The following is a 144,179-nucleotide window of genomic DNA, read 5'->3' as shown; positions in this document are numbered from 1 at the left end:
ATTTTTTACTACGAACTGAGAGGTTTTCCTACTATTATAAGATTTTAAAATCGCGTGCGAGAATTTTCTAGTACTTTCTCTAAATCAAAAAGAGATATTTATTAAATGTTTAATGCACGCACTCTTGTATTTTCAATTTTCCGGCTTAGCTTTCTTCTAATTTTCGTCACGCGCTGCACTGCGCGGGAAATAAAACCATTTAATTTATAATTGAATTAACATTAGCTTTTTAAATACCAAATTCGTAACAATGTCTAAGCTTACTACACTGTGCCATGTGTGTAACCTACGGAATGCTCCTAAATTACTCTCAATCTCTAATTCACTAATGATCTTGACGGGTATCGTGTACTTCAATTTAGTTTAGTTTATAATATCCGTATAAACATATTGAGCTGCTCTATAATGTTGACCTATGAGTAGACTCTCAAACTGTGAGTCACTGGTGACCAACAACCTTAAAAGGCATTGCTGTGCTTCGACAGAATTTTGATTTTAAAATATGCTTCAGTTTACTTTACCAGCTCTCACCGATGGCCCTCCAAATGTAGGTTGCCAATGACCTTAATGAGCATTGTCTGCTGCTGGAGACCAATGGTCTTGACGGGCATTGGTACCTTTAGGTTTAATTTGAATTTGGATATTTGAGTTAACTGCGCTGTTCCACAGTGATGATCTATAGGCCTTCCAAAGTAACGCTGACTTGTAGATTACTAATGACTACTCATTGTACATTAATTCATCTAATTCGTGTTATAAAATGAGTGACTTAAAACAATAAACTTTTTTTAAGTGAAATTTTTATTTTTCAATAACGTGTCCGATTGACATAGTTTAAAATGCATTCAATTCATAATTACGTAATTTATGATATATATGAACATTTGTGGCATTATTATAATTAATGAAAAATATCCCTAACGTTATATATTGCATATCTAGAGGCAAAATCGTTTGAGTCTTTTTTAATTATTTTTTAATTTTTATAATAAATATTTTAAAGATAAATCTTTATTTTATTCACATATTTCTTATTCCAGAAGTAATAAAGCAAGAACTTTTTTTCCAAACAGTATAATTTTAAATGAATAATATTAGACATTAAATTAATCTTATATAGTTGAGATTATGTTTTTCATTCACCTGGTTCGCGTTGGTAAATGAACCTTCTTTTAGATCTTCCTTTTAATAGCTGGCAATTATTTTTAATTGTTTCCTCCTTTTGTTTTCTTTTAAAATCGGTAAGTATATTATTCATTAATATAACTAAGCAATTCTTTAAGTACTTTCCTTTTATAATAAATTTCTGTTAACGGAAGTTTATTCCTAACAGTGCTGAAGGTTAATCTTAATTACAGGTACGTGTGTATAATAATACACTCAGTAACCATTAATACATATTGTTTGTTAGGAAATGTACAGGCGCGGTAAGATGGCTTCCCCGCAAAGCAGTTTTAGGGTTGTCATAAAATATCAAAGAAAAGCAAGGTTGCCACATTTGGCGAGAAATTGCCCATTTCGGGACATTTGGCGACCGAATTGGCGATATACCATGGATTAATGGTGAACCTTCTGGAACGAATTCTTACCAGTTTAGCCCAGAATGTTCTCGAACACAAGCCGAAAGCTATATAAACCTTGCTGGTGCGCAGTCAGTTAGAGTGAGTGCCTCGCCTAGCGAGCTGATAGAGAGTATGTCTCGTCAGAGTGCGAATTAGTCAGTATCGAGTTGATGTCTCGTCTAGAGAGTCACTCCTGCGGAGTCGGTGGAGTTGACAGCCGGGCAGCGAGTGCCGAGTGGGTCGTCGAGTTCACCGAAGGAGTCTCTTAGTGTATCGCGGTTAGTGCATCGTCGAGAGAGCGTGTTGAGCTCCGGAAACGACTGAACCGAAGAATCGGGAGCCGTGCTCTGTGTGTCGTCGAGTGCATCGTGAGTTGTAGCTTGGAGAGTCTCGAGAGTATGTGGATTTCCGAGAACGACCGAGCATATTCGGGAGCTGTACTCTTGTGCTTTGCAGTGAAGCTGTCTCCACCGTGATAGCCTGATAACCTGAAGGCTGTGTCGCTGATCGTGTCAGTGTGTTTATAGTAGTTCCTCGACGACTGTAAAACGTGTTTTGGAGCTGTCCTGACAATACTGGCAAATAAAGAGTGTTTCGATACTTCGTCTTCAATCCAAATCCACAAGAACCCCGTATAAACGTGAAGAAAGAAAATAACGTAACAACTGGTGTCAGAAGAAAAGAAAAACGTAACAATATGCTTACATGAATTCATTAATGTCCATTTTATTATATATAATTAAACTTTTTTTAATTTTAAGTGATTAAAGATATAATTGTAGATAATTATTTTAAGGTTGTTTGTTCTATTTTTGTTAAGATAATAAGATTATATTCAATGTTACCCGAAATTTTGATGCTTAACTCTTGTTTTAAATATACCATTTGAATTCTGGAATAAATTAGGATTTTAGAATATAAATACCTATTTTCGAGAGGATAGTCTTAGAACTGCTTAAAACTTATTTATCTTTAAGTGAGCTTCAAAATTACTTGGTACAGATTTTTGGTATCCTGAAGAATCTGTCTTGCCATCTCTGTTCATTTAAATAGCTTAAGCATCATATATAGTAAAACCAAATTGTTATAATCTCAAAGAAGTAAATATCGTCCATTGTTAAATACCTTACCTCATTACAGTAGCTATCATAATATAAAAATTAACTAGGATAATCCGTATGGGAAATCCTTCAGGCTATCTTAGTGTAGCTTGCCTAATTTATACATCTGATGTTATTCCATTCCTTTCTCAGTCTTTTCCATCATTCTTGGAGAAAGATTCGCCTTATTTCTTTGGTGTATGAAGATAAAAGGAGGTTCTGATACAGATATAACCAGTATATATTGTTACCAGTTATATGGTTATAAACGATAAATATGTCCTGTCTCAGCGAATTCGTTAATAAAAACAGAACGAAACTGAGCTGCTGAAATATAAACAAATATCGGTATTAGTATGCATGGGAAAATAAAATAAAATACCTAAAATAATGCAAACCAAATTATCGAAAAGAAAAAAAAACTAAGCTGTTTCTTATTAATTTTTGTCCTTGTTTACTGAGCAATAAGATAATTTTATGCACTAAAGATAAGTATTTAAAATAACCGAGTAATTTTCCCTGCAAGGAGAAAAGTTGGTTCAGAGACCAAACTTGAATCCTTTTAATCTATATCTTCGCATTTTACTTTTATGCTACAGAGAGCTCTGCTGTTTCGACTGGATTGCATTGTTTGGATTTTTGCTGTGAACACAAGGGCTATCTTCGGAGGAGAGAAAGGATGCTTTTGTGAAGAACGTTTTAAGGGAAAGTGGTTCTACGCTGCACATTGGGAGAACTATGAAAATTCTTATGCATCCAATATGTTCCCTGAAATTTGAACCCAGATAGAACTATTAATATTTAACAATTTCACTATATCTTCACTTGTTTGACCTGCTTTGCCGTTTGAAGCTTGCATTAGGACGAAACGATTTAGAAACGAATTCTTTTCTGCTGTACCGTCATATTTATATTATTTAAAAGAAAATACCTTTTTTTTACTCACCAAAATAACTTCGCAACAAATTTTCTCTTAGACCTAAATCTCAATTACATTTTAAACCTTTTTTTCTACTAATTTTAACTATTAAATCGATCATGCTTGTATGCACAAAAGAAACATACATCATTATAATGAAGTTATTAATATTTTAACATAAATTGCAGTCGAAAGTTTTAATTTCAAAACTGATAGTAGTCTGAAGTTCCAAATAAAAATATAATCAAAAGTAAAAATAATTAAACTAATGCGAAGGAGTTATAAAAGTTTAAAAACTGCAATGACTAATTTTCTTCGCCACCATTAGCCCTAAAACCAAACATAATTTGTAGTCTCAAAAAGAATGTTTTTTTTTTCAGTATCAGAGAAATGTCTCTAACAGAGAAAGTATTTTTTTGCATAATAACCTGACTTTCATTCCATGTAAAATAACGAGAAAAACGTTATTGTCAAAAATTAAGCTTTCTTTTTCAGTTATTGTAGAGCTACTGGTTCAGTGTTAATACGAGTAAATGCTAGAAAGAAAAAAAATGGGAGTGAAATAATATTATAAAAATGACAATATGGCACTAGACAAAGAGTAAAGGGGTAATCATACATACAATTAAGCAACTTTTTCCTTTTGAATTGTGTTCTTCCCTTCTTTTTCATCCAATTTTACTCATTAATATCTTATTTTTGAGAAGATAAACAAAGGAAACTTCTCCAAGTGATAATCTTTACTCTTTTCGATGTTTCTTATCTTTCAGACTGCTAAAACAATATTCTTCTATTCGAAATAATTCTCAGAAAACTTGATGCAGCATCTTAAAGGTTAAATTTTTATAATAGCTACATGATATTACAATTAACATTTATATAAGTAGTACAACTGATCTTTAAATAATAATATATAAATTTCTCTGCCAATATTGGCTAAAAAATTTTTCTCACGAAATAAATGTAAAACGTTTCTTCAAATTAGATTGTGTGTGGTCTACTTCCCAGATTACGCGGATTTTTGGAAATCTTCTGAAATCATTATTATTACTTATTACCTCTTTCTTGATTGGGTTAAACTTTTCATATTTTTCAATATTTACACTAAGCTGAAAACTTAAAGTTTAAATGTTTAATACACAAAAAGTGAAAAATGAAATAGATATATAACCTTTACTAAACTTACGATAAAACTTCTGTTTGAAATTTTAGGCTAAGAAGAATCCAGAATTTGATATTAGCTGCTAATAATTATTAGCATCTTTAATAATTATTAACATTATTAGTTATTAGCATCTTTTGTCTTTATTATTGCGTTTTCAACCGCATATATATAACGGTTCATCATAGGCACCAAGCTTGCTTGAGGCATTGGCAAGAAACTTGTTTCTAAAACAAATAGGCCATGCTAGATTATTCCGTGTTAGTAAGAGAACATTAACTGGAATGAATGAAGTTTCATTGAAAGATTATTTTATTATCCACAAGGAAACTACCTTCAGCTAATCGGTTATTATATTAATAATAATCGATCCACAGTAGAAATGTTTTTTAAATGTGTGTGCTGTGTTTACGGCAATAACTGGGACAGCCTAATTAAACCACAGGAACATTCGTGGTAGGCAGGCTGCTCCCCAAAAGCAAACAAACGAACCTTTACTTCGGCTAGCTAAATGCTATCATGCATCGCTATCAAAAGTGAAACTGTTTTAATGATATCCAGATGTACAAGTTGAAATGTTGATCGTCTAAATTAGCTGCTATTTTTGAAGAATTACGTCTTTTGAATTATGCAGTATTACGGTGACTTTCGAATATCTTCGTGACATTGCATAGCACAAAAGACGTGACATTAAACTCTTGTTCATGTAATAAGTGCAATAAATTATCATTATTGCAGCTTCAGAACGTTAATCTATTATTATTCCTTCATTTTACCTTGAATCGTTAAAGAGTGTTAAGTCTCTTCATTATTTCCAACATCGTCTTAAGCTTTGTATTTTTCTAATGTTGTCACTTCATACACTGGAGTGGGGGATAATTTTCTGTTTAGGTTATTAGCAATTGCATTTTCAGCTGAATTTATAGGACGGTTGATAAGATATATGTTATTCTTGGTTGTTTTATCTATGGTCTCAGCTGTTATAAAATTACCTAATGTTGTGAGAATTATTTTCCTCCCTTTTGTATTACTATTAGAAAAGTCCTTCCCAATAGTGATAGCTAACATATCGCCCTCATTTTCTTTTCTTTTTTTAAGAGTATATTTAGGCTAAACGCTTGATTTTAAACATTCTTTAAATGACATTCTAAATAAAAATTTGTTTCGCTTTATCTTCTTGTCTAACATATAATGTACGAAATGTTATAGAGACCATTAGTGAATTAGCATTATGCCTTGTAAGTACCATAGACTCAGGGAAAGAGTGCAAAAGGCCCTTTTATTTGGCTCAAACGTTAATACACGGCCAAACTCGTGTTTACGAAAGCCAACAATTTTGGCTTAAATCAAAGGTAATGAATTAACTGAAACTAAGAGAAGTAACTTTACCTAAAGGCGGCCCAATTAGAATAACGCTCATGCTAGCTCTTACCTAAGGTCGGTGTAACTAGCCTAATGGCGAGAATAACGCAACGCTACAGGATACTGCTCGCAAGGACATCCATTCAGCAACGTGGCCCTCAGCAGGCAGTACACGTCCTAATTCTAGCTTTTAAAACCTTCCTTTAAATACTCTCTTCTTTCTGCCTCATTTGAATGTCACGTGAGCTAGAAATTTACATTCTGACAGGATAATGGAAATGTGGAAAATCGGGAAACGGTTTAACATAAAATAACTGCTTAAAAACTAAAATGATACCCTACAATTTTCATTTATTTTCTTATGCCATGTTTTTTGGTTTCCGCTCATTATCGGTTCATATGTATTACCACGTAGATATCCGTAGAAGAACTGCCAAAAGTTTTTCAAATGACGCTAAATCTACCAAACTTTTGGTACTTTTGTAGGAATATATTCACAAAAATCTAATCTTCCCTTCTACAGATAGCGTTTATACATTTTTACAATGTCTCTCATGAAATGAGTAATAAATTTGGAACGTACTTAAAAAAGTATTTGGCAACAACTTTTCATTTTGGAACTAAATTATCACATGGTTATGTAGCGCTTACTTTGAAATATGAGCATATAAATAAATTTTGAGTCGAAGATATGTTTCTCCTTTCATTAAATAGAAATATTTTTGTTCTGCAATTAAAAAAAAAATACGCTAGTGAAAATCAGAGGACCCCTATCAGAGGATGGGATTCACTGAAGTATTCTTCCTTTTTCTCGTACAAGACAATTCTTAACGTTCATGTTGGTTAATGCTTCGAAACGTTGCGCCACTAGAGATAGTTGTACTGAGTTCATATTCCGGATACATAACTCTTATAACCTTGAGGATGACAGTGAATTCTGCTTGAAACACAAAGCTAATTATAAGTCAGCTTAACCAGCCTCTGGGTGGACAGCCAAAATCCTTAAGAACGCTAAAATATAAATTTGTGAAGATCAAATTGCAGAATCATGGCTGAAGGTCCGGGATGTCCTTTCTGATAGGCAATACCATAAATAGCTTAAAACAAAGTAAGAGCTTTACAGGTCATAGCATAGTATCTGATTTCGAAGATATATCAGCGTCATTCACAAGAAGTACAGCTTGTTATGTCATCAATACATGACAGGTAATGTAATATTAACATTCAAAAGAACACATTTACAAATTCCAACAGAGTTTGCAGATGACTAGCAAATCTGAAGAAAATTACAAAAGATTATTCCAAGATTTAATTGATTTCGCTGAAGAAAATAATATTGAACTGAGGCCATCTAGAATCATTAGTGATCTAGAAAAGGCAGCTATAAATGCTCCGCGCGCTCAAAATGCTGTCGAGGATTGGCACAGAAGATGGGAGACCTTAATTGGACGGACCATGTTGGCGTTTATAACATCATAGAAGGATTTCAAAAAGAACAGGAGCATGTGGAATACCAAGTTGAATGCATTCTTCGCGGAGAACAACAACCAAAACGTAGGAAGGTAGACGATGACAGAGAAAGGAGAATTATGACTGTTGTGGACGATCGTGATAATCGACCTGTGATGGAATATCTTCATGCTATCGCTCACAATGTGTCACTGTAAATATGTCGTTTGCATGTGTAAGTGATGTTTCCTTTTTCTTAATAAAAAGAATTTTATAAATCTTCATTTCAAATTTTAATGGTCATTTCAATTTGTTAAAAATTATTTTAAGTAATGACATAATTTTTATGATTTTTTGATTTAAACTTTTAATTAGTAATATGTAATATTTAGTTAAAAATTGTATTTTATGAAGCTAAATTGAGTGTTTGTATTTAGATATTAACTTGTCGGGATTTTGGACAGTCGGGATTTCGACCCTGTCGGGATTCTGGACACTCGGGTTTCTGACCCTGTCGGGATTCTGGCTTGTCGGGATTTTGACCCTGTCGGGATTTCGACCGTGTCGGGATTTCGGCCCTGTCGGGGTTATGCCGACTGTCGGGATTCTGGCTTGTCGGGATTTTGGCTGTCGGGATTATGACCCAGACCCTTAATTATCATTTATTCTTCACAGTTTATAGCTGTTCCCCGCACTTCCAGATACAAATACCAGTACTTATGGCCTGAAACTTAAAAGTAAGAACTACAAACTAACTAAGTTAAGTAAGAACTAAACTCAAATGCTTTACAAAGACTAGTAACGCGAAGATTGGCCTTTTAATCTTTACGTATGTATTACGCAGAATGCGGGAAAACTAGAATACGTCTTCAGTATCAAGAGGACTAAATTCTGGCCTTAAAGGCGAACAGCCCCTGACTGAAAAGTTCGCGTGAGGTAAGGTAGCGAGAAGTCTCTCTCTCTAACTCTTTCTTGGCTAAAAGCCACAACTTAAATACTTAACAGTTGCAAGCTCAATTTGCATAACTAAACCTAACCGCGTTTATTCTGGCCGGAAGTGTAAAATAAGAGAGAACAGTAAAGTTTTAAAATAAAATACACGTTAGTAAAACTTAAAAGCCTTACAATATAAAAATAATTAAATAAAATTCAGCAATTATAAATGTAGCTATTTACATTCATGTGATTTTGCTAGTGCTTTGATGTGTGCAGAATTCATTCTGTTCTAATGATTAATATTGGAGTAGGTCATGCAATTTTACAAATATTTTCGAGTATATTTCATATATATTGAAAAGCCCTCTTATTAGCTAAAGTTTTCTTCCTTCATACAACCCTATGCACTCTTGCAGGCTTGGAAAGGTACCATTACATTATAAGGTTTTTATTAATTAACCATTTATTATGATTTAGACCTTTACTATAACTTCTCTTTTTCCGATTCCTCACCAGAAATATAAATCAGTTAGAGAGTACTTAAGCTGATGTTTTCGCGTTGTAAGATAGAGCATGTTTCTGCCTCTAGAAACCATATTGCTAGGTTTCACCATCTCTAATATGATTGTACTTCTTCGACTTTGAGTTAATGCTCCCGACACTTAATTGTTACGCCGGTGAGAAGCTCTCAGCCATCTTAGATCAGAACTTTTCCCAGGGGTAACAGTTTCAAACTTCTCTACAGTTTAAAACCAAATGCGAATTTTGTAGTCTTTGACTAATAGGCTTTGTTTAACTTTTGAACTGGACTGTTACTTTAAGTTATATCGTCGGAAATGGTGGCTGTTTCTGTGAGTTTATGTCCATTTTCTGATTTAATAAAAAAGGTATTTTAACCTTCTCAATCCTCTGTCGTTAACCTCAGACGCAGCGATAGTTCGCTTCCAGTGTGTTAGATGCTAGTTTATGCAAAAAAGATCAAATTCTATAACCTTGTTAATGTATAATTAAAACTGATGTGATTGGTGTTTCCAATATTGTAACATTCACGAAAATAAGTCAATAACAATGCACATTTAGTTTTGTGTTGATTTATGGGAACCAAGTGTGAATTATTAATTCGTGGCAATTATTCCTGAAATTTTGCGAGTAGTAGTAGCTACATGGCTTATTTGAGATATGAAAATGGTAATTAAATATGTCCATGCATATACTATTCACTTTTAGATTAAAATCTGGAGGAAACTAACCTTTAGTACTACTTTTTAGTACCACTTCATTGCTGAGGTGCAGCTTACTCTGAAAATACGTAGAAAGATTTTCCTTACAAAACAGTAACGAAAGCATAGAAATCTTAAAGAAGTAAATTTAAAGAACAAGTTAAAGTTATGTTTATAGCAATATATAATAACTCATTTGTGGTAGGATGAAATAACTTGTTAAGATGAATTATCGTTTGATCTAATCGAACTTCCCAGCAGGGAACACTCATATTATCACGGCTTTTCCATTACCATGGAGTATCCTTCTATATGGGAGTGCAAATGTCTTTTACTTCGAGATTCCGGAAATTCATGAACTGTCCGCAACAGAAAGTATCTGCTCAAATAGAATGTCTGTTGACGGAAGTTCAATTGCATACGGAAACTGATCTCGAATTCAAAGAAGCAGAATTATTTCATGGTTGCAGCATATAGACGCAATTACCAACATCTATATGATTTATAAAGCATATAGACGCAATTACCAACAGAATATATATATATATATATATAAAAAGAAGACTTGCATTTATCTTGCAAGAGACATTGCTCCTTCATTGCTACCTTTTCTTTAGGAAAAACAGCAGTGCTGAAAATTGCAGGAGTCTTTGGCTGTTAAGAAACTTAAAAATCAAATTGTTTAAACAAATTTAAAAATTAGTAATTGTTTAAGTTAAAATGCTTCATATTTATAAATTAATTAAGATATATTTTTCTGGTACAATCAATAATTATTTAGCTTGTAGTACTTGGAAATAGCGATTACATGGTTTGTTCCTATAATTATATTTATAATGAATTCAAAAATCAAGTAAGTGGCACCTGAACTAAATTTATTTATCTTTATTATCAAAAGAATACTGAGAAATTTTTGTTGAAAATTGCAAGTCTTAAAAATATCTTTAAAAAATTTTTAAGTTTACTATTTATACAGTCAGATCAGCAAAGGTGCATTTTCTGGAAATATGTATTACGAATTTATTTGATTATTTTATGTGACCCTTCAGTTATTTCAAATTAGAACTGGTTACTTAATATAAATAATTTTAACTGAAATTTTACCAGACACAAAAGGAAAAAGATAATTCAACAATGCCTGTTTTGTCTTTTATTCGATCATTCGGATCAACTAGTTGATTTCATCTGCTTTTCTTGATTTTCTCCAAAACAAATAGCCCACGCATAACTTTCCAAGAAAAATTATATAATTATTTTAATTTTGTCAAAATAAACTGCCTTCGTAAAGAGCTTAGACAAGAATCTACTTTGCACTTTAATCAAATTTCATAATACTCTGCTACTGATAATTTCAGCAATGCATTTTCATTTTTAGTGAGCTTAAGAATAATTTCTAATTAATTTATCGTCTGTCTTTTCTTATGTTTTTAATCACAGCATACCGATTCTCTTCTCTGATGCAACGCTTGAAATTGTGTTAAATTTTAATTAATATGTGTGAATTATATTGTTAACAATTTATTTCAGCTAATTTTACTGCACTTATTATAGCTAAACCCATATAAACGTGATTCTTGAGCAAACTTTTATCGTATAAAATCATAGTATCATTAACTTTATTACGCAATTTATTTTTAAGCATTTAATGTATTAATTATTAATAAAATTTTATTTTTCATAATTAATTTATTAATTATTAATTGTTAATTTATTATTTAATTTAATTTAATTAATTAATTAATTAATTTAATTTATTAATAGCATATATAAGCGTACATAAATATATTATAGCGTAATATATTTAAATACGACAATGCTTAAATTTTCATACATAAAATGCCTGTTAGAACATTAAAACGTTAAGAGTAACCGAATATCAGCATTTATATTAACTTTATTACAAATAAAGGGAAGCTATACAGTCCCGTTGAAAACAATCACAACTACATACTCATCTTCATCTGTTAATTAAAAAACTACTTGGATTGATTTTAGCATAATCTTACGGATTAATAACCTGGTGTATTTCTCTTCGGGGAAATAAAATCGTTATACAATCTTCAAAAGTTACTAGTAAAAATCAAGTTTTGATTCTTTGTAACAGTCCCTATTAGCATGCTTTAAAGTACATTGTTCTTTTAAAAAGACCTCAAATTTCGCATCAAAAAGCCCTAACCCGAAGAACAGAAATTAATTAGTCGCTCATCTTATATGAAGTTTTCTTTTAACTTCAGTTCTTCAAGAGTTATTCAGAAAGCTTATAAGGTATTTCTCCCACTCCCTAGCGTACCTTCGTGGTGTAACGGTAGCACGCTGGGCCGGTATTCCAGAGGTCCGTGGTTCCATTCCCAGCGAAGGCGGTTGCATATTTTTCATCTTTTCTGCCTTTAAAAAAATCCTAATGGCTCTACAACTGGCGCCCGAACTAAAAGGGTTGAGGATGATGATTCTCCGCACCCAGGATTTGGAAACTAGGTCCCCTAAAACCCTAGTCGCCCTTTAAAAATGGGAGTATATAAGTATTTCTCCCACTTCCCTAGCGTGCCTTCGTGGTGTAACGGTAGCACGCTGGGTCGGTATTCCAGAGGTCCGTGGTTCGATTCCTGGGGAAGGTGGTTGCATATTTTTCATCTTTTCTGCTTCCAATTAACCTAATTATTCTACAAGCTTTTGTAGTTATTTTTTAGACTTAGTCTTCACAGTCATCTAACTCAATGAGTTTTTATTAAGGATTTAAGTTTCAGTTTGACTTTTTCCAAAGTAGTGTTAAACTGTTGCTCTAACTTGGAGATAAGTGATAAGTGACGCAGGGCGTGGGCACCATCCCTCTACCATGATGGTCAATTGGTATAGCGCCACGTCCTCCCTTATCTAGAGTCCGGCTTGAGGGGCCACACGCGAGTCTCGCACAGGACGCCCTGTCCCAACGCCCGGACCGTACCGTCAGCAGTCATGCAGACCAAATGCCAACGGGGTGGACTCCCGTCCAAAGTGTCCGGGCCCAGCGTATATTGAACTCCAATAAAAGTTTACATGGCCGAACAGAGGCAGTAATACATTCGTTTGATATCATTGTGCATAAGTGCCACTCAAATGCATAATAATAATAAAAATTAAAATTAAAAAATTAAAATATATTAAAAAAAAAAGAAAGAAAAATAGAAAAACCCTAAATGCATGAATACCTGAGAACTTATTGCGTGTGCATTTGAGTACTGAGTACAACGTTACCTGGATACTGAATACATTAATTTTAGCATACTTTTGTAACATGTTCATTCGTACACACCGAGCTAATTAACCACATAAATACGCACATAAATACACACATAAATACACTTAAAGACATAATAAATAAATACCTAAATACATAAAAACCTGAGAACTGGTTACGTGTGCACATGAGTGCTAAATACAACGTAACCTGGAGACTGAATGCATAAATATTTGCATACATTTGCGATATGTTCTTTCGTACAAATCGACCTAATTAAAACACATATATATATACACATATATACATAAATTCCCAAAAGCCGCTTAAATACATAATAAATAAACACCTATATGCCTGAGACCAATTACTTGCGCACATACGTACTAAATGCGATGTTACCTTGAATGTGAACACATAAGTAATAGCAATCTAATAACTTTACATATTATACATACCCCTGTTGTATATATATCAGCATGTTGCCAATATTTACTTTAGGCATTTTTACTTATTGGTACTTATATCTTACGAACAAGAATTAATAATATTAATAATTATCATTACATAATTTATATATATTGTAACCTGACTAGTTTTAATCGTGCCAAAGCGTGTGTCTCTTCAGGCTGCTTTATGCTACTATCACTAGGCACTTTGACATAAATCAACACCTAATGCCGAGAGTTTTGACATTATGTTGCAGACTTTTCGTACCAAATGTTTTTGTTTTATTAATTACTTGCAATATGCCTGAGTGTTTGTCGAGGGAATAGTCAGGTGTTGCCCAGCAGTAAGTTGGCAAGTAGTCACATAATGTTCCAGCGTTCCTTGTGAGCCGCAAACGCATAAGTCAGTGTTACTGATTCCAAAGCGTTCGAAGTAAACTGGGAATGGACCATGGCCGCTGATATACCGTATCAGTTGTGGGTTCACGATGTTCCTTTCCGGGTCGACATATGCAATGTGGTATGCGGTACGTCGCCCGGTGGTGCTTGAGTCCCACTCCTGTTGCCACTTAGAGAGAACTTGCAACCTGATTTGAGATGTGAGAGTGGCCATGGAAGGTGGATGAACTGGCCTTTGGAGTTGGTGGCAGCCTCTTTGGCCTGTTTGTCTGCTATTTCATTCCCTGTGTGGACAACGTGAGCCTTAATCCATTTAAGGTAGATCTCTTTATGTGGGTTATCCCTGAGACTACGTTGTAAATCGGCGACCATTTCAGAGCTGTGATCTGGATTAGCGATTGCATGGGAGCGAGGAAAGGCTGTCGGAGTGGATGATGCCTGATGGTATATCCGTATTTATTAGATAGCGTACCGCGTTTTTGATAGCTGCAACCTCACTTTGAAATACGCTGTTATTGGCGTGGAGGTGTGCTTGCCATGTGTGCTGGATGTTGTCATCTGCAGTGACTATGAAAGAGCACCCCACTTGGTCCTCGATCTTCGAGCCATCGGTAAAGACTTTGACTCTAGTGGTTGGTTCTTCTTCTGCCGTGTGTGTGAGTAGTCTTACACCAAGACCTTTTAGTGCTGGGTGCAAAGCAGTAGAGAGGACTCTTTTTTTCGTAGTTATCCGGTAGGTATGCCTGTTCTTCATAAAATATTTGCTTACGCAGTATCTTTACTGTCTGGAGAACCGCTTCCTCTTCCGTTCGTAAGTGGAGCGGAAGAAGTCCTGCCATGATGTTTATGGCGTCTGTTGAGGTGGTTCTTTATGCCTTCGTAATCATTAGCGCGAAGGGTCGTTGTAAAGCGGCTAGGCGGCGCACTTTCCTACCCTGCATGGGAAAGGCCTACACCGCAGCACCATAGGTAACGATTTTCTCTATTACCGTCAAGTAAAGCATCTTCTGAAGATATGGTCGTAGTCCCCAGTTATAGCCTTGGAAGGTTTTTAGGTAATTTGCTATTTGCGCGGTGCCCTTCTTCAGTTCCAAGATGTAAGCTATCCAATTGAGCATATTATTCAGCATGAGGCACAAATATTTTATGGTGTTGACGATTTTAATTCTTTGGTTGTTTATACAGATGCGAGGTTGCCTGGTGAGGGATCCACCTTTTTTAGGGAAAAGAATGATTTGGGATTTGTTATGGGCTACTGTAAGCTTTATGGAATGGCAGCGATTATAGAAAAGGTTGCAGATCTCATTGGAGTTGTGTTGCAGCTCGTCGCGAGTGCGTCCACGCACCACAAAGGCTGAATCGTCCGCATACGCGAATAGCTTTGTGTGTTCTGGCCATCTGGCTGCAAGCACGGTGTTAAAGGTAATATTCCACAACAAGGGACCTGCGCAGGAACCCTGCGGGCATCCTCTTGTTTGCGTTCTTTCTAGTATTCCACTATTGTGCAGCATAATCAAGGTGCGGTCCGAAAGATAGTGACAGATGGTATCGTAGATGTTGCGTGGGCAATTAATGCCTCTTAGAGCCTTCTTGATCGCGGGCCACCACAGCATATCAAAGGCACTTTTTAGGTCGATGCTGACCAGTGCCGTGTGATAGCCGTGGTGTCTGTTGTTGACTATGGCCTCGTGGAGGTCGTGCAGTGCATGCAGAGTTGAAGATCCCGCTCGAAAGCCATATTGTCTTGGGTGCAACAAATCCTGTTGGGTGAGATGGAAGCGTAACCTATTGATCAAGAGTTTTTCATAAATCTTGACTAGTGACGAGAGAAGGCAGATCGTCCTATACGCTGAAGGGTCCTGCGAGTTTCTGTTCTTCTTCATAAAGAGGACGATTTGTTCAATTTTGAAAGGGCGAGGAAACGTTCCTGTGCGAAGTAGCTGGTTGAAGTATTTCTCGAAGAACTGTAGGGAGGAGTAAATCGCTGTAATAATGATAGTATAATTCAGACCATCCGGGCCTGGGGCTTTCTTTCGCGGTAGTTGCTTGAGAGTGTTCTTGATTTCTTTTATGGTGAAATTGAGGTCGTTGGGGTATCTAAATATTGATTGCTATCACGGATGCTTGCCTGTTGTGGCGTGTCCTCTGGGCGGTCATGGAACATAACTGCGTCTAGTCTAGCTTGGAGAGTGTTAGCTGTTGTTGGATCAGTAAGATTGACAGATTGAATAACTTGAAACTGTGCGTTTAAAGAGTTTCCCCGTGGCTATTTTATGCGGAATGCCATATGCATCTTTCGTGGCCGTGCAATAATTTTTCAAACACTGTATTTTGCTTTGGACTATGAGCCTCTTGTATTTTGTCCTTTCTCGCTGGAAAATTTGCAGAGTATTTGTTTGGAGGTCACGTATACGCTCGGTCTTTAGGCGTCTTCTCAAGGCTCGACACTTTTTCTTTTGTATCTGGAGGTCTGAGCTCCACCAGTTGATTGTTGTCAGTCTCTTTGCTGAACGTAGTGGTAGTAGTTCCTCACATGTCTGTGTAAGTTCTGACATTAAGTCTGTCGTCAGGTGTTCCAAGTCGTCTTTGGTATTTGCTCGTGCAAGGCAGGGCTCCAAGGTTCTTAACTTGGTAGTAATCCTTCTTGTGAAGATGCTTACTTTATTACGCGGTAGGTAGAACCTTTTGATGATGGTCGTAGATGAAGACTGGGCAATTTTGAACGTGATGTATTTATGGTCTGAAAGGCTTTCGTGCTCCTCTACCTGCCATTGCTGAATGGAATTGGCGAGTGGAATGGTAGTAATTGTCACATCAGGTCATCCATGGGCATAGTGCCGGTTGAAAGTTGGTGGTGCGCCTGCATGATTATGGACTATGAGCTGGTTGGCCGCGATGAAGTCCTCCAGGACTCTTCCTCTTGCGTCTATGCTGGAGTAGCCCCAACTAGTGTTATGCGCGTTGAGGTCGGCGCCAAGGAGCAGGTTGGTATTCGGGAATTTTTGTAGCAGGCTCTGTGCGAGTTGTAGAGTGATGTCCAGGCTTTCTGCTGGCGAGGAGTATTGTGATGTGAGGACTATTGAGAGATTCTGCAAGTCCAGTAAGATTGCGACACTATCTCGATGAAGGCCTAACTGTCAATGGGGACCAGTCATGATTGCAGGAGATTACTATTGCGCGAGGCGGCGAGTCTTTATCCTCCAGCTGAAACACAGTCCATTGAAGGGAGAAGCCTACTGCTTTGCCTTTATACGTGTAGGGTTCCTGTATTAGAATGATATCTACGTTTATTTCCGTGGCATAAGCTATTAGCTGCGTGGTGGCCGCTCGCGAACGCTGGAAGTTGATCTGCAGGCATGAGATTGGGGTGTCCCTTGCTTTGTTCGCTGCATTAATGTGTGAGCCGTTGTCCGCTGATGAAACATTGATCGTCTCTGTGGAGGATGGCACCCGCTGCATGAAATTACTTGCTCCGTTACTCATAATAGGCGGTGATACGCCTAAGTTTGGCAACTTGCTGTTGGTAGCTACGAGCCCTCCTTTTCGAATTGGTCTAATTTCTGTTACGTGAAGTCCAATGGATGGCAACGGGAATTCTTTTGCTAGGGTTTCCTTCAGTTGCTTACTCGTGGACTGCTCCTTAGAATACACTAGTAAGGTAGGTTTCTTATGTTTTCTAGCAATCTCCGCAAAAGTAGGTATTGGAAGAGCAGGCAAAGATGTAGACGCCAGTAAATCACTTAGCAAAGGAACGGAAGGTAGCGATGGCGAGGAATGAGCTAATTCGCAACAAAGTACCGTAGAGGGGTTAACACCAATGTCAACCTTGGCGGGCTTTAATACAAATTCAGGACCCGCTGAAACAAGAGTTTGTAAAGCAGTAAGAGAATTTAAGAGTCTAGTGCGTAAATCCGTGGGCAGCGAAAATTTTGAACTTCGTTTAGTAGTTGCAATTCTTCGAATGTCGTCGCACAGTGCAGTAATTTTATCAGTATGATGTATATCAGATGCCAATACTAACGTAGGATCAAGTCCATTTTCTGGATGGGCTGAATCACCGTCAATCGGGAGAACTGATTGACAGAACATATTTCAAAGAAGAATTCTGTTAATACTTAAAGTACTCAATGACTGAACAATTGTAAAGGTGGTAGAATGTTGGGCGCACTCCAAAACTTGTAACAAACTTGGTCGTTAAACTTCTCTGTTTTTTATCTGTTTTAAAACTTGCTGTAATCCAAAAGCTGTTATATTCATGTGGTACACACTGAGCACACACTATTTCAAACCGCAAGTGAGTCACAAAACACAATTTTTTTTACTAAGTCCAAAAATTAGTACAAAAATTTGTATCTCTGCTTCTAATTAACGGATCTGTTTCAAATTTGGAAACTTGAACCTTCCGTGATCTTATTGGAAGTATGGCACAAGTTTCAAGTTGATACAATAATTAGCGGCCTAATTAGCAGTGGCCTGATTAAAAGCCTACTATGAAGAAATTCGCCGTGGGATTTGGCCTTGTCAGCTTCCTCTCCTCACGGGGGGGTGGAATGCGACCGTTACGAAGCTTCAACGGTCAAATCGTCTTCCGAATCGAAATGCTGCTATGTAATTACAGTAATTTGGTCATAATTAGTTTTGTAATTATCCAATTGTCTTCACACATATCTTGAATTGAAGAGGGAATTTATCTCTACTAGATGATGCAACTTTTAGGTCGCGAAGAGTAACAACAGCTCCCTCAGAGGATTTCAAAGGTGGTATATCCGCTGGGAATAACACAGCTCAATGCTTATTTGTCGTAAATATTATAATTAGAGAACTAATTGACCCACATATAAAAATGGGGTATCAAATTATTCCTGTTGGTTTTAGGAACAGATGGCAACTACTAATAAGTCGATGCGAGTAAAACTTCCGTAGTTATTGAACAAAAAGACGGAGCTCAAAAAGTGCGACTTACCCTCACGGCGTCTCAACTAAGTATTAACTTGGAGATAGAAGAAAGTACTGTGATTCACAGGACTGAGACTGGAGCACTAAGATTAGCACCGGCCGGTCCACAGACGGCAACATTATGTGGGGTACGGTGAGAGATATCGATGAATGAGTACCAAAACCATCAAAGAATTTTTATGAATTCTTGCGATGGTATTACGCTAGAGATATCTGAGATTTTGTATGGTGTATAGTGTGGAGCTCAGTTTCTATCTAGATTCTGCTTCAGCAATGGTTATTGGGTGAGTTTTGGAAAACAAAGTGGCAGTTAAGCTGCTCCAACTTTACTCAAATTACCAACTTGGAGTCAAGGTTGAGAATTCCAGCAGCATTAATAACAGGTTGCTCTTTGTATGTATAAAGAGACAATTACAATCCGGTGTACTGATAAATTGCTGCAGCACATTGTATTATTACATCACCTAGATTTAACAATTATTATTTTAGCATAATAATGACAGGCCATTTACATCATTGGCAAAATTCCTACATTATTGCTCGGCTACCATAGTCCTACTGCAACAGAGTATCTGTCGCATATGACTGACAGCCAAATCCTTTCATTCGATTGGGTGTCTGTTATCGAATCGACACAATGCGGGACGAAAATCGCGCTGAGCGCGACGTAATTGGCTTCATGAAAGTAGTGTCACATGGGCACGTAACATGAGCAGTTTCTGACTAATGGTATCCCAAGCGGTAACGCGAATAAAATGATCGATACCTCAACATCAATGGTTAGCATCCAGAGAAACCCACTCCAGTCTTGCAAGTATAGGGAGGTATATCGCAGATATGTGGAGTCATGTGTTCAGTCTGAAAGTCGTTATGAGAATTCATCACACAAGTTCAGCAGAAACATTCCGTTCTACACTTGCAATCATATCCACGATTCTAAGTGTAGACAAATTTTCCTAATTAAATATCTTAAATTTTTCGGTTAAATGTATGATTTTGTTGCAGAAATTGTTAATTCTTTTAGACAGACTTAATTTGGTATTCGTTTCTTTCCTTTTTTTTTTTTTTTTTTTTTTTTTTTTTTTTTTTTTTTTTTGAATATTAATCTGTTTTTATTGGCATGAGCACGTATGTGCACCCAGTGTTTCGTCCAAAGTTGGGATTCTTCGTTTCTGGACACCGTTGTCGTCATATATCTTTTGTCTCTCTAGAGTCCTTTATTCTTCGTTTTTGATTCCCTCTCTTTGTTCTTCGCGTTTTCGAATAAATCTGCACTTGAGCCACGTGATCCAACTTTCAGTTACACATGTTGGTTTCTCGTGAGTTCATATATAGGTTACATGACCCTGACTACACTGGAGGCAGATTGTTATAGAAAATCAAGCCATGGCCATTCATCTGACAAAGGCAAATCATGGTATTTTTGGGTATGTGCTCTGTAACGTCTGATTCCTTATATACAGATCCAAAGCCCTTCTTTGAGAGCCTTCTGCAATACTCCATTCTTTTCATAAAGGCGAAAAATAGAGGAAGCTTCGTCGGGGTACTTGAGGTTTTTTCCTAAACTGAATAACTTTTACGACGGAAAATCCTTTGGTTGCAAGTTCCGGTTTGATTTCTTCTGGGTTGGAATCAGCTAGTAATCCACGGATCAACCTTGATAGGTATTTCCGCTTTCTATCTGAAGGTTCTGAAGGAGAAGCCATTCTTTTAAAATATGCTAAACGCTGTGCTGCGATTCCAATTAGAATCGAAGAAAAAAGTGCTTGTATCTCTGCATAGTATTATGGTTTGTACTTGTTTGAGAGAGAAGGCTTCGATTTGTTTCCGATCTTGGAAAAACTAACGGAGGCAGTTTCTTTTTCTTGATTTGATATGGTATCAGTAGTGATGAACATGTGTTGATTTTTAGAATTTTCATTCTCATCTTGGCATTCTATTTTATTATTATCAGGAATGTCAACAACTAAGTTATCGAACTGGCTCTTTGTTAGAACTTGTTTAGTTTTCTTTTTTTTTAGTTACTGCCTTTTTTTCCACATCTGGAGATACTTTTATCATCTCAATCAGAAATAACGTTGAGGTTTTCCTCTTCAATTGAAGAAGCAATTGAATTTCCTCTTCAATTTGTCTCATTATTGAGATCCTAATGAACCCGCAACATGTAGCAAGATATACATAGTCTTTTGATAGTCTTTTGATGTAAAATCTTAAAGTTTCTTAATAGCTGCTTGATGTCGAAATGATATAGCAAGATTTATGTTATAAAAACTCATTTATAAGCTTAAAAATTGTACTTTATAATATTGTCTGTGCAAGGAAATGATATTGTGTTTAATAAATCCTTAGTTAAAAATATATTCAATCTCAAAATATTTTTACTTTTGATGTATAAACATTAAAAGAACATTTCTTCTTCCTCTTGGCATGTGCTGAATTATGTAACACGTTCACAGACAATAACCAAGACTACCTTTAGAGATGGGTTAAAAACCTCATCACATTATTTTCTTTTGTTACCTCATTGGGTAAAACCTTAATAGTTATTTACTGGGGTGATTTATGAATCCAAAGTGCTGGTTTCTTTAGCCAGCCATTTTCCTGTCGGATATAGGGATTGAATGCCGAACCTTCATGCATTTTGAATGCGTGGAGTGGAGGAACAACGGATTAGTTAAATAGCGTAAATTCTCCTCCGAGTTTTCATCTTGCTTAATTTATAAGTATAGACATTTTCTTAACGCAGTCTTCATCTATTCACTCCTTTAAATCAAACATTGTAAAAAATGTAAGAAAATTTGTGTTTTAAATTTATTCATTGAATCTTACATTTTATTATCTTAAAGGTAATCTCAAAACGGCATTGTGCGTCGTTTCACTTTCTGCGTTGGTTCACGTTTCAAACTGTTGCCACAAAATATTATCGCCATATATTATATTTAAAGAAACTAAATAATGAAGAATCTACATAAATGCATGAATGTTTCTCACTTTGTGAAAACACAACCGTACCTAGCTATCAAATTTTGAATAACATTGTCCTCCAACCAAACATGGGCCCGAATTTTGAATTTCGAATTTATTTTATTATCTATTTCAAATTTTGTAAAACTGTAACGAAATTTTGATAATTTAGAATCGAAACTAAGAGCGTTAGAAGTTCTGGGTGTTGCTAGAGATAAATATGCGGCGATGTTATATCCTCTATTCGAATCGTCCTTGCCGGATGATACATTAAGAGCATGGCAAAGATTCCGAGTTATTAATCTCAGTCAGAGAGAATCTGAAAGTAGTGAACAAAAAGAGAAAAATGCGTCAACACATCGCATGGATTTAGATGGTTTGCTTTCATTTTTGCTCGATGAAATTGAAGGTGAAGAGAGAGTATCTATAGCTACTCAGTGCTTTACTAAACATCAGACACCTAAGCCTGGGAATGCTAAACACTTTGGTTTCAAAAACCGTGGAGAATTTTCCAAAACACCTTCTGCTTCTACTCTAATAGCAACATCTGAACAAAATTCAACTGGATGTATTTTTTGTGCCGGAAATCATGCATCTGGTGATTGAGTTAAAGCAAGAAAGGTGACGTCTGAGGAAAGGCAAAAAGCAGCCCTAAATAGTCGCAGTTGCTTTTTATGTTTAGACAGAAAACATGTAATAGCTAAATGTAAAAAACAAACATCGTGTGTGATTTGTGGGAAGAAACACCACATACTTTTATGTAGAAATATCCAAGCTGAATCAAAATCTCCAGTTCCTGTTAGCACGAATAAGGATGAAAATACGGATGCAGTACCTGAACGAGATGAAACCCTCACCAATTTGGCGAGAACAACAAATGTGTTTTTGCAAACTTTAACGGTTACATTGAAAGGGCGAGATAGAAAGCTCCAGGCCCGCGCTATTATCGATTCAGCTTCACAGAGATCTTATATTTTAAAAAGCACTGCAGATGAAATGAAATTTGAGAGTACAGCTAAAGAAAGATTGAGCCATTCATTATTTGGCGGGTCATGTACTGATGTCATAAACCAAGATGTTTTTACAGTGTTCTTGTCTAAAACGGATGGAACTTATCATTGTAACTTCAAAGCTCTTAGCCAAGATATTATTTGTGGAAGTATACCACCAGTTGCTAATGGCGAGTGGATTCAAGAGCTTAAAGAGAACAATATATCCGTATGCGACGATAGTAATGGACCAATAGAAAAACTTATTGGCGCTGACATTGCAGGCAAGTTGATGACCGGAGGATTTAAATTGCTTACTTCAGGCCTTGCTGCTATAGAAACAAAACTTGGTTGGACTCTTTTCGGGAAAAATGGTATGCGTGAGATCTCGGACGATTCCGCACTGCTTGTCACATCCATGTTGAATAAGGAAATATTGATATCCGATCTATGGTCTCTAGATTCACTTGGAATTCTAGATCCATCAGAGAAGAAAAGTAAACTGGAACTTCAAGAAGAAGCAAGAGATCATTTCTTGTCTACTGTAAAGGTGAACGAAGAGGGGCGTTTTCAAGTCAGCTTGCCATGGCTTGATAACCATCTACCGTTAAAAGATAACTATGACTTAGCTGTAAACAGATTAGCTTCTACAGTAAAACGACTAAAAGCTGAGAAACTTTATGATGCTTATGGAGAAGGTTTTAGTGAATGGGAACAAGAAGGCATCATAGAAGAAGTACCAAAAAGCGAAATTGATGTAACATGCCATTATCTACCACATCGACACGTAGTAAAAGAAAACAGTACTACACGAATCAGGCCAGTGTTTGATGCCTCGGCCAAACAAAAAGGATCCCCTTGTCTCAATAATTGTCTAGAAAAAGGTCAGAACTTTATCGAACTGATTCCTTCAATTCTTCATAGATTCCGAATGAACAGAATAGGAGTTTCTGCAGATATACGAAAAGCATTCTTACAAATAAGTCTCAACCCTAAGGATAAAGACTATCTAAGATTCTTATGGTATAGAACTGATGGAAAACTGAAGTATTACAGGCATTGTAGAGTAGTATTTGGAGTTACAAGTAGCCCTTTCTTGCTAGTTTCTGTAATTCACCATCTTCTAGAATCCACTTTGAAACAACTAAATGGAAACCCAAAGTATAAAGTGGATATTATTGAGCAATTGAAGAAGAGTTTTTATGTAGATTATTGTTTAGCGAGTGTGAAAAATGATTTAGAATTGCAACAATTCATACAAGTTGTTTCAGATACTTTAGCTACAAGAAATCTAGAATTACGTGGTTGGGAATATAGTGACCCAACAGATAATTCCTCTAGTACCACAAATGTATTAGGAATGATTTGGGAACGATGTGGAGATTATCTTTGCCTTAATATTACTAACATCACCTACAGTCTACCAGAAATTTTGTCTAAAAGAGAGATTTTAGCTACTACACACAAAATATTCGACCCTTTAGGAATAGCTTGCTCCGTAACTCTTGTCCCGAAACTTTTACTTCAGCACCTATGGGAAGTTAAGTTTTCTTGGGACCAAGAAGTTGATTCAAATTCAAAATCACAATTTTGTAAATGGTAGAATGATTTGCAGTGTCTGGAAAGAATGAGAATACCAAGATGGTTAAACTGTGATCGTGAGATTGAAAATATCTCACTTCATTTCTTCAGTGATGCGAGCAAACTTGCATATTCAGCTGTGGCTTTTGTTCGAGTACAAACAAGAGATTCGGTTCAAGTTCATTTGGTGCAAGCTAAAGCGAGAGTTGCACCCAGCGGAAGGAAAAAGACAACAATAGCTCGATTGGAACATCTTGGAGCTACAATATGTGCACGTTTAGCATCCAGCATAATACCTGAATTTCAAGCTGATGATATTTATTTTTGGACAGATTCGTCTACTGTGCTAGCTTGGATACAGAGAAATGAAGTATGGGACGTATTTGTTCACAACAGAATTAAGGAAATAAAGCAACTAACTTCTATTGAATCCTGGAGGCACGTACCAGGATCACTGAATCCTGCTGATTTGCCCAGTAGAGGATGCTCTGCTTCTTATTTAATTAAATCCAGATGGTGGGAAGGACCTAAATGGCTATATTTATCACCTGAAAAATGGCCAAAAGAAGATTTTATTGCTGATGAAGAAGAAATAGCTCTTGAGAAAATGAAAAGGATTATTTCGTCCTTAATAAATCTTAATGCTAGTTAAATAGTTGCTACTAGATTCTCAAGTTATCGTAAGACAATCAGACTGGTAGCGTGGATGTGTCGTTTTGTTTACAACTGTAAACATCAAAACAAGAAAAAGGATGAACTTACTGTATCTGAGTTAAATGAAGCAGAGAATATCTTCATTCGTTTAATACAAAATGAGTCCTATAATGGAATAGAAGATAAACGGATTTTAAGTCTTAATCCATTCATTGATTGTGGGATCATCAGAACTAAAACAGCAATATTTCAAAGAGAAGATACATCTGAGTTCAGAACTCCTGCTATTTTGCCAAGCGATCATCCTCTTATAAAAAGCTTAATAATGGAAGAACATAGGTTGAAAGGACATGTTGGAGTTTCTCACGTCCTAAATTCCTTAAGAGAAAGATTTTGGATATTAGCTGGAAGAAGAGTTATGTCATCCGTTTTGAAAACTTGTATAACCTGTAAGCGTTATTCAAACAAAAATGTTAACCCACCAGCGCCACCACTTCCTAGAGATCGGGTACAGGATGCCTCAGTATTTCAAAGAACTGGCATAGATTATGCTGGACCTATATTTCTAAGAGACTACAAGAAGGCATGGATTTGCCTATTCACTTGCGCAGTGTACCGTTGTGTTCATTTGGAACTGGTTACATCCTTAACGACAGATACATTTCTACAAGCGTTTCATCGTTTTTCTGCTAGACGTGGGAAGCCATCCATAATTTATACTGATAATGGAACAAATTTTGTTGGAGCATGCAATGCACTTGCTTCAATCGATTTCAATGAAATTGCAAAAAAGGAGCTAATGAATGTATTATTTGGAAGTTCATTCCTCCAGGTGCTCCATGGTGGGGTGGCTGGAGGGAACGCCTCATAGGAATGATGAAAAGAATATTAAGAAAAGTTCTTGGAAGAGCCTGCCTTAGTTATGAGGAAATGTGCACTGTTTTGTGTAACTGTGAAGCTATCTTAAATGATAGACCTTTAACAGTTGTATCGGCTGATTCAAATCTCACTTCCATAACACCCGCAAATTCTTTACGAGAAATACAAAACTATTCAGTGCCAATTGTGAAACATGACTGTTGTACCTCTCATCATACAGCGAGGATAAGTCTGGCAACAGCTGCAGGAAGAAAAACTTGGCAGTGCTGGAATGGCAACAGCGGATGATATTCTATAGATTTTAATATTTTGATATTGAGTCGATGTTTTTTGCGTCTTTTGCGATACTATTGCGTTATAACATTTGAGTTTTGAGTGAATGAAATGGAATCCGCTGTCCCGCTGCGGATATTAGTAAAATATATTTAGAAAATTAGCTGCGTTGGAAAGGATGAAACCTTGTGTTTGAATTAGCGGTATTTTTCCTGCTAAAGTTGCGTCGAGTTCAGAATATTATGCCAGGCTTATTCACGCTGATGCAGATAAGTTCAAATTTTGTTTATTGTGTTTATAGCGTATAACTTGCAATTATATGAATAGAATTCTATTAAATAAACATTTAAAATTCTGGAATGGTGTTTAAAATTTTAGATGTAGAGTATTCAAATTGCTATGTCGGAGCCAGTGGCAGTAAGATGCAAAATAAAATTGTTTTTGCTCCACGATATAACAAAATGGCGAGCCAGCCAGGATTGCGATCCTGATTCGAATGTGTTGGGATTATCATATTAATATAGTTGAGAAAGTATTGTGTTTGCTATATTATATTGTAGAAGTAAATATTAATTTAAGTGTTATTTAAAAACGTAATGCGTTTTATCGTCTGCAATGTTGAATTTCGTATTTGTATTCGAATTAGTTTTAATTTTCAATCGAAATGGTATGCGTTAAATCGTCTGCAGTGTAAACGTAGAAAAGGTTATACGTTAAATCTTCTACTGTGATATTCAAAATAATTTTGTTTTGCTGTATTATGAATGTTATGACATATTGTTATTCATTTTTATTATATTGAGTTATATTTTTGGAATTGCTGAGCAAAGACGATTTTGAGGATTTGTCGGATTGATGATAACATTACAGATTTTGAGTTTTAAGTGGGTCTGCATTTAAAGATAAAAATGGATGTTGATATGTTGAAGAAAAAGCGTGCAACGGCACGCAGTGCCTTTACTAGGACGGCTAAGATTCTAAAAACCGAACTTTGTAAAGATGTTCAAGCGCATAGAGATGTATTGAAAGGCAAAATTTTGAAGTTGCAGATGATAATTGCTGAGTTGAGATCTTGCGATTCAGAAATACTAGATTCAATGATTAAGGGATAAGCCGCTGAAGATGATCTGGAAACAGAAGTCATAGGCTGCGAAGAATATTCAGGTGAGTTTATCACACTTAATCGTTGGGTGAAAAAGAATATAGATAATGCGGTTGACCGTAGTGTCAATACGAGTTCTAACACGGATAGTAGCATAAGTTCTTCTAATGGAAAACGGTACAAGTTGCCGAAAATTCAAATTAAAAAAATTCGATGGACAATTATTAAGTTACCTTACATTTTGGGGTCAATTTAAGAAGATTTATGAGGATAAGGAGCTTAATGACATTGACAAATTCAATTATTTAGCTCAATCAATGTTAACCGGAACTCGGGCTAGTGAGTTGATAGATAGTTATCCTTTAACGGCTGAAAATTACCCGAAAGCCATTTCTGCGTTTGAGGAGCGTTTTGGAAACAAGGAAATTTTAACTGAGATATATGTGAGGGAATTTTTAAAATTAATTATGCAAAATGTACGCTCACAAGGGAAAGATCGGTTGCCGCTAGTGTCACTGTTTGACAAAATCGAATCCCATCTCAGATCTCTAGAGTCTTTAGGCTTAGCCCTGGATACTAATGTTTCCTGGTTATATCCCATGGTCGAGTGTTGTCTGTCTGCTGAGATGCTTCGAGTATGGCAGAGAAGCGTTTTGTTCAGTAAAGAAGGATCACGTCTCACAAATCTCCTGGAATTTTTGCGTAAAGTGGTCGAAGGAGAGCAGAGAGTTAAACTAGCTAGGTCTGGATTTGAAATTTCTTCTACTTCGCGCAATGAATATTCTAAAGATGTAAAAGTTAAGACCAAAAAACCAATCGCTAGCGCAGCAAGTCTAGTGGCTGTCAAAGAACAAAAATGTATTTTTTTGCAGAAAATCTCACGAAAGCAAAGAATGTTTTACAGCTCGATCGATGAGCTTAAAGGAAAGATTAGACAAATTAAGAGAATTACATAAAATGCTGCCTCCGCTGTCTTAAACCTGGGCATTTTGCGAAGACGTGCCCACAGTTTATTCAATGCTATTTGTGTAGGCGATCTCACCCTATAATTTTATGCCCGGAGGTATCAGAAAACAATGCTGACAATAGGGGCAAACGAAACGAGTCAGTAATGGTACAAAGTACAATGTCTTCTCCCTTATGTATGAATGAAGTCACTCTTATGACGTTAATGGTTGAAATAGTTGTAGGCACTGTAAAAAAGGTGGTCAGGTGCCTCTTGGATTGTGGATCCCAACGATCTTACGTTTTACAATCCACAGCTGAAGCTTTAAATCTGAAAAGCACTTCCTCTGAAACTTTAACTCACGCGTTATTTGGCGGAACAAGGACTGAGTCAAAAATTCACAAGAGATATTTTATAGGTCTAAGCCCGGTAGGGAAAAACAAAGTGTGCCAATTTAGTTTTCTGGATCAAAATACCATTTGTGGAGGCATACCACGCATACCTAAAGGACCGTTATTGAAGGAATTAAAAAGACACAGAATTTGGATTTCAGATGTCGGTAAGGGTCACCCGGAAATAGAAATCGTCATAGGGAGTGATATTTATGGGCAAATACTTACTGGTGAAGTAATTCAGCTTGAGGGTGGTTTGACAGCCATATAAATACTAAACTGGGATGGACGCTGTGCGGGGAATCGAAAGGAACGATTATCCAAAGTTTTAAGGGTACCCCATCTATGTTAGTAACTAATCTTCTTGTTCAAGACATGGAACCTTTCTTTATGTGGAAGTTAGAAACTATCGGCATTGCAGATGATGCGCAAAGCATTTCCTGGGTCGCAGAAGATCAAGCAGCGAAAGAGCAGTTTCTTAGGGGCCTTCGCAAAACCGGAGATGGTAGATATTGCTTGAGTTTACCTTGGGCTCTAAAATTCAATCCTGATATTCCCTCTAACTGGCATATTGCAGAAAAGAGGCTCTTTGCTACTACGAGAAAATTGAGAAAATTAAATAAATTTGATGAGTATAGTACAGTATGTAACGAATGGCTAGCGGAAGATGTCATAGAAATTGTCCCAAAATCAGTAAAGAATGACGGAGGGCATTATTTACCACACCATCCGGTAATAAAATTAGGTAGCCTCACTACCAAGATTAGGCCTGTATTCGATGCGTCGAGCAAAGTCGTTGGTTCGCTTTCGCTAAATGATTGCTTGATAAAAGGTCCAAACCTTGTAGAAGAAATCTCAGCCATTCTAATGCGATTTAGGGAAAAGGCAATTGGTGTAACATCCGATATTAGTCGGGCCATTTTACAGATTGAGGTAGAGCGTGAGGATCAAAATTACTTAAAGTTTTTGTGTTGGGTAAATAAGAGAATTGAAGTGTTTCGTCACAAGAGGGTTGTTTTTGGGTTAACTAGTAGCCCCTATTTATTGGCAGCTGTGATTTCATTTCATTTGTCCCACGTTTCACCTGAATTCAAAGCTGTTGCGAATAAACTTGCCAAATCATTTTATGTTGACAATTGTGTCACGTCAGTCGATGATAACGAAGAGCTAAAGGTTTTTATGAGCCAGTCGATTACTATTATGGCAGAAGCCAAAATGGATCTTCGAATGTGGACTTTTAATCAATATGGTGATCAAGAGCTAGCAGCTGAAGATAGTGATCCAGTCTCCGCAGTTCTAGGCTTGCAGTGGGACCGACGAGATGACAGCCTTACAATATCCGTCCAAAGAGAAATCGTTAAAAGAGACTTATCAAAAAGGAGACTATTGTCTCTAATCCATGCTGTTTTTGACCCGCAAGGTTTCTTTGTCCCCGTCATATTACCTGCGAAATTAATTCTTCAAGAGGCTTGGGCAACAAAATCGACCTGGGATAAGCCATTACCGGATGAACTTCAAACAAGATTTGAGAGATGGTACGAAAGGTTGCCTAGTCTTTCCAGCCTTAAATTACCTCGTCGCATGGGTCATGGAATTAAGGATTCATGGACTCTACACGTCTTTTGCGATGCCAGTCAAGCTGCTTATGCAACTGCCATTTACTTACGAAGTAAGGAAGAAGACAAAGTTTTCGTGAAATTCCTCATAACAAAATCACGGGTATCGCCCTTAAAGAAAATAACTATTCCGCGTTTGGAGTTGCTAGCCTGTGTTCTAGGTGCACGCTTAACAAGGTATACTGTTGAAACCCTGTGCTTAGTCGATGTTCCGATATATTACTGGACAGACTCTACTGTGGCTCTTAGCTGGATACAACGAGAGGAAAACTGGGGAATATTTGTGAATAATAGAGTAAAGGAGATTCGGAAACTCTCGAAGCAGGAATGTTGGAGACATATCCCTAGGAAATTGAATCTGGCAGATGTGGCATCTCGTGGCTGTACGCCTGAACATTTGCGGCAATGCAATTGGTGGGAGGGCCCCGAATTTCTGAAAAGCTCTCCGAAAGAATGGCCAGACTTTGAGTTTACTCCAAACGAAAATTCTGTTGCAGCAGAAATTAAGAAGGGAGTGATTGTCAATTTGAGTATAAAATTAGAAGATTCTGAGTGGTACAAACGTTTTTCGAGTTTTTCTAAAATAGTTCGAGTATTCTGCTGGGTTCTACGCTTTACTAATAAACTCCTAAAGAAGCCCTCGTATTCTTCGGAAACCTTAACAGTAGAAGAAAAAACTAACGCCGAAACATTTTTGTGGAGTTTAGAGCAAAGGAAGCACTTTCAAGAGAAAGGAGATTCCGTCCATGCATTATTGGTAGTGAGAGACAACGACGGAGTCCTCAGAGTTAAAACTAAAATCATTGAACGTGATGATGAATTCTGCTTCCTTTATCCCCTGTTGCTTCCGTCCAAGCATTACTTAACTGAATGCCTCATAAGAGAGTATCATGAAAAGAACTGGCATACGGGAGTGCAGATATTAGCTGCTAAGTTAAGAGAGCGATACTGGATCATTTCGTCGAAACGTAATATAAGATCTTGCGTAAGTCGATGTGTAGTGTGTAGGAGATTTACCGCTAAGGCTTTATCTACCCCTCCGATCCAGTGAACCCTTGACAGATTAAGAGATTCGGCAGTCTTTGAAACAACTGGAGTCGATCTTTGTGGACCTTTACTTCTGAAACCAAAGAGTAAAGCTTGGATCGTCTTGTTCACCTGCGCCGTATACCGGGCAATTCACCTGGGGCCTGTCACCTCTCTGAGTACCGAAACGTTTCTACAGGCTCTGAGACGATTCATTGCCAGACGAGGCCATCTTGCGACAATGTATTCAGATAACGGAACCAATTTTGCCGGAGCAGACAATGATCTGAGATGCCTGGATTGGAGAAAAATCACAGAAAACGAGTGTTTTCCAATAAAATGGAAATTCACCCCCCTACGGCTGCGTGGTGGGGGGATGGTGGGAGCGCTTCGTTCGTTCCACCAAGACACTTCTCGTGCGAATTCTAGGGAGTTCGTCGGTGAAATTTCGAGGAGTTACTGACCGTCCTGTGTGATGTTGAATCCACATTAAACAACTGTCCTTCAACGTACATCTATGATGAATCGGAAGAGCTTGTACCTCTGACACCTTCCCTGTTTTTGCAAGACATAAAACAAGTCGAGGTACCAGATCTGGATTACATCGATTCCCACAAAATGAATGTGCGTGTAAATTACTACAATGCGTTGAGACAAGAACTGAGAAGTCGCTTCCGCAAGGAATATCTGGCTCAACTGGTGCAGAAGGCAAGCGCTTCATGTCAAAACCTAAAGGTGGGGGATGTAGTCCTCATAGAACTAGACAATAAAAAAACGTGTAATGTGGCCAATGGGCAAAATTCTAAAAATATTCAGTAGCAGAGATGGGGCTACCAGAGGGGTACAGGTAAAAACAAGCAGTGGATATTTGGTAAGACCAATCAAAAAACTGTATCCACTAGAAGTTTCAACTACCAGTGATCCTGTGCTAACTCTGGCAACTGAAAACAGATCTAGATACGGTAGGCTCTTAAAACTAAGGACATGGCCTTAGAAATAATGTACAATATAGACGTTTTGGACTTATATCCTCTTTTCTTTAGCAATGACTTTAATTAGAAGTTTATTCTTTATTGATCTCATTTTAGTATGATCTGTCATATATATTGTATGTTAACCGAGTTTCTTTTATGTGTTTTCTAAACTAATACGTAGTACTGTTTTGTTTTATTCGTAATGTTAGAAAACTTTGTGCAATGTCTGATTTTGAGAAAATCAGGGTGGGAGGATGTTGTACCTCTCATCATACAGCGAGGATAAGTCTGGCAACAGCTGCAGGAAGAAAAACTTGCCAGTGCTAGAATGGCAACAGCGGATGATATTCTATAAATTTTAATATTTTGATTTTGAGTCGATGTTTTTGCGTCTTTTGCGATACTATTGCGTTATAACATTTGAGTTTTGGGTGAATGAAATGGAATCCGCTGTCCCGCTGCGGATATTAGTAAAATATATTTAGAAAATTAGCTGCGTTGGAAAGGATGAAACCTTGTGTTTCAATTAGCGGTATTCCTGCTAAAGTTGCGCCGTGTTCAGAATATTATGCCAGGCTTATTCACGCTGGTGCAGATAAGTTCAAATTTTGTTTATTGTGTTTATAGTGTATAACTTGCAAATATATGAATAGAATTCTATTAAATAAACATTTAAAATTCTGGAATGGTGTTTAAAATTTTAGATGTAGAGTATTCAAATTGCTATGTCGGAGCCAGTGGCAGTCAGGTGCAAAATAAAATTGTTTTTGCTCCACGACATAACAATGACTTCAATTCTAGCTTTTATAAACGTAGATTGCGTTACATCCAAAATGTTAACCAGGTTTTCAAGAAAAAGGATTTTCGCCAGGAATATCTGGGAACTTTGAAAACAACAAGCAAAAATGATATCCAGAAGTATATCATTTTATATACATTGAGGTGAAAATAAAAGCGTGTACAGATGAGTCTATAGGGTAAACATTAAAAAGTACTTTTTCACGAGATTGGTTGCGTCCAGTAGTGCTTCTTTTAAATGACAACCATGCAGCTGTTTGCATCTTAAAATGCATCAGCATATGCCCTGGGAAAGTGGTCAGCTTGTCGCAGGACACCCGGTGTTTGGTCCCCAAGCGAACTTGGTGCTCATTTTATTTATTGACCCATTCAAGGGAAGAAAGGCTGAGTCAACCTTGCCCATCCTGGGGTTCGAGCCCCGAACCTGGGCTGCAGTTGTGCGACTCGATAGCCACTTCGCCACACCTTTATTGGTATATGCAAGGTAATTAACGAAATAAAAAAAATATTTTCAGTTTTTTTTGTATTACATATCCTGAAAACCCTTACTATGAAATTAAGATAGCTCCTAACCCATTGACAAAATTTTTGTATTGTTCAATATTATGAAAAAAATTTTCAGTGGGGCTACTTTGAGTAGTCTTATATAAATTTTGTGTTGACATATATTTTTAATATTTAGCTGGTACTTTGTTAATGCTTTAGGTATTTTTTATGTATTTCATTATTGTGTATGATTTTATATCTGTCTTTGCAAAAAAATTTTTCAAATTTTAAGTAACAGATTTTATTTTAAAACAATTATGATACCCCTTTAAATTCTTCATACTGCTCTTGGTTTTGAATGTGTTCACAGCTTCACTCACCACTACGACAGCTTTCCCTTCATTTTTTCAGTTGGGAGTATTTTTCGTGAGTGACACTTACTTCAACTTTTAAGACGTTTTCTTCAACTTAATGACTTTTATGTAGTTTAGTATATCTATTTTTATTGCGTTGAGTTATATTCGTAAGGTATTATTTCTCGATGGATGTAGGTCAAAGGACTAGGGACTCCGGTGTTTGACACCACTCGTAGACAGGTAGACAGCTTTGATATTGTGCAGAACTTTATTCTGAATCAAATTACTAATACACAGTAGTATGCTCGAAATAACATCCATGCAAAACTGATTATGGTGCAGCTTTGCACCTTCTATTAACATCTTGCCAGAAATTTTGTTGTAAAACAATCTAGTATTGATAATGATGAATTTTAAAATTTGTACATATGACATTTATGATCAGTGTCATAAGACATGTTAAAAGTCCTTAGGCATAAGTCTATATCCTAACATCCAAATGCAATTTTTTCATTGTACTAAATTTTTTTGTGAAATTAATTATATTTGTATTATCATTACATCGTACTCGCTATTTATTACTTTGCTACGATCACAGCTTTTTCACTCTTGATGCAAGCGACTCGAGAACTTTCTTGGATATTTTGTGATTAAGAACTATGTGTAATAATACTTATTTTTATAGGAAATGATTCGCATTCAAAAATTGTTTTAGACGGAGATAATTCGTCCTGCGCGCTGATACCGTTGGTGATATACCGTTTGATCTTGATGAACTAATCAGATCCAATTTATTTTGTTGTCGGCTATTAAAAGTAAAGCATAGCACTACAGTCATGATTTTCAGATAGCTGTACATAGTATCCAAATTTTTGTTGCATCATTTTTTTTAAATTTTAAATTGAATATTAAAGTGTCTAACTAAAGTGTTTTGTTATAACTTTTGGTTCAACATTTGAAATTTTTCAGCCTTAAAAAGTGCTTTCCGTTATTCAAGAACGCAAAGGAAAAACTATTTTTGTATCACAGCCTCATCTCATTAAGCAACACAATGCCAAAATGGGAGGAGTCGATTTATGCAACAATTTAGTAACCAATAACAGAATAATACTTCAAACTCCACCTCGGTAATTTGAGCTACGGATTTCTCACCAGCAGTACATAGTTTTTCTCTCGACGACTTTTCTTCAACTTTTATGTCATATTTCGACAATAATTCACATCCAACTCTCACTACAATAATCGGCTACTACTTTCACTAATCTCCATCACTGCGAACTTTTCCAACGGCAAAATTATTTTTTTCACATCGGCACTTTTACTAAGCTATTACGAAAAGATATGTTTACCGTCTACACTTCCCACCCAGGATTAGGCTTATAGGTACTCTTTCCTTGTAATCAATACACCAGCCAAGGAATAACAGAATAAAAGTTTGTGGCAAAAAATGGTGGCTGTCAATATTTACTAATTACGTTGATATAGCATTGACAAACAAATTCATGGAAAATATCATGACTTTCTATTACTGGAAATAAAACGTTTCTTTTAGATTTCAGACGCGAGACTGTAAAATTCTTCTTCCAAACTTCAATTGAGAGTGTAAGATAAACCAGAAATAGATATCAACAACAGGAAGACTCAGTAAATTCAGCATTCAAAAGCCATTGCATGGAGATAGTAGGCATTTTAGCGTAAAATCAGAGGATAACAAAGATTTCGTGTAAAGAATGCCATAGCAAGACTTTTTATAGATAAAAAGTATGTAATGTAGTTTTACACCTTGATTGGGGTAAAGCTTATCATACTTGAATATTTCAATAGAAAATAATCTGCATTGTAAGAGAAATACAATGAAAATTTTAGTATTAAATTAATTACAAATAAAGTGTGTTGTATATTTATAAAACGTTATACAACTAAGAGAAATACAGTACTCAAACTGTACTTTTCCATTTTGCCGGCGCAGGCGATAAAGTCGCCAATAATGGTACAACTGATGCCAAACGGAATATCCTCGCTGGTAAACTTTTACGCTTAATTTTTAAAACAAGTCGCAGCCAATTCTTATCAGATTGATTGGTTTTTTCAATACTATCATACAATTACATAGAATTTTTACCAGATAGTACAATTTTATGCCCTAAGTCCATTCGCAGTAATTAAGTAAATTAGAATGCAATCACACCGCTCACCCGAAGGCAAAAATACAGAAAAGGCAAAGTCAAGGGTTAAATTCATCAATTCTAATGAGAATACGCTAGCGAAATAAAGCACTGAGGATTTTCATAATTTCTGCGTAAGCTATTCGTTCAAATTGAAATAATTCTTGCATTTAAACTTGTTATCCAAATTAAGATTTAACTTGACATTCAATGTAGATAATTACTGAGAGAATTATATTTTTGTAGCGTAGTTTACGTGCGATGAGATCACTTGGGGTCACGTGATATAAACCAGCGAATCAGCTTGTTGAACCATGAAAAATTCTTAAATTAATATCTTATTACAAATTTATTGTCTTTATTTATTGGCTTTTTACAAAACGATTGCCTTAGAGGCTTACCTTTCGTTATAAAATTTGCATGATTTTAAATCCAATATTTCCAAGAATATAATCAAATAAATCATAACACTCCATTTATCCACATATAAGAGCATTCGTTTTTATTTTCAGTGTAAATATATGTTATGAATACTTAATTTAATACTTATTGTTATTTGTATAAGGAGAAAAAAATCATTCCGTTTAGTTTTATTTATAATGGGTTAACTTCGGTTAAAAATTTTCGAATGAGGATTTGAATAGTTACTTGAACACGTTTGGCAACTGCTGTATGCAGCTTTCGAATTTGGTTTCGCGTTGTTTTGAAGCATTTAGTTTAATTTTAGGAGCATAAGAATAGTGGTTGAGTTATGACGTGAGTTGCATAGCATTGTTATTCATCTTGAAATAATTAATTTTAGTATGACTTGTATTTTAGAGCATTAAACCTATCAATAGTGTCGTAACCACTTTTCTAAAGCCCTCATAGAAAGCCAGTTCTTAATGGATCTAATAATAATTAAAAAATACAGTATTTAGCTATTTTTGGATAATTTTAGTCTTATATAAAATCATTTGCATGCATTGATAAATTATTATTATTATAATTTCACTTTTGTAAGTTTGATATATTATCGTAATTAATGAGTTAACAATATTACGCTCATTAGACAATATAAAATGATTGACTTGACTGTACAGATCTTGTCTTATATTTAATCTAGATAATTGTTAAATTGTTTTACTGGCCAAAATTTCTCTTCCAAAAATTAAAAGATATCAGAAAAGTGAGATGTATTCATAGAATAAACTTCATATTCAGGTGGTTCTACAGGCTGATATATTCTTGAGAGTAATAAAGATCTTAATGTTTTGTATTCAGAGGCTGCGGGACTTTGAATGTCGCATGTGAATTTGTATGAAGTTAATCTTTCCTTTAAAAAATTTATGGTATTTCATAATATAAGTAAAGGTATATAGAAATAAAATTATGATTTGTTTTAGCTATTCACAGAAAGGTGGAACTTTAAACACTGGTGGCCCTGGATTTGTGGGTATAAAATTTTGTCAGGAATGGTGAGTAAGAAAATTTATTATTATTCATGTGCTCAAGTACTTTTCTGAATGCTCTTTTTTATTATTATTGTTAAATATCACGCTAATTGCCAAAATGGCAATAAATAAATGACTCTGCACACACACACACACACAAAAAAAAAAAAAAAAATGAGGGGAACAGTTCTGTATTTCATTTTTAATTAAACTTACTTGATTCCTTCTTCCAGAATTTGAAATTTAGGCTTAATCCAAATATAATTCACACATTTTGTATGATTTATTTTTAAAATTTGTAGTTTGAAATTTGGCTTATATGTTATAAGCGATAATAACGCCAAATGTGGTTTATGCACTTTGTTAAAATTATTTGAAAGTATGAACAACGATTTTTTTTCCCACTCGTTTATAATGAAAAAAAGGGAAAGGCAGATAGGTTGCTATAAATTAAGAAGTGTGGCAAGTGAATTATTCTTGGCGCATTCACTCGCAGCAAACAAAAAAAAGTGCCAAGAAAAAGTTTTGAATTTTTTCATAAATTTCGCACAAATTTTTACAAAATTTAATATTAAGGCATAGTTTCAATCATAGAATTGAAATAGGGAAAAGAATTGGCATGCCATTTCAGAAAAAGTCTGATTTTGTGTCAAAATACCTATGAAAATTTATTTTGATTTCAATGAATTTCAGTTCATTAATTCTATATTAGAATAACACTATATATATAGACATGTAAAACGCAATTTGAATTTCATTAATCGTCCCAGTAGAACGGGAGATATAGAACTGTCCCTCCTTTTATTTTGCGAAGTGTACATTTCCGTAAGTGTATTGGCTAATTTTTTTCAGTTTAGATCAATTTCATGTTTTACTCGTTGTTAAAAATTTTGGTAACATTTATAGTATGTGATCTACCACTTTTATTTGTTTTTTAGATGACAGCACTAAAATTGGTTGTTTAAATCATTTATCTTTAATCCACATTCAGGTTTCAAAGTAGCATTTTAGTGGCATCATGTAAGGAATAGCTAACTAAAAGTAGGAGATTTCAAACTACATGATTATCAGAATTTCTCGCAGTAATCGTGCAATGTACGAGCGACACAGAAAAATTCTTTAACTGAAATCCTTAAACTGTTTTTAAGATACATATGCAAATATGAAAAATGCAGTTTCATATATATTATATATATATATAAAATAGTATCGCAAAAAATTATATTATAAACATAAATTTTCCAAGTATTTCCGTGCAACATGCTGCTGAAAATTGATCAGTATAGACAAAAAGTTAGAAATTTACAACCAATTTTACATAAAGACCTCAAAAAAGGGAATTCAGTGCCAATAAATTCCAAAATATCATGTCAGTATGCAAAATAAGAAATTTGAAACTAAACCCTAAAAATTATAATTTGTAGTTTCTCTTCTTTGGGTCATTGTGTGAAATGGGTTCTAAATTTTACTTTTTATCTATATTTTATATATGTGCATGACTATTCTTTTTTGTAATACAGTTTGTTTTCAGTTTTTCTTAAAATATATGCAACATTCATATAATAATTAAAATTTAAATGCGATAGCGTGGAAAAGAAGACGGATGATACTAATGATTTGCTTTTTCAGTTAGATGTAATAATGGGATTTGATACATATCTTTATTTTAGGCATAATTTGTAGAATAAAATACAATGAAACAACATTAGTACTTCGATGGGTACTCTTAGTGAATCCTGAATCAAACATATGGATTTTGTATACTGCCATACTGCATTTGGAAAGAATTTGAGGTGAGCAAAGTGCACAGAAACAAGTGTCACAAAAGGGCAGATTTTAGTGTGAAAATCTGCAGGTCAACACAGGATTCTAAATTTTCTCATCAGAGTCTTATTATCCAAATATATCATTGGCTGTTTGTGATGTTACTTTACATCGTGTTAGGTGAGGGAATCGCTGTGTGAGATAAAAGTTCAGCACTTCTTGAACTATTACCAAAAACTGTGGTATATTTCTCATGATTTAAGGGCAAGTGATAAGAGTAATTTATGAAACTATGCCTAAATATTAAATTTTGTAAACTAGGGTAAAGATCTAGAGCATTATCAAACAAAAATTATTGGTCATATTTTATGAAGTCTGTAACAATATAATTTTTTTCATATTGTCAAAGTTTATACTTAATATGGGGAGAGGAGGCCTCACTGAAAATTCAAACTTAATGCACTGTTTTTCTGTAGTTCATTACATTCAAAAAGAAGATATGTGGGAAATGGTGAGAGGTAAAACCTAAGTATGGAAAATTGGTTATTTTTTAATTCCAATTCGCTGTGTTATAACAGAGTTTAATTTTTTATAGTTATATAGTAATTATATTTAAGTATTTTTAATAATTATTTCATTATTAAATTTATAGTGGATGTCTCTAAAAATTATAATGAATGTATATTCAATATATTTCAGCAATAATATGTTGTATCCAAGAGAGGACAAAGAAAACAAAGTTCTCCTCTATGCAGTAAGTTTCTCATTTTTTCTTTTCTTCTCCTTGTTTAATTAGATTTTTCATATTATTAAAGAAACTAGTAATAAGCATTGGGAATTAATATTAGGTGAACAAATTTGTAGACATATAATTTTAAAAATAAAATAAAACCTACAGGTACTGTTGTAGGAGGGAAAATGATGAAAATGCAAAAAACTGGGGAAAATCAAGAGTTATACCTGAATGATAAAATATGAAGCAGTCCATATCATCTAGTCCCTGAAAAATGAACTGAGAAACAATTTCTTAAAAAGCTAACAATAAAGGAGACCTATCTTTTCCAGAATCTATTTCTTAATTGCAGGAGCGTAGCTAGAGGGGGGCATCTGTCCCCGGGCGCAGAATCCAAGGGGCGCCAAACTGATGTTACGACATTTTAGAATTAAATGTTTTCCATCCTTGGCAAGCAGTAGGGGGTGCAAAACCTTCAGTTGCCCCTGGGCGCTGAAAACCTTAGCTACGACTCTGCTTAATTGCTTTTAGCGGATCAGTAAATGGTACCAATGTCATTGTTAACTTGGCTAGAAATTTCTGTAATTTTTCTTAGTTCTCACAAAGGCATGTTTCTTTTCATTATTTTTACTGTCAAAGCTGAAGAGAAAACTCTGTTCAACTTTCAGAAAACAATCCTACAAATTTACTCTATTTCTTATTACAAATTGCTGATGATTTTTGTTGCTTATTATTTGTCTCTTAACATCCATCAGCATGCTTGGAGAAATGTTTTGTATGTTTCGCATCATCCTAATTATTTATAAAAATATTTTAGAAGCTGAAAAACATCTTAACATTTGGTAAGGTCTATCAATTTGTTGTGTATCAAGTTGTGTACTTGATCATTTAAACAAAATGAACAGTCTGTGTATTGAGAAAGATCTCCAAAATGTTATGAAGAAAAGATCTAATTATCCAGAGAATATCATTATGAATTTTGTAGCTATGTGAATAAATCTGTGGAAATTATACATAAAATTCTAGTATGTCATGTATAATGAATGTAATTTGAAGGGCCTTAAGAGATTGAAACTTTGCTGGGGAGGGTAGTTACAGGGCAAGTCCTTTTAACATTGAGGTTAATAGCTGTGTTACCAAATTAGCAAGATAGTGCCCAGCTGTCAGTGGTTTTGGTGACATTTTGGTCTGATCTCTGTATATATAACTACTCCTATCCACTGTAACTGTATCTTGACCTATGTAACTGTACCTGTGCATGCCTTCCAGCAATTTCAAGAAATTGAAGGAACTAGAAATTTCTCATGAGGTTGGAGAAATCTGTATGAGACCAGAGAGAGCATCATTTTAGTTTAGCTCACAGTAAAGAAAGATCAATGTATGAGCTTATGCATTGAGGCTTTTTATAGTGTCTTGTGTTTCATGTTCTTAGTAGTTTATAGTGATTACTGATTGTGATCTATCATATTGAGAAGAACTATACAAATACTTTTTTGAAAAATTCCTGAGCTGCAAAGTGTTTCTTTTGGGAAGTAAATTTTATCAAGCTATTATCAGTTTTGTGTGCATTCAGTCTGTAGCAAACCTGTATACACGTAACAATACTGACATTCAAAGAAAAATCGTAATCTAATGCCCTTCATACTAATAAGCCAAAAATCATATTTTTTACTTCTGTGTACAAAGTATTGTAATCGTGAAACATTTTCAGGTATCTCATTTTAATGAAAATAGCCACTTTTACTGCTCTCAAATCCATTTGAATGACTTGTTTTGCATTACATCTGTACTTATGCACAGAATAAAGGACTCTTTTTTCCAAAATGTATTGTAAAATGGATTCAGAAGAGATTTTTTCATGGTGTATGTATATATGTGTCTCATGTAACTCAGAAAAGAGTAGCTGTAGAATGTTTAAATTTTGACTGCTATAACATCTAGTTGTGCACCTCCCTTTTTCATTGCAGTCAGCTTCACAAAATTTGTGTGTATATATATATATATATATATAAAAGACTAAAAAGTAAATAAAAGTTTATGACCTTTTTGTTTTACAAAATATCTACAATACTGTACAATATATATTTAATACACTGGTTATCATAAATTAAGGAAAAATCACAAAAATAACTCCCTAAAAAATTAAGCCAAACCGTGTAAAATTTGAATATGTTGGTAAGTAAGAGTAGATGAATAAAACTGCAATATGCAAATTAGGGGTGCTGCAGTCGGAGAAGGAGCATAAAAATCCATGTTTGAGAGCAAGCCCACATATTTCACTGTGATAGTGACATCAGAAGTCTGAGATCGCCAATTCATAATAATGACCTCCAAGCATCATTTACCTGCAAAACTACAATGGAGAGCCATTGGGACACTAAAGGCAGAACAAAGTCCAACAGAAGTGGCCAGATGGTTAATGTGAGTCCTTCTGTTATTCATAGACTTTGGAGGCGATTTCAAACCACAGATTCGGCATCTAGGAGGTTCAGCCAAGGATGGCCAACTGCTACGCCGAGCGCCGATGCCCCATATTTGACATTATGTGCACACAGGAATGGAACCGCTACTCCGACTCTTCTTAGATCCTCCCTTGCTGTAGCAACTGAAACAACTGAAAAGTTAGTGTTAACATCAACTGTGCGTAGAAGGCTTCACGAAGGTAGTCTGTATTCGAGACGACCAGCCATTTGCATGCCGCTCACATCATGCCATAGGAGGGACCATTTGCAGTAGGCACAACATGTCCACTGAACACCTGATCAATGGAGGGCTGTTCTCTTTATGGATTGGATGAGTCCAGGTTTAGTCTAGAAAGCGATAGTAGGCGTTATTTGATATGGAGAGAATCTGGAACCCATTATCATCCGTCAAACATCCGTGAAAGAGATACAAACGGAAGAGGCAGTGTCTGTGTTTAAGTGGACGCACAGACCTGCATGTCTTTCCAAGGGAAACCATGAATGTTCCGGTTTATAGAGATGACATCCTTCATGTTTATGTGCGCCCATATGCTGGGCTAGGTGATGTTATATGTAGGTGATGCTTTCCTGTTACAAGATGACAACGCAAGACCACACAGGACTCGCATCATAGATGATTATCTTCAGCAGGAAACAATTATGCGCATGGAGTGCCCAACTCGATCCTCGGACTTGAATCCTATCGATCACGTTTGGGATGCTTTAGGGAGATGTCTAGCTGCTCTCAATCCACCCCCTCAAACCCTTGCCGTGCTTGCAACTGCTTTGCAAGAGCAATGGCTCTCGCTTCCTATGGAACTGATAGAGTGTATAAATGAAAGCATTTCACATCTCTGTATGAGCTGTATTGCTTTTAGAGGTGACCATATTCCATATTTAAGGTACTTTGCCTATAGCAAACTGACACCTTCGATTTGTTCATTTTATACATGTGCTAATTTCTATACTACCATAATTGCCTGGTAATTAATTTTTATGTTATTTGATACCTTACTATGTGTTGTATATTGTGGGTACGTTTCATAAAATTCTACATGTAACTTTTTCAGTAATCGTGATTTTTGTGATTTTTCCTTAATTTATGATAACCAGTGTAATAGCAAGGAAAAGCGGGAACACTGCTGATGCGTACGTAGATCCATATTGAAGACGAAGCATTCTGATTGCGCAGTATGCGAATATGTTGAATTTGTAGTGTCTAAAAAACTTGGCAGTCAAGGCGGTTTTAATTTTATTTTTATTTACAATTAATATTTGTAGCCACAGTTTGCTTGGCACTCTAACTGTGCCTATTCAAGAACATTCACATATTTGATATTATTGCAATAGGAAGCAGCACAGCAAAATTACATTCAAGCAAAGCAGAGAGAGGGGCTGAAGTGCATAGTTAGATGGAAGGATTCGAAGAGGAAGGAAGGTTTTGGTTCGAGTTTAAAGTTTTATTTCCCAGTTATTACGTTATCAGCACTGCGCAGGCCAAGCAAAATCGAATGATCTAGAAATGACGCAATCCAGAGAAGTTATTATGATTTTTAAAAACGAGAGGGAGAATTAAAGAGTTTACTGTTAGTTAAAATTATAATTTTGATTCACATATTTTTTATCTTACATATACAGTCAAAAGTCGTTAATCCGGATTTGTCGGGACTTCAGCGATTTCGGATTATCGATTTTTCCGGATTATAAATCATCAGTTTAAATCCGGTAAGATGGCATGCAGAAATTATAAAATTAAAAATATGAAACCGTAATTTATGAAATAAAGAACAATTATGATCTAAAACAAAGATGTCAAACTCGCGGCCCGCAACAAATACTTTTGCGGCCCGGCCAATATATCGGCAAATAATAATATATAATAATAAAATAACATATCGACGAAGAAAAAAATGAAATGTTTACTGCTAAGTAATTAACGATAATTTATTCAGTGTTGTTAGATTACTCACAGCGAGCTGAGACACACACACACTACTTAAATTACAAATGCGTATGAGTAGCTTGTGTTCAGCTACCTTCGGCTTTTGGGGGACACGTGCACTCAGAACTTGTACGCATCCCCTGATAGCCAAATGTGGCCGAACTCATGGTCTCAGTTTTCCAATCATAGTTTTGTACGATATATTGGTGCATGCATTTTGCTTTATTATTTTTGCGGCCCGCCTAAAGTTAAACCTTGTTTGTTTGCCCAAGTGTACCTATGAGTTTGACATCCCTGATCTAAAGGGTATCAAAAAAAAAAAAAAAAAAAAAAAAAAAAGCTTAATATTTATTTGTTTACTTTATTAAACATTTCTTTCAATGTAAGTTGTTTAAGTTGCTTCGTTTTATGTGATAATACTTTCTCTTTAATTCTATAAACAGACATAATTTCTTGTTCAGTTACAAAGTTCCACTGTTCAAGTCCTATAATTGCTGTGTTGAGAATATCGACTAATTTGTCAATCGAAATTTTTTCGTTTTCAATAACCTCTGTGTCACTTTCTTCACTATCGTAAGCAAATTATAATGACGAGGAATTTGATTTAAATCATATCAAAGACAGAGTACATCATCATGAAATACTACATTTAGCAAGGAATTATAAGCCAAATAAAATAAAAACATCTGCTTTGAAGATAAGGATAGTGCTGACAGACCAACTTCCAATTCAATGTGCACCAAGACGCCCTCCCCCCCACCCCGCAGAGCAGCGTGAAATTGATAAACAGATTTCAAAATGGTTAGAGAAACAAAGGCCTTTATCCGTTTTTTGCAGCAATTCCACTTTTTGTTTGATGGACATCGAAACATACTTTCGCTTTGTAGATCCTTTGGGAGCTCCAGCATCGGAAATTCTATTTGACATAATCGAGAGTTCAAGCTTACTTTTATAAAATTGCTCTAACAGTCTGCAAAAAATAATAAGCCGGATCCAATTTGAAGATTAAGGAACAACGCAATGTGCAACATTAACTAAAATAGATAATTTTAGCTTATGCGGTCCGTTATACATTAAACGCGCATGCTTAAACATATGCGCATGCACAGAAAGTTTGTAGCTTTGAGGTCCGGATTATGGGTGTACGAATTAACAACTTTAGACTGTATATGTTTTCACCATCTTACCTGACTCTGTGAGTTCAATATTTTTATTCTTATAAGTTGGTAAATTGTGCATTTTTTGCTTAAAATGGTTGGATTACATTATTACATGTTATTTGTGTTCTGGTTAAAGGTTTTTATACCTGTAATTAATCTACATGCAGTAACTGTATCAATAGTTTAAAAGTTCAAGTGTTGATAGATCTAATGAGGCACCCATTTGTGTTTACATTTGAAACTTTTTGCAGAATAGTAAAATAAGTTGGGGCACCAACTTCAGGCAACTTTTCACATAGCAGAGCCAAGAGGTAACTTTCAAATTTGTGCACCAAAAATGTGGTTTTCTTTCCCGTTGGCTGAATTGCTTTTTTTGACATAGAAACTTTAATTTTAATTGTGAAAATTATTTTTAAACTGTATTTGCTGTTTTACATTTCTCTGTATTTTACAATTTTTAATAAATAAATTTTGAGTTTCTATGTATTTTTACCTTGCTGTAAAATGAGAACTGAATTGATTGAATGAGAAATATACCTCTAATGAAATTCAAGGATGTATGTTTAAATGAGTGCAGTTAAAAATGTGTATAATTTAATAGTCCGTACAAGGAAGTTGTGGTGTCCGCATCCAATATTTTTCTTTCATATTTGGCACTTGGGTATTAGCGCAACGACTTTGGCAAAATTTGGCAAATTTTATGGAAGAAAAAGGACAATAACTTTTCATTGTAAATTATTCTCAAAAACTGATCAGTAAGCCTACTTAGAAAAGGATTTTTCTTCTGCTCTGGTAGAAGTTTTGAGGTGATTGCTCTGAGAAGAGACTTGATTCCTTTAGTGATTTTATGACAAAATATGTTCTTGTAGACATTTTATTGCCGTTTCTTCTACTGCAAGCAAATTTCACAAGGACATATTTTAAAATTAAGACAAAAGTAGATACTTCATGTCTATCTGGTAATTTTCTAAATAATAATAATTCAAAAGTATCATAACTAAAGATTTATGTTACTTGCTTAATAAAATTACAAAATTTGTACTAAAACAATTTTAACTTGTCTGAAGACAGTTTTGTTCTGTGAGGATCTTTAGAAATCAGATAAAATATCTCTGTCCCTGATAATTTTTATGGCATGTCTTAAATTACATTGAATTGAATTATTGCTTTTGAAATTAGCGCAGTTAATATAATCTGAGACTGCATTTATAGATCACACAATTTTAAGGACTGCATTAGAAAGCAAATTTTTCTTTCATTCTGAAGTAGATCAACAGTAATTTGGATTCCAAATAACCAGATTTTTCTTCCTTCAGAGCCAAGTAAAAGGATGTTTGTTAGTTTATTTATTTATGTATTTAAAAGATAATACAATATAAATTAATATCCATCAGAATCTCCAATATAGCATCAAAATACATTTTCTCTTTCCTCGTGACTTCTCAAATAAAATCTGCTTGCTTGTTACACAGGTGGTAAATAACTTTTCACGTATTTTTAAGTACTTTCTTCTATTTGTGCGATATCCTGTTTGAGGATCAGTGAAATTCACATTATTATTTACTTGTATTATATTCATATCCTGTCTGCTGCAAATAATTATACTTCTTCCAGGAATCTGAACAAATTATTATTTCTTTCTTGATCCCGGTTTCAGTAACATTAATCCTTTTAAAGTGGCATTTTGAAAGTTAACAGGAAAATCTTCTTCAGATTAACTTAATACAACTAAACCAAGCAAAATCGGTACTTAATCAACATTTGGTTGCGCATATGTTCCCATCTTGTGTATTTTTACAAAACAAGCAAAGGAAAGTTCAATTTCCTATCCATAACTCATTTCAATTTTGAATTAAACCAGTTTAGTCTATCCTGACAAAAATAATATATATATATATATATATTTTTTTAACTCATTTCCTACTCCATGATCTGAGACAGGCCTTCCATAAAAATTTCTGTTAAAAAAAATAGTGCTTTAACCCTTTCATGCCTAACGTCCCAAGCAAATTTAAAAAAAATACTTTTGGGATAGAAACGCTTCTCTGTCTAATGGTAGACTTTCCCACCAGTTCTGCCAATATTTTTGAAGGTATTTTCATTCACAGAACATAGATGGCACTACCGTACATGATGCAATTCCCATGTTTTTGAAGTGTTGTAGCAGCTCATTCCATACTCTATGAATGTAAATAGTTTAGTTTTGGAAAATACTGCCTATTTTCGATTAAATTTTGATTTATCCATAAATCTAAGGCCAGATAAGTTACTCAAGAAGCGAATTACCTCTAATAAACTGGTAAGTGGCAGAGTTTTACTTCCGTTTTTATTATCGGGACATATGTGTCCCTCTCATCTTGGATAGTGGGAACACATTGTCCCAACAGTCCTATGTGATCATTTCTCTAGATATATTTTTCAGTTACTTTTGAAATAGTTGCTTATTATTTTTAATTTAGGCACATATTAATTCAATCTGAAATGACTCGATGCCAGGGACTTACTAATGAAGAAATCAAAAAAAATTTAGAAGAGCCAGATGACGAAGATATTGATTTGGATGATGAAATAGACGATCCCGATTTTCAAGATCCAACACACAATTTGCAATACTCATCCGATTCAGACGAGTGTAAAATGGATATCGATAATGATACCATTCCCCAAAATACAAAGACCAGCGATGCTTTGAGTGATACTGATACAGCATCACTTTCATCAGTTGATGAGATACCATCAGCTAATGCTTCAGGTTGCAAACCATCTTATGGTTTCATGCAGATTCAACTTTCCAACCTTGAATGACAATTCCAGCAGAGTCATCGCCTAGTTTGTTATTCAACTTAAATTGTTCAGCTACCGAATTGGATGTGTTTCTCAAGATATTTCCAAAACGTCCTATGATTTAGATCACTCAATGCACAAACCAACAACTCGAAAAGTTAGGACAAACAATTCACCCTACAGACCTCTTTGAAATTATGCTTGTCCTTGGATGCATGCTTGTCATATCTTACAATAGGGTGTCGAAATTCTCTCATTATTGGTCATCTAATCCTTCTTTGAGAAATGTAGCAATAAAAAATGCTATTTCAAGAGACAGATGTAAAACGTTGCTGTCAAAACTATATCTTGCTGCACCAGAAAAGCCTGAAAATGCAAGTAAAACATATTATATTGACGAGGTTGTTTCGTGCCTGAAACAAACCTTCAAACAGTGCCGAAGCGAAAGCTCATTTCAAGCTACTGATGAATCAATGGTGAAATTCAAGGGACATTCATCCCTCAAACAATATATGCCAAAGAAACCTGTGAAAAGAGGGATAAAAATTTGGCAGCAATGTGATTCAAAAACAGGATATGTATATGACATGAACATTTATTCCGGAAAAGAAACTGGTGAAGTTCAAGGCACACTTGGGGAACGGGTAGTATCAAAGCTAATGGAGACAATCCGAGGTAAAGGCGTGATGCTTGCGTTTAACCGATTTTTTTTTTTACAAGCGTGCACCTGATGGAAACCCTGAAATTTCCTACTGTTGGTACGTGCATCAAGACACGCAAAGATGTTCCTAATTTTGTAACAAAACTAAGCAAAAGAGGTGAGGCTGAGTTTCTCGTAACTAAAAATGGAACATTGTGTGCGAGGTGGCTTGATTCAAAGGAAGTGATGATGCTAAGTAATTGCCACGAAGCTAAATACACAAAAGTAAATCGCACCATGAAAGACACAGGCATCTCAAGACCAAAAGAGGAAAATGCGTAACCTAATGCTGATTGGTTATTAAAGGTCACGTGGTTTTCTTTACTTTGGATGTCAGCATTAACACTAGAACTTAGCTGTGTAAGTTTACCACTTTTGGCGAAAATTTAATATTTAGAATCGCCAAAATAAAAACGCCATATCACAGTTGCTAGTTGCATCGTTTGTGATGAATTACCAAAATAATTCATTAGTAAGATGGGGTATATTAAAAGGAGCAACAGTTTGATTAAAAATTTACATTAAGGTTCAGAAGTGGTGTAAGTTTTTTTCAAAGTGAGCCAGAGTCAGGCCGAAATGTTAACACAACATTTTGTTTATTTAACACTCTTTATATTATATTGTAGTTCATATGTTTGCGATGTGCTGTTTACCACTTTTTGAGATGAATATATTTCAGAGACTAAAATCATATTTTGATGTTCAAAGTAAAGATATGATCACATTAAAATGGAATATATAACGCATTTTATAACATATGGAATTATTTGCATGCATTTCTCCGGTCATAACTAAAGAATTATAAAACAAAATTAAGAATTCAAGTGTGAACAGGCATACCAAACAGTATATTTGAAGTACTATATTACACAGAAATTATATAGAAATTGATTTGAAATAACTGTTTTGGGTTTGTATTATAATAAGTTGCAATGACAGGAATATTATGGTAATGCCATTGTGAATTAAAGTATATTTCTGCTAACTTTTATTTTGCAACTGATGTCAAAATTAAAATTGCTATATTTTATAACTGCAAACTGGTTTAATAGTTATAAGTGTATCTACTTATAATTTCCATTAGAATATCATTTATGTTATTGATAATTTGTCAGTATGTTTTCTCATGTTAAGGAATTACATATTATTTATTTTGAAGATACAACTTTTGTACCTTTTTTTTTTTTTTTTTTTTTTTTTTTTTTTTTTTTTTCAAATCCATTTCACTTAATAAATAATGTGAGGCATTTCAATATATATTCTTTCACAAGATATTTTGGCCCTGTTCTGTTATCGGAACCAGATTCAGAAATGTATATATCAGGGTTGGCCAAACTTCATTTCAGTAAGCACGTAAAAGCCACAAGTTCATATTTACATCATTACAGAAGTAGTGGAGGAGGTTTTAAATAGAAAGAAATCCCTGATAACTTTGTAAAAAGAGTCTTAACTAATTAATTACTTCCTTTTGGACACTGAATAGTTTTAGTTTACCATATTTTATATGCATGAGCCGCACAAATTGCCTGCAAGAGCCGTATAAGGCTCACGAGCCGCACATTGGCCACAATTGATATATATATTTTGCATGTGCAAAATATATATGTATGCATACACACACAAATAGACATGCACATGTATATACATACATACAATAAATCCTCATAACAGAAGAGTATCAATATTTCTAGCAGCTACTTTCTTAATTTTGCATGAAGTTATCCTGGTTATGAAATCTCATTTTCATATTTGTTCAACTACCTTTCTTCTATAATTCAAGGTAATTTCATATGTTGTATAAAAATTAAAAGCAGTTTTATAGAGTGTTCGTAAGATTATTCTTTATCTTCACCTGTGATTTTTTAATATTGTGAATTCATTGTATTCCTGATTACTTGTATTTACATTCCACAATAAAATATGAGCATATAAAAAGTGTGGTTTCATTTTGGCATGAATGCAACTTCAGTACTTGGTTTAAATTTCATAAAACTTTCCTGAGTCAATAGGTGTTTTTCTAAAATTAATACCATAAATACTTAAATATACACTTATGCATTATTTCATTTAGCCTGTTTATATTATAGACTTTTAAAAATTTAGTAGCTTATTCATATTCAGTTCTTGTTCTTCATTTTTAATCTAACTGATATGCAGTTTGAAGTTTGCTCACATGGTATCAAGCTTGTAACAAATTGGTTAAATGTGGTACTTTATGGTGTATTTTCAGGAAAAGCAGCTACAGGTTTTATAATCTTAAATACTTTTCACAGTTATATATACAGGAGTGTTTGTGCTCCGGGGAAACCCCGGAATTCCGGGGATTTTGAACTTCGATACCCGGAAATTCCGGGGATCGTCGTTCAAAAGGAAGTAGGAATAATAATGAATTATTTATTTTGATCTGGGTAATTTTGTTTGCTTTGAAAGCAGAAAATGCAAGGTCAGTGTGTGTGGTGAAAACTTTTCCTTTCTTTCTCCAAAGGCAGTGATAATGCGTGAAAAGGGGGAAAAAACTTCTTTTTTGTTCTTTCCTTATTGCGAGTTATGACTCATTACCCCGGTTCTCGGACATTCTCTTCTGGATTCTTTTCGGCAAGTAGGACTTCGTTCGACCAGATGTGCGATCACGTGACTCTGAGTTCAAAGGTCTTATCTCTCCTGGCGTAGCGCCAATAAGTAGAGAAGGGGGATTTTTCGCCGTATTAGCTATTTGTCATTGATCGCTTCTCAACTTTTTTTTCTCCGCTGTGTAAAATTTTCGTTTCATTTATTGATGCACGTGTAAATTTTCCGTTTCGTTTATTCAAAAATCATCCAATAGCAAAAGAATTCCAAATTTCTCTGATGAAAGTGTATACTAATACAGCACAGCATATGAAACAGAAATTACCCCTTAAAAATTCATATCTAATTAGTTTTACAGCATTAGATCCAGAGCTAAGAGGTAAAACCAGTACAATATTAGCTTTTGAAAAATTATCTTTTATGTCCCATATTTTTAGTGATAATGAAAAGTCAAAAGTAGAAGCTGAAATAAGGTTATGAAGAGCTGAAATAAGGTAAAGAGTGATATTGATATCACCAAAGAAATGCTCTACACATCTGATGAAAGTGGAAATCAAGTCAAGTATACAATTGATAAATATTGGTCTAAAGTTTTTAATTTAAAAGATGATTTCACAAATGATTATAAGTATTCTACATTGGCTAAATTGGTCAAAGCCTGGCTTAGCTGCTTCCATGGCCCATTAGTGGAAAGTGCATTCAACTTAATGGATACACTTGTCACTGACTATAGAACCTCTCTTAAGATTGATTCCCTAGATGCAGTGCAGACTATTAAATATGATTTAATGGCTTCTAAAGAAACCTCATGTGAAAAATATGGCTCAAAAAATCCAATGACTGATCCAATTCACAAAGATCTCTTACTGAATATGAACAGAAGTTGGAAAACATATCAAGAGGACTTAAAAACATGTATTTCAGATGAGTCACCTATAAAAGTCTCTGAAAAACCTTCTACATTAGCAGAAAAGCAAACTGCTTCTACCTTTGCATGTGCAGTTCTCGAGGAAATTTCTTCAACTGTAAATGAGGAAAATAAAAGTCAACCTTCCTGCAATTATGAAGTTCACCACAAAAGAAAGACAAGCCCACAAACATCAGAAAATAAAAAAAAGCAGCAGAAATTAGATAATTTTTTTTAAAAGAATTAATTCAGGTAGTTTAAAATATTTGCATAAAATGTAGTAGTTTATATGTTTGAAAATTTATTGTTATTAATTTTGCAAAAAAAAGTAATTCATTGAACTTTTATAATTAGGTCATTCAATACTTCATAATTGTAATTTTTCATTTCTCTCCCCCCCCCCCTTCTCGAAACTCCAAAATGTCAGTTAGTAAGTCCGTAAAAGTTTCAGGGGATTTTTTAGGGTCTCACAAACACCCCTGTATATCTTTAAATTATAATGTTTTTAAAATGTAGGGTTATGAAAACTATGTCAGTGCTTGCATTGTTATAGTATTCTATATTAAAAATTAGTCAACTTTTTATATAAACCAACAGATTTTTAACATCTGAGATAAGTATGAGTAGTGTGCTCTCTAAATTTTTTATCGCTTAATATTCAAATTTAGCATCTTCGCTTATTTGTTATCTGATGAAGGTTTTTACTTGTTTCATCCTTGTTATTCTCCATAATACAAATGAAATAGTTAAAAATTATCTTTAAAAAAATTAGCAAAAATATACAAATTTTATTCAGCTTTATTTTCCTAAAATAAACACTTGCATTTATGCTGGAAATAAAGCAAAGATAGCAAATTTTCGTTATTTCATATAGCCCACCAGAGGCCGAGCGGTTAAGACACTGAACACTGGTAGTTCGGTCTGAGGTTCGAATCCCGCGAACGTGCTGGCTGCATGGGCGTTTTCATGGTTTTTCCCATGTGTAACATGTATACGAGCCAGTTTCCCTTAGAAAGTCATCCACGAAGGCATCCCTTCCCTTAGGCAGATAGCCATAATTAAATAAACCAAACCAAAACCATTATTGATCTTCATCAGTAACTAATAATAATATATGTAAAACAATAATAATAATTCATAATAAATTCTCCTGGTCAAAAGACAAAAAAAAAGTTAAAGTGAGACATTGAAATCAAATTATGAGCCATACTGTGCACTTTTATAACAACTTTTCCATATTAAGGAACAAGTAGTACAACAAATTATACATGGCAGTAGATAAAAAAAAATAAGTTGCATTTTTTGTTAAATTTTTATAAGACATTAGAATAAAAATATACAAATTGCACCCACACAGAAAAATAATCTTGGTTGTTAAAACTATAGTGTTCTGAAATTATAAGTTTTATAGTAATTAATGTATGCTAATTTTTTCAAATAAATGTATATTTGTGTGCTGAAACAGCTTAAATTAATAATACCATATATATGGTGTTTTTTCAAATAAATATGTGTGCTGAAATAGCATTAATGAATAACACCGTATTCATTAAGCTATTTAATTTGAATATAAAAAGTTTAAGGGCTATATACAGAAGTCACGTAATATATTTTGCTTATTTATAATTGAACTAAAGAACAAAATAAGGAAAAGATCATTACAAACCTTGCTTTTTATGGAACTCCAAGTTTCACACATTTTATCATGTTATTATAATTATGGCGAGTCTTTAATCTTAAATCTTAAAGTGACTTAAAACTCACTTAAAAGTGAGATCTTAAATCTCCTGTGGTGAGAAACAGTTCTAGACATCCTACTTCACTGAATTTAATATTTTTTCACTTTACATTATGAATGCATATTCTGTGTTTGCTTAAAATTGATGACGAATATGGCGTAACTTTAGCGACGGTATCTTTGTGCATATGTTTATGTGCTTTTAAATATCTCATCACATAGAAAGACACACTGCAAGATTTGCATTATGTTTAAATATCTATATAATATGGATATGTTTAAATATCCATCTCAGTAATAAAAGCAAAAAGAAAGAAAGCGAAGTGCAAGCTCTTTGATTTAAACAAACTGCTAACAATTGACGAGATACGCAGTTGGAGGAGAACTAGAAATAGAGCCAAAAACGTTTCAGGACTGTCATGTGACATAGTTAATGACAGTAAAGATAAGCATTTTACATTATCTATCTTGAGATGCCTGTTGCAGCATGGCTCTAGAAACTTCTGGATGAATTGGTCACAGGGCTTCGAAAATAGGTTTTTGTGTCATAACGAACTTTGCATTTATCTTGCATAACGCATCCTGCAGAGTATAAATATGGGTCTGAGAACAAGAGAGTTTGCTTGTGAATCAGGTGCCAGACTTTGCAGTTAGCTGAATTACAAGTTAGTGTTTATCCTGAGAAAGTGATTTAGGAATCTGAGAAGTGATCCTTGATTTGTTTTCAGCCATTTTTGTTCTGTGTGTAATAGTATTGTGCCTATTCTCCTAATAAATTGTTCATACCATCCTGCTTATCTGGACTCATTATTTAAAGAAACATCAACAATCCTATCACCTAACTGGGCAATGATTACGTATATGATAAATGTGTAATTCACATTTACAGTAGAATAGTTATTATAAAACATGACTTTATAAATAGATTTAATATATGTGTAGATTAAGTACAGGATAAATGCATAGCTTAGATATAGTAGAATCTAAGCTATGCATTTATAGAACAGTAGAACAGTTATAACAATTTTGTTAAATTTATAATAAGATACATTATTAAATTAAAATAAGACATCCAGATTAGTTACATAAAAATCAAATAATTTGTTATAAATACACAAATTTTAAAAATACTTAAATAGCATAATTTTCTTAAACATTATTTAGTGACTTTTCTTTTAAACTTTTGGCATTCAATTCACTGCAATACAAATGATCATAGCTGGGATCTGAATTAACAATTAATTGATTTAATAAAATAGGTTTGGTATTATTTTTTTCTGCTGTTGAAGGATTTCCAAACTGTACTTTTTTACACACTTTTCGTTTTTTAACTGAATAAAATCTCTTTTGGGGAACAATTTTTTTTATTTGTTGGTTCTTTTGAAATTGAAGCATGTGCTTTATCTAACAAAGGAACTTCTAATAATTAATCAATTGCATTTAAATGCTTTTTTATTTGTGTAGCAAGATTAATGTCCATATTTTCAATACGGTTTAATTTTTCAGAAATTGAAAATGAAGATTGAATAAGTTCACTAATGCATGTTTTACTTACTGTTAAAGATTCATAATTATTCCTAGTAGGTATTCTGTTTAGTGGGCCTATATAAGATTCTGTCTTTTTTTCAGACATGATTACAAAATGTATATGTTTACACATATTATTTAAAATAGAATAATCATGGCATGTACATTTATAAGCTTTTAAACAGCATGAACAAAGTCTACAAGTTATGAGGCATAAATCATTACAAACATGATCTCTGATAATTTTATAAAAATTTTCTTCCAGTTCTGATGAAACTTCCCATACATCATCTTTTTTTACACAGTTAGCATTTAAAAGCTCAGCAGCTTTATGACGTTGAAATGTTTTTGTTGTCTTCTTCGTTATTTTTCCTTTCTGATATTTTATGTAAGTGTCAAACTTTTGATCACTGACAAGATTAATTAACTCGATGATACATTTATCAACCCGTTTGGTTTTCTTCCCATCTAAATAAATATATTTTAATTTCCGATGAAATGTTTCAACATACATATTGGTGTTGATTTTAGCCCCTTTTCTGAAACAGTATGCCCACATTTTGGCTCTTTCAAAATAGTATGTCATAAAATATTTATGGAATTCTCTCGTGTCTTCATCTTCACATAGTTGCTCAGAAAATGTTTCTAACATTTTGTTGAACATTTCTTCATCTAATTCATACATTAAAGTTTTTAAAGTTTTGTACACTGCTTGTCTTTTATGTTTTGGCACAGAATTCAAATGACCTTACCATGCTCTGTCCACATGCCAAGCACATAATAATTTTTGGCAAGAACCAAATGTATGCTCCCATGCATTATAGAACATGGGAGCATCATCGCTCATGAAAACTTTTGGCTTGATATCACTGATCTTTTTGATGCAGTTAAAAAAGTTTACCAAAATTTTTTCTGATACTGTTGATATTAAGAAAGCAACTGGTATACCCTCTTCATACATATCAACGACAAGCAATGTTACAAGTTCAAATCCATAAGCAGAAATTCCATGTGTAGAATCAATACAGATTCCATCATTACCAAATTCTATCAACATTTTTTTTTTTTTTTTTTTTTTTTGAAATTCTGTCATTATTGCTAACATGAAATCATTTTCGTTTACATTTGCATATTTTTCTCCTTGACGTTTATACATCAAAATGGGGTTGAATTCCATTTGCGACATCGTATTAACCCAGGACCAAACACTTGTCTCATCATCTGTTAAAATTAATCCTTTAGAATTAATGCTCAGACCAAAATCCCTCTTAATGTTATGCAGGTCTTCTCTCGTTATTAACTGTTTTGTTTCAATATCATCTCTCGAAGAGAATCTTGCATCTTGCAAAATTCGTTTCTCTTCCACCCCCTGCAATAATTTACCTGAAATAATTTAAAAAGATAATTAGGAGATAAAAATTATATATACTATAAGCAAAATAAAGTTTTTCATTTATATGAACTTGAAAAGAAAATTTTATATTATTTTATACCTACTAAATATTAATTCCATGCAAACAATGGTATGATATTAGAATATCAGCTTGCAACTGAATTTTTTTTTTTTTTTAATGAACACGAATACAATCATTGCCCTAATCAATTATTTCAACAATATATAAAATAGTAAGTGTTTTGAAATTTGAACATCAACTTAAGGAGTACAGCAACTGAGACCAATATTTATCCAGCGCTTTTTGCATTTCTGCCTTATAAGACACAAGCAACGTACGTTGCAATGTTTCAGGAAGTGAAACGTTGGCACCCTAAGTAGAAGCCGGACATTATAAAATTTGATTTTGAAGCCGCAGCCATCAATAGCTGTATGTTAGAATTTCCCAGTTCGACTATATCCGGTTGTAACTTTCATTTTAATCAATGTTTGTGACATAAGATGAATGGGTGTAATAAAGGAATATAAAGAGAACGAAGATATAAGACATGTCTGTAGAATGATTTCTGCCTTAGCTTACTTGCCAATAGAACATGTAGATGATACTTGGAGCATTGTATGGGAAAAAGCTTTCAGCATTGACAAACTTACCACATTCATTGATTCTTTTGTCGAGCAGTGGATGGAAAATCCAAATATGCCCATTAAAATACGGAATGTACATGGACAGCACCATAGGCAAATAATTCTGTTGAAAGGTGGAATTCTAAATTAAACACAGTCACTGGCAGAAACCAGCCTATTGTGCACTTATTAGTTAAAATACTAAAAGAAGAAACACAAAAAAGTGTCTTTTAATTTGAAAGCCAGAGAATTAGGCGACCCTGAAATAACAAGGAAAAAAGCATATGTAAAATTGGATGAAAGAATTAAAAACATCCTAAAAGAATTCGAAACATCAAACAATTTAGAAAAATGTCTAAAATCTTTAAGTTTTGTAACTAGGTTGGACTAAATTGTAAATTATATTTATGCCTTTATAATAAAGGATAGCTAGTATTTATTTACTAGTATCTGTTTTGTATATTTTACTTCTAATATTTATTTTTACTTACATTAATGCAGCTAATTAATTTTATGGTAACTGCACCTGTTCTAATATTTGACTCTAAAATACAGTTTTCCACAAAATCCCTGAAATTTTTATTTTTATTACATTTTATATTTACACAAAAGTTTTTATTTTTATTACATTTCGCTGTGTTTAAAATGCATTCGCACTATAATATCATAACAATTTAAATACATATAAATAATTAAATATTATTGGCAAAAATGTATTTATCATTGTAATTCGATAATCGAGTGCAAAAACAGAAAATGTCGGTAAAAGAGATTTGCCACTTAAAATACTGTTTTAAATTATATTTGCGATTTTTAAAAGTATTTATTTACTTATTTATCTGCACCCTTTATCTGTTCTAAGATGGGGAAAAGATGTGCAGCTCTAATCACGATGAGTTTCGAAGTGTCCGCTCTGATCGCGAAATTGTATGTGTTCGCTCTGGCAACGTCCGCTGTAGCCACACCACCTGTTCACAAATGTGACAATAGATTACTGGCGAAAATTCTAAACTGACTATTAGCTCACTAGTATAATATAGTTACTGAAAAATGTAAATATCATAGCAGATGTATCTTATATACTAAAAACTAATGGAATAAAAAAAAGTATCTTTAAATTTACAAATATGCCTATACAGTAGATTAGTAAGAAATATGATACTTTATTTAACAATAAGAAAAACAATTGTTACAAATATCAGGTTACTTAAATATAGATAATTAATCACTTTTATATAAATATTTAATATGCTGTTCATAAATACAAGAGAAAACAATTTACCATAATTTTAAATCAGGCAAAATATTAATCTTAGTTTCATCTAGATTTTGAATCACACTTCAGCATTTTCAAGGTCCCTCTTCTTCAAGAGAATTATCCAAATTTATACTAAAAGCAGTTGACAGAGAAACACAAACATTGCACCATTCAGATAAAACAGTAATGAAACAAATTAAGATATTAGAATTATAAATGTGTTAATTCCTTCATAACACATTTAGAATTATAATATCTTGGTTTTACATGCTTCATTATTATTTTCCACAGCAGACAGTGTTAAGTTCAACTTTACTTTGCTCTACCCACTCCTTCCATTTTGCAAAAGTTTTGTACTGTTGAAGAGATACCTGTGTCTGTCCTCAAAGCTGATAATTTTATTTAAAATCTATGCAAATTAAGTCTGCTGTTAAGCCTAATTTTAAATTTCACACTCGCGTGTTTCTCTCCCAATCTGAATTTTCCATGAATGATTTTCATTATCAACTTCATTAATATTAAAATTCATTCACTTTTGGAATTTTGAACCACCTGTATATTAATGACAGCTGGAAAGGCTCCAACTGCATAAGTAATTATAGTTTTATTTAAGAGAAATGAATACAATCAAAATACGGTCTAACACATAACTTGCCTGCTATGCTTTGCTTTTCTTGTTTAGGAATAGGGAGATGACAAAGGGATTTTTCATGCTTGTAATGTTCTTTAAAATATACAGCTTCAAAACGATTGCCAAAATCTTTTAATATGGCAGTAGCTGTGCAAGAGAAACCTGTTTTGGAAGTCCCTTGTGCTTTTAGCTGTCTTTCACTTTTGCCTTTTGCTTTGTATGTCCCACTTCTATTACAGCAAAACAGCATCCTGGTGTAATTTTTATGTTTCTACCCAGATGAATCTACCACAAAATGAGTCTTTGTTTTTCTTTCTCCATCCGATAGCCACGAATAAAAGTCTAATAAATAAATAAATGTATAAATTTTCATAATAAGGGCATCTAATTAGTAAATAAAAATATGCAGATTGCAGCCACACAGAAAAATAATCTTAATTGTTAAAACTATAGTGTTCTGAAATTATATGTTTCAAAGTAATTAATTTGTTAATTTTTTCAAATAAATGCATATTTGTGTGCTGAAACAGCTTAAATTAATAATACCATATATATGGTGTTTCTTCAAATAAATGTATTGCTGAACTAGCTTTAATGAAGCTATTTAATTTACAAATAAGTTATTTAATTTTAATGTAAAAAGATTAAGGGCTATATACAGAAGTTACGCAATATACTTTGCTTATTTATAATTGAACTAGGAAAACAAAATAATAAAAAGTTCATTGCATACCTTGCTTTTTTTTTAAACTCCAGTTTTATACATTTGGTCATATTGCTGTAATTATGGCAAGTCTCTAAGTGAGATCTTAAATCTCCTGTAGTAGGAAATAGTTCCCGGCATTCGTCTTCGCCGCATTTAATATTACCTCGCCTTACATTATGGATACGTATCCTATGTTTAGCTAAAGAATTTTTTGTACAAAATTGCTTCGTACAATACGTACATGAAAATGGTGCAACTTTATTGTTTAAATTCGCGTATTCTTTGTGCATGCGCTTCTCGTGCGCTTTCAAATATCTTTTCGCATAAAAAGATGAACTGCAAGATTTACATTTAAACATATCCATTTTGATTTTTTAAAAAAAAAAAAAGCAATATCCTTGATTTAAACAAACCGCTAACAATTGGCGAGAAACACAATTGCAGTTGGCGAAAAACCACAAATAGCGCCTAAAACGTTTCGGGAGTGTCACGTGGTATACAGCCAATGACAGTGAAGATGAGCATTTTCCTCTTTTGGTCTTGAGACGCCTGTATGAAAGACGGAAGCAAAGAAGAATTTGAGTGCCCTGTAGCAATCGAATTCTACAACAAAATCATGGGAGGTGTAGACCTTGCAGATCAAATGGCGAATGTGTAGGAATTAGATCGAAAATCTTGCAAGTGGTGGAAAAAAGTATTTTTTCGCCTATTGATGAGCGCAGTGGTCAACTCATGGATTGCGTACTGCGAACTCAAACGTCGAAAAACCCCACTTCTTGATTTCATTGTACCTCTTGCAGAAGCCTTGATGGCGTCTGGAAAGCTCAACGCACAGTATCTACGCCGTAGAGCAGAGGTCGGCAACACTGACTCATTTGGTAATTTCAAATGACCCACTTTAGTTCCGAAAATAAAATATAAGATATACAAACATTTTTTTTCTTTTTCCCAAAAAATTTTTGTCGCAAAGTTATGAACGTACCAAATTTGAATCCAGTATAACATATAAAAATATCAGTTAAAGCCCCAACCCCGCCTGACTGGATATGGAATCGGCCGATAGTATGCGGAATGCAGCGACATTGTCTGAACAAATTGTACCATTCCTGGACGCAAGCCCCACCCCCGCCTGATTGGATATGAAATCGGCCGATAGTATGCGAATGCAGCGACATTGTCTGAACAAATTGTACCATTCCTGGATGCGCGCGTCATTATCTCAGTTATAGTTATAGCACGTGTAGTACAGTAGCACAATAATATTGACCTAGTGGCCTAGTGAAATAAATATTATTATTTAAAAAAATTACCATGAACAAACAAAAAGCAAAAAAGAGATTATTTCAAGATGTGTGGACAGAAAAGTATGGGTGTATCGAAAATGGTGACAAATTGATATGTACTTCTTTATGTACAGATATAATTACCTCCAGGACTTATAATATTGAGCGACACTTTTCTTCAAAACGTAAAGATGTGAGTGAAATGGCAAATGAAGATAAATCTGAATACATTGCTAAACGTGTATTAAATTTTGGAAAACAAAATAAATTCTTAAAGAGTTTTGTTACCAGCAACAATCACGCTACGTCTGCCAGCTGTGTTGCAGCTCTTAGCATTGGTACCAACAGAAAACCATTTACAGACGGCGAGTTTTTGAAAAACACATTCATAAATTGTTCCGAACACTTATTTAATGACTTCGCAAATAAAAAACAAATAATTGAGAGAATCAAAGAAATGCCATTGTCAGCTAGAACAATCCAGCGTCACTTTGAAGATATGGCCAAGAATATTAATGAACAGATCAAAAATGGTTTGTTATCTTGTGACATAATTAGCATTGCAGTTGACGAAAGTACCGACATAAAAAGTATTGGTTGTGTTGCTATAATTATTAGATTTGCATCAATAAATAGCTCGAATGTCAATGAAGAACTATGCGTTCTTGCTTCAATGAATGACACCACCAAAGGCACTGATATTTTTCATCAAGTACAAGAGTTTACAAATTTCAAAAATGGGCAAGTATTGGATTTGCCCATTTTGTAAATTGTTTTTCATAATAACTGACGGTGCTCCAAGTATGAGAGGAAAAACTGTTGGATTTGTAAAACTAATGGAAAATGAACTTGGTCGCTCACTTTTATCGTTTCATTGTATCATACATGAAGAAAATTTATTTGCAAACACAACAACTTAAGGATGTAATGTAAAAAGTTGTTAAGATTGTAAACATGATGATAGCGTGATCAGTATTAATACACAGGCGCTTTAAGCTTTTTTGGAGGAAATTGAATCGAAATATGGATATTTGTTATTACATTCTGAAATACGATGGTTCAGTCGAGGCAAAGTTCTTAGTAGATTTGTAGTGTTTTGATGATATACAAATATTTCTTCACGAAATCTGTGAAAATGAGATCTCAAACTCGATGATAAACAATGGTTTTTAAGACTTTTGTTCTTAACAGACATAATGAACCATTATAATGATTTCAACGTACGACTCCAAGGAAATAACCACACAATTTTGAAAATGTATGAGGAATGGAGAGTTTTACATCAAAATTGATATTATTAGAAACTGACATAAAAATGTTATGTTATTAATTATTAATATTTTCTAAACTGTTTCATTTCTTTCCCTTGTTAAAAAAAGAACATGAAAAAGAAAATATCAAAAAAGGTAATCTAAATATGTTTGAAACTTGGATTTCGGTCATTAAAAGTGAATATGAAAGTCAATTTCAAAGTCTTAAGAAACATCGAGAAATGTTTACATTTATAATAAAGCCCGATAAAGTAGAAGAAGATATTATAAATTTGCAGTATTTTGAATATCTAAGAATTGACAATTTTAGTTTAGAAATGATTGATTTTAAAAGTTCAACATTATGGATGGATAAATTCAAGAAACTGCGGAACGATTTGGAAAATACAGAAGATAAGCAATACTCGCATTTCGGTTGATTATGACCCGCGGCCAAAAAAGGTTGCCGACCCCTGCCGTAGACGAACTGGATGCCGATCCAAAACATCACAAAACTTACTCAATGTTGCTGACCATCTGCCAGTAACAACTAAAACTCGAAAGCGGTGCTGTAAATGTGCACAAGAAAAGAAGGAATCGCACACTAAAATAATGTGCACAATGTGTAATGTTGCATTGTGCATTGATTGTTTCAAACCATACCATTTGTAATTAAATTTTTATGACTAGAAAATCATTGGTTTTCTTTACAAAATTACTCATTGAAGACTACTGGGACACATATGTCCCAGCGGTCAGGACTGATAGGACACATATGTCCCGGTCCTAAATCAGTGTTCAAAATTTTCTAAAAGTATAACGTCTTAGTTTTTAGCATTCTAGTGTGCACTACTCATAGTTTATATTATCAAAATTGTTCTGTTTAAAAAAAAAAAAAAAATCATCGCAAAAGGGTTAAACAAAAAGCATACTGGTAGAATAAAAGAAAATAAAAATCAAGAAGCCATATAGCCTGATAGAAGATGATCCTTACTTTACCGAGTGTTAATTTTGTTTCATGTATGCTTTACTAGACCTCTAGAAGTCCTGAATTTATCTGGAACTGGTAAATAGAACACTGATGTAAAAATAGCATTTGAAATTATAAAAAAAAAAAAAAAATGTTGCCAAGAGGAAAAGACTCATTCTGCACTTACAGTACTTTTTCTTCCAAAGTTTTAATAAATATGCTATGAATAGAATAAACAAAAAGAGATTTAGCAGAAGAGGGACTGCATAAGATACAAGAAATCTTTCCAAGCATTAGAAGGTATTAGGTGTGAAAGGAGCATAATTTTAAAATATTAAATATCAGTTTTTTAAAAAATAATTTAATTAATTTTCTGTCCATTTTAAAAGTGTATTCATTTGCAACTTGTGGCATATGGTAAAAGTGTTTGATTAAACATGCTTATACAATGTAATAAATATTTTTATATTGTTTTAATAATTCATTGGGTATAGATGTTTAACAGATTAAATGATGAATGTTTTTGTAATGTATACTGACTGTAATGCTTGGTTTGGGGATGCAGCTATTTTGAAAATTTGATTTGTACTATGATAGTGAACAATATTTTTGTTGCATTTAATTTAGATTATATATATATTTAGTTATATATATAAAAATTATTGGTAATAAAATAGCAAACTGTACTAAATTGAGATAATCATCATAGAATAAATTTATATTTCAGATCAAAAATGCCATTTCTCCAAAATTTTTGCTCTTACAAAATTCCTCCTTAGTACAGCACTGAATTCATTTTACCATTTATTATTTTTTTTTAAACTCTGAGAATGTGTTTACTCTCAACAAGAAAGTAAAATTCTGCAAAGAAAATATTATAGTCAAATTTCTTATATAATATACAAATTTCCTGTTGAGACAAAATAGTCATGTCCCTTATTAATATTGACCAATGAATTAATCTTTATCGTAATCTGTTACTTAAGAATAGACACTTGACCTTTCTTTCTTTGCAAATTATGCCTCATAATGATTGCTGCATAAAAAAATGTGAATTCTTTTATTTGTTAAAATCTCCCAATTCCATTTGTGTGATGATGAAAATACATGGTACGATTGTAAACAAAAGAAGGGTTGCTACGATCTTGAAATGTCTGTTTTAAAATAATAAACTGTAGTTAAAACTACTAGTATAATTAATTTCTAAACAGACTTTTTAATCCACTTTCATTAACTGTAAACAAAAATAGATGATTAAAAAAATGAATTCTACTAGTATTAAAACTCTTGGTCTACTTTAGTATTAAAAGTTTTACATCAGTAAATAGTGCAAAATTTTGCGATATCAGTGTAAATTTTTTTGATAAAGCAAATAAAAATTTAAAAAGAACAAAGATTTGCATAATGTCCAATAGTTATGCTCAGAAACTTGATTATTTATGTTTAAAGTGTTCGTATATTTGCTTCTTGCTTCTATATGCCAAATAGTGCTTGGGGCAGTAAAACTCTTGTCCATTTGTATTGTAATTGATTAAGTAATATTATGTCGGAGTATTTTTATTGTAATAGTTAATGGGATCAATCATCATTAAGTTGTTATTTTTTTATTTATTTTAGTTTTCTCTCATTCTTTATTTTAATGCAATTTGTTGTTTCTTACAGTGTCGAAATTGTGACTACCAGGAAGTTACAAACAATAATTGCATATACGTTAACAAAATAACTCATGAAGTAGAGTAAGTTTTATTCTTCAGTTTTCATATATATATATATATATGTATAAATAAGTAAAATTAAAAGGAAAAGTTGTAACTAAAGTGAAAAAATATAATTTCTCATTTATGAAGGCCCTAACGAATTCTTTCTCCAGGATAGGCATAACCAAAAGAAGAACATGTAAAATTAAAAGAAATCTCAAATATGTAAGCCAAACTGAAAATAATACAAAATAAAAAAAAAAAGAAAAGAAAAAAAAGAAAAAACTAAAAAATATGGATTAATCTCCTCTGTTTAACACTTCAAACAGAACTTGTCAAGGAAAAAGTGTTTTGAAGCCTTAAACCAAGTTGCTTAGTGAGTTCCGAATATATTTCGTTTCTCTGCATCATTTGAGACTCAAAACCGTTTTATTAGAATCAAATCTTCACTTTAAAACAACATTTTAGTGGCTCTCAAATGCTCAGATCTTTTCCCTACATGTATTTGCAATCACAGGACACCAGAAATAATATATAACAGTTAAAAACTAAAAAACATAAAAAGCAAAAAAAAATTTTTTTTGGCAAAAACCTGAAAAAACAAAATGCTTAAAAACTTAAAAAGGCCAAATGAACTGATTTCAATCATATACAACAAGGGGAAACCTTTAACAATAAAAGAAAAAAAATTTTTGAACATAAAAAAACTTAGTCTAATATTTAAAGGCTAAATAAGAACAGCTCGAAAGCATATTAAATTAGCTTTTTTCGGAATCTTAAATAATTGCCAAAAATACTCATAAAAATGCCAAGAACTAACGAAGTGTTAATTAAAACGCTTTAAAAAATACACATAAAAAGCTGCTGAGAACTAATGAAATTTAAATTAAAAAGCTTTAAAAATAACACAAAATATTCAAAACAAAACACTGCTGAGAACTAATGAAGTTTTAATTAAAAGCTTTAAAAATTCATAATAAAAATACTCGTAATAAAAAGCTGCCAAGAACAATTTAAGTTTTAATTAAAAGACCTTATACAGTACAAAGTCCGTAATCAGGACGTCTAATCCGGACCTCAAAGCCACAAAATTTTTTTTTTTTTTGTATGCTTTACGCATGTGCATTAATGTATAACAGACAGTATAAGCTAGGCTAAAATTATCTTTACTGATTCTAAGGCATTTCAGTTAATGTTGCAGATTGCGTTGTTCCTTAATCTTCTAATTGGATTCGGCTTATTATTTTTTGCAGACTGTTAGAGCAATTTTATAAAAATTAAGCTTGAACTTTCGATTATGTCAAAAAGATTTTCCAATTCTGGAGCTGGCAAAGGATCTACAAAGCGAAAGAATGTTTCAATGTCCGTCAAACAAAAAGTGGAATTGCTGCAAAAAATGGATAAATGGAAATTCTGAATTTTCTGAGCTGGTATATATTTTATGCCGGAGTCTCTCCAAGACTTTTTTTCCAGGTCGCTGCCAAATATTAATTTTTTTCCTAAATTGATTTTGCATACTTTTGATATGTGCGTATATAGATGGGTGCTTGAATATAGTTATGCAAGTCTGAAGACGAGAACTTTTAAAATTTCGCTACAAATGTAAGATTTTAAAAACAAAATTTATGTTTTTATCACTTTGATGATGCAACCCAGCTGAACATACTTAATGTAAAATATGGGTAAAAAGCTTTTGAACTTGATTTAAATTTAGTATTGTTATTTTATGGAAATATTTAGCAAATATAACTGCATGTGTAAACCATATCATGCTGTAACTGAACTAGTGTAATGTTACAAGGAGATGTAACTCCAGTCAAAAAATAAGAAATTGAAAAATGAAACATTATAACTCATCTAGCTGGAAACATATTATATTTTATGCTTTAGATAATATATAAAAAAGACCATGCTTCATGCTATGATACCAAGAATCGTTCGCCATGCACACTTTAGATTATCGAGAACCCTAAGGGCCCCTTTTTACTTCCTTGTCGAAGTAAAAAGGAAGTATTGTAATCGCGAAAAGTTTCAGGCAGCATATTTCAACGAAAATATCCATTTTGACCGCTATCGAATGCAATTTAACTATGTTTTTGCGTCATATCGGGATGTAAAGACAGAATAAAAGACACCTTTCCACCAAAAAAATTATAAAACTACTTTAAAATGAATTCTGAAGAGAATTTTTCGTGGTGTCTGTACGAACGTATGTACGTATCTCGCATAAACTCAAAAACGAGTAGCCTCAGAACATTGAAATTTTGCATATAGGACTGCTATAACATGTAGATGTGCACCTCGTATTTTGGTTGCAATCGGCCGCACCAAACATATATAAATATATTTATATATATATCCACTCTATTACCCGGCTCAGTGATCTCAGTTTCTTTACTCTTATATGTTTGTAAATTGTACATTTTTTGCTTTAAAAATGATTGAATTATGTTGTTTTTATCTTCCGGTTAAGGATTTTATGCCTTTAGTAAATCTGTGTGCAATATTTTTAGAATTATCAGCAATTTTAAAGTTGTTTAATTGCCACTCAGCCTGTTTTTAATGGCGGCCATTGATGTTTACATTTGAAACAGGAGACTAGTGGATTTGTTGCCAATCTAGAGAAACTTAGCTTCGCAACAACAAAGATAATGCATTCATTTATTATTGCCAATTAAATCATGCTTAATTCTTTCTGGAATTTTTTCAAAGAAATAAGCGTTTGAGATTTACTTCGTAATTTTTAATAAAGATATTTTGAGTTTTTATGTATTTTTGCCTTCTCCCGAAGTGAGAACTGAATTAATTAAATGAGAAATACTCAATCGTCTGTGAAAAACTGTTTCTTTTTTGTTTTGTTTGCTTAAATTCTTTTATACATAGTTCTAGCTTTATTATAGTATTTGAATAGAACATGTGGCAATGATTAGATAATTCTTTAAATGATATACATTTTGTGCATTCTGAGTTATAATATCAATGAAATATAATACTGTTAAGTAAACCTAGCGCCAGAGTGTCGCTATGGTAAACAAAGTGAATTTTAAAGAATGCCTTTATTCTATTGTGGTTTATGCGCTGTCGGCGAAATAGGTTTAATTCAATCTAATAAGTTTAAATAAAATGCAAGAAAAAATGCATATAATTTAATATTCCGTACAAGGAAGTCATGTGGTGTACACATCAGATTTTTTATTTTTTGTAAATATAGGTTGTAATATATTTTTTTGTTCAGAAAGAAATGCCGTTAAATGTTTTTATTTTATACACCTCAAAGTTTTTATTTCGATTTTCAACCCCAACTTTTGGATAAATTTTGGTTTGCTCTAAAACTAGCTTTAAAAATATTTTCACTCCTTTCACCAACTCTGAAATTTATTTCAAAAAGCACCGGTTTTTATCCTGACCCAGATGGAAACGTGTTCCCTAGTCTCTCATCTGAAATTAGCAAAGATGACACCCTAAAAGCATGCTTTCAAATCAGCAGTTTTTCCATTACACTAAGAGATGGACTTAAAGTGCATTTCCATTTTCCTGTATTTTTAAGTGAGCTAGGGAAGAAGGTGTGATCCTTGAATGACAAATTAGTTGTCAATCACATCTTTTCATTTTCGCTGCATTCTAGGATTTTGGAAAACACAAAGCAGCTGGTGTTTTTCGGGGGTAAATATGCTACATTTAACCCCTACAATTGTGTAACGTTTTGACACCAGACAACAATTTTGAAATCGATGAGTCTTTTATTCAGTCCTAGCGCAGGGTCAGTAAACTCATCATCCCCTCATGAACATAATGTTCACTCCTAAACAACTTGTAAATTAATCATATAAAAATTATTGCATCATAAACTGTTATAATATAAAGATAGTCTGTCTTCTCACAGAGTAGAAAAGGAGAAGACTGGTGCTGCCATCTATTGGCATAGTACCTTCCGTATGGGTCTTACAATCCATACTGGTCTTAAAATCATGTAAATAATCTTCTGTTAATTATCACTTCTGACTGAAATGAAGTAAATACGGCGTGTTTCAAAAAAAAAATATATGTATTTTGAATGCATATATTTATTAAACCGTATGACATATGAATATGAAACTTAACACACATATGTACGAATCTCTCAAGTTCAGATTACAGATTTCAATATGTCCTCCATCAGCTACATGAACAGTATCACATCAATGCTCAAATTCCTCCCATACTCGGGCAAGCATGTCCGTCGTCACTGATGTTATGACAGTACGGATCTGGTTCTTCACCTCTTCCAGATTCTGTAGGAGTAGTGGTACATAAATGTTGTCTTAATGAAACCCCATGACAGAGGATCAAACTCGAGAACACAAAATGATTTCTGCTTCGGAGTAGCCATTTTAAACATGTGACGGTTACCACGCAAAAACAGAAGACAACTGACATCTAGCAGCTATTAATATAAACTATACTATGTATTCATTTCGCCAATAGCCGAGCCGAGGCATAGTAATCAATAGTTTGGACAAAATAACACTTTGTAATACGTATATTCTTTTTTAACACAGTGTATATAAGATTCAGCATATACACGTCATATATTTGCGGATTTTGAATTTTTTCTTCCTTTCAATAGAATTTATGAATCTTCTAACATGATACCTTGAAACAAGGTATATTAATTTCATAACTGCAAAATATTAAGCATTCATAGGGTCTTGCTGCCATTTAGAATCAAAAGAAAACACTAGAAACTTACAATTACAGCTTTTGGTGTAGAAAAATTAACATTTTTTAGGAGGTTAAAAAATTAACAAACAACCTGTATATTTTATGTACCTGTGGCCTAAACTAGTTAGACTGTTTATTTCTACTGTTAAAACAGGGGCACATCATATATGAAAGCAGATCCCAAGCAAGCTGTTATCCTGCATAACATTTGATACACTCTACAGGATACCTGTCCTGCTATTAATACCTTATCCTGACCCTTTCTTGTGCATGGTACAATAGGAATTGCATCTTTGCATGACACAATAATTTTCTTGAGCTGTATAACATTTTTGTCATCATTAGTTATCTGCACTGATGTCTTTGGAGTGTATTGAAGCTAAAATTCTTGAATTTGGTTGAAGGGGAATTTACCTTTTATATCATATCCATTAAGTTCTGCATTTAAGGATATTATTGTGTAGGTATGATTTTATGAATTATTTTTGGCTAGTTTTCATGTAAAATTCTGTTCCTATATGAATATCTCTCTGTGATGTTGTTTTAAGCCATAAATTGTTCTGTGATTGAATGTTTTTAGTAACCTGCATCATTTTTCATTCTGCTAACAGAAAACCCAAATGTATCCCTATTTTAGTGGTACTGGTATTTTGCGTTTTCTAAATTGCATAGATCTTTGATTTTGCTGTCTTATAAAAAATTTAATGGAATTAAAACCAGTCAACTGATTTAATAATGCATCAAGCATTATTAATGATGATGGTATTATAGCATTATTTATGGCATATGATTTCCCATCTTGTATGTAATAATTTTTATTACATGTGCTCAGTTTTCCATTAAGATAGAACTTGGTACATGTTAAACTTCATTGTGATTTTTACTTTTCCATTTACGCTTTTTTTTTTTTTTTTTTTTTTTTTTTTCTTTTTCCCAGTGAGCTTACACAAATTGTATCAGATGTGATACATGATCCAACTCTTCCCAGAACTGAAGATCACGTTTGCCCACGTTGTAATCACAAGGAATCTGTATTTTTCCAAGCTCAGAGTAGAAGAGCTGAGGTTAGTAAATTTATATACTTTAATAATTTCCATATTTATTTGAGAATAAAAAAAAACTCTTCTTACTTTTTAGGGTAAATTTTTAAGAAACAAAAATGTAGTTGAATATTTATTTTGTTATGATCTTAGTTTTTTCCTTCTTTCAGCATTTCCTTAAAATAACAGTACTGTTAGCTGTGGGGCCTAAGTACATCATTAGTGATAAGTTGTTACTTATTTGTTTTCAGGATTACTAGTCGCTAGTATAGTGGCAGCAGGCCTAAACTGAAATCACCTACCTACACATAGCCACTATAATTATTTTTAGTTATGCTTTATATATAATATATATGTATCATAATTAACTCTCTTGTGTATTAGTCATTCTGTGTAATATGGTAATTAAACATTGTCCTCTAATTCTGCAATTTTATATGTCAAAATACTCAAAGTAATACATACTTTGCATAACAATTAAAATAAAAGTCTCTCATTCATGCTTTTAAATCTTTCCAAGTTGGTCTCATTACCTCGTACAGACACATAGCATCAGTTATTGGGAATTGATAAGTTTTTTACAAATTTACTTTTAAATTAAATGGTTATTTGTATATTATCAAATGGTACATTAGCAGTTATATCGTGTTAAAAGAAACATTGCTTAGAAATTGCTGAAAAATATAATGCGTAATAAATGGAGACAATATAGATATAATAAATACATGATAAAGGTAAGTTTCTGATATATTTTTGGTTTTAAGCAAAAGTTATAGGTATCAAAAGTAGACAACAGTAAAAAGTGTATATGTTTTCAAGCAATGGCCAGTCATTGTACCTGAAGGTTACGGCATGCATATTATCTTGCATTGGTATGCAATTCCGTTAAAATCGTGAATACTGTATTTTCCATTCCTATACCCCAATATTGATTGATGGAATAAACTTTGTTTTCATGTAATGGGTTTGGTGTAAAAGTTTGGTCCTATTTTTAGGCAATTCAAATTACGAGTGGATTTGATGATGTACATGACATTGTGATGGTTGGAATTTTTAGCCAATAAAACATAATAGGCAGACAGCATGCTTATAAGAGTAAATAAAAGAAAAAAATGATTTAAAATGAATAAGAGCATGGAGCATATCTGATATTATTTGTTGTACGAGTTTGACACACGGAGTACTGCAGCTTCAGCATGCTGAAACATCAGTTGTATGAAAAGGATGGCTTTTGATGATAGCACATGATCACTGGTGTTGAAATTTCGGGATAGAATCTGCAAAAAAAATCAACCACATTTTGGATGTCTATTGGTTGTTTTGAGCAGATTCTGGACCATTTGAATACCTGTCATGTAATTGTTGAAGAATTAACAAAAATGCTGTTTGTGCTTAGAACAACACTTAATATGTATGCATGCACTTGAAATTATCACAAGGCTGGATCAGAGATCTACCTCAGCTATCTGAAAAGCAATGATAAGCAAGAACCAGTTCTTTTCTTTTGCTTTCTCATTCCGAAAGTTAACTATTTTTTAAATGATTTATGAGCTGGTATGAGATATGGATACTCTACAGTAATGTCAAAGGATTGTATGTAGGGTAACAAAACCTACTCCTTTCACATCAAGAATAGGACTGTATCCCTAAAAGTCTTATTAAGTGTATGGTGGGATAGAAAGAAATAATCAATGAGATTAGTTCCCGGGTAACTAAACCATTTACTGTCAACACTTGTCAGCTGCCAATGCATTATCTTTCAGCATGAAAATTCCAGACATCAAGCTGCTTTTAATCACTTGGAAAAAAAGCTACTCAACCTTGGTTGGTGTTTTTACCTTATTCTTGGACTTTGCTCATTCAGACTGCCATCTTTTTTAATGTTACAAAATTCCTTAGTCCTTCAAACCTTGGATAAAGAAATGAAAACAGCATTGAAAAATTTGTTTAATTCTAAAGCTGATGATTTTTATGGACAAGGGATAAATCTGCTATAAGGCAGATGGCAAGAAGTTGTACTAATTTTTAGCAATTATATGAATTTGTATGTTGCATTTTCTTTTATTCACTTTCTTTTTCACCTAAAAAAGGGATAAACTTTTACAGCATCAAAAAGTAGATCAAAGTAACTTCTTGCTGTCATGTATTTCTTGAAAAGAAAAAGAATGCAAAATTCCACCTCTACCACAACATTTGAACTAATGCTTTTCACTTTAATGATCACTTCTGGGTTTTTTATTTTTTCACTAAACATGTTTTAATATATGATATATAGCATTATATATCCATAACAAGATTTTTTTTTTTTTTTTTTTCCAAATCAGTGTCACTTTTTAAGTTTATTGAGTCACGTATTTTGAATTCAACATGTTCATCTGGATCATCCTCATTTATGTGTCAAATGGTTTGTATGAAAGTTTCATAATTTTTTATAATCTTGATATATTTGGCTGTCTTGATAACATTTTGGTTTTCTTGATGAAAATCTAATTTGTGCTGCATACATTATGTTTTCTTCTATGGTCACTTGTTTTAGTCTGTCACTTTTTTCCTCCCCATTTGGCATATCATTTTATTCAAAAAAATTTTTTTTCTAGTTAGTTCATGTTACCAAGAAATGTTCAAGTGATCCAAATTTATATCATTCTGCCTTTTCACATCTTTGTAATTATTACTAACAAAGTAAGGATAAACATATCACACACACTAACTGCTCCAACATAAATTGGCGTGTATCATTTCAATTATAATCACTTTTCTGCTTGATATTTTGTGAATTTAGCTAGCATGTTCAGTGCCAAAATTAATGAGATCTGTCCTTCACAAGATATTTTTTTCTGCAATGCTAATAGATGTAATTTACTATTATGATAAATAGAATGTTTGAAAAGGTTGCTTATAGACTTTATTTCCTTAAATATTGATTCTTAAGCATTTACATTCCAAAACTCCATTAAGTAAAATGTTCATTATGCTGTTATAATTTTAAAATAAAATCATAATTATCACATGTATAATTTGTTGTTCCAAATTAAATGCATTGAGTAAGTTAGACTATTACGAGAATTTCTGACATGAAATAAATGCTTCAAAATGGTATAAGCTTTCATACCATTAACTAAAGATTATTTTTCAGTTTTTGCTCAGATATTGATCATATAAGTAAAGCGTTAATTTCATATCTTGTGATATTTTTAATGTTATATTATTTCAGTTATATATAAAAAAATTCCATTTAAAACAATAGTTCTTTAATTTTTTCTCATTGTTTTGCTTTTTAGGATGAAATGAGACTGTACTATGTGTGTACAAATCCTAACTGCACCCATAGGTGGACTGAATAGAAAAGTTGTAATTCATGGAAGAATAAAAAAAGGTGTTTATTTATTAAGGCATAATTATATTAATTTTTATATTCAACAAAATGTTTTGAATTTTGCTAAAGGTTCTTGTATATATGCTATTAAAATATGATTATGCAATCAGTGTCAGTTATTCCACAAAATTTATTCCTTTGTCTTTAATTGTGCTGACTTCATTATTGGACATAAATGAGGGATATATCAAAATTCAAAAGAAAATTGTTAATTCACAGCTAAATATATTTATTACCAACATGGCAAATCTTTATGTGTCGAGAACTGCAGTTTGACTCATATCTGTACATCAGGATGGAAAAGCAATGTCTTATAAATAATAATTATGCTAGTTTAAAAATGCTAATATCTTTCCAAATTTTTTATTAGCAATACTCTTTATAAATGAAATAGTACACTTTTAATATATGAAAACAATTTTAATAAAAAATCGTAGGAAAGAATCAAATGATGAACTTGCAATTTTGGTATGTCTTCTCGACATCACTTGGATTATTTTATGTGTGGCCATATTACTTGCAAGATTGAAGAAGGGAGAAATATAGCAGATGTTTCTAGGGAATTTGACATCAGCCACAGTGTTGTTTCAAGGCTTTGGAAATCATTTCCAACAAATGGAATGTCAAGGGAGAGGCTGTGTTTGCAGTTTAATGCCTGCAGAAGCTAGGTACATAGTGCTATTGATGAAAAGGAATAGCATAGTGAGGTAGCAAGTTGGTTACTTTCTACAACTGAATCTTCCAAAAAAACTGTAGTCAAAAGAACATTAAACCACTATCCTGTTGTGCATTTGTGATGTCACGGTTCAGCCCTTCTGTAATGGTGTCATCAACATCACAAATGGAGGGAAGACAAGCGGACTTGTGCCAATGAAAGTATGTTCAATCTCTCAGTTGATTGTGGACAGAAACTGATGAGGCAGGAAAGGGACTGATATCTTGCATGTAATCTTATGGGCTGGGATCATGATCAATGGCCGTACTTTGCTCTATGTGCTTCTGTTTCAGACCTACAACTGGCCAACAATACATTAATGATGTTCTGCTGCCTCATGTTTGCGTGTTCTGTGGTGCTGATGGTGATAAATTTGTTTTTATGGACATCAAATGCAGCGTGTCATCGAAGAATCTCTATCCAGGAGTGTCTAGAGAGCAAAGATATTCAATGCCTGATATAGCGAGCACTTTCTCTAGATCTGAATACCATTGAATATTTTTGGGGATGACTCTTGCTGGTCAACAATGCCCTTCAATAAACAAGAATACCCTCATCTATACACTAGCTAGTATATTTATTACCAACAGAGGAATGGGATAAATTACTCCAACAGTTGTTCAATAATGTTGTACAAAGCATTGCAGGGCCTGTGAAATCTTGCATCAGAATGCTTGCAGGCTGTAATTGCATTTCTTCCCACTTTTATGTATTCAGCACAAAATTATCATTTTGTCCCTTGAACACTTTTTAAAGCTTTCACAACACAATTATATTTATTTTATGTTCTAGCATTCTGACATTATTTTATTTCACTTGGCATTCAACTACACTCTTTTACATGCTATATAACCGTTCGGTGACCGTCCTTAGTAATTGTCCATTACTGTATTATGAACTGAAATTCCAGTTTAACAAATTCATCTAAACTCGGATATATGAAAGTAGCTTCGTAAATACATATATACTAACAAAGAAGATGACTATAAGCATATATATGAAGTTAATATACATATATATAGAAGAAGAAAGGACCGTACAATTTACATGATGAGATCGCACAAACCACATTAACTTTCACTAAGTCACATTCATGTTCAATTACAGTGAAAGGCTTCTCCATACCCCATATTCGACAGTTGTACTGGTTAACCTTCCCACTTTTGTGGAAGGTTGATTCATCACTAAAAATGAGACTATCAGCCCATTGTTTTATCCTTCATGCTTTCCAGCATAAACATAGCGTAATTCATACGTTTGCCGTAGTCCCTGTTTCAATTGCTGCACAAGTTGAATGATGTATGGTTTCATTTGCAGCCTCTTTCTGAGAACATTCCATACCATTTCTTGTGGCATTTGTAACTCCCTACTGCCTTTGTACGTCGATTTCCGTAGGCTTCGTTCATACATGTGGTGAATTCTTTCTACGCCATCTGCTGAAACAAGTGGCCTTCCGCTACTTTTCCCATTGCACAGAAATCCTGTTTCTTTAAACATCTGATGCCATCTCCATATATTCGTATTTGGAGGTTCTCGTTGTAATGCTGACGAAATCTTCTGTGGACTGTTAAAACAGAATGACATTTTTCAAATTCTAACACGCAGAATGCTTTCTGCATGAGACTCGCCATTTTTACTAACGAGACGCCCACAATCAACAGGTTTCTTGTCGTTGTGAAGTTTCAACTCTCATGCGTAGGTTTCTGCTTCACTGCACCTTAAATTTTGTAGTTCTGTCTATATTCTGTGTTATTCTTATCGATAAATTCTTTTCCATTAAATAATTATAGCCGTTTGTAACAGCTATATTCATTTTGGCTTACCCTGTATTATTAGCTTATAATACATATATTAACATATTATAAAAGTTTAAATATTTTACTTTATTTTCTTTGATGTAAATATCTTAATGAATGGAAGTTTGTGATTACAAATACCAAAATTAGTAATTATACAAATTTAGCTAAAAAATGCTGTTTAAATGCAGGTTTTTGTGAAGATATCGTGCTTAACCACTTGGAAGGTTAAAGCAAAATTTTTCCTCCTTTGAATTTATCCATTTATAATTAATTATAGGTGCATATAATCAAGAGTCGTAGCTAGGGTTTTCAGTGCCCAGGGACAACTGAAGATTTCGCACCCCCCTACTGCTTGCCAAGGATGGAAAACAATTCTAAAATGTCATAACATCAGTTTGGCGCCCTTTGGATTCTGCGCCCAGGGACAGATGCCCCCCTCTAGCTACGCCCCTGCATACAATAGTAAAAAAAAATTTTAATTATATTCTTTTTATGATGTAGATTTACTTTTGTATCCTTTCTCAATAAGTTATTTTACTGTTTTTATTATGTGAAATTCAGTTTCAGAATCTATATAAATTCACAGGTGAGACAGCAGATTATAACAAGTATACATACACGCACAAATATATATGTATATTATTAAAAAAGGTTATTACAGGCATACAAATGAAGCTGTTTAAATTAGTAATATAATAGTGCTACATAATAAATGAAATAAGTTCAAAAAATTAGGACTTATTGTAATTAATTGCTTACTATATCAATGTTAGAAATATTAAAATAACAATAAACTGATATACCAAAGCATCTTATTAACTTGAGTTATCTAGTCCTATTCTTTGAAACTTAATTGCAGAAAGTACCCTTGCTGTATATTCAAACAGCCTTTGCATTAGTATGTAAGCTTGTGTGGAAGATTTCTTATTAGTGCTAATAAGAACATACGAGAGGTACGCATAGTTTGAGGGAAGGAACCCAAAAGAAATTTTGATTAAGAAATAACCCTTGGTTCTGGATTTTATCAACTGAAATTGAATCCACACATTTGAAAGAGAATTCACATATGTTTCACAGGGTTCGTAGCGGTCCTTATAAGTCCTTATATTTGAAAATAAAACAAAGGCCCTTATAGGTGCTTACTTTTTCTTTAAAGCAATTATTTTTTTGTTTTTAGTGCTTATTTTTTTGCTTTTAGTGCTTTTTTTTTTTTTTTTTTAATGAACGTTCTATTTTTTCCCGTACCAAAGCCAAAACTAAATAAACAACTTTTCTTGCCAATATGGAATGTCAGATGGTGAATCATACTCCCGGAAATAGCTTTTCCCCCTTTCTCTGCATTAACATAACCTTTGGTCTGCACGAAAAGTACAGACAGGTGCCCGTCATTCTATTGGTCGAAGAATTGCGCAAGCAGTAGAAAATTCCGGTCCATTTGCCATTCTTTTCCTCCCACCCAAATACTACCCACGTTTGAATTTCTATCAAGATCTTAATAATTTGGATTCTCGTTCCACTTGGTCAGTTCATATTCGTGTTTATTATGATCATTATGCTTATATTCTGAGAATATGCATGAATGTTTATAATAACATAGTTGCAGTAACTGCTTAACACAGATTAGCTTTCTAAGGAATATTATTCGGAATGGCTTAAATAAAGGGAAAGTAATCGAATAGTCAAAATAATTTCATTTTTTGGGCCAATACATTATACAGTACAAAGATTGGGAGATTCTCTCCTTTCTCCGCAAAATCTCGAATATTGAAACTGTTACAGTTCCCTGCTACACAAGCAACGGACTTTTTGCCACTTTCCAATCTGGATTAAATAGAACTAAAAGTTCTGCGGTCTACCACCCAAGCAAAGAATGATTCTGTTCTGGAAATTTAACACCGTCTGTTGAAAATTAGAATGAAAAACACCCCAGTTATTTAGTTCTTTATTCTCCCAATACCGGCAGCAGTAGATTCCGATTGTGTAATATCATGCAAGAATTACCGCGCATGTATTGCGCAATAACGTTTGCGATATTTTGCCGAGATAATTAATTTTCATTTTCTATCTGAATCTATTTGTTTATGAACACTTAAAAGAGTTTTACTGTGCTTGCTAAGCAGAATATTTTTCAGTTCCATTGGTTTTATATGATGCACATATGGAAATGTCAAAAGCATTTATTTAGCGGAAAAATCTAAAGAGCGGCTACAGTCTACCCCCCCCCTCTCCGCTCCTCTTTTTCAAGTTACGCTCAACTGTCCGAATATTCGCCAATTTCCAAGTGTGCGGGTTAGTTAAGCTTTTACTGTTAAAGGATGACTGCATGAAGCAAATTTCTGATTTCAGAAATGTTCCTCTTGTTTACTTAAATTACTTTGCTTGCAGTATCTGTTAAGGGAAAACTGATATACAATGAAAATTTAGAAAATGTTCAGAATTTAGATTTAAATTATTTAAATATCAACATGAGTGGAAAAATAAATTTTATTTATTATTAGGTTCCAAGTGAATACAATAAATATGCCTTATTATTATTTATTTTCTCTATTTTGAACTGAAATTTCATCATTAAATTTTGTAATATAGTTTAGTTCTGCATAGTTTTTTTTTCTCTCATTGTAAACTAGCTCTGTAAATTGAACTGTTATTTAAAATTTTTTTTTTAAAAAAAGTAATTATTTTCCCATGGTTGAGGTAATGCTTATTCTCTCTTAATAAATACTGCATTTTTCATATTTTAAATTACAAGTCTAGTTTTTAAGGTTATACAGTTGTGTATAATGTAATTAGACAGGTGCTTATTTTTTAAACTAAAATGTGGCTATGAACCCTGTTTCATTAAATATAAATTCTCCCTCTAAAAAAAAAATTAAAGCCTCAATCACATACCACCAGAAGTTCTTAAAATTGTGACAGACCCCCCTCAAAAAAAAAAAAAAAAAAGTAGAATTGTAACTTGCAGTGCGTCCGAAATAAATTTAAGCAGATGAAAATTTCAGTATTTTTATTATTAAAAGATTTTTAAAAAAGTATGCTGATCCCAAAAATTTTGAAAAAGATGATTAATAATTTTTAAAGTCTCATATTGATGTTATACATAAAGAAAATCACAAAAGATCCCATGTAACCATCCAGTTAACCATAATTTGGATCCAGGTCAAATTCCTAGTGTTCAGTGGTTTTACCTAGTTTTCAGTGGCTGAGAGATTAACATTTCTGAAACTGTGATTCAGTTTGCTTCATGAGCATCTCTCCAGGGCTGGAAGATTTTTTTCCAGCAAGCCTAAATCCATAAAATTATGGGAAAATGGAAGCATTGTTTAATAATGTTCTGCACAGTAGTATATTGATGGCGATATGCTTTCTATATAAATTTAATAACAAGTAGCAGCTAATGTAAAATGAATTACTGCACTTCATCTACTTGTACCTTGGTAATGTTGACTACAGTATGAGACATCTTCCTAAAGCCACAGATATATCTTGTCAAGATAGTTGAAGGGGTAGTTTATCTTTCTAGGCAATTTACTCCTCAACTAGGCTATACATATCCTAAGTGTGACTCAAATTAATTTTGTTCCATGGCATCCAGGAGTCTTCAGGATCAGTTGTATTAAATATCTCAAGGATTTTATTAAGCAGGGCATCAAATATTTGGGATCAGAGAACAATGTAAACACAAGAAGAAAAACTGCAAACCATTAATCATTATTTAACATTTCAATTAGATGCTTTTAAATGAAATGGAAAAGGGTATCCAAAGAACTCTAGGTAATGAACATTTTATGTGTCATACAATGTATCTATCATCTCGAGAAATTTATAATTAGGGTTTTTTTCCCTTTTTTTTTTTTAACATTACAAACTTTAAACTCACCTGTACAAAATATAGAAGTGTAATTAATACATTTAAATTCTTTCGTAATTTAAGACATTATATATATATATATATACATCTCTCATATGAAATGCTTCTGATAAGAATTTAAATGTATTACAATTTAAGACATTATATATATATACATAAAAATACATCTGCCATACGAAATGCTTCTTATGTAGCATTATCTCCCAGTTTGTTCAGCAGAAATAATAAAATAAGTAAATAAGTGTATAGATCCCTGCTTTGAAATTTGTCACATTAAAAATGTAATAGTAACTGTTTAAAGGTAAAATGTATAATGTCAGAAGTCACTAACAAGTAAATACTGAAAAATTAATGTGCGAAATAAAAATATTAAAACAAAAAACTTGTTATTAAATTTATATAGAAAGCATATCACCATCAATATACTGTGCAGAACATTATTAAACAATGCTTCCATTTTTCCATAATTTTATGGATTTAGGCTTGCTGGAAAAAAATCCTCCAGCCCTGGAGAGACGCTCATGAAAGAAATAGCTGGCCCTACTAATGCATGTTATGTTTGTACCTTTCGTTATGAAAGGGTTAAAATGTTCGAAAATCCGATTTGATAATTAATGAACAAAAATCAAAGAAAATTTAACACACTGACACTATACTTTCTGCCCAGACCACATCAGTTACTATTTTAAAAAATTACATTCTATCAAATCATACAAAGACCATTAGCTGCCAACATATTGGTGAAATCATACCACAGGCTAAATGAACAAGAGGCTTGGTGCTTAATATGCTAATCTTATCCATTTAAAATGCATGTTTGACTGACAGACATACATTTGAAAACATTATGTTCTATCAAATTGTACACATGAATGGCTAATAAACCTTATTGTGTATCTCAAGAATATTTTTGTGTGAAGGTAATTTTAAAGCAGAAATTAATATATGAACTAAGAAAAACTAGTGATAATAGATCATGATAATATATAAAATAATAGATCATGAGATAAGATATAAAATAATAGATCATGAGCAATATGTGAGAATTTGCTCAACCCCACTTATTCCACTAGATACTAAAAAGTGAACAAATATTTTACACTGAATAAATTTGACATTCATTCATAAGAATTTTATACATAAAATAAACTTCAAATTGAATAATAATTCAGTTCTAAAACTCCCCGAGCATTGTGGCTGAATCTACTCAATTGAATCACAGATAGCATACATAGTACTTTACACTTGCAAAGATCTTAGGATAAAGGTAACATAATAAAATGCATTTCCCCTAGATAGCCTGATCAACTTTTTCAAAAATATTGAGCTGTGAATATTTAAAAGGATACTAGGAAACAGTAAAACTACGAATAATAAACTTTATTCCATAACAACAAAGCAAGCATGTTTCAAGAAAAAGGTTACACTGCCAGCGTGGCAACCATTGAGTTTTCAGACATGCAACTGAATGCAGTTCATACTGATGATAAAGTACTTACAAAATGTGTTTTTTTTTTTTTTTTTTTTTTTTTTTTAAGTACATGATCATTGTACAAAACGAAATAGACTATCTTAAAACATGCACAACAAAACATTGGTCCCGCTTGCTTCACCATCATATAATAATTGCCAATAAGAAATATTTTTTCACAACACTGTCAAATCAATTTCCAAAAATTAAAAATTCATCACAACATATATTCTCATACTAAAGGTTGACATATGATTAAAATTTTCTAAACTAGTCTGAAAAGGAAAAATTCTCTCAAGTAATGTAATTAAGCTAATATTCCATCACAATTCAAAATAAAATATTGTGTTAGTTTCAAAAACAAATGGATGTTTTTTTTTAACAAGACTAGCATATTTTGTTACAATTTCATTCACATATTATAATTAACAATACAAATTTATAACTCTATATTATTAGTCTTCCATATGAGAAATTTATATATTTAACAACACAAAATATTCACAAAAACATTTTAAAATGCAACTTTTTGATCATAAATTAATGGCCATGTTTATATTTTTGGCCAAGTCAAAGCTCCGATTTGTTTTCCTCAATTTCCTACAAGAATTTTGGACCTGATAATAGTGAGTGACGAGTGACATCATGGCACTTAAAATGCAATAGGAATGTTGAGTAAAATGTGTTTTACTGACTATACAGAAATTTCAAAGAGAAAAACAAATAAATTTTTATGTTCACTTTTTATAAATTAATTATATTACCTGATGAAATTTTAGAAAAAAATATCTGTTTGTAGATAAATAAGGCAGTTATCCAAAAATATCCGAAAATTTTTTATGTATGCTTCTGACGGATTCTGTTCTCCTAAAGTAATTTAATATAAAATATTTCTATAAAAATTAAATACTCTTATTAACAACTATATGAAGTAAAAAACAGTACTTCATACTTTATTTTAAAAAAATTCTGTTTTCATTAAATTAAAAATATATATTACAGCTTTAATTTGCAATTAGAAAGTCACAAAAATAAAAACTATACACTGATTTTGACGAAATATTCTTATACATTACTAATTTTGATCAAAGGGGGAAATGTATAAATTCTTCAAAACACTGATTTGAAGTGCTGTTTTTTAAGATGCTGCCATATGTTTGACGCAGTAATACTTTATATTGATGGAAAACGATAAACTGTAAATATATGATCCCATCGTCACACAGTTTAAAATTAGCAGTACTGCAAAAAGATGTTTCACAAGGTAAAAAAATAGGACAGGCACTATTGCAATATATAAGAATATTAAATCTTCACACTTACATAACATTTAAAGTTTAGCAAAAGTGTCTTAAACTGGAACATTGTAAACAATCATATTAAAGTTCTATAATATTAACAAGCACTTGGAGTCATCAAAAATGCACTTCTGGAAAAGCTTTGCATTTGTAACCTTCTTTCAATATGCCTACTTTTTAGCCGAAGCATCCTAAAACAGAAAAAAAGAAATTAAATTTGCATTTTACCAGCAAAAGAACACTTATTGCAAATACTGAAAACCAACAACATTTTGATTTTTAATTTGATAACTTTCATGGCAACTTCACCATTATTTGACTTCATGGTGATCCTGTGGTAAAATTTAAAAAAAGAAATCTACATAAAATAAAGCATTTTTTAAAAAAACAAAAAGCAAGTAATTTTCAGAATTATAGTTTTATTACTTTTGCAAGTCATTTTGGCTTACATAAATTATATTTTAAGTAAACTTCTTATGTATGCCATATTTTTAATGTTTCAAGTTTTCTAAAACAGGTTTTTTTTTTTTTTTTACACACATCAGAATATCTGTACAGTATGTATTTATTAGTCTGACTCCCAAAAGCATTACTCTGTATCTCATACATTTGACAATATACTCAGAAATGCAAACTGTAGGTGTTGGATGTCATTAAAATAAAAACATTTTAACAAGTGTATATATTACAAAAATATATAAATGAAACAAAGGAGGAATGTTTTTTGTGAAATTTACTAACGAATCTAAAAGTCTTGAAGATCTGCATGAACAATAAAAATCTACCAAAAATAATGGATTTATGGGCATAATTTGTAATTAAAATCAATTTTTATCAAAGAATTTATGAAAACAGTTTAATTTTCTCTCATAATCTTCTCTTCCTACAAGTAAACAGTAATCCATTCTCATTCCGATTTAAACCGAGAAAAAATTTTTATGAAGGCATTCTAGAAGCAACTAAACCATATAATGAAATACTATTAAAACTACCCTGATCAAAATTATGCAAAAATGGATAAATGTGATTATCATTAAAAGTAAAGAAACAGGTCACTTTATTTCTAAAATTGCAACAATCCAAGGTCAACGTCTTACAGAAGTGTTGTTTGCTTAAAAAAATACTGCAAAGCATATAAGAACTATTTGCCTAAGATGAGAGATGTCTTTGTGGAAAGCATGACTAATATTAACATTATACTACATATAGAAAATCATGGGGGAGGGGGACAAGCAGAGTTTAAGTGTCTTATTTACTTCGCAACTGTTTAGCCTTGCAGTTGAACAAGCTCCATCTGTTAATATCAAGGTAATCCTCCTTTTAATTCTTTTCTCATCTATACATGCATTATCAATCAACTCAGGCAAGTGAGATTTATGCAAAAAAGGCCAATAGTTTATACATCTCCACTACTTCTTCCAGAAATACCTTCAGAATATGTGCACAGACATAGAGAAAAAGCCAGAGACCTAAACCACCACTCTAACATCTCAGATGATCATTACATTGTTTCTGATTTATTTGATTATGGCAAAGCACTTGAAGGCTATCCTCCTAAAGGGAGAGATACCTTCGTCGAGAACTTTCTAAGGAAAACTGGTTTGTATACATGTTGCACATGGAGAAACCATAAAAACACCCATGCTGCTAGCCCATTCCAGGATTTGAACCTCGGAGCAAACTACCAATGTTCAGAGACTTCACAGCTCAGCCGCTGGTGAGCCCCACTACGTTGGTAATGCTATGCAATGATATCATAATGAAGAGAATGAATGAATGCCCTTCCACAAAATTTTAAGGTTCTTAACTTTTTAATAAAAAAAAAAGATGAGTACAAGCTATGGCTTGTAGAGTTTGAGGCCATAATTAAATTTTATAGATAACATTCATCGGTGCAAAGGTGGATTCATCCACAAATACCTTGAAAATAAGGGTGCAATGATTAGACAGATATCCAGATTTTAATCCTGCTTGGTGTAAGAGTTCCTCTTTAGAAATTACATGAATTAATAAATGACTTAAGAATGTGAATGGCTACTCTGAAATCTTAAAACTGCTGCAAATAGCAATAGTTAAATGATTGAGGCTTTTATGCAGGAGTTTTTAACACAAATTCATCATTTACACTGTACATGAAGCACAAAAATCATAAAAACCTAATTCAGCCAACTTATTTCACAGGAAATTGAATACAGTACAATTGAACAGCATTTTCCTCTCAATCCACAATGAATCAATAACATACAAATATGCCCTTATAACTTAAAAAAGAATTAGGGACAGTCTCACTTTTTATTAATCCTCCTAAAATTACAGTATTTCTTATTTTTGGACTTATCTGCTTTAATAAATATCATAGAAACCATGACATTTAATAAAATATGATAGCTATTATAAGAAATAACTGTATTTATTACTGTTACATATCAATTTAATTATGAACATGAGAAATAAAATTAATTTATTAACGGGTTTCCTAATGCAGAACTGTAAATACAAAAACTATGATAAATATTTCGGAACTCGAAAATGGCAATCAGTTTAGTAAGTTTTTAAAAAAAAATATTTATTATGTAATTTGCAATGATTTCAATTTTTGCTTCTCAACAATGGAAGCAATATTACAAATTTCATAAATTTTATTAAATAATACCTGATAAAATTAATATTTAGCAGCACAGAATTTACATAAAGCATTTTTGCTTACTTATTACTTTCTCCCATTGTATGATTATTAAATACATTTACATATGCATATGCATGATAAATTGCCAATAAATCTCAAATTCACCATAAATTTGTATACAACATCTAAATCATGTTCACTCACATGTTAAAAGAGCTCAATTATTCTATAAAAAAAAATTCAACAGACTAACTGCTGCACCATTCCTACATTCAAACCAAGAGAAGGACACATCTGAAATCATCACCACTAAAAAGGGTAGTGAACATGCAAAATTTAAGGCAAAAATGAACATACCTGTCATTTTGTGCCTTCCCTAGGAAGCAAAGAATCAGAAAAATAGTTAGAAGGAAAAAGAAAACTCCAAAGGAAATCATTAAAATAAAACCTAGTTTCTCACATTCAAAAAGACATTACTAAGACATGCAGGATAAAAAATCATGCAAGGTTAATGGATTTTTCAAGTTAGTGGATTATTCTTACCATTTTCTTTTTTGATTTTGCAGAACTCTTGCTCTGTGGTTGTGACTGGAAGAATATAGGTAATTGAGAGTTAAAAAAGCAATGTTAGAATTTTAGGAGAATCGCCACTTTTAGATTAGTTATGGGTTTTGTTATGAATTCTCAAATTTTAAAAAAAGGCACTAAAAATACTCAGTAAACATCTAAGATGCACTTTTTTTCACATGCTACTAGAGATAACTCATTCATAAAAAGATTTTAAATATTTTTCTAAATGAAAATAACCATTTGTAACTCAATATGAATAACAGATTCAAGAAAAATTTTAATACCACCTGCCAAAAAAGAAATATTCTCTATTCTATAGAAAAATACACTCTTATTTTACTTTTCCCATACATAAATGAGGAGTTAGTGCCAGTGAAACAAATATTCATTCACAAAAAATAAAATTCATCAAAACACTCAAAGGTTTTCTCATTCTTTGATTCTTTCCTGTTTGGAAGAAAATAGTCATTTATGCTTTAATTTTAAATATTGTGTTATAAATCATTAAGAATGAATAAAATACAGTTGTTGAAAATATTTTTGCATCTAAAGAGTTCATTTCTTTAAATACTTTTTTTTAATTCATTTGCTTTTATTTCTCAAATTGCTTTTATTTTTCAAATATATCATTAATATTTGAAAGGAACTAAAATTCAATAAACTCATTTTGTGCATTTATAAAATTGGTTTCCACAAAATTAAATACCTTATATTCAAAGGTTTTATTCAACTTTCCTACAAATCACTGTATTTAAATGCTCTTATCCTGACATTTTACTGTTTGTGCAATTTCATTGTATTATTAAGTTGTTGATTCAATTCATCTATTCAAAATATCTCGAGTTATGGCAACACGTGAATTCTTTGGAACCAGAAAATAAAGATGAATACAAGTTTGATACAATCTAAAAAATGAATAAGCCTCAAAAATGGCAACTCTAATTATTAAACTAATTAATCCTTGATATTTTCTAACTAGATCATAATAAATCACAAGCCCACATTCTAATTAAAAAATAAAGGCTGTATAGAGTAATTAAGATTACATAGTATTAAATACATACCTCACTATTCACAACTGGACTCTGTATAGTAGTTGGTGAGGTTCCATTTGCTGTTGAAACCTATAAAAGAATAAAAGTGATTTCATGGGGGGGGGGAACACACTCAGCAAGGCAAGTAAATATTAAGTTTCTATCAATATCAAAGACAGCATAATATTCCCAAATACTTATATATTACTGCTAACTTTAAAAATTAAAAATAAATGAAAGATTTAAAACTTTAAACTTAAAATTCAAGGAATGAGGCTAAACAATTAGCTTTAATGTCAATTCTGACACACTGCATATAAACCAAATACAGTATATGTAATGTATTTATCCAAATTAATTTAAATAACCATTCTACATGGCATCATACATATGTCAGTTTAATCATGTTCTCACTTCTTTCTAAATTTGCTTAATTTTCCCTCTATTAAAGATTTCCAAACTTTCAGGGAATTTATATATGCAGTAGTAAAAATGATTATATTCTCCTGCTTTTCTTTTTATCAAACTTAAATTACTTTGCAACTAGTTGTGAGATAATTCTAAAATAATAAAAAGCATTAAAAAATATACAATTTCAAAAACAGTGTAGCGAAAACAATGCAATTCTAAAACATCGTCATTGAAAATGTCATGATAAAAAATAAAGCACCCACAAATCATTGCATGACAATAACATCGCAGATATATATTTCAAGCTTTAAAAGTTGTAAATGCACATTCGCATAATGACTTGCTAGTGCAAGAAGGAAAGAGGAACATGTTTACTTTTATATTTTTGAATTAACTAATAAAATTCTGCTGAAGAATTAAGGAAACTTAAGCATTCAAAAACTGAATGCGAGAAGAAAATTAATGCGACTTATATCAATTGACAGAATTTTATAATTTGATAATTCAATGTAAATAGAGGCAACCATATGCAGTTACTCACCTTCCTTTTTCTACACTATATTTTTCATAACTTTATAAAAGAGATTAATTAATAAATGACTTGTCAGTTAACTACATAAGTTTAAAATTCTGTTAACTGCTAAACCTGGCATTATTTTTCTACTCATTTTCAGTTTTTAAGTACTTAAATTTCCTGCTTATTTTTTCAGCAAAAAATTAGTTAATTCAATAATATGGAGTATAAAAGTTAAAACAATCCTCATTCCTTCTTGTACTCGCAAATCTTTATGCAAACAGGCAAATTTTTAAAGCCTGAAAATTCACATTTATGATGTTATTATCATGCTAAGATTAGTAGATGCTTTTCTTAACCAGGTATTTTTTTAAACCACTTTATTTTCTATGATGATACTTTGTACCATAATATTTTAGAAATGCAATGTTTTCTCCTTGCTTTCTTTTCTCCCACGATGTTTTGCGTGACGTTTTCGCCTTCCGTTGCTTTCTACACAATGTTTTAGTCGGGGATGTATCTGCCATGATGTTTTTGGCAGACAACATAAGATTACAATTAAATTTCTGCTGATCAATTTTGATTTAAAAGCTTTTATTGTTAACGGGCTCACAATTTAACATTTATTGTACATGATCAAGTCTTATTTTCCAGAGAAATACAGTCTGTAATCCGGACGTCCATTATCCGGACCTCAAAGCCACAAACTTTTTTTTGTATGTTTTACGCATGCGCGTTTAATGTTTACACATGCGCGTTTAGCACAAAAAACAAAGCAACTTAAACAACTTACATTGAAAGAAATGTTTAATAAAGTAAACAAATAAATATTAAGCTTTTTTTTTTTTTTTTTTTTTGGGTAAATTTTGATACCCTTTAGATCGTAATTGCTCTTTATTTCATAAATTAGGGTTTCATATTTTTAATTGTATAATTTCTGCATGCCATCTTACCAGATTTAAATTGATGATCTATAAACCCGGAAAAACCCTTAATCCAGAATCACCGAAATCCCGACGAGTACGGATTACGGACTTTGTACTGTATAGAAAACTAAGCTATCATAAATAACACACAGGTCTAAAGAGAAAGGGAATGGAGTAAAAAGATCTAAGATTGAGCCCTTGGCCAATTTTTTTCTCTTTGATAATTTACTTAATTTAAATATGTTTTATAAATTTAGTGCATAACAGTTAAAGTTTAAAGATCAAAACAAAAAATTAAATATGTACAAAGCATTTTTTTCTCTCTCTCCAATAAGCTTCTTATGACATTTTAGATAGGTTACCACTGCAATGGCACTACAGATACTGGTTTGAAACTCTTTATTGAAAAATCTGATAAAATGGAAATCCTGAAAAATACCATGGAGTAAAAATATGACACTTCAAGTAATTCAGGATATTAATGTGATGTACATACATACACACATATTTTAAAATAATTAGCAAAATATTTTTTTTTTGTAATTAAGCATTAATTAAAGCTCCACTGGATCATTTTAACAAACTTACTTATCATTTTTCTTTCAACATTTTAATTACTAAGTTTAGCTTGCTTTCCAAAGGTATTAAGTTTCAAGAACTGCTTTGTTTCTATTTTTCTTTGGTAACTGCAAATTTGCTACGATCAGCAAAATGATTTAGATAATGGCTCTTCACCAACTCTTAACTGCATATAATCAGCATATTCTATACATGCCTCTTTATGAATACATTTAAACTCCTTTTCTAATGGATTTGACTTTCAGAAATTCCTGGTAATTTTTGCAACTTCTGCATCCAATAAAAATTCCATCACAGACAAGTTTAATATCTTGAAGATTATACATCCATATGATGACACTGCATACACAACTGCCAATACAATACATGAACTGTATTGTGTTGTCAACTGAATATTGGGAGTTTGACCCAAGTCCAGTCCTAGGCTTGATTTTCTCAATGTATAACAAAAATACAAGCCAGTTTCCCTTAGGAAGTCCTCCCTTTGAGCAAAAAGCTCTAATTTACCATATTCATTAAAATTTAACTTTACTGGTACATATGGTTTTCTCAGGTCTAAAATTCAGAATTTGAGAAAGTAAGGAAGCCAAAATTTTCGCTACATACAGATCATAATTCTTACCTGAATAACATAACTTATGTCATCATATTTTCTGCTTTTATTATTCCCATTTATCACCATAATACTAAATTCTTACGAAGACAGAGGAATTTATATGTAAATTATTTACACAGGTTTTAGCTCACAGCACATTTAATTGATAATTATGAAAATTTTCAGAATTATTTACAAAATAAATTTTTAATGTTAATTATTATTCATCTTGGTTGAGAATCATTTGGCATTTAAACTGAATGCAAGCTTTCAAATAATTTTATAATTAAACCTTCATACAAAATGTACAGTTTTCATCATATATTCACATTCCATTTTCTGTAAGAGGCATATTTCGCAATTACTTACAAAGCAAATCAAGTCTAACGAAACCGAAAAATATTTTTAAACTGAAATGTCAAAATATGAAAACTGTACCTGAGCGGCTTCCAACTGGCTTTTCAACTTTTTTACCATTTCTTGCTCAGCTGTAAGAGCATCTTGACCTATTTTGACTAAGGAATTCAATCTAACCATTTGAGAAGAAAAGTCTTTGCTTATTTTCTTTTCTTTCTCTAATTTGGTCTTCAAATCTTCTATTTCCTGTAAGAACAGGTATAAAATACTTAGACAAAGAAAATCTCAGTACTCAATTTTATTGCTATAGAATAACAATATAATCTAATGAAATCAAAGATTGCAATACAACCTCCCTCCTCACCAAACAATATTTATATAATCTAACACTTTAGACACGATTATTACTTGCAAAAATTGCTGTTTTCCAAGAACAGACTTCAATACAGACATTTCACTAACCGCGAATAGCTTTTAATCAACATAATCATTTTTAGTAATCTCTTTAAATTTACTATAACCATATTAAAATATGAAATAATAAACCCCCTAAGCAAAAAGGTTATTCAAATATTTAACTCAATATTATCATGAATTAAAACTCTTAAGAAATACTGATTTTGATTACTGATTTTTATTGATCCAGGTAAGGTGAAAAGCTAGCACTTGACGGGCATGTTAAGTGGATAATGTTTATGAAAATATTTAACAAATATTTTTCAATTTAAAAAACATTTCAAAAAATAAAAAATTATCAGTAAAGACATTAAAAAAAATAAACCCAACAATATAGAACACCATACTGAAGATAAGCAAAATATTTCTCTCAGATTTTTAATGTGATCTAAAATTGTAAATTTACTACCTGAGCTATTCAATGAAAATACTTTGCTACCTGAAGAAAATTTAACATATATAAAAACAGGAAAAATTAAAAATCAATTATTAAGATACCAAAATATGTACACATACATCAATACACTGTTCCCTTACATATGCATTTTTATTATACGTAAATACTTTGACACAGATACAGAATTTGCTTTCCAATCATTAAATTATTCTATGCTATCTTATAAAATTAAGAGTACAAAATTAGACTATTGAACTAAAATTTAATAACAAAGTTGTGAAAAAACATTTATCAACAGTTTTCCACAGATCTTAAGGAAATAAAGAACACAGTTTAAATACAAATTAAAATTTTTTTAATACAGAATCTAGTACCTTCTTTAACAATTCATTTCATACTCTTAAACAAAAGGTGAGCAAACATACCTTCTTTAAACTGTCATTGCAGTTGCTTTCTTTCTGAAGCTCTAAAACCTGTTTTTCTTTATCTTCCAACTGATCTCTAAGATTTATGCAATTCTTTTGTACCTAAAAATGTACACACAGAAATATGTACTACAAATAAATTAACAGAAAATAATAAGAGTAAATTTACATTCATGATCTTCTGGTACCCCGACAAAATAGCCCAATTCAAAGGCTTCTGAACTGGGTCAGAATTTTGAAGTCTCTTTAAATTTTGTCGTATCTATACACACAGGTGATTAAAAAGGGAGTGCTGTGATGGATGCTTAAATCCATAACTATATCTTGGACACAAAGGTATTATAAAAAATATATGCATTCAAATTTGATACTGTACACATATTTACAAATTTTCATATTAACTTATTAAAAAAGTTTTGCAATCATTTGTTGAGTAGGGTGCCAAAGTAATAATTCCCACATACAGGTTACTGCAGTATACATAGTTAAAAGAAATACAGAGGGTTATTGGAGAAGTTAAACAACAAGAATCAATTTGTTTGTAAATTTTGCTGGACTAGTTTTTATGGTTTAAATACAGAACTATCGTCTTCAGCTGCCTAAGTGCAACCAAGCATCTTCTTCAGCTACCTTGTTTAACTTCCCCAATAATCATTATTTGGCATGCTATTTTAACCTAAATTATAGGAGTTCCATGCTCATATTTTGCTACCGTTTTCATTTTAGTGCTTAGGCAACTCAAGAAAATGGTTCTGTATTTAAAGCACCCTGCAAAATTTACAAACATTATGCTGATTCCTGTTGCTTAACTTCTCCAATAATCATTATTCGACATGTTATTTAACCTAAAATGTAGAGGGTGTTTACACATTTTTAGAATGATTTCAGCAGGGCCATTTAATTAACGTTCAAATTCAAAGGGTACTCTTTTTTTGGGGGGGGACTATAAGTCTGCATTGTGATTTCCATGACAGAAGGACTTTATGCAAATATTTCTAGGGGAATAGATTTGCATTCCTCTTCCACTAATTTCCACAGTCCATAAATCATGAAGACACAACAGTCCATTGGTGAAAAATCAGAGGACTTAGAAGAAATACATTGAAAAGATATACAGTACAAAGTCTGTAATCCGGACGTTCATTACCCGGAATGATCTATATTCTGGATCTCAAAGACACAAAATTTTTTTTGGATGCTTTATGCATCTGCGTTGGGAAGATGTGTCTCCAGATACCTTAAAAATGCTTGGCATAATTTATGGCCAGCTACCATATTTCATGGTGAGAATGATGAAGATGATAGCCAATGAAGGTTTTCGAACATCGCAAACTAAAGGTGAAGTTTTCCAGTTATTGGATTTGGTAAAGAAATGTGGAGAAGCGGTAATAAATAAAGATGATATAACAGAAGTTTTTCATTGCGATGACAATGCCCCAATCATCAATCAATTAACGGACGGCGAAATCTGTAGTATGGTTCTAAATCCAGAAAATATTGCTTCCGACAGTGAAGAAAGTGACAGAGAGGTTAATGAAAATGAAAAAATTTCGATTGGCAAGTTAGTCGGTATTCTCGACACAGCAATTACAGGACTTGAACAGTGGAACTTTGTAACTTAATGAGAAATTATGTCTGTTTATAGAATTAAAGAGAAAGTATTAGCACAAAAAAAGAAGCAATTTAAATAATTTATATTGAAAGAAATGTTTAATAAAGTAAATAAATAAATATTAAGCTTTTTTTTGTAAATTTTGATACCCTTAGACCATAATTGCTCTTTATTTCATAAATTACGGTTCCATAATTTTAATTGTATAATTTCTGAATGCCATCTTACCAGATTTAAATTGATGATCTATAATCCGGAAAAACCCCTAAACCGGAATCGCCGAAGTCCCGACGAGTCCGGATTACGGACTTTGTACTGTACATGGCATGCTAGAATTAGTCGTCATTTTTTCAAGGAATGCAATGGTACTTTTTGGAGTATTATTTGTTGCTTTATCCAGATGAATTTTCACTCTTTGAAAGTCACTGTGATAAAGAAATGGAATATTTTCTATAAATATCACAGATAAAACTTTCTCTTGATAGTACATTGAGTTTATAGTAAAAAATTTTCCCACTGTTAAGAGAATCCTATGACAATCGCAAACCCCTCAGATGGGGCCCACCAGCGGCTGAACGGTAAAGTCGCTGAACACTGGTAGTTCGGTCCAAACCCACAAATGGGCTGGTTGCATGGGCATTTTCATGTTTTTTCCCCATGTGTAATGTGTATACAAGCCACTTTTCCTTAGAAAGTCCTCCACAAAAGCATTCCTCCCCTTATGCAGATAGCCCTCGAGGATTTGCCATAATCACATAAAACCAACCAATCTTTGCATTGATGGAACCAGGTTTGTAAATTCATTCATTGTTTTCAATACTAGACCTATTCTCTCGCTGCAGTCATTTAGATGAACCCATGTTTCATGAAGGGTCACAATGTATTTACATTTATCTCCCGCTTTCGTATAGGGTTTTACATACTGCATTGAACCACATGCCTCTGGTGAACATTATCATTTTTAGCTTTAAGTTGTAAATACTAATTTATTATTTTATTTATTGTAGCTACAAATACATTTAAAGACTGCAATTTATTTCGGCATTGGCCGATTTTCACATTACCAATGATATAACTTCAGAAAAATTTAAAGCAGTATATACCTTTTTCGGGTATTTGTTTGGAGTCTTCTTTCCAAACAGAAGTAGCAGTCATGGGTTTTCCCTCTCCAATTAATAATGTTGCTGACTCTTCACTCTGAAATTTAATACCATGCATTGCACAATGTTTTTGAATTTATGGAATAGGGATTTCTCTTTGGAAGGCAAAAACATATCCTTTAATCCCAAGCTTGTTTACATGTGACATTTTGAGAGATTTATAAATTTAAAAGTAGCAGATGATATTTCTAATTTTAGGTACTAATCTGTTTTTAGAAATTTTTATTCCAAAACATTTGATTTTCTTTTAATTCTTTATTGAAATGGTTCTAAAAATATGTAAACACCGTCTATATAATTCAAGTAAAAAAATTATAGCAAAGGGGAGTTTCTTTAAAATAAAAGTGACTTATCATATTTAAAAATACACAAGTAAATAAATATTCTAAATTTATTAAAACCAATAAATAATAATGTTAAGTAATCTGTACAAAAATAAAATGAATACCTCATCATATTTCTGTTCTAAATGCGACCTTTCATTTTCAGCACTTTCAAGAGTACTTTGGAGTAATTTTAATTTTTCTTGTAACTGAAAATTAATAAAGATAATAAAAATAATAGAAATATAGAATAATAATAGAAATAATAGAATAATAATATAAATATAAAGCCATTTTATTATACATAAATATGACAAATATGGTATATATCTGCAACTCATGCCTATTAAGAAAGATTAAATATATTTCAGAAATATTAAGGTTCATATTTTCAAAATGAAAAAAATGCAAGTAATATTTCTTTTTAGAATACCATTTCTATTCACAGAAATTCATACTTTTGAAATATATCCACATGTTTTATGTTAAAAAAGTTATGCTAACTGAATAGTTGTGAAATATCAAACCTACTTCTTCTAACTGGCTAATCTGTTGGAATGTAGATTGCATAGTTTCTTTTTCAGCAGCAAGGGCATCTCGCTCTGATAAAATCTAAAAATATTACAAAAAGTTTAATTATAACCCAACTACAATAAATGTGTATACCAAAATCAATATAAATGTCTTACCTGCGCCAACTCCTGTTCTTTCTTTTTTAACCTTGATTGCCATATTGCTTCCGCTGCTGCGGCCCTCTTTTGAAGATTGAGCATAATTGACTCCTTGAAAAGGAAGGGGGGATAAAATTATAATAAATGCAACAACTGACTACAAATTTGCATTTTTCAAAATGCTCATAAATAAAGAAAGGTCTTGTGATTACCAATCAAACAGGTTGTGAATATTAAAGACTATGCTGCAAGAGGCACAGACTTTATTACAGCAAAGTGGCATGGTATTAAAAAGAATAAGTAACTATGCTAAAATAACACAGTCACTTTACTAGAAAAATCTTCAAAAATAATTAAGTTCAGTGTGTAGTGCCTAACAAAACAGTCCAAGTGTTTTTACTTCATACGGAGAAAATGTTTCAGAAATCAATTCTTAATTTTTTTTATACAGCTGATCATCAGATAAGAAAGGGGAAGGAAGACTTCAGCTAATTATAATCATCATACGATAATAAAACTCTACAAAGAATTTTTCATATCAGTATAAGTAAGAGTAATAATAATTTCAGCAGGCATAAGTAATTTTTTTAAATTTATTGATAGTATATGCATATGGAAATTTGAAACACTAAATTTGAATTAAAATTATTTATTATTCAAAATTTAAAAAAAAAGAAAATTCAAATTAATTCAAAATTAAAATTAAGAAAAACTGTTACTAAGAATCTTAATTTAATTTTCAGTCAATTAAGACTTAAAAATTCACCAATATTAAATACTACCTGATTTACCACTTGCAGTTTGATGTACAGTAAATGACGAATTTGGGATATGCAAAGTCCCAAATTTTATTAATATTTTTTTTACAAAAATTAAACAAACTTATTGAGAATTAATCGAATTTACAAGAAGTCTTAGGTCACGCTTAGTGGCACTAAATCGGACTGTATGATAAATTTTTGTTTAATTTGAAACATAGTCTTATTTGCATTTCATAATGAAGTTACAAATTGCTCAACTTTATGCTTAAAAAAAAAGTTTTTAGAATTTAAAAATATTCAGGTAACTTGAGCTTTCTAGTTAAATGAATGCTGGATAGTATTTTAAAAGAAATAGCAACCGTATTTTTTTCCAATTACACTTAACGCAATAATTGTAATAAAATTTAATTCTGATTAAAACTTTGCTCTATATACGTAAGTGCTTTTATACACCTAATGTAAGAAAAAACCATTGCAGGTGTGAGATTCAAAATTTTGCAAATTATGGGTATAATAGAATTAAAAACACAGTTGTTGACATTTTGAACTCCAACCTTTAAACCAATGCAGGCTGTGAAACGCTATCTTTCCAAAGGGAAAAAAAAAAAAAAAAAAACTACAGCCATAAAATTATGAAAAGACTGTCAAATTTTGAACTTGCTTTCGTCCAATGAAAACGCATCAGTTTCAAAGGTGATGAAAAATTAAATAGAAAATAAGAGTTATTTTAGCATGTATTTTTCTATTAAAGCCCTACCAAACATTTCTGGCCCAATATTGGCACATATTTGGTTTATTTTTGTCCTCAAACTGATATTATATGAAATGACTACACACAGCAACAAAGAAACAGTCTCTAAGTTCATGACAAAATTTTCCAAAAACCCATTGTAGACAGACTATGCTATATTTCTGCTTGTGAATAGGTTTTCATAAATTCCCACAATTTTGTCGCATCCATTCATTTCAATATTAGGATGAGAAAACAAAGATGTGGCACTTACTTCTGTCATGTATCCAAGCAACCTTTGTATTGATTCAATTGGAATAAGTTTTAGTTTGCAAAATCCAATAGATTTTTAACTCTTGACACTATATATAAGTGAATCCTATATAAGTGAATCCTACGGCTGTAATAAAAGGAACAGGTAATCTAACAAATCACATTTGTGTTCAGAGCACTTTTTTCTTCCAAGCATGAAGCAAGTCCTTTGCTTACAATCACATTTTTATTTAACCCTCTGAATGACATGAACAGCTAAATTTGGCCATGAGATTTTCTGTCACTTGGTATATATATTAGATTATAATTTGAAATATTTTGCTTTCTTATGTTTTTAATAATGTAAATATCAACTTAATGAATGGAAGTTATCAAAATGAAGACTAAAATACAGTCAAAAGTCGTTAATTCGGACACCCATAATCCGGAATGATCTACAATCCGGACCTCAAAGCTAAAAACTTTCGACGCATGCGCATAGGCGTTTAAGCGTGCGCGTAAGACCTTTACGACTGCGCATTTGCGTGTGCACAAGCGCAGAATACGTTTTCGCTGCGCGTTTAATGTATAACGGACGGTATAAGCTAAAATTATCTAATTGTCTATTTCAGTTATTGATGATTGCGTTGTTCCTTAATCTTCGAATTGGATCCGGCTTATTATTTTTTGCAGACTGTAAGAGCAATTTTATAAAAGTAAGCTTGAACTTTCGATTATGTCAAATAGAATTTCCGATGCTGGAGCTCCCAAAGGATCTACGAAAACGAAAATATGTTTCGATGTCCATCAAACAAAAAGTGGAATTGCTCCAAAAAATGGATAAAAGCATATCCTTTGTTTATCTAACCGTTCCGAAATCTGTTTATCAATTTCACGCTGCTCTGCGCGGGGGGAACGTGGCCGTGCAATGAACTGGAAGTTGATCTGTCAACACTATCGTTATCTTCAGGGCAGATGTTTTTATTTTATTTGGCTTATAATTCCTAATTAAATGTAGTATTTCATCTCGATGTACTTCGTCTTTGATATGATTTAAATCAAATTCCTCGTCATTATAAATATCATGAATACAAATCAAATGGTTTTCTGGTTGCAATTTTCTAATTTCGGCTATGCATAATGTATGCTTTACGCATACGCGCGTTGAAAGAAATGTTTAATAAAGTAAACAAATAAATATTAAGCTTTTTTTTTTGTAAATTTTGATACCCTTTATATCATAATTGCTCATTATTTTATAAATTACAGTTTCATATTTTTAATTTTATAATTTCTGCATGCCATCTTACCAGATTTAAACTGATGATCTATAATCCGGAAAAATCGATAATCCGGATTCGCTGAAGTCCCGACGAGTCCGGATTAACGACTTTTGACTGTATGTAATTATAAAAATTTAGCAAAATTGGTTTAAATTACAGATCTTCATCAGCAGATCCAAAAAGCTAAGTCGCTCAGACAGATGAGATGGCTATTTAAAAACAATATTTCTTCATAAAGAATCTCTCCTTCTTGAATGAACAGGATAGTTACTTTTCCTCTCTTAATAAATTCCAAGTTGTAAAATGCATTGCAGTAAAAAAAACAAAAAAACAGGAAAGTAAAAAAACATATTCAAATGAAAAATGCACTTGTGTGAGTGATAGTTACAAAGGCAATTATCGCTACGAAATAAGTTAAACCAAACTGAAAACACCTCACACGAAGAAAATATGCCAGAACAAAAAAAGCACCAAATGGTATGGCTTTAATGAAACCAAAAATGATAATTTAGAGCTAATGTCTATAAATAAATGTTCATGTGTTGTTAAATGCATCTTTTACATATCTGTATTTAAAAATTTAACATAACATTTGTATTTAACATAATAATTTCACATAATAACACAATAATGTAACATAATAATTTCATTTGCATTTAACATACTAATAACATTTGCATGCAGTCTAAAAACTTGGCTGTGAAAAATAATTCACATAATTTTTAAAAATAACTCATCATTTTGATCAAAATAAGACAAAATTTTCTTTCATTTAGTTTAGCTATTAATTGGCATTTCTTTTCCTTTCAGTATTCATATAAAAAAAATTAAGTTACATACATTTTGCTTAAAGTTAGCATAAACTAAAATTTTCATAGTCTGAAGGTCTACCTTATTTGATTTATTTCTTAACTTACATGCTTATTACCAGGCATAAAAAATACATAATTTTTTAATTAAAAAATAAAAATTCCTCACTTGCCAAAATAAAGAAATACATAAAAAAATCTGATGTGTACGCCAAATGACTTCCTTGTACGGAATATTAAAATATATGCATTTTTTCCTGCATTTCATTTAAACTTAATAAATTGAATTAAAACCACTTCGTCGATAGCACATAAACCACAATAGAATACATGTACTCTTTAAAATTCACTATATTTATTTACCATTACTGGCACTCTGGCACAAGGTGCACTTAACAGCATTACATCTCATTCATTTGATAACTCAGAATGCACAAAAATTATATCATCTCAAGAATTATCTAATTGTTGCCACATGTTCTATTCAAATACCATAATAAATCAAAGAATGTATAAGAGAAATTAAACAAAAAAAGCAGTAGTTTTTCACAGACAATTCAGTGCCACTTACATTCTCCCCTATCCAAGACAGACTGGCAACATTAAAATTAATAGAAAGCTGACATCATTGAAATCTCCATATTTCTTCAATGTTTCTCTGCTACAAGCGACAAGTATGTCAGATGCTAAAAACTGCTTTGCACTCAAAAATGAATTTTTCAAGTACGAAAGGCCTTTTTCTTTTTGGTGCTTGCTAGAATGGTATTTAATTCTTTGACTTCTTTTATAAATGCACCATCTCTAACAAAATTCACTTTATGCACCCAGCACTGACAATACCCATTACAGTCTCTAACAACTATTTTCATTAAAGGTCTCTAACAACTATTTTCATTAAGTGGCAGTCATATACCATGCAGAACTTGATACTGAGTCTTCTTTTATATTCTTTCCTTGTGTATATTCCTTTATTCTGTCAATTACTCCACATGATGACCCATACTAATAAAAATTTATGATCACTAAATTTAAATACACATTTGGAAAACAAAATAAAGTGTATATACCACAGTTTGTTATATTGCCTGAACTTAATGAGTAAAATGACTTGCATATATATGCACAAGATAGTGGTAAGTAGAAGCTTAAAACAGACTCCAAAGAACATGTGATGAGTTGCTGGCCAACAAGTGGCATGTGAATTAAAATTTCTTTTCGTGAGTTTTCTTCACCCAATAAGTTTAAAAGCAACATTTCACATTTTATAACTAATGCTAGTAAATTTACATTTGACTGCATCTATTTCATAAATATAAAAATTACATATTCCTACCAGTCCTTCAAAATACATATAGTCATATTATCCTTTTTAAAAATACTATATATGATTATACAACACTGGCAGAAGTACTCGATGCCAGTTAAGTTAGACTGAGAGTAATGTATCTAACAGAGAGAATGATACCACAATAATCCTTCTCTAATACCGATGCAAAAAATACTATTCATAGTCATACATTTTTCAGTCTGATGTGAAATGGAAACCCACATAAAAAATTTTGATAGAAAAATAAACTTATTCTCTCTCATTATATCAGCAACAATCGCACGCAGTTTCTAACGATTTTTGTCTTTCTAATTAAATGGTTGTAACAACTCAAGTTCCATCCAATATTTCTCCTATATTCAATTTTAGTCAATTAAATGTGGCAAACAAATTTACCATAATTAATCAGAAATCAATAATGTGGACAAATGCACAAACAGACAGTCTTCTTTATATAGAGAGATTTTGTAGAAATTACATATTTTTGATTAACAAACTATGATTTGAAAGCGAGCAATAGCAACAATTTTCGAAATACAACATTTTTATCTCCAACGTATCAGACTGTTGTCACTTAAAAATAATGAGGGCAAAAATTGGTGTTTTCAGAATTTTTAATTAATATCTCGGCTGATTAAAGTTGTACGAAGACGAAAACAGTCGAAATGGCTTCCCAAAAATTTTTGGAATTGGGACTAATGTATTTAATGTTTGGCAATGCCATTTTTATTTCATTGTAAAACTGAGAATTTTTTTATGAACAAACTCTACAATTTGAAAGCGAGCAGTGGCAACACTTCTCGAAATAAAGCAGATTTTTATCTTCAGCGTGCAAGACTGTTGCCACTCAGAAAAAATTAGGGTGAAAATTATCATTTTTCCACGTTTTTAATTAAAATTGCTGATTTTAGATTTTTTTTTTTTTTTTTTTAATGGACGTCGACTTTTTCCAGGACCCAGAAGAGACCTACAAAAAGTTTGGTGATGATAGCTATAGTGACTGAGTTAATCACGAACAAACACACAGACATTCTTCTTTATATATATCTGATTACTTTGTGCATTAGGTAATCAACAAATTACCAGTGATATTTGCAGTCTAACCCAGCAACAATTCATAACAGTGATTAAACTCATACATCTTACGATATACATGGATAAGAGAAATATAAATGAATTATACATACTGTCTCTGCAAGAGCTTTTTCATAATGCTGAACCTTATTCTGTAGTTCTGTTTCCTCACCATTTGAGGGAGCAACTTGCACAGCAAGAGATGCTTGTTTTGTGTATTCCTCTAACCAAGTATCAAAAGGCTACAAAAATTAAAAAATATTTGATTTATGTAAAAATTGCTTTCAAAAAATGGTTATAATTTACACAAAATTTACATCCAAGACTCTTGCATAAAATATATGCAAAATAATTATAACAACACATATGAATATATTACAATTGACAGAGTATTCTAAATGATTCGTATATAAGAAAAGGAAGCAAAATATTTTATGAAAAGTAGAGCAGACTCCAAATACTTAAGAAATATACTATTTAGCACAATATACAATGTAGGCTTGTGGCTTTTGACAAATAAACTATAAATGCATTGAATGAAAATTTTTAGATATAGCTTATGATACTTCAGATATTGTGGGATTTTTCATATACGAATGTTAAGTGTGACTTGTATGTAAAACCAAACAAATATATATTATATAAAATGTTTGATACTTAATTTAGTGTTTTCACATGTGAGCTTTAATTTACTTATATTTTCTCTCTATATGTATATATATATATATACAGTTAAAAGTCGTTAATCCGGATTCGTCGGGACTTCGGATTATCGATTTTTCCGGATTATAGATCATCAGTTTAAATCTAGTAAGATGGCATGCAGAAATTATAAAATTAAAAATATGAGACAGGAATTTATGAAATAAAGAACAATTATGATCTAAAGGGAATCAAAATTTACAAAAAAAAAAAAAAAAAAAAAAAAAAAAAGGACTTTATTTATTTGTTTACTTTATTAAACATTTCTTTCAATGTAAGTTGTTTAAGTTGCTTCATTTTATGTGATAATACTTTCTCTTTAATTCTACATAAACAGACATAATTTCTTGTTCAGTTACAAAGTTCTGCTGTTTAAGTCCTATAATTGCTGTGTCAAGAATACCGACTAATTTGTCAATCAAAATTTTTTCGTTTTCAATAACCTCTGTGTCACTTTCTTCACTATCGGAACCGAATTATAATGATGAGGAATTTGATTTAAATCATATCAAAGACGGAGTACATCGAGATGAAATACTACATTTAGTAAGGAATTATAAGCCAAATAAAATAAAAACATCTGCCCTGAAGATAAGGACAGTGTTGACAGATCAACTTCCAGTTCATTGCGCGCCGCAACGTTCACATGACATTCTATTATGACCCAGATGACAATTTCAGCAAAAGCTAACAATTACACTAACCAACATTTTAATTACAATTAAAAGAGCACTCTTTGAACTTTATTATCTTAACCAGAAAATGGCAGTTGCAGTTAGGATCCTTCCATTAGCTCAAGGACTTGTGATTATTACAAAAGACAAACTCCAGCAAGTATGAAGATTAAGAAATTTGAAATACCTAATTCTTTTGAGAAGGAGCACACAGCAGAGCTGAATATTCTATCAGCATCACTAGCAATGGAAAAATAGTTCTGGTAAAGTTTCATACTGAACTGGCTTTCAATACAGGATTGTCTGAATGGTGATTCAGAAATGCTTCTAATATTCAGCATCTTCTAGAGCTACTGCACCCAATTTCAGAAAGCATTTCAATTATGAATTCGAGAAAACTGAAGAAACTAACAACTGACAATCAGATGTCTTTCGGATAAATAAAGCCTATTTCATTCTCATTAAGCTCTATAAGCAAACATAATTGCAGAATATGTGAAATAGAAGAAAGTCCACAGAACTCCTTAGCATCAAAATCAAATGCAGTGTTTTGTGCAGACTCATTTCAACTTCTTAAAACATGATTATTTTCTACAGAGAAAGTCTGCATATTTGGTTTTGAAACAGCCACAGGTTAATGTTTCAGTCACCTGTTATAAAACAGCACTATTTCTATCCTAGGAGACAAATAAGCATAGGACATCATGACATATATACAAGATACCTTGGTTTCCTGACTCAACAATTGTTAATTTTTGTTTATGAAATGACTGAAATCATAAGGACACAGAGACTATCGAACATCATTTGTAATCCTAAATTATAATCTCATAACATATATCAATAATCCCTGCAAGAACGCTGTTTCAAGTTGACTAACAATGCAGCTCATCTTCAAGCAGTGTTCACTCACCAGAATCCAAGTGGTAAAAGTCACTGAACATTGGTAATTTGACCAGAGTTTGATTCCAGGTGAACAGGCTGGCTGCATGGCTGTTTTTGTGGTTTCCTGCATGTGTAACTTAGATACTAGCCAATTTCCCCTAGAAACTCCTCCAATAAGACATTCTTTGCCTTAAGCAAATAATCCTCACATGTTTTACCAAAACAACAATAGTATAAATTTTAAAATTTTAAGCAGTATTCAGTGATGATGGTTGCCATATATTACAGAAAGAAATTTTGTTATGTTGTAAATTGACCTTGTGGATAAATTAAACATTCATTATAATGATAAAATTTAAGTTATGTAAATCAAGCATCACTTGGTGATGTGATTGTTAAAAGTATCTTCATGTTAAGATTCTTAAAGTTATACTTTAACAGAATTCCGAACAAACTGTGAAAATTTGAAAATTCAACATAATTTCTTTTAAAAATTACACAATTTTGCATCACCGCATTTCACATCTAAAAATTATTTTTGGGGGAAGGCAAGAAAATCAAAAGATTGATACAAGGTTAATAAAAAGTCACTTTACTTACTAGAGAACTGTCTATAACTATATCTGGATGTATCCTCTGCAAACATGCCTTTGCTTTTGACTGTGTCTCTGAAACTTCTACTTTTAATTCCTGTAAAATGCAATTCATTTTTTGCAATGTACATTCTTAAAGCATGTAATTATTTATTCAAATATAAAAAAATACCAACAACAGACAAATTATCATAAAAAGTAGATTCCAATATATTTTTTTCAAAAAAATTGACATCTTTTTCTAAATCTAAATTTTCTATTAAAATAGACAAACATATTGCAGAATAACTGCTGTGTGGTTTACCTAGTTATAAAAATCAAAGATACTGAAAGCAAAAAAAAAAAAGTAAAAACTTTTATGTAAAAAAAAAAGTAAAAGAATACTGCGGGATTCTACAATAATACCAAATTATGTCAAACATACACAAAATTAAAAATATGCGAAAGTAGTAAATTAAAAATTGAGAGACCTAGTTGGTCAAAAAAACTGCGCATTGAGCTGCAAATTTTAAAATAAGATTGAAATGAAAATGACAGTTAAAATTAGCTAAAGCTTTAAAGTACATTTGATGCAGCTAATTCCAAAGTTTACATGTAACACCAAGTTAAAACAATTACACTAAACGAAAGCAATAAAATTTACACAAAAAAAACTACTGAAAATACTACAAAATTAATACAGTCAAAAGTCGTTAATTTGGACAACCCATAATCCGGAATGATCTATAATCCGGACCTCAAAGCTAAAAACTTTCTGCGCATGCGGCGCGTTAACGCATGCACGTAAGACCTTTACGACTGCGCAGAATACGTTTTCGCGTGCGCGTTTAATGTATAACTGACGGTATAAGCTAAAATTATCTAATTATCTATTTCAGTTAATGTTGATGATTGCGTTGTTCCTTAATCTTCGAATTGGATCCGGCTTATTATTTTTTGCAGTCCGTAAGAGCAATTTTATAAAAGTAAACTTGAACTTTCGATTATGTCAAATAGAATTTCCGATGCTGAAGCTCCCAAAGAATCTACAAAACGAAAGTATGTTTCGATGTCCATCAAACAAAAAGTGGAATTGCTCCAAAAAATGGATAAAGACATATCCTTTGTTTATCTAACTGTTCCGAAATCTGTTTATCAATTTCACGCTGCTCTGCGTGGGGTGGGAGGAGGGGGAACGTCGCGGCACGCAATGAACTGGAAGTTGATCTGTCAGCACTATCGTTATCTTCAGGACAGATGTTTTTATTTTATTCGGCTTATAATTCCTTACTAAATGTAGTATTTCATCTGGATGTACTCCGTCTTTGATATGATTTAAATCAAATTCCTCGTCATTATAAATATCACGAATACAAATCAAATAGTTTTCTGGTTGCAATTTTCTAATTTCGGCTATGCATAATGTTTGCTTTACGCATGCGCGCGTTGAAAGAAATGCTTAATAAAGTAAACAAATAAATATTAAGCTTTTTTTTTTTTTTTTTTGTAAATTTTGATACCCTTTAGATCATAATTGCTCATTATTTTATAAGTTACGGTTTCATATTTTTAATTTTATAATTTCTGCATGCCATCTTACCACATTTAAACTGATGATCTATAATCCGGAAAAATCGATAATCCGGAATTGCCGAAGTGCCGACGAGTCCGGATTAAAGACTTTTTACTGTACTTTGAAAAAACTAAAAAAAAATATTTTTTTTAAAATTTATACAACAAAATCAAATTTAGTACAGTAAAAAAACCTAAACATTTTAAATACAGAGAAATTATATATATATAAGGGGGGAATAAAATTTCAATTCACTTAGTTCGAGGTTTCAGACAGATCTTATCAAGGAAAAAGTGCCTGAAATCTCCACTTAAGCTAATGACATAGGCACGTTTTGTCGAACCAAACCATTGAAACTGAAAATGGTAATCCATTTATAAAATTATTAAATTCATTCATCTTATTCTAGCGTGGTCTCAATAGTTCTGTCCCTTTTCCCAACGAGCCTGTATTTTAAAATATAAAAGATCAAAGTTATAAACTAATACAAGAAAAAAATTTTTGCAATCAAAAAAATTTTTTAATTTAAAAGATGTAAGAAAAAACTTATACAACGTAGCCTGGGATGGCAAATGTACAACCAAATTAAACAGTGTAAAACTTGCAAGTATTAAATATACATCATTTTAAGGGTTAGCCCTATAAACGTAATAAAACTTGTTCAAATTAAAAATAATGACAAATAAAAGGGGTCCTGCTAAGACCAAAAGGCAAAGAATTACTAAGAAAAAAGACCAACATACATGTATCCTATATGTTAGCTTTCTAAAATTAAACTGAGCTGAAAACATAGAAAAAGGCTGCCAGAAAATGGCATACACCTAATGAGAGCTACCAGAATAGAAAAACAGCCAAATTTCACCAATTGGGTAAAGATGGCATAGAAGAAAGGTGCGTATTTGGTGTTGATGTATTTAATTATGGCAAAGAACACTACAGCTATCTGCCTAAGGGCAGGGATGCCTTCGTGGAGGACTTTCTAAGGGAAACTGACTCGTATACACGTTACACATGGGGAAAACCACAAAAACGCCCATGCAGCCAGCCCGTTCGCAGGATTCGAAGCTCAGACCGAACTACTAGTGTTCAGTGGTTTTACCGCTCCTTGGCCACTGGTGGGCCTGACATAGAAGAAAGCAAACGTAATTTTGCAGTAGCCAATGGTACTTACTACTCGGTCTGTGGTGGAAAACATTGGGGGCACAGAACTTACAAGTTACCATAAATCATGCTAATAATTCAGTCGTGTAAGTTTTTTTCAACACAAGCTGTTTAAAAGAAAGTTAATGCTGTTTATGTGAGTAAAAAAATTATTTCCATTTACTAAATATGGTGGATATATAAATTAGAGATGGAACTAATCCTCAATTTTCTTGAAGCTAGAAAATTCTTAATTTTTTTAATCTAAATCCTTAATATAAAAAATGAAATCGTACAAAAATAAAAAGTTAAAAGAAAAACCTTTACCTAATATTCAAAATTTTGAAAACAAGCAAAATTTTAAAACCTGGTTATAGAAAAACAAATTTAGGAGTACAATTTTAAAAAAAATCCTATATTAATTACAGAATTAAAATTTATAAAAAACATAATCCAAAGGCTTGGGCATTAATTTTTCTTCTTACAATTTAACAAAAATATATTTTAAAAATAAGTGTAGAGAGGACAGGCTTCTTAACAAGTTAACAGAAATAAATACGAAATTTGGAATGTAAAGTTCTATTCTGAAAATTAAAGGTATCATAATTATAGGATGCTACAAAGGAACTACTTGATAACATGGACCTTATAAGATATAGACTAACCCAGTGGGCGGGGCGCGCGTCACCGACATGTCAGCAAGAAAGAGTAGGCACGATCTGGTTTACTTTAACACTGAAACCTATGGTGTTTGTATTACATAACTCTTTTTAATTATTAAACGTGATACGTTGTATAGTGATAAGATTATGAAAGCGATTTAATATATCTCATTAAAGCACTTTTTACTGCATTTCGTGCATTTTTTTCATGCGTAATTCTTGTACAAACACCTTTTCTTTGGTAAAACACTAAAAACTCTAAGCACAAAATTTATGAGCTTAATTTTGCTTAAAAATAAAGTAAAATTAAATGAGATTGATAGTACGCGATGCTTTGAAATAAATAAGGTAAAATTAAACAAGATCTGATAATTTTTTTTTTAAATTTAATGAGCATTTTCAGGCAGTGATTTTCCAAACTATAACAGTACAAAACGATCATATTTATTTGATTATATGATCATTAAATTATTAACATTAAAGTGGATTAGTTATTTTAATAATTCATAAAATTCGGAGCATAAAATTTTCTGAGCGTAATGAAGGAACAAAAAAAGAAAATAAAATCTAGAAGCACTCTTTTTTTAAAGTTTTGTGTGTTACCTACTGTAATGACCTTACAAATGAATAAGGCACCATAAGGAAAACGAAACAAACATTTATTAAAAATTAACGTTCAAAGAATAATGGTAAACTCAGAGCACTACCTCGCTCCTACAACATAGTTAATCTAGCACCTGCCTCCTCTGAGGCTAACATGCAACTGTCGTCTCTTTCACTTGCTGGGCTCTGGCAGGCAGCTGATTGGCTCACCGCAGCCAGATACATGACACCTATATTTATTAAATATCATGTTCTTCGCCCGTAAACCACATACATTTGAAAACAGTATATCCGTACATGCTCGCTCTGAACTCGCTGAGTTTGTTAATCAAAAATTCGTTAAAATTTTACAAAATGTGAAATAGATTAAAACAAATTCGAAATTCGGCCGTCCAGATGCCTATGTTCGGGTGGAGGATTACATTATTCAAAATTCGATGGCTCTAGATACTGTCATTTTTGTCACAGTGTGAGAAACATACATGTATTCATGCATGGGCTAATAAATTAAATTAACAATAAATAAAAAAATCTTATGCAGAACTAAAAATAAATTTAAAAAATAATCATTATAAAATACAAGCAAAATTAATTATTACGGTTAAATACAATTTTAATATTAGAATTAAATGTATAAAAATTATTAAGGAGTCAAAAGTGTTTATCACTATGATGTATTATGAAATATAATTGAAATAAAATTCCCTTATAGAAATTGTGCTATAATACTCATCTATAATTTTAAAAAAGCAGCACAATTTAGAATTTTAAACAAAACTTTCAAAAATTCGTTTTTAAATATTTTAATATATTTTACTTATTTACACCAATAAAAGCATAAAAATTGCAAGAGAAAATTACTTGTTTGAAATTTTCTATTAGTTCAGATTTAAAATATTATTTTCTAAAAGAAGTAGTTACAAATTTCCTTACAGCATAGGAAGAGCTAAAAAAATATCCAGTCCTGAAAGCATGCAATAGCTTTATAATTATTTGGAATGTTAATTATGCTCAATAAATATGCTACATTTTTAAAAATCAATCTCAATTTCAAAAATAAAAACATGTAGAAATTCTAATTTGTGAAATAAGGTGCTACAACCAGCTTTTTCTTGACAATTATACACGCTGCAATAGGCAATCAATGTAAATTTCTGGAAGTCGTCCCTACTCCACCGGATGTGATGAAGGTGACAGCAGGCAAAGGCCTCAGACAAGGGAGAAAACCCGTTTGGGTTAGTCTATTTCTTATAAGGTCCATGCTTGATAATCGCTGATTGTGTCCACGTGTCCCCAAAGGCTTGTAAATAGTTTCAGGGTTAACTTTTATTTCAAGCCCATCTTTTGAATTTGCTGCAAATTTTACAGCACTAATTTTTAGCTTTTGTTGACTTTTTGTAGAATAAAGAATTCCTTTGTCTTAGCTTAAAACACAATCCAGATTTCACTGCGGTTTGAACAGTTCCACACAATTTTCCATAATTTTAACACATTAAAAATAGTTGAATGCTTTGCATCCAGGATTTTTTAATACTTTGAATACTTTTATCATACTTTAAAATTGTGAAAATGGAATTCACCATTATCTTTCAATTTCTTGTTATGTTTACTTCAGATATGGAACAGATAATATATTTTGCAAAAGTAATCATTCCAAATACAGACAATTTCACATATTTTTATTTAAAACAAAATGTCTTCCAAAACATTTTGACAAAATTTTCAATTTTCCAAATTATTACACGAATTACCTTTTGACACTTTTGTTTTGGAATAAATTTTTTTATTGCAAATATTATTTTGATATTTATTTTTTTTATTTATTTTTTAATAAGCAAGGCCTTAAAGGGAAAAAATAATGCATTAGAAAAAAATTTCTAGTCTGCGTTTCAATACTTAGTACAAGATCTACAAAAATAAATTTTAAAAAAAAGCAAGGAGATGAAATCAAATATGAATGACTGTAAATACGTAACAGAGAGCGAACAGTCTTCAATACACATAATGCTGTGCCAGGCACAGTTGATTAGTACTTCAGTGAACCATTGAGACTGCATTAGCCACAATTAAGTAGACCCACTTTGGTTATTATCCCAAAAATGTTTATGTCAGTCTATAAAAGAAATATGACCATGCTGTAGTATGTTCCCTTTTTGCTGTCATAGGCACTTGTTAATGCAGCAGTGTATGTGCTAGACTGAGTTTTTAATTTTTAAGTTCCTGCATCTAAAGAAGAGTATGAAAATATCAAGCATTTTTCAGTTGAGAGGAGGCTATATGTAAATATTGGTACAAAACCTTATTAGAGATTAGTATGAAAAACTATATAGTCTCATGAAAATGGAAGAGATATTCTATTAAATCCTAAATTTAAAGAAAATTACAGAACTTCTTAAACAAATGGAATTATTCCAATAAATAGTTATAAAGTGAATAATTTCTTACAGTTGACAGAATTCTACCTATTCTTCTAGCTCTTAAATGTGAACTCAAAAACTCGGATAGCTATAAGAGAAGAAATGCAAGATCTTCAAATTAAGCACTTGGTGGCTTTATATATGAGTGTAAGGTGAAAAGTTCTCGGCCTGACAATGAAAAACTGACTTTCAGTTAAAAAATGATTTTATTTTTCTACATAATCTTCCTTGACTTCAATGCACTTGGTTCAGCATTTCTCCAACATCAGTATTCCTTCCCGGAAGTGAAAGGTTGTGAACATATTCATCTACGACCCTCTCAACTTCTTCACTGGATGCAAAGAGCTTCCCAGAAACAAATTTCTTCAAGTCTGGGTCTTAGGGGTGCCAAATCAGGAGAAAAGGGGGATGGCCAAGCAAATTGTATCCCAAATTCCGTGGTTTTCCCATCGCCAACACACCCTTCTGTACAGGTGAAAAAATGATTTTTTTTCCTTCTTTAAGCCAGGCCTCTTTTCATGAATTTTGGCATCCAGCTGGTCAAAAAGGTTGGAGTGATATTCATCTGTAATTGTTCTCCCTTTTGCAAGGTATCAATTAACAGGATCCCTCTCACATCACAAAATACACTGGCCATGAAATTTCTGGCAGATGCAATTGACTTCACTTTCTTTGGCACTGAACCACTGGCTTTCACCCACTGATTGGACTGCTGTTTCGTTTCTGGTGTGTAGTGATGGACCCATGTCTTATCCATGGTGACAAATCGGTGCACAAAATCGGTCTAAAGATTGCTGCAAAAATTGTTTGTGCATTTGCTTTTGATTGGCATTTAGCAAATGTGGCACCCATCTTACACGGAGCTTTTGCATCCCTAATTCTTTATGAAAGATGTTTCAGACCCTTTCTTCCGATATTTCAGCTATCTCACACACCTTCACTCGCCTATCATCTAACACAATATCATGCACTTTATCAACGGTTTCTGGTTCGTTGCAGTTTTGGCTGTCCTTCATCACGTGGATCACCTTTGAGGGATATGAGACTACATATAAATGCAGCTGCCCACTTTTTAACGGTTGACATGGAAGAAGCAGAGTCTCCATAAATTTTTTTCAACTTCAGATGAATTTCCTTAGGGCTTAACCCATCCAAATTAAAGAATTTTATGATTGCACAATATTAAAGTTTACCCATTTTACCAAATAACATGCAAGACGTCTACTGCGAAAATTTGTGTAAACAAACTACTTGAGAGAACATGCTGAAACTTGTCATATGAACTAATGACACCTGCACCCAGGCAGGAAATCAATTTTAGCTGATTGGAGCACCCTTTCTGGGTCAAGCCAAGAAATTTTTCACCTTACTCTCATACCTTTCTTTTAGGGATGTGATCTTTTGTGGTTTCTGAACAGTCTCTCAATAAAAAAAAATACTTTTGTCATGAGAGAATTTAATTGTAACATGATATATATATTAGATTCATATATCATTTGGCAGGTCCCTAACTGCATTATTCATACAACTATTCCTCTAACAAAACAAAAAAAAAAAAAAAAAAAAAAAATCAGCACATAAGCATTTCAAAAATGTGAATGCTTCAAAAAAGCAATTGAAAATTTTGAAGGAAAAATCTGTGAATCGATGCTCATTCTCTCACTTATTTGTACTGATGTTAATACATAGCTACTAAGAGGTGAAATAAACAAAAATTACATTTGGCACATATTTGCAACTGGTGCCCCATAAAGAAAAAACTACCAAATATTCATATACTCAATACACTCTACTGATAATAATGAAACTTAGAATCATGCTTATTCAGAGCTCTTAGGTATATCAGAATATAGCTTCATGTTTTAATGATCAACTATTGTTAACTAAATAACTATTTACCTGAAAAAACTTTTCCATTTCAGATATCCTTAACTCTGAAGATTTGTTTAGAGCACTTATCCTATCAAGTTCAGACTCTAATTTCTTATTCTTTTCTAGTTCATTATTATAATCAGTCAATCTTTTAGCTGCTTCATCTTCAGCTTTTGTGGTTCTCTTTGAAAGTTCTTCAGTCTGTGCACTATTACTAGTATTTTGTAGTTTTTCTTCATATTCCTTTCGTACTTGCAAAAGTTTCTGTTCTGAAGAAGTTTGAATTTCTTTTATTTTTAGTTCAGCACTTTTTTCTGCATTTGTAAGGGCATCCATGGCTTTCCAATTTTTTTCTCTTAATTCCTAAATAAAATAGAATTTGATTAATAAAAAGAAATAAATATTAAAATATTCATCTTAAATGAATAATTGTAAAAACTTTTGTTACCCTTCTCCCTTAACATTGGAGAAAATAGATATGCAGGTTTATGCAAATAAAATTATCCCTCATGATGAAAATTAAAATTTTTAATGTTTTATAAATATCTAGTTAACAAATTGCTTTTTGATGTTGAAAATGAATACTATGATATCACCTTAAATTTATCTTTTGTGAAATGGCAACTTATGGCAATTTGTTTACTTTTGACTTCTTCACGGTTGAATAAAGATATAAGTGTGTTATAGCTCCGTTTTTGTATTTAATTTAAATTAACACCATAGTACCAAAGGGAAATTTTATTATTTTAGGGCCACTTTACATTTTGGCACTTATTCATTGATTTGGACAAGTATAACTTCTTATACAGATGATTCTCTTAATCTCCACTGTCACTTTATGCTGGCAATACATGTAGTTTATATATTAATATCTGAATACTCTTAACAGCACATTACACTACAAAGTCCAAAATTCAGAATGGTCGGGACTTTGGCAATTACAAATTTCTGGATTTTACATAGTCAGTTTACATCTTGTTAGATAACATCTATGCATGGCAACATCGGAATTATATATTATTAATGTCTGAATACTCTTAATAGCACATTACACTACAAAGTCCAAAATTCAGAATGGTCGGGATTTTAGCAATTACAAATTTCTGGATTTTAAATCGTCAGTTTATATCTTGTTAGATAATACCTATTCATGGCAACATTGCGGCTTATTATTTAAGTCAGATTTAAAAAAAAAAAAAAAAACCTGCAGGGCCAGGGCCAGTACAAATTAGGTAGCATTTAGAAGCAAAAATTTTTTAATTTAAATGAGCATCAAGCAAAAAAAATTAGACAGCAAAATTTCAAGAATTTAAGAGGTAGTGAGCAGCAGAGACTCACACAGACTGCACATGTGACCAGCAGAGATTGCACTGATAGTAAAGTTTGTACTGCCGCCCTTGTTAGCCCCACACAAACATTATGGGCTGAAAATATGATCCTAGCCAATATCAATACAAACTTCAATCTATATCTTATTACTAGCCATGGAGTGACTCCCAAGTCATCAGGCATTATGCAGGAATCTCAGAAGTCCAGATGGGAGAGGCACATTTAAAGCACAACGGCTTCCTTGAGTATTATATACGCCTTTCATAAACTTCATAAGTAGAAGGTTGCTCATTTTATTTATTTTTGGCTCGTGGTCCAGATATTCGATATCCAGATTTTGGACTCACTACTGTAGTATACAAACTTACATTTAGATAAAAGTAAAAAGATTTGCCTCATGGACATCAAAGTTAGATAAATATTTTATGTTGAAGAAAACCTTGCCACTCCAGTCAAATCATGAGTAAAATACATTTCATGGATAAAAAGTATATCAGATTAGTTTGGAAAGAAGTGTAAATAAAAAGGAAACAAATTTAAAATGTAAAATAAGACTAATAAATAAAATTATAAAAAACATACATTATTTTTTTGCTTCTGATTTTCTATTTCTTCACTAAGAACAGAAATTTTTGCTTTCTGTTTATTCAGATCTTCATTTAATTGAGTCAATAATACTTCTTTTTCCTTAAGCCTAGGAGGTGGAAAAAAAAAAAAAAAAAAAAAAAAAAAAAAAAAACTTTTCAGATTTCAGAATACATTTATTCAGATTAACTTGTATCAAACAATAAAATGCTTACAATTTATCTTTTTCTTCTATGGACTTCAATATATCCTCATCTTGAGCCTAAAATAAATTTTATATATTACACCATAAAGCATTAAAAATCATAATATGATTAAAAAGTTAAAATAATATATATTCTACTCTTAAATTTTATAATGTATACCTTTCCATTCACTTCTCCATTCTGATGAACAATTTCCTGACCATCACCAGCAACTCTTTCTTTGGTGGACACTAGCTGTTCAGCAAGTCTTTCATTTTCTAATTTAAGCTCCTTTACCTCAGCTTGTAATTTATTTAATTCTGAAATCTTGGTCAAAAGTTGCTTTGCCTGACTTTCTAAATCAGCACAGCGAATCTTAAAAAGAAAAATAAATTTTTCATAAAAACTATAATTAATTATTTAAGTTTTATAAACTTAAAACCATACACAAAAAATACCACTACTTTCTTTTCTCCTTTGAATAAATACACTATTATTCAGTAATATTTATTCAAATCTATAAATTTTAGCATTTTTTCATGCTGTACTCATTTCAGGATGACAATCTCCTTTTTTACCAACCTTGAAATAAACATATTACTATTCAAATTTATAAATTTTAGACTTATTACAATTAGTGTAAAAAAATTTATAGTTAGTAGTTAAAAGTATTTAAAAAAGTACCTGTTCAGCTTCCACTTTTTCTTTTAATACTTGTTCAGACAGTTCAAGTACAGCCTTAGACTCCTTTAGCACTTCTATATCTTTCAACAAGGTCTCATTTTTTGCTTTAACTTCATTTAATCGAGTTTCAGCATCATTTATTTGGGCTTTAAAGTTTTTCAAATCATTTTTATGAGTTGAAACAAGCTGAGTATGTTGTTCTACTAAAAGATTATGAACCTTTTGCAAATCTTCTTTTGATTTCTTCAAAGCATCTATTTCGGTTTTTGTAACACCAATACGTGACCTATAATATGAAAATATTTAATATTTGCATATTCTCCAGCCATACAAGATATTTTACAATTTTGAAAAGATATAATACTCATTTATAATTAAAATGATAACTCATAATATTATAAATAATATTGTTATATGTATAATAATATTTATAAATCAAATTCAAGAATAAAATCAACTTAATTTATCAATTGGCATTAAAGTACGAAATTTTTAAAAACACTTATAACAGTTCCACATATTTTAAAAATTAGCAACATTTTATTTAAATTTTAGCTTTAGGGTCTTTTTTCTTGTTTTAAATGCCTCCTTTTGTCATGCACTCAGTCCAGAGGTTTATCCAGATTTTATGTCCAGCAACATAGGTTAAAATGAGAAGTAAAATCACAGTCAGCAAAATTTGTAACAGAAGGCTGGCTGTTGCCACCACTGCTGCTTCCCAAGACAGAGCGCTGCTGATCTAAACAGGTATGAGCACCTGACATTAGCACAGTTGTTAGCATTGAGAGTTAACTGCACTTTATCTCGGACACCTAGTTAATGTTTTAGCTTCACACAGAGCTGTTAGCTGTAACCCAGTTAATATATTGCAAACTTCCAATAAGTCATAGAAGCACCAGAGGTGATAAGTTTTATTGCGTACAGTCTCTTTAGTTGTAAGGAATAAAGATTTATGTTCACTTTTAAATTTTAATTTTGTACATTGCATATACAGAAAGGATTAAGTAATGGCAATACCTCACTTTTATGTAGAGATAACTTCTAAGATGAGCAATCAGTTACATATAATTAAGTGATTAGATATCCTTAGTAGACATAGATTTACATGGCCACCATTAAAATATCCATTAAACAAAAATTTAAATATATTAAACAAATTATTAAAAACACAAATTACATGTATAATTTATGACAAAGACTATTAGGATAATATACTAAAACATGTATGTTTTATAGCAATAACACACAACAAATTATTTATCTTTTTTACTTGAAAATTTTTCAGACATTTTAGGTAATTTATATCAATTGCCTTTTCTATAGCATCCTTTCAGGTTTATTCATTTCAATAAACAAATCAAAGTTTCCACTAGTCTGTTCCATCTTCCAATCTGTTAGTGTTTCAACAATACAGTATACAGTCTTTAATCAGGAATGATTTATAATCTGGACCTCAAAGCTACAAACTTTCTGTGCATGCACAGCGTTTACACATGTGCATAATACGTTTCACATGTGCGTTTAATGTATAACGGACGGTATAAGCTAGGCTAAAATTATCTAATTATCTATTTCAGTCAATGTTGCAGATTGAGTTGTTCCTTAATCTTTTAACTGGATCCAGCTTATTATTTTTTGCAGACTGTTGAGCAATTTTATAAAAAGTAAGCTTGAACTTTCAATTATGTCAAAAGAGTTTCCGATTCTGAAGCTGCCAAAGGATCTACAAAGTGAAAGCATGTTTCGATGTCCATCAAACAAAAAGTGGAATTGCTGCAAAAAATGGATAAAGGCATGAAGAAAGTGACAGAGAGGTTAGTAAAAACTAAAAAATTTCGATTGACAAGTTAGTCGGTACTGTCGGCACAGCAATTACAGGACTTGAACAGCGGCACTTTGTAACTGAACAAGAAATTATGTCTGTTTATAGAATTAAAGAGAAAGTATTAGCACATAAAACAAACTTAACTTACATTGAAAGAAATGTTTAATAAAGTAAACAAATAAATATTAAGCTTTTTTTTGGTAAATTTTGATACTATTTAGATCATAATTGCTCTTTATTTCATAAACTATGGTTTCATATTTTTAATTTTATAATTTCTGCATGACATCTTACCAGATTTAAATTATGATCTATAATCCGAAAAACCCCTAATCCGGAATCGAAGTCCCGATGAGTCTGGATTAAAGTCCCGATGAGTCTGGACTAAAGTACTGTATAGTTTTGAAGAACAAATTCTTCCTCTTTGAAATCAACTTCAACTGTTACATATCAGAGCTGATAGGACACAATCAGACCTCTCTGAACCATATATACAAATCAATGCAAAATTCCATGCATTTGAATCTATGCTCATCAAAAAGAGATCAGTATAGAATATCACTGGTGCTATTTTTGTACAAATTTACAAAACATTCTGATGCTGAATATGTAGATCTTTTCAACGTCTGTTACCTGACAGCAAAATACTTCTGCGATTTCTATAATGGTTATGAATAACAACAAAATTCAGAAATAAGAATGTTACTTTGGTAAGCAGCTGATCTTTTTGTATCCATAAAACTGTATTTATGACTGACAATGAAGTGCTCAAAATCAAATTGCATTTAACACACGTGTGCTGATTTCCAAGAATTTTTGTATTATAGATCTTTCATTTTGAATAATGTAACTACTTGAGGGACAAAGCATTTGTTGGTTGGTAGACAGCAATAAACGCCCTCTTCTGCTACAGAAAATTAAGTCAGTTTAGCTTCTATGTTAGATACAGTAGCTTTCTTCATCTGATTCAAATTTAAACTATAGATCTATGCTTTCTTATACATCTCTAAATGTAAAAACACAATTTCATAAATATTATTATTCCAGTCTACAGTGGTGTGATATGACATTGCAAAGTGTTTTCTGCATAGTCTGTATTCCTGATGGGCTTACAAATTTGCTAATTTTTGATCCCTTGCTAATGTGAGTGATATAAACGCATAAATTTTTAAAATAATATGTAGTTGGTTAATGAACTAGTACCAATACTAATTGTTAAAATACATACATTATGTATCTTAATAAATATATTATGTGAAGTGGTCCGTAATAGTTTATTACAAATCATCATATTTACATTTAGCAACAAAATCACTATTTATAAAAATTTAAGTTCAAAATCTTTAAAAATTTGAATATCAAATAATAAAGCAATACTAAAACTTATCCAATATAATGTAGTGCAAAAATTTTCACAAAACTTACTCAGCTTCCAATTTAGCCAGTTTTTGCTGGAGTTTAGCTTTTTCCTCTTCGACATTCTTTATAGCAGCTTCAATTTTTTCTTCAGCTTGTTTTTCAATCTAAAGATAGATATTTTATATTAAAGCACTATAAACTAAATAATATTTCACATAAAGCTGTCAGTCAAATTTAATTACAGCAGGCACTGTTCAGTGTGATCATGGTTAATTTTATCATTCTGATAAAGTCATCGAATAGCCAAAGTCCTGTCCGTTTGCATGTATAAACATGAAAAATGCATTGTTATATATGTTATGTATATGCATGTTATATATGTAACTATCTATTATTATTTTTAATCATAACTGTAATATAGAATAGTGGATGAGCAATGTAGAATAAATGATGTTTGTGTACATCTTGTAATAATCACTGAGCACATACCCAACATATATAAAATACAACACATGGTGCAAGATTAAAAAAAAAGAAAATCTTTTTTGAAGAACCATTCAGTGCCCCTAAAGATATTATAAACAAAAACATGATGGGAAGTTGTTTACAGTGAAAAACTTCTATCGCTGGTAAGTGTGTTCTTTATTTTTATGTGAAGTGACTAAAAATACGTATATATAAACTATTTAAAGTTTTAAATTAAATATGGATGGATTAAAGCCACCAAGTAATCTAAATTTCGAAGGTAATTTAAGCGAAAGTTAGAAGAAATGGAAACAAAAATTCCAGATTTATATGTTACCGTCTGGTGGTATTACTAAATCACCTGAAATTAAACTAGCTATTTTATTGCATATTATTGGTAAAGAAGCACTTGAAAAGTTTAATACTTTTAATTTAAGTGAAGAAGATAAGAAGGATGTTGACAAAGTCTTTGAAGCTTTTGAAAATTTTTGCATACCGAAAGCAAACGAAAGTGTTGATAGACATATATTTTTCTGTCGAACGCAACATGTAGGTGAATCGGTTGATGATTTTTTTACCAATTTAAAGAAATTAAGTAGCAACTGTGGATTTGAAAATTAAAAGATAGTTTAATAAGAGATAGAATATTAAGTGGAATTCTAAATAAAAATTCTAAATGTAAATATTTCTCCAATGTTAACTGATCTTCCCTTAATAAGATGGATTATTAAGGGAAGATTAATTAACATTGAAGAAATGTATTAAAATGTGTAAAGCTTCTGAATTAGCAGAACTTCAGCTGAAAACTTTAACTGAAGAAAATAAAATAGAAGCGATCAAATGTAATAAATTTCTACCTTCAGAAGGAAAAAGTCAGCCTTGTAAGAAAAACTATCATGTAAAACAAAAGCAACAAAGTACTAAATCTTTAAACTATCAAGGAAATAAGTACAAATCCAAAACCATGTAGAAAATGTGGAACTTTTCATTAGTTATACAATTGTCCTGCTTATAATAAGATTTGCTTGTACTGTAAAAAGAAAAATCACTTTTCTAAAATGTGCACTTATAAAAAATGTTAATGTTGTACAGAATAATTTAGAGAACGAGTTACATAATAATGGTAATGAATATATTTTAGGGTCAGTAGAAGATATAAATCCATTTTGTAAAAATAAAACAGAATGGTTTGAAAAACTAAAAGTAAACATAGCTAAATATTTATTTGTTAAGTTGGATACTGGAGCTCAGTGTAATGTGTTACTATTGCCTAAATTTAAACAATTAAATTTAAGAGATAAATGTTTGACTAAATCAAAAGTCACATTAAATAATTACAATGGTACTACAATTGATGTAGTCGGAAAATGTAAATTATTATGTGAAACATCAAAAGGGGACAAGGATGAAATAGAATTTCAAGTCGTAGCATGTGATAAAACTGTACCAGCTATTTTAGGTTTACCTACATTGCAAAAATTAAACCTAATGCAAAGGATTTGTACAGTAAGTCCTGATTCCAATGAAAAGTTACCAGAATCTTTAAAAGGATATCAAGATTTGTTTAAAGAAACTGGGAATTCAACTGGATATACATACAAATTTAAACTAGAAGCTGTTGGTAAAATAGAACCCTGTAGGAAAATTCCACTTATTAAATCCATTAAAAAAGAATTAGCAAGAATGGAAAAAGATGATATTATAAAGAAAGTTAACCAACCAACAGAATTTGTGAATTCATTAGTGGAAGTAAGGAAAAAGGATGGTAATTTAAGAGTGTGTTTAGATCCTCAGCACCTTAACCCAAAATATACTGAGAGAACATTATCACATACCAACCTTTGAAGAAATTTCATCTCAAATGACAAAAAATAAAAATGGTCTTTAGTATTTTAGATGCAAAACAAAGCATTTGGGCAAATTAAACTGTCAGATTCAAGTTGTGAATTTATTACATTTAACACTCCAATTGGTAGATATTGTTTTTTTTTAGGTTGCCATATCGACAGAGTTCATCACCAGAAGTTTTTCTGAAATTTTTAGTGATTTAGAAGGAGTTCAAATATATATAGATGATTTATTAGTTTGGGGTAAAGATAAAAAAAAAAAAAAAAAAAAGATTTAAGATTAAAGAAGCTGTTGGACAGAGCCAGAAAAAAAAAATGTTAAATTTAATTTAATTAAATGTAAATTTGGGCTGAATGAAGTGAAATATATGGGACATATATTTTCTAAAGATGGTTTAAAACCAGACGAAGACGAAATTAAAGCTATTCCAGATATAAAACCACCAAAAAATGTGAAAGAATTAGAAACTTTCCTAGGAATGATTACATATGTTTCTAGATTTATACCTAATGTATCAGAATTGACATCATGTTTAAGAGATTTGTTGAAAAAACAAGTTATCTGGAATTGGAATGCAACACGCGAAAAAAAATTTGGAAGACTAAAAGATGTCTTAGTAAATAAACCAGTTTTACAGTATTATGTTATAAAGATTCCAGTAGTTTTATCTGTAGATGAATCTCAAGAAGGACTAGGAGCAGTCTTACTGCAGAATAATTTACCAGTAGCATATGCATCTAAGGCATTAACAGATACACAGAAGAATTATGCTCAAATTGAAAAGGAAACTTTAGCTATTGTATTTGTGTATGAGAAATTTCACCAGTATATATTTGGAAAATATATTACTGTGGAAAGTGACCATAAACCACTGGAATCAATTTTCAAATAGCCATTAAATAAATGCCCTGTAAGATTACAAAGAATGCATATAAGATTACAGCCATATCAGTTTGAGATTAAAATATAAACCAGGAAAAGAACTTTTTATAGCGGATGCATTATAAAGATCATTCACTGATAAAGGATCTGATTTCTTTGAAGGAAACATAGAAGCTCATGTTGGATTGGTTGTAGAATGAATGTATACCAATGTCTAATGGTAAAATGGAAGCTTTTCAACTGGAAACATAAAAAGATGAAGAACTACAAGTTTTAAGAAAATTAATTAAAACTGGATGGCCAGATGAAAAATGCCAGAACTGGCAAAACCATATTTTAACTTCAGAGAAGAACTATCAGAAGCAAATGGATTAATATTTAAAAGTTCCTGTGTTGCTGTACCAAGAAGTTTACAAAAAGATAGGTTAAGCAGAATTCATTATGGTCATTTAGGAGTAGTAAAATGCAAGATCAAAGCAAGAGAAATATTATATTGGCCAGGAATGTCAAAAGAAATTGAAGATTTGGTACCGAATTGTCAAACATGTTTAAGTTTACAAAAAGCAAATACTAAAAAACCAATGATACCTAAAGAAATACCTAATGGTCCATGGGAAGTATTAGGAACAGATCTCTTTTACTTTCAAGGAAGGGATTATCTAATAGTTATACATTATTTCAGCAAATATGTTGAAAATGGACATTTGGAAGATTTGTTAAGTGTAGCAGTAGTAAAGCAATTGAAATCAATTTTTGCAAGACCTGGTATTCCGAAAATAGTATATTCGGATAATGGTCCAAAATATAATTGCTGAAAATTTAAAGACTTTGCAAAAAGATGGAATTTTGAAACCAGAACTTCAAATCCAAATTAACCACAATCTAATGGAATGGTTGAAAGACATATTCAAACTGTCAAGCGAACGTTAGAAAAAGCTGTAGTTGACAACAAGGATCCATATTTAGTATTACTGGAATATCGTAACTCTATTTCAGATGAAATTAAATCACCTTCAGAATTTATGTTTGGAAGAAAAGTAATGGATTGATGCCTATAAAAGAGAATTTCGTCCAAGCTAAAGGATATGAAGATCATAAACATTTACTGAAGAAACAAACCTTACAAAAAAGTTATTATGATAGGAATGCAAGTCTGTTAAAACCACTGAAAATAGGTGATCATGTTTACATAAAAGAGAAAGGGAAAAAACTAAATGAAAGAGAGAAACTTACAGAAGAAGCAGAAAGACCACATTCATATAGAATTATAAGAACAGATGGAAGAATTATAGAAAGGAACAGAAGAGACCTTCTTAAAGGAACTAATCAGAAAGAGTTCGCAATACAAAACAACTATGAGAATGAAGTTATAGATGAACCAGAGATATGGGAGAATAGCAGGAGCACAACAAATTTAGATGTGCCTGTAAGTCCTTCAAAACCTAACAGAAGTGTTGTGTCACCAAATAGTGAAAGAGGTATAGTATCATCAAATATTTCAAATGAATATAACTACGTTACTTGATCTGGTAAGACTGTTAAGAAACCTTATTATTTAAAAGAATATGTTTAATTTTACTATTATTATTACTTTTGATAAAAAAGGAAGATGTTATATATGTAACTGTATCTATTATTATCTTTAATCATAACTGGAATATAGAATAGTGGATGAACAATGTAGAATAAATGATGTTTGTGTGCATCTTGCAATCATCACTGAGCACATACCCAACATATATAAAAAACAACACACTTATTACGATCAACAAGTTGGATAATGTTATCAAAATAAATACTGAGAAATTTCTTTTAATTGAAAACCCCAAATAAAGATAAAATTGCCAAAGAAAAGGGTACAGAAATCAAATGATAGGGACATGTCGCACAGTAATGAATTAAGTCCCCAAGCAGCTTGATTTGGGTATAAGACAACCATTTACAAAGGAATTCCCTTTTCAAGTTTTAGGAAGATTGGCTGGACTAACTAGATTGATGTGGAGGAATTCTTAAATGATTTTGCTTTTTCATGCCAAAATACCTCATTTTGAGCTTTCTAATTTTATGGATGTACGATTTCTAGAAAATGCTTATGTTTTATTCTATTTAGTCACTTTTATCATGCAGTCTAGCAAAAGGCTAAATGATCTGAGTGTAAGGGATAAAATAGTTGTGAAAATGTTATGACCATCTTCCAAAAATAAGTAAATATTAGGCTGCTGTAAAGACAAATATTTTTTGTATCCTCTTATACAAGATTCTGAAGAATCATAAAGATGTCTGCAAATCAAGATAAAACTGAAATTAAAATATGAAACAGATGTGCAGTACAAAAAATAACAATGTTGAGAAATCACTGAGGATTCTGTTTACAAATGTTTGGAAAAAAAACATGTGGCATTCAGCAGTCTATTAATGCTCCAAACTATTATAATGCGAAAAAGAAAAAAAATTCATTATGTTTTAAAATAATAAAGATTTTTACCAGTGGAGACTATAAATATTACACTTAGCAGCAAATGCTTCCAGAAAATTAGCCTTTTTGAAGCATTTGCTAAACGTGTCTTGAAACTGTGTCTCAGAAAAGACAATAAAGAACTGTTTTAAACATGGCAACCCTTTTAATAAGTGATTTGAGTAAAGAAATTTGAAGGACTATAAATAACTTCTCCAAATAGCATTCTAATTGTAATACTGTAACTGTAATGTTAAACTGTAAATAATTTCATGCTAGGATGGCTGTTGATGAAAAAGTTTAAGTTGTGTAGCATCAAACGCAGAAAAAAATATCTGCCAATTTTTTTTTTTTTTTTTTTTTTTTTTAATACATCAAAGAACATCACGTGATAATGTAAAGATGATGATGATGAAATTGGTGAATTTTCTATAAATGAGATGAGGGATATCTTACGAGTATTAAGATTAGGCATACAGCATCAATCAAATAATTTTCAGAAACATCATGTTCAAAAATGAACTTTTACGCAGCAACTGCAGACTACCAGCTACTAATGATTCCCCTAATTAAAATGCTGGGAAAGGCAAGTATGTTTCTAGTTATATTATTAAATTAGTTCAATTCCATTGACATTTTGAAGGTCATTTTTAACGCTTAATGCTATTGAAACAGCTATAGACAAACCTGACTGCATTAAGAAACACCTAGTATAAATTACAATGGCTTTTATCAATAAACATGATATGAGAAATTAAATAGCATTTTAGACTGATGTTCTTGGAAAAATTAATAATCCTTAATTTTTAACTACAGTACCTGGTAATACTGCTACCTAAAAATCTGTTGATACAGGTTGGAATTTAATTTCATATAGACAAGAAATTTAAGAATTAAAACTGTTAATGATTAAAAAAATCAATTTTAAAAACTCACTGCTGACAATACATTACTAAGATTTTCTACTAGTAACAATATTAAGAAAATACTCTATCAACAGACAATTTTCAAACCTCAGACTTCCTTTGAAACAAGATTTTGATTAAAAAGGCACTCAAGTAATTAATAAGAGAATTTAACAGTAGTTGTACACAAATGTTCGTTTAAATTTTGATAGTAATCCAGAATAAAGAACCAACGACTATTTTATAGCCTTTATACATAGCTAAAACAATTTTGTTTCAATTAGTTAAAATGTTGATTTCATTCAAATGAGTTAAACATATTGTTTATGTATACATACACAGTTATGCACTCAATTTTCTATGCTCTAGAATTTGAATTATAAATGGATGGAAAAAAAAAAAAAAAAAAAACATTTTTCCCCCTAGGCCAAGTAAAATATGATTTGCTTTTAGATATATGTGGTTTTAATTTATTTTATTAGAAAGGCATAACAAAAAGCAGCCTAGTGCAAATTTATTAAAACGTTTTAGCATTTTTCTCTTAACAGAATGCCATTATACACCAACATGAAATCTAATTAGATGGCAGCAACTCTAATAACTAAAGTTTGATGGGAGGAAAAAATTAAAACAGTATTATATATAATGCTTTATGTGTAACAATGTTATATATAATGTTTAATGTGTGCAATGCTCTGATATTACTTCAGTAAAAACAGACTGCTGTATACATATAGAGAATTGTTGTTCTATCCATGCACACAAATATCCGATTTTACTTAAAAAACAAAACAATAAAAAAGAATAGTACAAATTCAGCACTATGCATCGCCTCTGCACTGTGCACATTAAACATTTCACAGCTATTTATGACATAATTTATCCTAATGTGCTCTGACCGTTGAAAATACACATTTCCAATAAAAACACAAAATATAAAAATACATTTTTCTAACTTCATCAAGCCCTAATATATGTTATAAATGTAAACAAATAATAATATGCATTATACTGAAATTAATAAATGAGCATACACATTATACTAATTTATGTCAAAATAAAATGTCTTAATTTATTTAAAAGTATTGACTTTAGCTTAAAAATAAGTAATGCATTTTGTTTTATGTCGATAAAAATAATTAGTTTAGTTTAATTACAATAATAAAACAAGAATATATATCTAGTTTTAGGATCCTTAGAATTCAAAATTTCATTAATTCAATTGAAAGAGAAATTAATCATGCCTTTTTGCAAATAAAAATTTCAGTGTTAAGCTTTATCAAAAAGCTTATATTTTTATCGTTTTAACTATTTATTGAAATAAACATAGGAAAATTTTTCCTTACCAATACAGTAAATAATCTTAAATAATTCATATTTTGTCTCTAAAATTGTCTATACAATTATCAGTGGATCATGATACATATTTATAAATACTCAAATAGTTACTTTGCAATTAAGCTTATTCACCTGCGAATGTTTTTCCTTCTCGGCAGCCAATTGTTCTTGCACTTGTTTCACACGTAAGTTAAGAGCTTGAATATCTTGCTGCTGACGTGAAATTTTTTCTTGACTAACCTTTTCTTGGGCAGATAATTTTGTCTTTACCTGATTATATTCTTCTCTTAAATCTTTGAGCTTGGTAGTCATAGTCTGATTCTGACGCAATTCTTGATCCAGTAGCTGTTCTTTCTCTAATAAATTTTTCTTTGTGATAGCCAGTGGATCATTGGGCTGGAGGATAAAATTACATATGAAATGCTCATTAAACTTTAATATTTCAAAATATTAAAAAATATGAAAAATGTATGTGATCTAGTGATTTTAGTTATTTTTTAGATGGCAGGACTAAAACTCATTCTTGTTTTAATCATTTCTTTTCTCTGTCATTTTACTGCACACTTGAGATTTAAAACAGTGTTTTAGTGATACATCTAACAAATAAATAAAAGCAGTATATTGCATGCTTTATGATTACCAAATCATGAGTTTCTCATACATAGACAAGTATAAATAATTAACTTTACCCTTTGTGATGATCAAGCTCTAGTTTAACTAAAGCTTGACACTTTTAACTGAAAATGCAGACATCTAAGGTGATAAGCATTCTTTATTATTATAACACTAATGTTATGACTGCCGTATTTCTCAGTTTCTCAAGAAATGGTCTTACATCAATAAGCAAATCGTCTTAAGAAGGCAGTAATGAACTTACTTCTCTATTTAGATTCAATTTTTTTCATTGCACAGTATTTCCCTATTTTCACTGCATAATAATTCACAAAAATACAACGTTAAAAACAAAATTTAAAACAAATATAAATTTGAAAATTTCACTATACAAGCAACCCACAGGACATTGGCATACAATGGTTATGATATGCCAAAATAAATACACTAGAAAGAAAAACTGAGAATTTAAAAAGGAAAAGATGATAAATTTTAAAGGGTCTACACAAAGGGCATGTGTTTTAGAGTATAAAAATTTAAAGATACATAAGTATAGCTCCAGTTTATCAAGTTGTCACATTTGTCATTATTTCAAATTACTCATTTAAATTCATAAAATTGAATATTTTATGCACATTTATACTTTTAATTTATAAATTATTTGTAAATAAAAGTTAATAAATTACAAATAAGTCACTTACTTTAGTCCAGCCAGTTGAATCCTTTTGTTTGTTTAATAAAATATCTATCAATGTCTGAATTTCTTCCGTATCTAATTCTGATTCCTTAATAAGTGACAGCAGTTTGCTAGTAGTCAAAGGAATGATATCTATAAAGAATTTTACATCATAAAGTACATATGTAAATTACGAAATAACATTATACATATTCATTTAACAATTGAAAATCTCAGTATAAAATTCTCACAGAAAAACCTACAACATAACAATTTTGTTATCACTTACCTAAACACAAATTTACGATAAAGTTTACTGAATTTATTACAAAGAGTATTGAATGGTACAATTTCAGGAAATAATCTCCACGATGAACAATCTGTCTTTTCAAGATATTTACTTTACTTACTTTAAATGACTCCTTCAGAAAAATCAAAGATATTTATGCAAAATATAAAATTAAAAAATAAATAAAATGGCATTTAATTCAGAACTTGAACTCAAAATTTCAAGAGTTGAAACCTTTTTTTACAGTGAACTGCCATAGTGGATAACTGTACTTTGCTTCTCTGTTTTTAGCAAGACTCTGCTTGATGCAGCAATATCTAAAATGTAACTGTTTGGAAGCAGGCACAATTAGCGTCCCAAGTGAACTATGTCAATTCAATTAGAAATGAGTATTTAATCTGCCTCAGCTACTAAGTTTGCTCATTGCGGATCTACATTCTATACCATCAATATTGCAAAGTCTTTTTCATAATATATATATATATATATATATATATATATTCCTCTCCAAAAATAATATATAGTCATTATTTTACTGAAGCGTTATTTCATTGTATATTCCAAAAATAGGTAATCAAAAATTCATCAAAGTTTTACAAAATATGAAATACATAAAACAAATTCAAAATCTGGGCTTCCACGTGCCCATGCTCTGGTGGAAGACTATGTTATTCAAAATGTTTGAAGACTCTAAGTAGCATTGTTTTTTCGCAATACAAGAACCATACGTACATTCATGTAGATTCTGCATTATTTAACTTCTTTAAACATAATACAAGGCGATAATATTTTGTGACAACAATTTGAAAAGCAATTCGGACTTTTAAAGTGATTCGACGCAAAATGCCGTTTTGAGACTAATAACACCTTCTAGGCTAAAAATTAAACTAGTGATTTAAACAAGATTATGACCAAGCCTTTTTGGGGAAACGAATTTAAATATTTGTATCAAGACAAAATAATTTACTCAGAAGTCTAAAGAGAAACTGAAAATTGCATTGACAAATTCGACATGAAAGATGCAGAACATATATTCAGATTTAATAGTACCTTAAAAAAAGTTCAGATTTTTAACGGTCACCCAAAGGGGATTGTTAAAATTGTTTATGCTCTTGCTGAGCTCGCAGTCTACCAGTCTGCTCTTGCATTCACTCCAGCTAATTTTTAGATTTCGTTTTGGCATTTTGCATCGATTCCCTATAAACAGGAAATCGCTTTCAAATTGTTGCCACCAAATATTATCGCCCAGTGTTACATTTAAAGAAATTAAATAACGAAGAATCTGCATAAATGCATGTATGTTTCTCGCATTGTGATAAAACAACGGTACCTAGAGCCATCAAATTTCGAATAACGTAATCCTCCACCGAATATGGGCATCCGGAAGCACCAATTTGGAATTTGTTTTATTATCGATTTCATATTTTGTAACACTAATGAATTTTTCATTAACAAACTCGATGATTTCAAAGTGATCAATGGCGACACTGTACAGAGAGGGGGGGAAAAAAAAAACATTTTTATCTCCAGCATGCAAGACTGTGTATTGGAAATTCCAAAGATATGCTCATTTTAAAATTATTTTACAACATAGCTCCTGAATTGAATTTTACAATTTAAGTGCAAAGAACAATTCAATATTATTCAATAAATAAAGGTAACACACAGAACATTAAAAAATGTCCCCTTGGGCATAATGTAAAATCTAAAAGCTTCATTTTTCCAAATGAAAATCTGATAGCTTTCAGATTTTTGTTTATGTTCGTTTTTAGTCCAAAGGGACTTTGTCCCCTGAAGGACTATTGTTTTCGTTTCATGATTTTGAGTTGAAAACTTAAAAATGCTGTATAACTTTTCAAATCGATGCCACTAAATACTATCATCCTTTATTATATTTGAAAAAATTAAATAATGAAGAATCTGCATAAATGTATGTATGTTTCTCATATTGTGATAAAACAATGGTATCTAGAGCCATCCAATTTTGAACGACGTAATCCTCCTACAAATATGAGCATGTGGAAGTTAAACTTTGAAATTTGGAATGTTTTTATGATCGATTTCATATTTTGTAAAATTTTAATGAATTTTTGAGTAATTAACTCAACGATTTAAAAGCGGGCGATGGCAACACTCTACGCGGGGGAAAAGAAAAAAAAACCTTTCTATCTGCAGCGCGCAGAACTGTGTATCGGAAATTCTTAAGATATGCTCGTTTTTAAAATTATTTTGCGGCATTGCTGTTGAACTGAATTTTATGGTTTAAGTGAAAAGACCAAACTCTGCTAACTCAGAAACAAGAGATGGTGAGCAAAGAAGCTGGGCAGGTATTTGTACTGATTTTAGACTTACAAAAAAAAAAAAAATCTTTTTTTTAAAAAAAGGAAGAAAGTGATGTTTTTTAATTGATTTTACTATCCATATACTTATAAAAATTAGTAAATGTTTAAAAGGTAAAAATGATATACGGAAAATACTGTATCTGTATTAAATAGTATCGTATACAATTTTAAATGACAAGATAATAAAAATCATTTTTATAGCAAAGCACAGCATAAGCTAGGAAATACTGGCTACACAATCATGCATGCATATTTGTGTTTATAGTCACCATTGCTGAAGGGAACCTTGTTTCAATATGTTACACAGGTCTCTTCTTTTAAATTTATAAATTAAGAAATGTTTACGGCACAAAGGTCTTTAATCCAGATGTCTGTAATCTGGAATGATCTATAATCCGGACCTTAAAGCTACAAACTTTCTGCGCATGCATTTACGCATGCGCGTTTAATTTATAACGGACGGTATAAGCTAGGCTAAAATTATCTAAATATCTATTTCAGTTAATGTTGCAGATTGAGTTGTTCCTTAATCTTCTAATTGGATCCGGCTTATTATTTTTTGCAGACTGTTGAGCAATTTTATAAAAAGCAAGCTTGACCTTTCGATTATGTCAAAAAGAGTTTCCGATTCTGGAGCTGCCAAAGGATCTACAAAACAAAAGTATGTTTCGATGTCCATCCAACAAAAAGTGGAATTGCTGCAAAAAAATGGATAAAGGCATGAAGAAAGTGACAGAGAGGTTAGTGAAAACGAAAAAATTTCGATTGACAAGTTAGTCGGTATTCTTGACATAGCAATTACAGGACTTGAACAGCGGAACTTTGTAACTGAACAAGAAATTATGTCTGTTTATAGAATTAAAGAGAAAGTATTAGCACATAAAACGAACTTAACTTTCATTGAAATAAATGTTTAATAAAGTAAACAAATAAATATTAAAGTTTTTTTTGGTAAATTTTGATACCCTTTAGATCATAATTGCTCTTTATTTCATAAATTACAGTTTCATATTTTTAATTTTATAATTTCTGCATGCCATCTTACCAGATTTAAATTGATGATCTATAATCTGGAAAAACCCCTAATCCGGAATTGCCGAAGTCCCAACGAGTCCAGATTAAAGACTTTGTACTGTATTAAATCTACATTATAAAATTAGTTTGCAATAAATTGTACATGTTGAATCTGCGGGAGGGAATAAGTATAATGCCAACATATGAATAAACAAATTAAAATTCATTAAAGCACCTACCTTTGTCAACTTGTTCTTTCTTTTTCTTTTTGCCAGCTGTCACAGTTGGAGCAGATACAGCTTGAACTGCATTACTAACTGATACACTTTCAACAATTTCTTCTACTTTGGGTTTCAGAACCTCAGCTGCTTTTGGTTCAGTTTTAATCTTTTCAGTTTCTTTGACTACTGGTAATGCATCTTTCTTTTTCTCTGACACAGTTTTTTCAGGCACGACGGCATCTACTTTCTTTGGTTTATCAGCATTCAGAGGTGTAGCACTAGGAATATTTCCTTTAGATTTACTTTTTTGCTTTACTGGTTTAGTTTCTTTTGGCTCTATAATTTCAATAGGAGCAACATCTTCATTATTCTCCTGAATTGATACCTTTTCAGGCACTACTTCTTGTTCCACTTTTTCCTTACTCTTTTTACCCCAAGTCTTCTTAAATTTTTTCTCTTTCTTGCTCTTTTCTAATTTTTGCTGTAATTCTTCTTCAATGCTGCGTCGTTTCTGCTCCTCAATAACTTCTTCGAATGACTTTTCAGCAATGCTATATGTATAGATCAAGTAAACAAGGATAACTACAGCAACAGGAACTCCAACACCTATAACAGTAGATAGGCCAATAGAAAGCAATTCTATCGCCATGACAGTGTGATTTTTAAGTTTTTTTTCTATAATGCTGCTTGGTAATTTCCTTTAAATCTAATTTAAATAAAAAAAAAAAAGTATATATATAACCAATCTTAATACTATCAAAATATAAAGTTTCAAAATGCAATTTTGTATTTACATAAATTGTCACAACCAACCAAAACATAAACCAAAATAAGTAATAATCAAAGCAAGTAATGCATTGCATGAGGATTGCTTAAACACAAGCAACCTTTATACACTTTAATAATACAGGCATATTATTAAACAGATCTCGCTAATGCTCACTAATGTTACCAATACTCACTGTTACTGCTAATGCTGGCCTATAGTCAGTCAGCCCAACCCCACAGAATACCTCATGGCAATACGCCCAAATATACGCCTGTTATTTGGCAACCAGCCTTGAGCACCTTACAGTGCGATTTAGCTTAGTTCCGTTCCCAATTTTCAGCTCGCCACATATTTAAAGTGCTCCCATGCTGCACAGGCATTATACATTTACAAACATCCATGCCTTCTCTTGAATCCAGCCCTTCAAGCACGGATAGTGAGTTTGTGCAATTCTTTGATCTGTTATTTCAGATATGTGTAGGAGCAATTTTTGGGCCAAAAATTACCGCTTCACAATGCCAAAACAACAAGTCAAAGAATTGCACAAACTCAGTGTCCACATACTGCCAAAAAACAGCAGTTATCACCAAAGGGCACCCGTAAATATATTTTTACATAAATATTTTTTGAAAGCTAGCATTTATGCGACCCAAGAAAAATCCATTCCAGCCAGCTCGGTTAGCTATTACAAGTTAAGCCAGGACAATGGTTACAAAATGGTAAATGAAAGATATTTTAAGTGACTGGCATGGGTGTTTGTAAATATATAGTGTCACTTCAATATGAGCATGTATTTTTCTCATTTTTTCCCCCTCTAATGGCATAAAGAACACTAATATACACAGTACTAATGCAGAATGCATGTGCAGGTTTCTAATAGTACACATATGAAAACTAGTTTTTGACAACCGTTTCACTTGAACATTCAGTTTTCTCAATTTCAATTATACTTTTATGGCAGAAATATTCTGGGGGGAAAGTGTACTTAAAATATTTTTAATTTCACTTGCATAAGGTCTTGTATTTATTCTCAATACTTTTCCGCTCCCAAATCGTTTTGTGAAAGTTATTTGAAGTATAGGTATTCATTTTAAACACTTGCGCTAAAAAGACGTGCCACGCACGTCGAGATGCTTGTCTCAAACCGCACGCAAAAATTAAAATAACGTGGTGCAGACGTCGCCTAACAACGAGTTGTTTATTTCTCGAGTTACAGCTTTAGATTGCACTCGCAGACACGAAGCGGCGTAAATGAGACACCTTACCGCTTGTTATATTGTAGCACACGGCACCGCAACCGTGAAGTTTAGTCGTAACGCAAGTGGTTAAATAATCTGTACTCATTATTCTAAGAAAGTTCTAAACTTTTTCTAAGACTTAATACTGCCAAACAAAAAATATTATATTGCTCATGTGTACAGATATTCTCAAATATAAAGATAGAAAAATTAAAATAAAAAAGAATACAAGCTATAAAATATGAAATAACATATTTTGAAGTAATGCAGACGAGACATTAAAAAGATACAACAGAACAAATACAGTGAAGCTTTACTAAAATAAAAATATATTTTATGGTATTCTTTTGTTTTCGGGACTGGATTAAACACATGCATGCATATGTTTATGTATACATGCATATATGCACTTGCCTACATACATTTCTGAAACTGGTCCTGATCATAGAAGAGTACCAATTTTACATCTGAATATCCGATAGACAGGTGTGATAAAATTATTGATAAACAAGCATAATTTATAAACAATAAAATTTAATCTTAAATATAAACAAGTTCTTGTGAATATCATTTGTAATAAAAATTATAAGATAGATCAAACTATATATTTTTGCTTCAATTTAAAAAATCAAGTGTGCAAAATGTATCCAAGCGTTATGCTTACTAACGCAATGCATGAGAAAAAACAAAAATTAACAATGGCACTGCAATGAGGACATTTATTCATATCTATGATTAGAGATGGAAAAAATCTGTACAGCCACCTCTAAATGTAGGCTACCTCTTTTGAAAGGCAAGAAGACTTAACCCAACACTTTAAAATGATTATTGTTTTTTATAGCTCACATAGAAAAAGGCAATGAAAATACACTTATCCTGTTCCATCCCTGAATTAGCCTGGTCCATTCAGAAGTACAGTAAATGAAATTACAGCAAAAAGTGTGTAAAGAAAAAGCAGTTGGGGGAATAAATCTAGTCTCTTAAGTGTCAACACAAAATTTTAACAGATGTGTGCAGTGTTTTTATTTTAAAAATGGATAGCATCTGAACATTCAATAATTAATGATCTTCCCAAAGGTCAAATTCTTTTAAAAATTTGGGCTACACATACATAGGAAAACTTCCATATTATTCCATCACCAAAAATCTTTAATTTAGAGTAATACCATTATTTTTCAGTACATCCGATATACTGTAGATCTGTTTCAAGATGTAATATAAAGCAGATTTCAAACAATCAAATTTACTTAATTACTTAAATCAGCACAACCAACTAGCAGAGAGTACCAGGGCTGTAATTTTTAATAATTTGTAAATGACAACATTTAATATTTAGCAACTTGTAATTGGCAGCACTTTTGGAGATATAAAAATAGAACTGTGCTGGTATTGCAGTTCATGTTGCTTTTACTATGTTCGAACTTTATTTCCAAAAGTACAAAAAAACTTCCATTTTTCGAACTCCGACTCCTCGACCAATCTTAATGCCGGACACTGATCACGTGTTTCTGCTCTTCTAGACTCACCCAGAAGCTTAGACTTTCATTTCGCCTCTCGCCGCCATTGATATAATCACCCACGATATGCAATTTAGCAAAACTTATTTTACGAGTTCTCTCATTTATTGATCTCGCCTTCGGGCATGGTGTATTTGTAAATACACCTCTTAAATTTTTAACTTTATGGCCTATGGTATAATGATAACTGGTAAGAGCTCCTAGTAGCTAAAGCCAGCAGTAAAGATATGATCCAAGATATTGCAGTTCTCCTGGTCATAACTAGTCTAAGTCTATTGCAGTTCTCTGTAATATAATATATTCTGTGATTACATATAAATAGTTTCTGAAAGCTAAAAGTGCACCCTCATCATTTTATGTATGACCCTCATGAATTAAGTTTAACAGGGACCAGCTCAAAGACAATATTAGTCTATATCTCCTATACTTGGAGGGTATCACCAGGGCTGGTGTTATACATTTTGCCAGACGGTACAACTCCAGAATTCTGCTGCCTGGTTCTTTCCCAAATTTAAAAAATTTTGGCCACCCCTAGATTCTGCCACAACGGTTGCACATGCGCTGGCCTTGGGAATCAGTTAAGTTGTGCTCGCGAGTAATGCCTAATAATGGTATATTCTGCTTTGAATTATTAGTACATTTAATTTATATGGAGTGCAAACTAAGGTGATAACTCACATCGAAAATGCTGGAAATAATCAAAATCAAGGTTAAAGAAAGACAATTTTTGTTATAAAAAAAGATTATTTTTATCATTTTATTATAACTGACTTTTGCCTTCCTGATGTATATATATTTCTGTCCTTTCATCTGATAGCTATACAGACAGTAGACATAGAATACATAGAAATGCAGAGTTAATAATATACATACAGGTGAGATACAAGTCTGCTCACCTGTTACTTAAGTTGGTTTGGTTTATTAGATTACAGCAAAGCACTCGAGGGCTATCTGCCTTAAGGGAAGGATGCCTTCGTGGAGGACATTTTAAGGGAAACTGGCTCGTATACACGTTACACATGGCAAAAACCACGAAAACACCCAAGCAGCCAGCCCGTTTGCGGGATTTGAACCTCGGATCGAACTACCAGTGTTCAGCGACATTACCGCTCGGCCGCTGGCGAGCTCTGTTACTTAAGTTGAAAGAGAATGTAAAACTACACTTCATATATCTAGATTTTATATGAATGTAGAATCATATGAACTCAATATGTAAGGATCTATTCATTAAAATAGATTTTTAAAAAGTTATGAAACTATTTTAAGCAAGATATGTCAAAAAAATGTCATAAGGATTCAGAAAATAATATTTATTAATTAAATTTACATTACGTTATACCACATTAGCAACTGTTTCATTTGAATGTACAGAAAATCGCATTTCCAATCAATCAATACATCATCCAACATGAGATATTATAACTATTATTTTTTAAGGTAAACAGAAGAAAATCTTCCAAAAACCACATTCAAATTTATAATTTTTCCCACCTCATTCTTATATACTTGAGATAATATTCTATTTGAAAAAAAAAATGTATTAGCATTTTACAACGTCAGAAAATAAAAAATTTAACATTTTAAAGGACTTTTCCAATACTTTTTTTATACTATATACTTTTTGAACTGATAAAATATACCGAGCTATATTAATTTTATTCAAAAAATTATATATGCAAGACACATTCAAGGGATTCTAATACATATTAAACTACTGCGACAATAGGGTTCTTAAACTTATCGGCGCCAGACTAAAAATCCCGCATACCTAACAACCAGCTGGACGCACCCACGTAAGTCCAACGTGGCCAAGGCCAGATGAGAAGCCTGTGACTTGCCACGTTACAGAGCCAAGCCGCCATAGTTGTCTCAATATCCTGACCCACTGATACTATTTTCACGAATTTCCATCACCATTGTTTGCGGTAATCGAAAAATTATTTCAGTATCTAAGGCACAAACAGTTGGATTTAATTTTCTTTCCTATAAACACTAACTAGATCAGGCAACGAATGGAAAGTCTAGCATTATACCGGGATGTACATTTAAAGATAAATTTTATATAGTATAGTTATTAAAGATAAATAACATGGATAACAAAGATTCTGTTCAGTGCTTGATCACATGTAAAGCATTAAAATTATAGCGGTTATCAGTTACAATATTTGAAACATCCACATGCGAAACTGAAAGATATAAGAAACAAACATATTTTTTTAAATTTTCAGACATATGACAGGTAAATATAACTTACCTTTAAATTATAAACTAATTTAGTCCGCAAATAAACTTTTGAATCGATTTATTAATAGTAATTTACAAATTAAAAAGCTACATTCCGCCAAGCAACGAATAAGGAAGGGGTACTAACACTTGTGAGACGATGATACTGATGTCGCTCTCATAACTCATTGCGGAAAGGTTAATGCCGTATGAAAAAACATGGTACTTCCCGATTGGAGAGCGAAAGTCACATGGCTCTCAGAAGGGATGTTATTGGCCTTTAATGTGTCTCGGTGATAGTGACAACTTTGACAGTGCAGAGTCCCCCTCCCCCTGTTTTCTAACTGCGAGCGTGCATATTGAAAGACGAGCTAGGCCTTTTTTTAATAAAAGAGATTTTTTTTAATTTTCATCAGGGGAGTCGCTCATAAATAAATGTACTTATAAAGAAAACTGAACGCTTTTGTGACAGTTGGAAAAAATAACAGTTATTTAATTCTACTTATTTTGCCCTCTCAACATTTTTTTTTTCTTTTTTTATTCTCTTTTTTTTTAATGACTTTAATTTCTCAAAATATACTATACAATATATGCTTATTTTATTTTGCTAAAAAGTAATAAACATTTTTATTATTTTTATATTTATTTTAAAATATTTTAAATGAAGTGGAATATATCTCATCATTTACAAATGTTTTATTTTAAATACCTGCTTTGTATAAGGGATTTCTCCCCTTCCCGAACTGTATGGCCGAAAGGCTATAGTTAGCTAGGGATCAACAGTGGCTGCTGAACACTCTTAGTTCGCCAGTGTTTCCAGGGAAAAGGTTGGTTTAATTTTGTTTTTCTTTGTGTTTAATAATAAACAGGCATGAACTTCCTCTATACAGCTCTCGACTACATCATTGGGAAGGAGACCACGAATGCTTTGTCATAATTAATCTAAAATTGCGTCAGTTAGATAATTATTGCAAGTTGATGACAATAATATTAATGATAAAAAAAGCATTATAAAAATCAGCTAGTGTTTCTCAATTAATTCTTTTCAATTTACACTCATTAAAAGAACCGCCCACGCGGTATAGTGGTTAGGGTAGCCGACAGCGATACAAAGGGCCTGCGTTCAAATCCTGAAGAAGGCATGATTTTAACTGTCCGTTCCTTCAGAGGAGGCACAGGTGGCCCACCTATTAGGTGCCTCCATAATAAAGTGATCACATTTTGTGGCCTACGCAGTGGCCAAGCCGAATGGCGGCTGACGGCCCCCCATTGGTTTAAAGAAAAACTCATTAAAATAGGCCACTAAGCCCTGATTAGCCTAGGTACCAGTACCGGTCCGCCACGCGGTGCAATCACTTCCATTACTGGAACCTGCGCCCACTAGCTCCCTAAATTTTACAAATAATGCCGTCCAGGGCAGCTGCATCTGTTGCACATGCTCTGACGCCGCCCCTGCTAGATACTAATGCATAACTGCTGATAGTGAAATGAGGAGCTGTTTTCAGAAAAATCATAAGGAAAATTAAATGCCGATTTTTCTTAACACCGGGAAAAATGCCATATTTTTATTACATGTTGTATTGCTTTTAACTATGAAATTGGATGCTGAGAAACCATAAAAGAACACCGTGTCTAGGACCCCACCCTACCTCAGTCTGCTTTTGGAAACCATCACTGGCCAAGTGAATAAAGTACCTGTGGTAATGTCATTCTAGTTTCGCATCTTAGTTATGGAAAGAGCTGTCTGCGTTCACCTTTCGTAATTTTTATCGTGCGATGCAAATCATCTTCCGTGGAAAAATCTTTCCTGAAATTACCTCCACATCTATTACTACAAAGAAATCAATAGTTTTTGATAATTTACAGTAATGATAAATAATAATGATATATTTTAATAATAATACATTTTAAAAGTATTACATTTTAATAATAAATTTATAACACATAATAATGATAATTTTTTACTTTTTTAATTATTTACAAGTTTGCATTACATATCGTTAATTGTATTATGATTTCAAATGCATTATTTATTAATTTATCTATTAATTTGTTTAAATGATTCTCTGCTACTAAAGTGAAACTAAATATCCTCACTGCACTACAAATTTATCAATAATTTCTGCTTCATTTTCACGGATGTCTGACAAACGAATAGAAAAGCAAGTCCTTTCAATCCGACTTCGAAAATGGTATTCTTCACATATTTTTTCCCAGATGTCTGGGAGTGAGAAAAAGCATTATTTTTTCGGTAGTAGTAGACATATTTTAATTATATTCATATACATGATTAACATTTTTAGCAGTCTGTAAATACTCAGATGTTGTTGTTTCAAATATTTATATATTATATTTAAATATTTATCCTTTTCTTTCGGGAGAAGGGAATACCCCATCGGCTCTTAAACGATACCTTGATAGATTTTTATTCCCTCTTATATGGTGATTTAATTTGGAAAAAAATGTATCACGTGACGATAATAAGTTGCATAGTTCGTTGTACTTTTTGTTACAATACCGATTGCAGGTCCCCCCCCCATTACGAATTCGAATTCTAATCATTGGAACTTTGCAAATTATTAACTCTGCTGCTTATAATAATTTGTCTGCGTTTGCTTCTTTAAAATTGTTGACTCGCGTTATAATGACTCGATAGGAATCGATGAGAAAGAATATTATATTAAATGGTCGTTACATCCAGTGTTATTCGAAAGTGGAAAAAAATCATTTATCAATATACTGTTCCATCACAACCTTTAAATAGTCCAAAAATTAAATTATCACTGCAGTTCGTACGTTTATAATTTTATTTATTAAATAATTAAAAAATTCTTGTTGGTTAGGAAAAATGCATTCTTAAAAATTTCCTTTTAATCCCCATTAACCAATGAAGAGATAAAAAAGGAATGAAATACATGCTGACAAGTTATATAAGCAGGAGGTAATATTTTATTATAATTTGGTTCACTCTAAACTGTTTTAGATAACCATCTGAATGCCATTTTTCCAAATTTAATTCATGGAAAATATTGGCTCGCGTTTCTTTTTCTATTGAAGACATTTCGCAATAGCATTTTTGGAACTTTTGTTGACATACGCCGTTATTCTTTCTCTATATCTTTAGCGGAAGAATCATTTACATCGATTTATTGAGAATTTAAATACGAGTAATTTGCGATTAAATAGTCTTCGGAAACTTCTCTGCGTAATGAATATTTTTACCATTTTCAATATAGTGCACGTTTCTTACCATTAAAAAAAATTATATGCTTCTTTTGTTGAAATAAGGCAAAGAAACGACTTGTGATGTTACATCGGTGTTAAGAAATATGAAAGAAGTTCTCCATTGATAATCCCTGCATAATGAAATACATTATAGTGCGTTGTAGAGACATAAGTTATTTCGAGGCCGGAGAGATGAAAAATGAGCAACGCTTTCGCCGGAAATCGAACAACGGACCTCTGGAATACGCGCCCAGCGTGCAGACCACCACACCACGAAGGCATGACAAGAAGGCGGGAGAAGTACCTTATAGCGTCAATATAAAAACTTTCTCCCAAACGCTTTTCATTAAGTACAGAGCAACTATGATATGATACAATAAGTCTTTCGTTTTTAATTTAATTAAAACTTCATTTATGACTTCTCTTCTGTAATCGTTTTGGAAACTCTTCCAGTGTACTTATTCTTTTCTTAGATGTCACTGTCTTTGCTGCGGAGAGGAGGTGGAACGAAATTTTACACCAGTTTTCGGAAAATTTTTCATTTTACCGCAGTTTCTGCGTTTGCTTTACAGGTAAAGGTTTAAGAGATTAGATTAGATGTAAAGTTAACATGGTTTCTAAAATTTTCTGAGTGAAAACGAAGGGATTTCATAATCTGGTTGAAGAACGATTGTTTATGATTAAACTAAAATGTGTCTTCTATGCCTTCTGAAAAAATAAATTATTCATTTGTTTGAAAGGCTCGTATTTACGCTATTCATAATTTCAAAAATACTGCTATAACGTTATTTTGGTCGATCGTTGGATCCTTAATAAAAGTGAAGAAAGATAGTTCAGAGACAAGAAACTGTGAGGCGCTGTATCAGGACGAGTCGCTGTATCGAGTGTCATAAAAAAGCGAATCGATGTACTTCGGAAATTGAAAGCAATCGTAATAGCTGTGAACTAGAATGGCATGTGAATAGCATACATTTGCCTTTTAGTTGCGTGTATTGTACAGTTATTAGGAGGTTTTGATACTGCAGACGTGAAAATAAGCAATGTCCTCGCCGGAACTCGAACCTGGAGCTCTCAAATACGCCCTGAGTTGGCTGCAGTTACACCACGAAGGCATGCAGAAAGGAGGGAGAATGACCATAAGACCAACTTGTTTGGTTTGGTTAGATGGGTCGGGCTCCGCCCATTTCTGGCACCTTATATACTTCCCCTTTTGAAGAGCGACTGGGGATTAAAGGAACCAGTCCTCAAATCCTGGTGGTGAAGAATCATCAACCACCACCATTTTAGTGCGGGCGCCACTTTAGCTTAAATAAAAGTTTATCTGCTTAATTTATTAATTTGAATAAATGTAGTTGACTACTATGTTAGATGTAACCGTAATTCTACTCTTTTGCTTTCCAGAAATCTCGAGAAGCAGAAATTCGTGAAAATTTCTCGCGCCCGATTGAAAGCTATAAAAAGTCAGACAGAGAAGATCTCTTCTCAGTTGTTTAGTTAGCTGTTGTTGTTATTGCGAGTTCAGCGTAAGATCGGATTAGCCTTTCTCTTTAAATGTATTGTACATTGCATTATATTTATCGTTTTTAGTAGCTTGAAGTATAATTACTGATTATTACTGCGTGCAAGAGGCATTTTTTAACGTTTTGTATGTTACCTTTATTTATTAAATATACTGTTCTACATACTCAAACTATAAAATTCAGTTCAACAGCAATATCGCAAATTAATTTTTAAATGAGCATATCTGTAGAATTTCTAATACGGTGTCCCGCGCGCTGGAGATAATTTTTTTTTTTTTTTTTTTTTTTTTTTCAGTGTTGCCATTGCTCGCTTTGAAATCGTTTAGTTTTTTAATCAAAAATTCGTTGAAGTGTTACGAAATCTGAAATCGATAATAAAACAAATTTCACATTCAAATTAGAGCTTCCACATGCCCATATTCTATGGAAGATTACGTTATTCAAATTTTGATGGCTCTAGGTACCGTTGTTTTATCACAATGTGAGAAAGATACATACATTTATGCAGATTCTTCATTATTTAATTTCTTTAAATATAAGACAGGGCAATAATATATGGTGGCATCGATTTGAAAAGTGATACACCCTTTTAGAGTTTTCGACGCAAAGTGCCAACACGAAATTAGTAGTCCTTCAGGGACAATTGTCCCTTTGAACAAATAAATAGAAGAATCGATAAGAAGTCAAGGATACTTTGAGATAATCAACAATCAAGTAAGATTCAAACTCCTTCTGCGGTTTCGAGCGTTACAGTAAAATAATTATAATAAATAATACCGCAAATAGACGCATAGAAGTATTTGAAGAATCCAGAGGTGATGAGAACTGCTTTTTTGCTTCAGTTCAAAACCATTCATTCACTGAGATTAAACATTTCTTTATTATCACTCACTGCAAATTAAATGTAACCTTCATGAATCAGATCGGAAACAAGGAGTGAATCAAGAGCAATGC

At 32.1% G+C, this 144,179-nt stretch overlaps 2 protein-coding genes across 3 annotated transcripts; one reads left to right on the top strand and one right to left on the bottom strand.

Moving 5' to 3' along the window:
* Window positions 1–36,550: 36,550 nt before the first annotated feature.
* Window positions 36,551–74,682, top strand: Polr2I (RNA polymerase II subunit RpII15). The gene is made up of 6 exons (XM_085811421.1): window positions 36,551–36,685; window positions 37,315–37,386; window positions 39,826–39,880; window positions 65,425–65,498; window positions 71,098–71,224; window positions 74,482–74,682. Exons 1-6 carry the CDS (start codon window positions 36,681–36,683, stop codon window positions 74,542–74,544), a joined length of 396 nt encoding a protein of 131 aa, XP_085667547.1. The 5' UTR covers window positions 36,551–36,680; the 3' UTR covers window positions 74,545–74,682.
* Window positions 74,683–82,323: 7,641 nt separating this feature from the next.
* On the bottom strand, window positions 82,324–138,670 carry LOC118192602 (uncharacterized). 2 transcript variants are annotated; one of them, XM_035363598.2, is made up of 20 exons: window positions 138,512–138,670; window positions 132,752–133,439; window positions 128,893–129,020; window positions 127,712–127,975; window positions 119,753–119,850; window positions 116,503–116,788; window positions 115,999–116,193; window positions 115,849–115,895; window positions 115,631–115,742; window positions 113,747–114,082; window positions 105,481–105,570; window positions 102,733–102,861; window positions 96,402–96,494; window positions 96,244–96,324; window positions 95,838–95,921; window positions 92,618–92,719; window positions 91,421–91,585; window positions 87,988–88,047; window positions 86,897–86,941; window positions 82,324–83,918 (listed from the first exon to the last, which is right to left on the bottom strand). In XM_035363598.2, exons 2-20 carry the CDS (start codon window positions 133,380–133,382, stop codon window positions 83,898–83,900), a joined length of 2,967 nt encoding a protein of 988 aa, XP_035219489.2. In that variant the 5' UTR covers window positions 133,383–133,439; window positions 138,512–138,670; the 3' UTR covers window positions 82,324–83,897. The 2 variants fall into 2 exon arrangements, with proteins under 2 accessions (XP_035219489.2, XP_035219490.2); XM_035363599.2 differs by lacking the exon at window positions 86,897–86,941.
* Between the last annotated feature and the right edge of the window lie 5,509 nt (window positions 138,671–144,179).

This window comes from Stegodyphus dumicola, chromosome 2, assembly GCF_044657685.1.
Source record: "Stegodyphus dumicola isolate Sdum_Otavi_A_Nest chromosome 2, ASM4465768v1".
Lineage (NCBI taxonomy): Eukaryota > Metazoa > Arthropoda > Arachnida > Araneae > Eresidae > Stegodyphus > Stegodyphus dumicola.
The sequence above is the reverse complement of the archived record's forward strand: the minus strand, read 5'-3'. Positions and strand labels throughout refer to the sequence as shown.

Coding starts and splice junctions, on each gene's coding strand:
- Polr2I (XM_085811421.1), top strand. Junction 37,387..39,825: donor ATAAAATTTTGTCAGGAATG/GTGAGTAAGAAA, acceptor AATATATTTCAG/CAATAATATGTTGTATCCAA. Junction 65,499..71,097: donor AAAATAACTCATGAAGTAGA/GTAAGTTTTATT, acceptor TCTTTTTCCCAG/TGAGCTTACACAAATTGTAT.
- LOC118192602 (XM_035363598.2), bottom strand. CDS start 133,382: ATGGCGATAGAATTGCTTTCTATTGGCCTATCTACTGTTATAGGTGTT. Junction 96,495..102,732: donor AAAAAGCTCTTGCAGAGACA/GTATGTATAATT, acceptor TTCCTTTTCAAG/GAGTCAATTATGCTCAATCT. Junction 86,942..87,987: donor GTCCAGTTGTGAATAGTGAG/GTATGTATTTAA, acceptor ATATTCTTCCAG/TCACAACCACAGAGCAAGAG.